The sequence below is a fragment of the Polyodon spathula genome, chromosome 6 (assembly GCF_017654505.1).
Source record: "Polyodon spathula isolate WHYD16114869_AA chromosome 6, ASM1765450v1, whole genome shotgun sequence".
NCBI classification, from domain to species: Eukaryota; Metazoa; Chordata; class Actinopteri; order Acipenseriformes; family Polyodontidae; genus Polyodon; species Polyodon spathula.
Window position 1 is genome coordinate 74,705,916 of NC_054539.1, and position 121,896 is coordinate 74,827,811.

At 37.5% G+C, this 121,896-nt stretch overlaps 5 protein-coding genes across 6 annotated transcripts; 2 read left to right on the forward strand and 3 right to left on the reverse strand.

Annotated features, from left to right (window-relative positions):
• Positions 1-25,483: 25,483 nt before the first annotated feature.
• cd109 (CD109 molecule) lies at positions 25,484-55,473 on the reverse strand. Its single transcript, XM_041253761.1, has 33 exons — positions 55,269-55,473; positions 54,265-54,422; positions 46,333-46,361; positions 45,085-45,321; positions 44,467-44,592; positions 43,923-43,962; positions 43,261-43,348; positions 41,791-41,890; positions 41,567-41,699; positions 40,904-41,013; positions 38,740-39,048; positions 37,429-37,527; positions 36,551-36,613; positions 35,986-36,162; positions 35,341-35,493; positions 35,020-35,106; positions 34,550-34,610; positions 33,578-33,683; positions 33,081-33,198; positions 32,863-32,976; positions 31,893-32,111; positions 31,464-31,608; positions 30,944-31,120; positions 30,461-30,542; positions 30,142-30,370; positions 29,774-29,945; positions 29,015-29,205; positions 28,300-28,455; positions 27,344-27,409; positions 27,029-27,168; positions 26,703-26,859; positions 26,393-26,495; positions 25,484-26,057 (listed from the first exon to the last, which is right to left on the reverse strand). Exons 1-33 carry the CDS (start codon positions 55,340-55,342, stop codon positions 25,846-25,848), a joined length of 4,431 nt encoding a protein of 1,476 aa, XP_041109695.1. The 5' UTR covers positions 55,343-55,473; the 3' UTR covers positions 25,484-25,845.
• A 4,008-nt stretch (positions 55,474-59,481) lies between these two features.
• On the reverse strand, positions 59,482-62,230 carry LOC121317624 (E3 SUMO-protein ligase ZBED1-like). The gene is made up of 2 exons (XM_041253762.1): positions 62,105-62,230; positions 59,482-61,982 (listed from the first exon to the last, which is right to left on the reverse strand). The coding sequence occupies exon 2, from the start codon at positions 61,945-61,947 to the stop codon at positions 60,019-60,021; it is 1,929 nt and encodes a 642-aa protein (XP_041109696.1). The 5' UTR covers positions 61,948-61,982; positions 62,105-62,230; the 3' UTR covers positions 59,482-60,018.
• Positions 62,231-62,280: 50 nt separating this feature from the next.
• LOC121317625 (N-alpha-acetyltransferase 20) lies at positions 62,281-70,556 on the forward strand. 2 transcript variants are annotated; one of them, XM_041253764.1, is made up of 6 exons: positions 62,281-62,358; positions 63,034-63,058; positions 63,508-63,598; positions 63,751-63,886; positions 68,196-68,341; positions 68,774-70,556. In XM_041253764.1, exons 1-6 carry the CDS (start codon positions 62,306-62,308, stop codon positions 68,857-68,859), a joined length of 537 nt encoding a protein of 178 aa, XP_041109698.1. In that variant the 5' UTR covers positions 62,281-62,305; the 3' UTR covers positions 68,860-70,556. The 2 variants fall into 2 exon arrangements, with proteins under 2 accessions (XP_041109698.1, XP_041109697.1); XM_041253763.1 differs by lacking the exon at positions 62,281-62,358 and having other exon boundaries at positions 62,408-63,058.
• A 149-nt stretch (positions 70,557-70,705) lies between these two features.
• On the reverse strand, positions 70,706-81,415 carry LOC121317627 (crooked neck-like protein 1). Its single transcript, XM_041253765.1, has 14 exons — positions 81,233-81,415; positions 80,366-80,518; positions 79,926-80,017; positions 79,547-79,705; positions 78,926-79,092; positions 78,167-78,345; positions 76,967-77,137; positions 76,593-76,784; positions 74,682-74,741; positions 73,972-74,052; positions 73,043-73,282; positions 72,830-72,931; positions 72,336-72,584; positions 70,706-71,042 (listed from the first exon to the last, which is right to left on the reverse strand). Exons 1-14 carry the CDS (start codon positions 81,278-81,280, stop codon positions 70,767-70,769), a joined length of 2,169 nt encoding a protein of 722 aa, XP_041109699.1. The 5' UTR covers positions 81,281-81,415; the 3' UTR covers positions 70,706-70,766.
• Positions 81,416-81,485: 70 nt separating this feature from the next.
• On the forward strand, positions 81,486-121,465 carry cfap61 (cilia and flagella associated protein 61). Its single transcript, XM_041253766.1, has 27 exons — positions 81,486-81,554; positions 85,118-85,268; positions 85,610-85,760; positions 87,077-87,153; positions 88,028-88,095; positions 88,186-88,312; positions 89,392-89,524; positions 91,313-91,466; positions 92,213-92,304; positions 92,730-92,822; positions 93,492-93,661; positions 93,882-93,921; positions 94,314-94,453; positions 94,937-95,063; positions 97,529-97,606; positions 98,347-98,553; positions 99,279-99,407; positions 104,005-104,132; positions 107,869-107,964; positions 109,991-110,159; positions 111,349-111,523; positions 115,659-115,951; positions 116,909-117,236; positions 117,445-117,536; positions 119,266-119,471; positions 120,721-120,811; positions 121,174-121,465. The coding sequence occupies exons 2-27, from the start codon at positions 85,126-85,128 to the stop codon at positions 121,372-121,374; spliced, it is 3,708 nt and encodes a 1,235-aa protein (XP_041109700.1). The 5' UTR covers positions 81,486-81,554; positions 85,118-85,125; the 3' UTR covers positions 121,375-121,465.
• Positions 121,466-121,896: the final 431 nt, after the last annotated feature.

A 121,896-nucleotide genomic window follows, 5' to 3' on the forward strand; every position in this document is an offset into this window, starting at 1 on the left:
ATTTAAAGTCTAGCCATGTCAACTTACTTTAGATTAACATGATGAGACAATGTAGGCTGACTCAATACTTCCATCAGTTCCACAGAAGCTGATATTGTCAGTTAAGTAATCCAGATATGCACCCATTGAATTAGGCTGAGCTAATCTCCGGTGACTGGCACTTGCATTGATGAATTACCTGTTTGAGATATGGTGTTTCCAGAAGGTCAGATGCAGTAATGGAAAATAAAAAGTGTTTGCTGGCAGGCCTGATGGAATGTTGTGCAATACCTAAGATGACGTTAAGATAAACCTTTAGAATTAAGACATAATTGGCACTAGGTGAAAACATAAATAATCCAGCAGAAATATATTTATACTGTCACAGACAAATCATGTCTTTTTGTTTAACAACAGAGTTACATCTAGTGGCACAGAAGTAAATTAGACTGCTACTAATTCTTTCTAGTCCATGTTTCCTTCAATGCTAATTGCACCTGTTGTTGTGACTGCACACTTACACATTGACTTTCTCTGGCAGAGGCAGATATCTGACTCTTTACGGGCCCGCTCTTGTTTCCTTTGCGTGTACAATTGGATCTGGGTGAAGATGAGTCTAGTGGTCTCAAAATAGCCCACATTTATGCACAATGATTGGACGATTCCTGGTTCCTGGTAGAGACCCATACGTGTGCAAAGATGTGAGTGGGACCTGTGTCTGAATGTAACCAGAGCACTCTTCAGTGTTGAGCTTGTTACTGAAAAAAAGTAACTTACTAAAATTTAAATTTACTTTAGCTTTAAAAACAAGAAAATACCACTAATGTAGGTGTATAACAGAGAAAAGGTAACGAGAGGAGCTCCATATAAATATAGAGATAGTAGGCGGGGCTTTTTGAAATTCAGAAGTCACAGGGGTGTTTTACACTTTTGAGTTTTAGAGTCACCAGCATGTGTGATGACTGAAACTCATACAGTCCTATGTGTCGCACAGAATGGAAATGTAAGCCTCAGACAGTGTGATATTACATGTAGCACAGGAAGTGAAGTCATAATGTTGTGGTTGTGTCAACAGCAAAATAATAAGGGCTTGCATTTTCCAATTTACCTTTCCACCTTTTAGAAATGAAGACACTTCTTTTTTCAGAAGCTATTGGCTAACAGACTGCTGCAAAGTTACAACCCAGCATTCTACACATGTAGGACAAACAGCAATGACTCCCACATGCTTCCAGACATTTTTTCCATCTCTTTGATGCTGTTTGCTCCTGGAAAGCCAGTCACTTCTGGGGTCTGTAATTATTTTTGCCAGATTCTCATTATGTTCCAACAAGATACGTATATTCCAGAAACTATTTTTATGCTTTTTACCACAGAAGCCATTTGACTGTTGTGGCCTCTATATTCTTTAGAAGAAAATGTGGCTTCCCACATATAACAACCGAGCACACAAAGGAGCCAGGCTTGTCTGCACCAGTAGTTCTAGAGATTTTAACCTCATATCACCATGCCGACAATGGCTACATTTACAACAAACATAGAGGTAGCATGCTAAGTTTAGTTTTGAACTACATTCCATTCAGATGATGACTTTCAATTTGTTCCTTGGATTTGACACATTTTGACCATTGGAACGACGATAATTGTACCAAACTGGCACTGGCTTACCCCTGGCAGGCATTCCATGGCTGAAACTAGGTGCAGCTCCGAAGCTACGGTTCAGGGCGGGGCGCCTACTGCAGTATGCACCAGTATGCACCAGGTCCACAATGGTCGAGTCTACTGGTGGGAATTCCGCCAAGCCCAGGCTGTGGCACAGAGGGTGCCGAAACACCAAGAGCACAATGTGCACTGAAGCACCGAGGGGCTCTGAGCACCAAGGACGTTTCTAAACTTTGGTGTGCCGAGCATGCAACACTGGGGCACCAGGGGTGCTGAAGGGCATTGAGGGGTCAAGGTCCCGTGGACGCTGAAGCACCAGGGGCACCTAACGCCTGAGTAGTAGTTCTGGGGCACAGAAGCACCGAGGCACAGAGCGTCTAAGCATCAAGGCAGCGAGGACGCCGAGCACCGAGGGTACTGGGCAGGCACCTAGCCTTAATTGTGTGCAGTCACACAAGCCAGGGTAGCACATAGCATAACGCCAGGGTGGATACACAGGCTTGAGTGGCTGCAGTTAGGCAATGTGAGAGCAGTATGAGAAGCACACGGTACTGCACCGGGGTGCAACACAGGCCATAGTTTGCACCGAGTGCAGTCACACAACCCCAAATATATTTATTTATTTATTTTTTGAAGGCCCAGCGCACCGAGGTGGGCGGGCCGAAACAGCCGGTGAAGTGTACTCAACAGCAGGGCAAGGTAGAACCAGGCCCCGGAGGAGGAAGCACATGTCTAATTGCTATTATTATTATTTATTTATTTTTAGCTGCAAGAGCAGTAAAAGAAAACACACACACACACACACACACACACTGACACACACAACAGCCAAGCTGTGGGTTAGAACAGTCACCATGCTAGTCGGGTAGACTTTTTTTTGCTAACAATGAATGCTAACAATGAATCTCGGATGGTTTCTCCTTCATCACCAAATGAATGATGTGATAAAGACAAATTAGCTGAGATCAGCGAAGTATACAGCTTTACAACCCAGGGGCAAATGTTACAGTGGATGAATGTCTTGCCTCTTCGGAGGACAGTCCCTTCAAGCAGTATATGCCTGTGGCAAAGTGGTGAGTGGATACAGGTGAGTGCAGTGCAGAGCAGATAAAAATCAGACAGACAATTACTTTCAGGTGCAAGAGTGTTTATTGAAATGATTTAACAATGTCCAGAGCCTTATGGCAAACACCTGCAAATAATAAATATTGGGGTGGTACAGTGGCGTGTATCACTTGTAACTGTAATCCCCGTGTTTCACTTGCAACCAAAAGTCCAGGTTTTACACACACCCACACTAAACACACAACACAAACACAGTTAACAGTGAGTGATATTAGGTGTTAGTGGTGTATATACAGTTCTCTGTGAAATGCAGGGTGAAAGTGATGTCCAGGTTGATACTGGCTTGCGCTGCAGCTCCAGATCGTGTTACTGGGAGTCTATTGAAAACAACAGTTACAGCCGACTCTAACAAACACAAAACAAACACTCAAGGTTTTTCAGCAATATGGTGTTCCTTCAAGATCAAATCCAACCATTTACAAAAGAACAGATTACTTTGCTACGACCCCTATTTATACCCTCCCACTTCTCCAATCCACTGATGCCATGCCGTTTCCCATCCGGGTCACGAGTTCGGGTACCATAGCTCCACCTCTTTTCTAGCCGACTGACTTCCACCTACCCACGGGAATAAATTATCATGCCTTTTAGTCCAGGGTACTCTGCTCCCTTTACACAGCGCCCTCACAGGTCGGGAGGGAGATCTAACACCGATCGTCATTCAATCTCTGTCACAATGCCTAACAAGCCTGCAAAGTATGGCATAAAAATATAGGCAACCTGTGATGCTCAATCCAGCTGTGCATGGAATATGCAAGTGTACGCAGGAAAACAACCTGCAGAAGCAATTGAAAGGAATCAGGGGATGCAGGTAGTCTTGGAAATGACTCAAGGGTTCTTCACTTCCTACAGACTTGGTGCTAAATTACTGAAAAGAAAGTTGATCATGCTTGGAACAGTGAGAAAAAATAAACCTGAACTTCCAAGTGGGGTTGTTAAAATGTAGGACAGAAGTGTGCACTCCTCAAAATGTAGGACAGAAGTGTGCACTCCTCAAAATGTGCTTTTACCGAAAGCACGATAGTTGTTTCATAATATACCAAAAAACAAGAATATTATTGTGATGAGCACAATGCATAAGATGCAACACTGAGTACCAGGGATGACAAGAAGCCAGAGATGATTTTGGACTACAATTTCTCCAAAGGGGGAGTTGACAACCTGGATAGACTAATAGCAACCTACACCTGTCAACGCATGACTGCCCGCTGGCCACTGGCCATCTTCTACAGCATGGTGTTGCCTTACAATGCTTTTGTCCTCTGGACAGATATCAATAAAGAGCGGAATGGTAGAAAATAGTATTGATGCAGAATTTTCCTGGAAACGATGGGCAAGGCGCTAGTTCAAAGGCGATCACAGCTGCCTCAAGCAACTGTTGCAATTGTTGTTGTTTCGAATGTTCAGGCAGAAGGAGCGAGTTCATCTCTACCCGCTGCAATTACCATTAGCAAGAAACGTGCAAGATGCAAATTTTGTCCTTCAAGTAATGACAACAAGACATATGTGTGCAAACATCACATGTTTACATTTTGTTCATCGTGTGCAATGTAATCTCAACATTCTATTCTGAATTTGCAACCTGAGAGTGTATACTATTCAAAAAGGTTCTTCAAATAACTAATCCTGGAGAAATATGTGCTTCATGTAGGTTTTGTTTTGTCACAATTCTTTAGAGCATTTAATTTCCTAATTTAGTGTATCCACATTGGGACATTTATGAAGAAATGTTATTGACAGTGAAGGTGGAATGTACTATAATTACACCGTGTAACAAATTATTATTATTTTTTTTTTGTTCCTGGGTAGTAAGTGTTATTTCCTAATTGCTTATGCCTCAAAAGTATAGAAAATGGCTATTATTCCCCACAAACTTTGCTTTTGTGACCAGGACAGTGATATTTCTAAATATCACTATTTCCAATGGGAAAACGGGCAAATGTGGGTCTTCTCGTTTGCATAAAGTCCGAAAAAAACAACATATGAATCCAAATTAACGTGTATTTATACTAAAGTAATACAAAAATGACTACAAAAGATTTAGAAGTGAGTAATTTTTCGAGATTTACGATTATACTGTAAATACAGTATAATCGTAAATCTCGAAAAACTACTCACTTCTAAATCTTTTGTAGTCATTTTTGTATTACTTTAGTATAAATACATGTTAATTTGGATTCATATGTTATTTTTTTCTGACTTTATGTGAACGAAAAGACACACATTTGCCCGTTTTCCCATTGGAAATAGTGATATTTAGAAATATCACTGTCTTGGTCACAAAAGCAAAGTTTGTGGGGAATAATAGCCATTTTCTATACTTTTGAGGCATAAGCAATTAGGAAATAACACTTACTACCCAGGAACAAAAATTGTGTTACATAGTGTTATAATTCCTACTAAATAAATTCTACCAAATGAAAAAATGCTTTTTCTTGATTTTATTTACATACTTTCTACATAAAGTTCAAGATGCATTGCTTCAATTTTAGTGGAACTATAAAAGTATGTTGGTTTATGTTTAATATAATTGACTTACATAACATTATAATGCAATTATAGGTATCTTTAGGCTTATTATAATGACAAGTTATGTTAATATTTACCATAAAAGATTAAAAATTTTGCAAGTAAAACATTTGACATTTAATCAATTTAAGGTTGAAATTACATTGGATCAATATGACCCAAAACATAACAGATGTACCTAAATTCTGAACATAATAGGAGGGTTAAGCCATTATACACTGGGTCATGCAAGGAAACAGTAGCTCGGTCTTTTAGTCGGTGTTAATCCAAAGTTCAAACACTGCAGATACTATTCCAATAGCCTTCAACCAGTGCTCCACTTTTATAATTGTAAACATACAAGTGGGGGAGTATTTCATCTTCCTACAGTGCCTGCCTATGTTGATTAGATATGCTATTGCAGGCTGATTCAGATAAACCGCAGAACGTGGCATTCCTTCAGAAAAGAGCAGCATATGAAAATATGGATTGTGTGTAGCCTTGAAGAAATTGTTCATTAAAGTACATAACAAACACCAGGCCAATGATGTTTCTTTCCAATGAAGTGAGGTTCATTCCATAACCAAGAATTTTAGGCAAACAAAACGAATAGCGTTGCATTTGAGTTAAATTCCTTTGAAATTCTGTTTCTTCAAGTAGTATTTTTCTGGTAACAATTTACATTACATGTCTCCAAGTACTGTGTATTTACATAGTAATTTACGTTGTAGTTACATAATGTACACTTAGACATAGTTATAATGTTAGTATGCATATAATGCTACAATGTACTTAACATGTACAAGTGTTATATGTAAGTACACAATTGTATCTGAAAATGGCTAGGGTTAGGGTTTGGTTTAGAATTAGGGTTAGGGATAGGGTTATATCATGCAAAAAGGTAGATATTAAGTACGTGGTAACTGTACATAATAACATTGTAACTACTATATAACTACACAGTAATAGGAGACACAATGTAAAGTGTTACAATTCTGCTTTCATAATCTGCAGATTATTTCTCAAATAGTGCATATCCATGCTGTAGTTTAGTACCTTAGATGATTATGTCTGTCTGCAGTCTGCTGCAGTTTCCGGGCTGTATCTCTTTAGATGATTATGTCTGTCTGCAGTCTGCTGCAGTTTCCGGGCTGTATCTCTTTAGATGATTATGTCTGTCTGCAGTCTGCTGCAGTTTCCGGGCTGTATCTCTTTAGATGATTATGTCTGTCTGCAGTCTGCTGCAGTTTCCGGGCTGTATCTCTTTAGATGATTATGTCTGTCTGCAGTCTGCTGCAGTTTCCGGGCTGTATCTCTTTAGATGATTATGTCTGTCTGCAGTCTGCTGCAGTTTCCGGGCTGTATCTCTTTAGATGATTATGTCTGTCTGCAGTCTGCTGCAGTTTCCGGGCTGTATCTCTTTAGATGATTATGTCTGTCTGCAGTCTGCTGCAGTTTCCGGGCTGTATCTCTTTAGATGATTATGTCTGTCTGCAGTCTGCTGCAGTTTCCGGGCTGTATCTCTTTAGATGATTATGTCTGTCTGCAGTCTGCTGCAGTTTCCGGGCTGTATCTCTTTAGATGATTATGTCTGTCTGCAGTCTGCTGCAGTTTCCGGCCTGTATCTCTTTAGATGATTATGTCTGTCTGCAGTTTCCGGGCTGTATCTCTTGGCTCATCTCTAGATATCCAACGTAGGTGCTTCCCCTTCCTTTTGTGAAGGGAGCCTTTCTGCTTGTAAAATAATCTCCCCTATAAAATAATTACAAAAATGTGTGGTATGAGCCCTAGCTTGTACATTGCAATCTGGTGCTCAGTCTTTACAGCACAGAATACACAAGTTACCCCTAATGTTAAAAGACATGGTGAAGAACCACATTTTATTTTGTAATTACATGTGTTCATTTGTATTCACATGTATGCATACACATAATAGAAGTACCCAGAACGACAGACAAACTCTACTTTCATTTATTAACAATAATAATAATAATAATAAAATAATAATAATAATAATAATAATAATAAAACTGAATTTATTATATCACCTTTCACACCAAGGTGTCTCAAGGTGCCATACAAAACAATCAATAACTAGTAATTAAAAATAATATACATATATAAATGCATAAATAAATAAAATAGATAAATATAAAAATAAAATCAATCATAAAAGTACAATATATTATTTAAAAAAAAACATTGCAGACTGCAGTAAAGAAAGTTTTAAAAAAGCAGTGGAAAATAAGTGCGTCTCAAGGGTATTTTTTAATTTGGCTCTGTTGTGGATTCTCTAATAAAAAGGTTGGTAGTGAGTTCCAAAGAAAAGGAGCAACACGGCTAACCCTACACCCTCCAAGCGTAACATGTTTTGGAACCCTAATCCAGAGTTAGAGATCTAAGATGCCTCCCAGGGATGTGAGGGCTAAGAAGGTCCATTATATAACTAGGACCCTGACCATGCAAAGATTTGTAGGTCAACAGCAATATTTTAAAGGAAACATGAGACTGGATAGGAAGCCAGTGCAAACCCTTAAGGACGGGAGTACTGTGTTCTGTCTGCTTGGTACTGGTAAAAACCCTTGCTGCTGCATTTTGCACCATCTGCAATCGATATAAAGAGCTAGCAGGAAGATTAACAAAAAGAGCATTGCAACACTATGTAACACAATTTTTGTTCCTGGGTAGTAAGTGTTATTTCCTAATTGCTTATCCCTCAAAAGTATAGAAAATGGTTATTATTCCCCACAAACATTGCTTTTGTGACCAGGACAGTGATAGTTCAAAATATCATTATTTCCAATGGGAAAACGGGCAAATGTGTGTCTTTTCGTTCACATAAAGTCAGAAAAAAACAACATATGAATCCAAATTAACATGTATTTATACTAAAGTAATACAAAAATGACTACAAAAGATTTAGAAGTGAGTAGTTTTTCAAGATTTACGATTATAGAGTAAATACAGTAAATACAGTATAATCGTAAATCTGTTACATGGTGTAATCCAAACGAGACTTAATAAATGCATGAACGAGAATCTCAGCATCCCTCCAGGGCAGAAAACAACACACTCTGGTAATTTCCTTTAAATAAGAAAACCCTGTCTTCACCACTGAAGAGATGCTTTTCAAATAAAAGCTTTGGGGCAAGTTGAACACCTAAACTGTGGACTAACAAAGAGGCATCTACAGGCAGTTAGAGCATGAAAACCCAGTAAAAGAGCAAAGCTGGGTATTAGATCCAGTAACCAATAGCTCAGTTTTACTAGCATTCAGTTTCAAAAAAAAAATTTGACATCCAGGTTTGACTGTCTGCCAAACAAGCAGATAGGACTGTATCAGTGTTAGAATTTAGAATTTATTTTTAAATAGATCTGTGTATCATCTGCATACGAATGGAACTGAACCCCATGCTTTTAAATAATACAAATGTTAAAAAGAAGAGGACCAAGGACAGGACCCTGTGGGACTCCATGAACAAGGAGAGTATTTGCAGAATTATGACCAGCATAGGACACATATTGATAACGATCTGATAAATATGAACAGAACCAATCAAGAGCCATCCCCCTTACTTTCACCAGATTTTAGAGATGCTTCAGCATAATCCAGTGGTCAATAGTAACAAATTACAACATCAGTGACAGTTGAATCAGTCAAATCTGACTGTGAGAATGAGCAGCAGAGGTAACAGATTGAATGCAACCCAAAGAATCCACAAGAAACAGTAAGTCCTGGCGCAGAAGAGAAGTAGAGGAATCAACATGAATGCTGAAATCACCAATAATGAGAACCTCACCTGCACAAAAAAGAGAAGCAAAATCTGAAAAATGCACTGATACAAAGAGCATTGTGTTTTAGAGGGCGATAAATAATAGCAAGAATCAATGAGGACAATAAGGGACATTTACAAGTCAAATGTTCAACTGTTGAAAACTCCAAAGTTGGAATAATGACTGCAGCTAAATAAGATTTATAGATAAGTGCTAGACCCCCACCCCAGCCACTTGCACGCAGTTTCTCCATATAGAGTGGAGGTGAGGAGAAGCAGACACCAAGGAATTACATTTTGGTATAAAATTTAACATGCTTGTGGGCCACTGTTTTGAGTTAGTGGGCCTTATTCTGAAACACTACCTTGTTTTTAGGCTTGTTATTATAAAAAATAAAACATACTACCTCCATCTCAAATGTCTTTTAGAAGAGGTTAGCTAGGCTACCATCAATTGTGTGCCGTAACTATTTTTATTGCATACTCCTTTCATGTAAACTCAACTCCAGAAATATGGAGGCGGGTGAATGGTTACATGAAGGTGTATGTTAGATACATCAGATTTATAGCTCTTTTTTCACCACAAAGTTAATTGTGGTTGAGTCAGAAGAAATCTGGAAAATTCTCCACTGTTACACCCCACCCGCCGCACCAGACATTTTCCATGTGTTGCTCAAACATTATTCTTGGACAGCTGAAGTGCTCCTCGGCAGCATCTTGTTTTCATTGTGCAGGGGAGTTCTGTATGGGATCTGTGTGATTGGACTCCTCATCCTGATTCAGCAGTGGAAACTGCTGATGCTATTTCATTCTGAAGTGACCTCGAATTGGAGACAATGTTACCCCCAGAAACAAACACAAAATGATCTGCACATTGAAAGACATTGACAAAGACTCTTTAGTCAGGGCATTATGGGTATTACAGGGCTGCTTGTGGAGTTTTTATGAATGGTAGCCATAAAAATAGACACATTCAAGTTTAATAAATGATACAGCTTTTCATTATAATATATATTTTTTAAACAAAATGGGTTTCTGCACCTTAAGAGGACTTGCAATTCTTAGTCTTCACAGAGGTGCAGAGCTTTTGTTCAGTAGCCTGGTTCTCTTTCTACCTGGATCAAGCTTTACCAGGCTGCTCTCAATCACTACTACACTCCAAACAGCACAGGAAACTCTGTTTCCATGATACCATGACACCATGTTTGCCTGGCAGTCTCACTCCACCATGCCAATATCAGATATCACACAGGCTAGCAATGCATGGCATTGACTTGTGATTAAAGAAATGTTGTGCTGACAATGTGGCATTGTTTTTAACGACTTGTAATGATCTTTTACTTATTGGTTACTGTACCTGTAAGTAACATATAGGGCCTCATTTCCGAAGAGTTTATCATATGCAAAACATGGTTACCGTGCGCAGTTCTGTCCCTGTCCAATTTACTATTCCCATTTCCATGCAGAAAACAAGGATTTAGCAGATGCAAAATGAAAGGGGTAGAATAGAGACACTGCCTCGTTTGCAATGAATTAATGAAGTTTGCGTATGTAAAGCAGCATGTTAAACACAGATAATGAGCTGCCAAGGATTCATGAGCTATTCACAAAATGGCCCAAAAATTCTGCCGATTTAATGCTGCCACACAGCAGAGAGCTTAGGGTTAGGGCTAGGGTTAGGGTTAGGGTTAAGGGAGAGTTTAGGATTAGGGTGAGGGTTATGGTTAGGATTATGGGAGAGTTTGGGGTTGGGTTAGGGTTGGGGTTGGGGTTAGGGTTATGGGAGAGCTTAGGGTTAGATTTTGGGTTAAGATTATGGGAGAGTTTATGATTATGGTTGGGGTTAGGGTTAGGGCTAGGATTATGGGAGAGTTTAGGGTTAGGGTTAGGTTTTGGGTTAAGATTATGTGAGAGTTTATGGTTAGGGTTAGGGTTAGGGTTAGGTTTTGGGTTAAGATTATGTGAGAGTTTATGGTTAGGGTTAGGGTTAGGGTTAGAATTATGGGAGAGCCTAGGGTTAGGTTTTGGGTTAAGATTATGGGAGAGTTTATGGTTAGGATTAGGATTATGGGAGAGCTTAGGGTTAGGGTTAGGTTTAGAGTTAGAGTTAGGGTTAGTGTTAAGTGGAGAGGTTAGACAGTGAAAGCTGTGTGCAATCATAAACAACTGCTGCATATGCTGGTATAACTCCAGCACAATACTTGTTTATTCTGTGTCCATTTGTTTTGTTTGTCTGCTTTGGTCATCATGCCTTTTGTTTTGTATCAGTGTTTGTGTTTTTGTTCAAACCTTTTATTTGTTTCGTTATAATTAAGACGTGCCGCAGCTTATTCAGTGCTCTTAGTACTGCCTGGAGTGTTATTTCCTCCATGTCTGGCATCACCACACATGCCAGCCTGTCATAGATAGACTAAAAAAGAAAAGCCAGCTAGTTATTCATTTGATTTTACTACTTTACTACTGTAGTGTTAAAGGCCATTGTACATATATTTTTACAAAATGTAAAGTGTACAAACACATTAAGAGTTTAATATGCCCTCGTATTTATTAGGCCATTAATATATATATTTTTTCTAAACAAACATAATTTGATTGAAAACATACAAACACATGTATAGTACTTTAATTCAGCTTTTCTCAAATTGGGGGTCCCGACCCAAAAGGGGGGTCGCAAGGCTAATGAGGTTGCGTGATCACACAAAATACTGACATAACCTTAAGATTAGGGCTTCTGATTTTCAGTTTTAACCGATAAAAACTAATAAAACACAGATACAAAAATGGAAACACTGGAAAAGGTTATTCGGTTCACATGGACTTCACTCTTTCTCATTTAAAAATAAATAAATAAATACTGCAAAAAAAGTCAAACAAAACTATTGTAACAGAAAAAAACTCCCAAGCATTGTGAAAAATAAATAAAAACAATAATTTCATACAGTATATACAAAGCAAAAGCCCTGAAAAAAAAAGAAAAACCATTTACATAAAACTCAAAAATAGATTTAAAAAAAAAGCATTGAAAGAATAATAAATAAAAACAAAAACAGACGCCCTACTTAAGAGTCTTAGCATCATATTACAGCGCATTTACACTACTGTGAAGGCAGTCCTCCTGCCGTGTTTACTAAGTGTCCAGATGCTTGCTTGTTTGTGTATACAGTTGTGCTAGTGCAGGTCAAACAAAACAGCCAGGCTTTTTTGTGTTCCACATTGTTTCTCAAATTGCCACAATCATTGGACAATGTTGATTGTTGACACGATCATTGGTGAACTGTTTGCAAGTACTGGATACGTGTTTTTTAAATGTCTACATACCTGTGGCAATGTGCTCTGCCCCTGTGTGTATTTTTGTTATATGTTATGTGTGATGTGTTAATGTTGGTGTATAGGTATTTGTGCACAGGATATAAATGGGTCTGTGTAGCACGAGTTATTTAAAATATATAGTTGTATTTAGGCACAGGGATTACACTTCACTTCACGTGCATTTATAGTATTTAATAGTACGTGAGCACGGGGTTGCACAAAATTAGTTCACGTGCTGGGATTCAAGTGAATAATTAATTAGTAATTGAATTCTGGCACAACAGTATGTAAATGTGCACATTTGACTCACTCGGGGTTGGGTGTTCAGTGAGTAGAGAACAGGAGAGAGAAGGAGAAAAAAATAAAGGAATAATTAAATAATAACAATTGCTATTTCATGCTGGAACGACCAGCACAGTACTTGTTTATTTTGACCCATCACGTTTGTTTGTCTGTTAGTTCACTGTTTAAGTGTTTGTCCATTTGTTTGTCTGTTTATTTTGGCCCCAGGTGCCATGTGCTGTTTTTGTTCAAGCTATTATTTTCTGTGTGTTAATAAAACGCTAAGGGCAGCCATTGCATCTCAGTTTCAACCTCAGTACTTCCTGTCTGTGTACTTCTTTCTGGCCTGAAGTCACCCTTACAGCCAGCCTGTTCACAATACCCCAGAAGAAGAGACTTTGAAAGTGGAACTTAAAGAAACAGGCAGTATTTACAAACCAGAGGAGTTGCAAGTAGACAGTAGTGATACTATATGCAAGCTTTCAATGCTTCATTTAATTTATGATGGCAAAATTAATGTTTTATTCACACAGAATGACGATTTTGAAGCAGAAACACAAGTGACACAAATGACAGGCTTGCTTTTGATTTAAACACTTCTGTCTCTGTGGGTCTAATGTTATGCCATGTTTTCATTTTGTAATCTGGTTATTTATTTAACAGTTGAGATGTTTGGTTGAAATAAAAGTGCATTTTATATTAGCTAAAAATATAATATTTTATTTATTCCTGAAAACTGTTGCCACCTCCCCCCCACAAACCCCCTCACCCGTGAATTTTGCCCATCACCCGCTCACTGCAGGCATAATGAGTGCATGTCCATGCTTCATTTAGTGTTCATATATAGTATGTACAGTAATTTCATATGATAATGGGGGGTGGGGGTCGTCACAGCCTGAAACATTTTCAAAGGGGGGTTCGAAAACCCCTGCTTTATTTAATTAAAGTCGAGGGATCATACTGTTTAAAACCCATTCTCTGTTATCTTCACTCAAAACGCATTCTCCATGAGCTCTCTGCACACTGTAGCTTTGCCCCCTAAGCCGCTGAGCGTTAAAGGATACATTTCAGTGACACGTAAGCCACAGCATGCCACTTCCTTACATCAATCACTGTAATGGACTATGAAACAACGATCTGCCACTCTGCTGTTTGTTAGGCAGACATTGTAAAATGTTCCTGGTGTCATGGCAGACAGAAATGCACCCCTGAAGCCTGTGATCATATTGTTGAGTCCCTTCTGTAATTGGTGAAAAAAAAAAGAAAAAGAAATGGTATCTTTATAGATGTATGTAATGTTGTGCAATTCATATACAAATCACAAATGTGCATCGCTACCTGGCATCCTTTTGATCTAATAGGACAACTAGTGTGACATTGTCACAAAGACGGCCGGAGTGGGTGACGTTAGACCAGAGCCAGGAAATAAGCAACAGCTAATCAATCATTCAATTGGAGTCTCGGTACAACTGCACGTGAATTAATAAAGTGCAATTCCCCGTGCTCACATATTATTACTTTTTACTTGCACATGAAGTGCTGCGCAATCCTTGTGCCTAAATACAAACATACATTTTAAACACTTGTGTTACAGACCGGTTTATATCCCGTGTACCAATGACTACACCAACATTAACACACACTGTACAAAATACACACAGGGGTGGTGTAAATGTGTGTTAACCCATTGCAGTCCATTTATTCAGGGTCCATTTTACATGCGCTGTTTAAAAGCAGTTTTATATGGTAAAACAGGTTTAAAAGGCACTGCATATCAGCAGGACACTCAGTACTGCATCTCCACCCTGCCCCTCTCCTTGTTTGCTCTATTTATCACATATCTCTTCATGAGTGCATGAAAAATCATTGTTTTATCACCAAACTCCTCAATAATGCTATCCAAGTCATTATTTTATTACTATAACATCTCAAAAAAGCTTGGCAAATGTCTGTGATATTCTTTGAGCGCTGGATGCAGAAACAGGAAATGATAAATCATTGTTTTATCACCGGACCTGGTCCCACACAGGACCACAAAGGGTTAAGTGACAGTTTCTAGGATTCTGTAAATTGAATAATACATTAATAATTATATGTATGTCATCTCTTCCAAGTTCAGTCCATGTGTCATGGTATCAAGCCCCTCTGAGATGTACTTGTAAGCTAGACAGGACAAGAACCTGGTAACTTCTATTGCAACCTGATACTACACTGGTGGATTCCAATGTTTTACCACCCTACCCTGTCATGCATATAAGTTATCACTGGCCCCAAAACGAGCTGTAAATAATAGCATCACAACCTGTGGTTTAAGAAGGAAATAATTGGAAGCTTTCTCCACCCTTTTATTTTAAAGTAACCGTGGTTCCAATCCTTGACCATTGCAACAATTTCTTTGTCCACATGGAGTTGAGATTATCTCAGATATCTTTGCAATTTAAAAGTAGAGGGAAGACCTAGCACTGTGAAATAAAAAACAAATATAATGTATAAAAGCAATTGCCAGTGTCTAATAGGCCTTTACCATGTTCTACAAGGAAGGATGTAATAAAAACTCAGTGCCAACCGTTCACCAGCAATATATATCAAGATATTACATAAACGCTGTGGAACTGGAGGGCATGATCCCAGCACATCACTGTGGAACTGGAGACATGCTCCCAGCACATCACTGTGGAACTGGAGACATGCTCCCAGCACATCACTGTGGACCTGGAGACATGTTCCCAGCACATCACTGTGGACCTGGAGACATGTTCCCAGCACATCACTGTGGACCTGGAGACATGTTCCCAGCACATCACTGTGGAACTGGAGACATGCTCCCAGCACATCACTGTGGAACTGGAGACATGTTCCCAGCACATCACAGTGGAACTGGAGACATGCTCCCAGCACATCACTGTGGACCTGGAGACATGTTCCCAACAAATCACTGTGGAACTGGAGACATGCTCCCAGCACATCACTGTGGACCTGGAGACATGTTCCCAGCACATCACTGTGGACCTGGAGACATGTTCCCAGCACATCACTGTGGAACTGGAGACATGCTCCCAGCACATCACTGTGGAACTGGAGACATGTTCCCAGCACATCACAGTGGAACTGGAGACATGCTCCCAGCACATCACTGTGGACCTGGAGACATGTTCCCAACAAATCACTGTGGAACTGGAGACATGCTCCCAGCACATTACTGTGGACCTGGAGACATGCTCCCAGCACATCACTGTGGACCTGAAGACATGCTCCCAGCACATCACTGTAGACCTGGAGACATGCTCCCAGCACATCACTGTGGACCTGGAGACATGTTCCCAACACATCACTGTGGACCTAGAGGCATGCTCCCAGCACATCACTGTGGACCTGGAGACATGACATGCTCCCAACACATCACTGTGGACTGTGAGACATGAGAGCACATCACTGTGGACCTGGAGACATGTTCCCAACACATCACTGTGGACCTGGAGACATGCTCCCAGCACATCACTGTGGAACTGGAGACAAGCTCCCAGCACATCACTGTGGAACTGGAGACATGTTCCCAACACATCACTGTGGAACTGGAGACATGATCCCAGCACATCACTGTGGAACTGGAGACAAGCTCCCAGCACATCACTGTTGAACTGGAGACATGCTCCCAACACATCACTGTGGAACTGGAGACATGCTCCCAGCACATCACTGTGGACCTGGAGACATGCTTTCAGCACGTTACTGTGGACCTGGAGACATGTTCCCAGCACATCACTGTGGACCTGGAAACATGTTCCCAACACATCACTGTGGACCTGGAGACATGCTCCCAGCACATCACTGTGGACCTGGAGACATGCTCCCAGCACATCACTATAGACCTGGAGACATGCTCCCAGCACATCACTGTGGACCTGGAGACATGTTCCCAACACATCACTGTGGACCTAGAGGCATGCTCCCAGCACATCACTGTGGACCTGGAGACATGTTCCCAGCACGTCACTGTGGAACTGGAGGACATGTTCCCAGCACATTGTCGTCTCACCACAAATCCTGCACTCTGTTTGTTGTGGACTGAGCTTTCAGAGGAGAACCTCCTTTGTGGTGAAAATGCCACATGTGAATGGGGCTGTGAGTTATTTGTTTCTTTAAAGCTGACCGTCTGCCAAACTGTTTCACTCACCCACAAGGACATGTATTCTGCAGAGTTAGATTAAGACCACATTGACCTGTACGCTCTGTGCAAATTTATGTAGTGCTATAGAGTACCGGTCCTCTGAATAGCTAGGAGGAGCAATCACTTACTGTTAATTCTGCTTTGCCAGGAAGGGACACTGAATGCCAGTAAATGTTAACTTTCTAAATAAAGTTTTAAGACTGATTCCACAAATCAGGCTTCATATTTTTTTTATCAAAACAGTGCTGTTACTAAGAATGTACATTATAAATCTCAGTTATGACTCTGAGGGACCGCAGGGTATTTTCCACATGTATACACTGCTGAAACTAGTAGTTCCAGCATTGAACTGTACAATTTTCTATGATTATTAATCCTCTACTCCAGAGTTCTGTTCCTCACTTAGAAGGTTCTAAATGGAGTTGGCTCTAGATGGGAAAATAATGACTACTTACTAATGAAAGGCAATGAATCAGCGTATAGGTCTACCCAGAGCAGGCATGTATTTTCCACATGTATACACTGCTGAAACTAGTAGTTCCAGCATTGTAGAGGATTCCCAGGAGTCGTGTGATAAAGTGCGAGAAGCATGGTTCACTGTAGAGGATTCCCAGGAGTCGTGTGATAAAGTGCGAGAAGCATGGTTCACTGTAGAGGATTCCCAGGAGTCTTGTGATGAAGTGCGAGAAGCATGGTTCACTGTAGAGGATTCCCAGGAGTCGTGTGATAAAGTGCGAGAAGCATGGTTCACTGTAGAGGATTCCCAGGAGTCGTGTGATAAAGTACGAGAAGCATGGTTCGCTGTAGAGGATTCCCAGGAGTCGTGTGATAAAGTGCGAGAAGCATGGTTCACTGTAGAGGATTCCCAGGAGTCGTGTGATAAAGTACGAGAATCGTGGTTCACTGTAGAGGATTCCCAGGAGTCGTGTGATAAAGTGCGAGAAGCATGGTTCACTGCAGAAGATTCCCAGGAGTCGTGTGAAAAAGTGCGAGAGGCGTGGTTCACTGTAGAAGATTCCCAGGAGTCATGTGATAAAGTACGAGAAGCATGGTTCACTGTAGAGGATTCCCAGGAGTCGTGTGATAAAGTGCGAGAAGCATGGTTCACTGTAGAGGATTCCCAGGAGTCGTGTGATAAAGTGCGAGAAGCATGGTTCACTGCAGAAGATTCCCAGGAGTCGTGTGATAAAGTACGAGAATCATGGTTCACTGTAGAGGATTCCCAGGAGTCGTGTGATAAAGTGCGAGAAGCATGGTTCACTGCAGAAGATTCCCAGGAGTCGTGTGATAAAGTGCGAGAAGCATGGTTCACTGTAGAGGATTCCCAGGAGTCGTGTGATAAAGTACGAGAAGCATGGTTCACTGTAGAGGATTCCCAGGAGTCGTGTGATAAAGTGCGAGAAGCATGGTTCACTGTAGAGGATTCCCAGGAGTCGTGTGATAAAGTGCGAGAAGCATGGTTCACTGCAGAAGATTCCCAGGAGTCGTGTGATAAAGTGCGAGAAGCATGGTTCACTGTAGAGGATTCCCAGGAGTCGTGTGATAAAGTGCGAGAAGCATGGTTCACTGCAGAAGATTCCCAGGAGTCGTGTGATAAAGTACGAGAAGCATGGTTCGCTGTAGAGGATTCCCAGGAGTCGTGTGATAAAGTGCGAGAAGCATGGTTCACTGCAGAAGATTCCCAGGAGTCGTGTGATAAAGTACGAGAATCATGGTTCACTGTAGAGGATTCCCAGGAGTCGTGTGATAAAGTGCGAGAAGCATGGTTCACTGCAGAAGATTCCCAGGAGTCGTGTGAAAAAGTGCGAGAGGCGTGGTTCACTGTAGAAGATTCCCAGGAGTCTTGTGATAAAGTACGAGAAGCATGGTTCACTGTAGAGGATTCCCAGGAGTCGTGTGATAAAGTGCGAGAAGCATGGTTCACTGCAGAAGATTCCCAGGAGTCGTGTGATAAAGTACGAGAAGCATGGTTCACTGTAGAGGATTCCCAGGAGTCGTGTGATAAAGTGCGAGAAGCATGGTTCACTGCAGAAGATTCCCAGGAGTCGTGTGATAAAGTGCGAGAAGCATGGTTCACTGTAGAGGATTCCCAGGAGTCGTGTGATAAAGTGCGAAAAGCATGGTTCACTGCAGAAGATTCCCAGGAGTCGTGTGATAAAGTACGAGTAGCATGGTTCACTGCAGAAGATTCCCAGGAGTCTTGTGATAAAGTGCGAGAGGCATGGTTCACTGCAGAAGATTCCCGGAGTCTTGTGATAAAGTGCAAGAAGCATGGTTCGCTGCAGAAGATTCCCAGGAGTCGTGTGATAAAGTGGCTCTTTAACTGTTCCCCCCCTGCTTCTTTCCAAAAAAAAAAAAAAGAAAAAAATCTTTCTGCAGCTCCTGGTAACCTTGGCTTCACCTCGTCGCCTTGACCCCACAAAGTGTAATTTATAGCGTCTGGTGCTGGGAAATGTCGACGCCCCTGCTGCTACAGATGGTGCCCCATGCAGGTGAGGAAAGGTTACACACAGAACAGTTATATAACTGCACATAATGCACAGGAGCCGCATGCTTGTGTTTAGTGTTTAAGAAGCTTGTAGATGGTATTGGTTCACACTAAGCATGTCTGTTACTCTGGATGTATTATACACATCAAGAAGTTTCAGTGCAGTCATACAGCTCATAATGCAATTGTTTTATCTCTAAAACTATTCTATTCCCACCTTAAAAAAGTCTGCAAGCCAGTTGTTATCTGTGAAAACCGATACTCAGGCAGCCAAGACACTGGAATACAGATCCATTCATTTTGTTGCCACTTAATCTCAACAAGGATTAACTATTCGTATCTTTACAGTCCTTGAGCCCCTCCATGTGGTATGTAGTGGTATAGCCTGCTTCATGGCCTGTGCTAAATTGAAGTGCCTTAATGCAATGCAATTAAATACATAGAGCTATCAAAATAACTATAGTTAATCTGACCTACAGCAATGCACATTGAAATGGGTTTTTCTTCAAAGCCAATAATGATAAAATGTGCAGCTCACTCCTTTCGTTGCTGATCTCTCAGCCAGGTTTAAAGAGATCACATGTTGAAAACACTGGGGTCATAGGAAAAGCAGTGATTGGAGAAGGTTGGGATAAAGCTCTCAGAACTCAATGTCATCGGTGATCGGTGTCCAGCTCCAGTCTTCTTGTAGGTTCCTAGAGTCATAATTACATTCTCACAAGTCCCTGTATTGTGCTGCTGCCTTAGATTTGTTTTGTATTTCAGAAATTATTTCTTGGTGAAGGTGATTTTTTTTTTTATTTTCTGCCACACAATTAATTCTGTGTTAATAGTTAGTCAGGTGGCTACTATTACTATAATTTGTAACACAGGAGGTTAATGCAATGGGTTGCAATACAACTTTGTCAATCGCATCCGCAGAGCTACTGCACCACAATGGTGCAGCTACTCTAAGCACTATTCTCAGATAACCCTGTTGGGATCTGCTTTCAGTAGTCCTTTCACACCATTAAGTGCTCTTATGATAAATTGAGAACCCTCATCTTATCATTATTAATACTTTTGTGATGTTTTGTGTTCTTTACCCAATGTTTTGAATACTGTGCTGAGAGATATGAAAGATTATGACAGCTGTCATTAAACATTTGAAATAAAAACTCTCTTGATTTAAATACAGTCTGTGTGTGTCTGTATGTATATACAGAGAGAATAATAGATGGGCTTCAGTGAGTTACAGGAAAATAATTCCATCTCGGGTTTCTGTGACGCCATAATCTACGAGACCATTAGGTCGAGTATAAACTGTCACAGAAACCCGAGATGGAATTTATTTCCTTTAACTCACTGAAGCCTATCTGTTATTTTTTATAATACAGGGATATTGGGATCTGTAATAAAAGACAATAAACGGGTGTTAAGGTTCAAATTGCAAGTGAATTTAATGAATAATAATAACGTACATTAACTCAGTATTAAAGAATCTTAAATATAATTTTATTTTTGATAATTCAGGAAAAGTGATTTAAACTGAGTAGATAATGAACTGCAACAAAAATGTATTAGACAGTCATATAATACACTGGGATCCAACCTGGAAATTAAAAAAATAAAATTTTGTTTGTATAGTCAGTAACCTATCTGGGCTCAAATCTAACTCCCCATTGTTCCTGGGTTCTGTGTGTTCAGCTGGTACCCAAATAATACATTGGAAACAAGTGAGAGTTCATAGAAACAGAAATAATAGATGGCAAACAGAAAAGGACAATCTTAATTATCATAGTACAACTTATCATATATCACACATTGCACAGTAATGTAAAAATGCAGTGGGATTCAGTATGAACAATTTCACGTCTAGTTGTTCAGATGCTGACGTGTGTAAGTGCTTCATTAATCAAGTATTAGGGTAAGTGACAACAGTGTTCTGCGATTCTTTTTTATTGACCAACAAACCTGGTCATTAAAGAATATTGTAGGGCATATTCTCTGGAAAATGTCTTAAGCTTAACATTAAAAAGAAGGGTAGGCTATTATCCAAATATCTACAGCCTCACCACTGTTGAATAGCTGGTTTTGGCTGCCACTATATGTGTCAGAATTTATCTTGGACATTGCAGTCTTTCTCACAGTGTTTCACACTGAACACTTACTGTACACATTAAAAACTGTGATCCAAGTGGAGTTTTATTTGTGTTTGTTATGCATTGAAGAGCATTGCCTAGCAACACAATTACCATCCCTGCCTCGTGAATAAGCAATGACAACCTTGAAGAGGAGAATAAAAGTGCATGATATTTTGCTTAGTAGCAAATCTTCTCAAAAATATTGACTGCAAATCATTATTAGCTCATATGTTTGTCTGAAAAGGAAAAACACCATTTACAATTGAAAACAAATAATAAACAATGTTAGGCAACTCAAATATCACTAAATTAAATGGCCAAGTTGTATCTGGTTTGATAACTATGGAGTGTTTACCATAAAAAAACATGCTAATGGGTATTTACAGTAAATAGCTTTATAAATTTACCCTATGATGTCTTAACTATAACAGGGGCTTTTCAGCTTTAGCTATTGCAGTCTGCATGCAAGACTTTATACCAACCAGGCAGGCTAAGATCAGGGGATAATAAGCAAACTTAGTCAAATTTGCCATTGACACAAAGGATATCCAAAAAGATTTAGACTGTGTACCAAAATGAGCAGAAATGTGGTAAATGAAATTCAATGTCAAGCAATATAAAGCATTACATGCTGATCGCAAAAATGTTAGCTCTAAATACCAAATGGGATGTACAGAACTAGAATAGGCTTGGAGTACTGTATCTGATTGGGGTTGCCAGGGCCAAAGGTACATTGTGGCCCTGGAGCAGTATAATAAAGAGAGATCTCAGGGTTTATGGGACTGAGCTACAAGAGATAGACAGAAAGAACAGAGTCTATTTGCCCAGAACATGTAGAATTCTCCCCAATGATAAGAGAAGCCATGCATCTAGGAGGACACACAACGATTGGCAAGGAGTTCCAAAGGGTTCTAGGAAATCTATAGAAAACGTTATGATTCATACGGAACTTAAAATAATGTTGTTGGTTTTTTTTGTTTGCTTTGTATAAAATGATGATTACATCACAAAACTACAAAGCAACATCTGTACAATATCTTCAACAGATCAGTGTGCATAGCTGTTTGAAGACTTGTTATGTAACAGAAGTTACAGATAATTGAGAATAATTCTGCTTCAGTCATGACAGCTGGGAACACTCACATTTCAAAGTGATGGACATTAGTCTGGCTGTGTGGCTGACTGAAAGCACAGATGTCTTTAAAATAACTGTTTGCCTACTTTAGTTGCCTCATCATGGGATTAGAATGAACAAAAAACAGCTGCTGGATGCTGCGATGTGCCATGGAAGCTGCTATTGATACATAATACATTTTGTTTGAAAAGAATTTAAATCTTTGAGCAGAAGCTAGGAAACATGAATAAATAATGAATAATGTTAACTTGCACTTAGCAACCTTCATTCACAGGTTGCTAATTCATCTCATTGATGCGCTTCACAATGTCAGCTAATAAACATATCAGTAAATGATAAAGAGTGATGATGCTATTTGTAAAATGCTATTTTATTTCCATTAAAATTCCAGCAGTTGCAGATTTGCCCAGTGGCAAATATTCAGGCTCCAACAACTTCTTAATCAACCAGACCTGTATGGAAGGGACGGAGGGAGGGAGGTGCAGCTGAGCTGTTCTGACTAGACTGCTGTTACTTCACTGAGATCATTATGATCCTGAATCAGTGTCTGTGTGGGTCTCCTAGAGGCAAGGGTGTTACTGTAGGTCCTGTGAATCACCAGCCTGCCTTTCACACAGTCTGCAGTAACAGTGGAAAACAAAGGCTGCAAATGTATAAATTAAATAAACAACAAGATGGATGTTTTATACAATGCAGAACTATAATAACCATGTGGACATCTCTGCCCTGCTAATACATTAATACAGGTGCACTTTATATACAGCTGCTAATTCCTAAGACAGTGCTCAAATACAGATTTCATACAGCCTCTATTGCATTTATAATAAACTCCCACTCTTGGCCTTAATATTCAACCACAGAGGAATTATTCTTCCATGTATAACCATTAAGTCACAAGGATGGATGTATTCTCAAAGTATGATTGTGTGTTCTATGCATGATTTTGTTTTAAAGCATGGCATTAACTTGATTTTTTTTTTTTTTTCTTATGAAATGGAAATTATCGAAGTAAGTTGGCAACCTTGCCTTTACTATAAACAAGGGCAAGAGCCTTCCCTTATACCGTGATATTTTGGCACTTTTACCACTTTTACCATGGTCTATATAAAAATAAAGATGATGTTGATGATTTTTATTATTATTATTATTATTACAATACTGTAGCGTTTTGTGCTATGGGGGTGAGACAGACTCGGGGGAGTCCAGATGAGGTTCCACGAACTTTTTTTTTTTTTTTTTTTATAACACAACGAAACCCTGTTTGGTCCGGGGTTCACGCCAAAATAATAAACGACTGTATCTCTCTCTTTTGCACTGCTTCGTTGAAAAGCACTCAGCCAGTTCTCCGTCTCTCGCAGCCTCTCTCCCCTCAGACATTCAACCGCGTTCCCCCCCTCCTACTTATAGCCTCCGGGGGAACCGCCCACTGCACGCACACACACACTAACGGCGTGCCCCGTACCATCACAATACACAGAACATTAACAGGACGTAACAAACAAAACAAACACAACGTCCAGGATGCTGCCATCGCCAGGGTCGTTACAATACTATGTATTAACCATAATTTACCCTGGTTTACCATGTTTATTATTATGCTTTACAATACCTCACTGCTTTCATTGCTTTCCTATGCTTTCTCTATGCTTTATTATGATTTGCTGTGCTTTTGCTATGGTAAACTTGTATAAGGGTGGGTTAAGTAGTTAAATCTATGAACCTGTAGCCCAGCCGTAGCCCAGTCTGCAATCAGTTTCCCCTGCAGGCAAGTTGGTTGGTACCTTAAATCTGCTATTGTAACCAGGATTTTTGAGCCGAGTTTGTGACTCAAAGGCCATTAATGAAGTAGATGCACTGAGGGAGATTGCTGATGATTACTACTGGATGGGACACCTCTGTCCATGTTGAAGTAGGAATTCAATCCACTGCAGTAAGACCTGGAGATACTGTATCTATAGAGCCCTTTACTTCCTAAAGGTTTTTTTGAGGTGTGAGTGAATGCTCATAAATAAACCACGTTATTTGTTCTTCTGATACATTATAGCAAAACAGTAACATCAGTTGGGTTCACCATCATAGAAGTCAGTTTTGCTGCAGGAAACATTTTCTGCCTGATTGAGACCCTTGCAATACAAATTGAAACCACCGAAATGAAAATAGGGGAGTAACTAACTCCATTTGAGAGTGACACCAAACCAATGAAGGAGCAGGAACTGGAAACAGTACAGCTCTGAAAGCCAAGAGCACCAGGAACAATCTCAGTGAGGCACAGCCACTAGACCAAGACATACATGTTTTATACTGTACATAATTCAGGTGGTGGAGGCAATCACTTCAATAGGACATGTTTCCTCCTCAACCGCCACTGCTCAGCTGAGTTACAAAAAAGACACCATTCCCACAATCCACATCCCGGGGAACAAAGAACCAATTAGCCTGCCCCTAGAAGCCAAGGCTAACTCAGCTGGGCCATGGCGTATCGTCTGTTCATTTTGAACATGCTTGTTTTTGGAGTGGAGGCTTTTTTTATTGAAACTTCATTAAAATCTGTTACTTGTCCATTTGGATATAATGGACAAATACGTAAGAAAATGAAAAGAGCGACCCTTCCAAGCTCATTCTAGTAGGTCATGTAGCAATACGGTCTTTCCATCATTTTCAAAGTCACCTCCACAGGTTCCTTCTGTAAAGTTGTGACAATAAGGCAGGTCTAAAACAGATTTCAATGAAACCAGCACTGTGTATGTAATACTGAAAGGGGTTTCTTTTAAACTGTACATTCATTATTTTGTGTTTAATCAAATAATTACATAGACAGACATTGGGCTTCATTTTGTAAGTTCAGGATCATTTTTATTTGTACTCTACACAAATATAATTTTAAAAAGCCATCATTTGTAAATGTAAAAATACAATAATGATTATGTTTTGCATTAAAATATTTTTTGTACATATCCAAATTAAATTTGTCTAAAATTGCAAACATACATTCCCTATAGAAGTAAAATAAAGTATTGTATTTAAAAAAAATCAAATTACAACTATATAGTTAATCATCTTCCAAAAAACTTCATTATATGAACAAATGTTCAAGTTTAAAATTGACAGCCCTCACCAAAGAAATCAGTAGAGTGGTTTTATGACCCAGTATTCTTATTTATCCAGAGATGAGATTATTACCTTTCCTAGTAATTTACAGACACAGCAGCCTGTAAACTGAGCTATCGGCTGATTATAGCCAACATACAAATGGTGTGTTATTGGCTCAAATCTATTATACTAAATGTGTTCAGTTAAAAACAAAACAAGCCCAAGTAAATTAAGAAACCTGCAAATATACTGGTGGCGATACCAGTGTGATGTATGGGAACCGCTGAAGAACCAGCTGTGGTGACATCAACAGCCATTACATTCGACCTGCACAGTTCACAGTCCTTTCCACAGAAATCACATGAAGATATGCTCTGCATTACTTCAGAGCGGTAAGTCCTGACTGCCATCCTGCCTATGAAAACACACAGACTGGGATGTTATATACAAATCAAGCATGCGCTTTGTGTTAGTTGAAGCTTTTGGATGTCCTTGTCTAAGGTGCAGTGAATTGTCACTTGAGATTCTACTTCTAACCTCCCATCAAGTTTGGTTTGCATCTGGAAAGCATAAGATTATATTGCAAATAACTAATACTAGTTGTAACAAAGTGATTGAAATGAACTGCAGCCAAGGCTTGGTCGCAGTGTTTCAATGCAATTCCAACCAACACACAAGTACCTATCTCAGTCCATTCCAGTTCAATCCCTTGCCTACCGATGGAAATGAACAGAACATGTTTACACTTACTAGGCTCGTAGTAATCATATATCAGCACCACAGCATCTTGGGCATTGGAGATTTTAGAGTCTCTTATAGCTGGGATATCAAGACAAACCTGGGATGTATTCAGCTGTGAAAATACAGGAACAGGTTGTACACATTTATCTATACATTTTTATATATTTTATATTTGATATACATACATATTAAAACATATTATCTTGTGTAAAATACTGTATAAGAGGATTATTTCAGTATTTGCGATTTGCGTGCAAGAGTAGATGGAAGACAAGTCAACGTTTCTAAATAAACAGCTGCATTCTAAATGTAAACTTACTGAATCCAAGTACAGGAACACTTTTCCAGAACCAGATTCTACTTTTTTGATCATTTGATTTGTGGCAATTCCCTCTTCTACAAGAATAAAACCACTTAGCAAGCCCACTTCCATTAAAACCATTCCACTTTGTGACATATTCTGATTTTCCAAGAGTCTTAAAAAGAAAAAGAAAAGTAGCCACTTAAAACATACATATTTTGGTACATTTCTTCATGTAACAAAGACTGATGCTTTGATACAGTACAATTAGACATCAACATATAGATCATAGCAAGTTTAGAAAAGGACAAACACATGCTTCCACTCCAGGAACCTTGGCTTACCTTGTGCATATGTGCAAAGACACATGATTGACGTCATCCACGTTGTCAATAACGGCAATACTTAAATCAAACCCTTCTTGATTACTGGTATCTCTGCGTCTCCTTGATAATTTATTATTCACATTGTAGAACACATTAAGCTATTAAAAAATAAATAAATAAAATAAAATAATAATAATAACAATATATACATATATGCATGTATAAGCAGTTCAAGTTTTTATTTGTAAGTGAATCGGATCTGTAGCAAAACAGAAAGTCCTGCAGTTCTGATTCTACAAATCAAATCTAAAGATAATAATTGATATCCAGTACCTGAAATATGCCAAATCCATTTCCCTCTGCCTTCACGTTAACCGACATTGATTGCTGTACTTCAATCTGGAACACAAGGAGTGCTGTATTTAAAACACATTGTGATATGGTAGCCGAGACACTCACATCAGATAATCCTAATAAACCAAGGATGAAGTCTAGCGCTCTTGCACCTAATAAACCAAGTCTAGCGCTCTTGCAACTGTTTATTTTTAACTGACTCAAAATAAACAGTGGCCTCCGAGTTTACGGTAAAGGGAAGACACAGAATCAGACAGCTTGTCTATTATTTTAACATACAACGCCAGTCAAGAGCACTTATATCAGCACTCAAAATAGCTTGCTACACAAACTCCTCCTGTTAGCCTTCCTCCCTGAATGAGCCTTCTTAATTTGTCAATTGGATCAATTAATTAAATCAGTTGACATTTGAAGGAATTCTTTCCAATACTCTTGTGTATACAGGGCTGTTCCAGAAACTAACAAGACTGGGCATTTTAAACCACACAACAATTAATCAAGATGAAATATTAATTGCTGCAGTTATTTACCACATCTATTTACAATTGGGGAATACATTTTTATCTTAAAGCCCGTGCCTATAAGTTTTAACTCATCCAGCCACAAACAGCATAATTACGTTAAATAAACAAAACTGATTTGTAGGTGGAAGACAAGATACTCAACTTCCCAATCTGGACGTATTCATTAATAAAACTGCAACAAAAAAAAGACTACTTGTCATAATATTATCTTAATAGCACACACAGTACAGTGTTCTAACTGTCTGGAGCTCTAATAAGGGGATCTTTAAGGTGTGGAAATTCCTTTTGAAAATTATTTTTTGTGTAATCAATGAACAGTTCAAAACTCACAAGTATAAATAAATAATGAAATACAGACATACTCACTCACTCACACACACACACACACACACACACACACTTGTGTATTACCTTCTGCTTCTGAAGCAGTAAAAGGTTTGTTGAATCAATGTGGAATATGGCTAGAAAGGTAAGGCCCGCTCCACTGACTGTAACCGTCAGCCCCACATCTTGTGAGCTGGAGAGAGCTGCAAATCCCGACAATGCCTGTAGAGCTATTACTGTGTCCTGAAGACAGAAATTAAGTTATTAAAGATGCAGACTTATTTCCGCATGAGACACAAAATAAAAAAAATTTAAAAAAATATTCAGTAGTTCTAGTGAAACCATTTCACTGGTCATTAGTGCTGAAAGAGTTACGTGTTTAATCATTGTTTTAAATATTCTGTTCTTTATTGTTTGTTTTTTTAAAGCAGGTTTTAGGAATTCATTTGGCCCATGTGGACATGACCGAGGCACTAAATGCACAGCTGTGGCCAAACGTTTTGCATCACCTAGAATTTTAGGACAGAGACATAATTTAACAAAATTAAAAAAAACCTATATGAACATAATTTAAATCTTTTATAATCAAATAAACTACAAAATGATATCACAAAAGTCTACCAGAAGCCATAGTAGTAGTATAGTATGTCAAACTTTTCAATGTTTGTCAGTTTTTCATTAATATCAAAAAAACTACAAAGCGGTATGTAAATTATCATGCTAACATAACATTATTCAGCAGGTTGCATTAGTTAATTCTATAGAGTGATGCTAAACGTTTGGCCAGAGCTGTGTGTCAAACCTGTGTAGACGAGTATCCTCCCAAGTGGTTCCTCTGCTGGCTCAGCCATTTCATGACAGGGATTCCCTCGGCAAGCCGCTTCTGTTTCAAATGAGACAGCAGTGCATAGGAAGCCAGCTCTATATCTGTGGAGCGAGGCTGCCACCAGCTGGATCCACCCACCATGGGACTGGACCAGAACATCAAGCCACCTGTTCAGAAAGGGAGATGAAGAAACATGTGATCCGTAAGATCGTTACACTGTAGGGTTTTTGTTTTTGTTCTTCTCTACCTTTTGTATTACCTTGGCTCAGGGGTTCAGGTATCCCAGCTGAATACCAGAGTATAATTCAAACAGGCAGCGTGTTACAGCTCGTTATTGATTCTACTTCTAGTCCCATCTGACTGTCTTTCTTACAATACAGTCATAGTCAGGGCTCCGTGTATTGGCCACCAACACAGTGCCTTCTGGCCTTCCATGGTTCACTGCCTTACATGACTTGGGGCCCAGTTACAACTCCTGCTTCCTTCTTCAAGGCACATTTCAGATGCATGCAGCTGTATTTGCTGCCCATGTCAATTGGCTCACTGTAAATAACTCTCTCCATAGACATATACTTAATCTGAACATTATCATACTTCAAGCTGCTTTCACAGGCCAAATTAGGGTAGCAACACATTCAAGCCATCACACAATTATTTATGGGATTATATTTTATGATTTACATATTTCAGACAAAGAATAAAAAATAAAATTAAAAAAAAAAACATAATCTTTACCATCCTTTTCCGCTCTCCTGTTCAGCTCATCCAGGGCAGTCTTTGCAAGAGTACTGTTTGCTAGAGACAAAGAATACGTCACCAGAGACAGAGTGTAGGTATTGGAGATTCCGTCTGCAAACCTATTCTCCAAGAACGACACAGCTGCTAACACTGCACTCTGATAATAGTTCTATAAAAAAAGAATACAGCATGAAAAAAATAGCATATGTTATCACTGTATTCTAGCATGACACTTGCAAGAACGACACAGCTCCTAATACTGCACTCTGATAATACCTCTATAAAAAAAGAATACAGCATGAACAAATAGCATATCATATCACTGTATTCTAGCATAACACTTGCAAGTAAGATCCCCAGTGTACCTTGTAAGTCTCGTCTTCTAAGAGCGCCATTAATACATAAGCAGTAAGAGACAGTGGACCGTTCTGTCCTCCCTGCAGCTCAGAGTGAATGACCCTCCCTGGCTCTCTGAAATCCCCAGTAGTATTCTGCTGGGGTACAATCCACTCTATTGTTCTGGATAGCACTGTTGGGTCAATATAGATGAACTGACGGGCTTGCAGGAAGCATCTGAGCACAAAGGCAGACAACCTTCAAACACACGAAAAACAAAACGTTTAGACAGATCTGTAGTCCTGAAGGAATACAACTCGCTGTGCCAAGCAAAGTGGAACTACATACCATGTACTTCCAGAAGAATCACCATCACCAAAAGCACTAAAAGAGCCATCCTTTCTCTGGTAGGCCAGTTCTCGTTGATAACCTGAAATAAAATCCTGCATGATTAAACAAAATGTGCACAACACTACATGTCTGTAAGCAATACAATATCCAGGGAGTCACTGCCATACTGCTCCCTGTCGCCAGTGAACCACAACGCTTCCCTGTAAGATCAACAAACCGGATCCACCTGTGATTTAAAAGACTGATATTACAAGCCCATTACTCCAGTGTAATTCAGTGTTTTAGACAAAGTAACTATGTCATGTAATTCATGTAACTGACCCTGCCTGCACCCAAGTGGGGTTCTTGCTTGAGCAGTATTAAAACATCTACATTGCTATTCACCTTTTAAATGAAACAGGAACCATTTTTTCAGAACAATAATTGCAACCAGTGCGTCCAATGCTATGGTATGAACACACTGCAGTAAATTCTTTGTACCTTGAGTCATAAAGGATATGGCTTTAGTCTTAATATCCTCCTTTATTTGTTTTGTCTTAATTAAATACTGAAGAACATAAATATTGGGAGCAAAGTTGATCATGTTCTGTTCCCCACATCCATAGGGCATCTGGATAAGTGACTCAAGACCAGAGATAGATGGACCCAGGAGATCCCCTGTTTAAAAAAAAAAAAAAAAGAAGAAACTTAGCAACAAGATAGGGCTCTAATTGCAAAACCAACCAAGAAAAGCATGGAAGGATCTACCTGTTCATGAAATGCGTGGCAAGATTAGGCTGAAGCAAATAGAAGTTGATCTGTTATTAATAAGTTATTCATTAAATTGTACATATTACAGTTTCTACAGCTATTTCCATTGGAATAAACCCCCAAGGAAAGTAATTTAAAAGAAAGAACATGCTACCATGTTCAGTCATCACTAGTCCCACTAAAACACTTGTTGTTCTTAAGCATTCTGTATACAACACAACTGAGGCTGATCTAAACAAATATCACTTACCAACAAGAGTTACATAAGCTCTTTCACTGCCTTTCACTACATCTGCAGGGAAAGTAAAGTTTACATCTTTGGACACAGTTTGCTGCCCATTTCCAACTAGATCCAAAAGCAAAGACTGAGAAAATGACTGTTCAATTCCTTCGGCCTGTAAGCAAAGAACATTAGCGATGTTACTATGTATCGGTTTATCTTTTCAGTGTTGACAGACATTCTGTAAAATAGTTCCTAGCTCCTCTACCACGAGCTGGTGCCTGGAGCCTCAGGATTGGTAGATGAACGTTCTGAGGTCTTTGATGTCATTTACATCATCGTTATCAGTTAAATGAGGAATGAAAGTATATTACAAACTTACAAAGCACTTAATTATTGACCTGCATTCCTTTCACAATAAAAGTTACATGATTAATAAAGAGAATGTGGTCAAGGTACCTTCACTAAAACTGTCTGCATGACTGCATCAGAAGCAGCAGGTGACGTGGCTGTGACAGTGATTGCAATCTCTCCCAGCTGCTTGGGTTTAATGGGGAAGAGAACTGTGATGCCATCTTGACTCGGCACAGACACTTTCTGCTTGTTCTCCACTGTATTAGCACTGTTCCCAGAAACAATTAACTCAAAGGCATCACTTTTGTCGACGGTCACTGTTGCCTGTTAAGTAATTAAATAATGAAATGCACACACATAATTACAACCTGTGAAAACTCCCAACTGTCATCAGTACACAATTGCATAACCCATATGAGAAGGAGCAGCACCAAACCTATGTATGTCTGAGCCAACAATTTTATGTAAAAATAGGCTGCTGCAGTATAAAACCCACCTTCACAAACCTGCAGGTCAATGCTGTGATAATTGCAAAAGTGCCTCAACTTGTATTTTGAAAATGTTCTAGAAGCGTTTCTCTTTTAAAGACAACAGGTACAGATCACAAAATGCTGTGATACCTGCCTGCCATTCCAGAACTTCTAATCACATTTGAGATGTTTCCTTTAACATTGCTGACCTCTTTATTGAATGCTCTGCATTGATATACTGATGTGTTTCATTTTGTTTGTTACGTTGGTTTGACCCTAAGGGAGGCTCTCTAGTCGTATGACTGTTTGGTGATCCATGGAAGTCTGGTCGCCAGAACTGAATTTTTCTCAGCTCAAGTACCTTGTTTGCATGCACCACTCAACCCGGGTTGAAACCCTTGCTACCCCTGATACTGTATTTACATGTTCATTCAGCCGACCACACTGGCTGCCAATCTCAACTGCCCGTGATATGTTTCTTACCCTTTCCCAAAGCGTGCTAAAGCAGGATGGGTGGTATGTCACAACACTGACCAATCAAGTGACAGGTGGGCATAAACATTTAATCCACACCCGGGGTGAGCAATAAGAACAACTTATATTACCTCAAGAGCTTGGTCCAAGTAGTTAAAGATGATTACTTCCAGGACAAACTGCTCTCCTCTGATAACTGAGTATGGAAGATTCAGAGACAAGAAGAAGGGCTGGAAAACCTCCAGCTAGAAGACAAGCACAGATAGTAGCGTATCCAATCACAATTTGATCTCAGGCAATATTACAGTTGTTCATGGAGAAAAAGCAAGCTATAAAACAGTGACAATACCTCTGCAGGAGAGCTGGTCAATCCCAGCCCAAGACCCTCAGAGATGACAAAAGCACTGGCAACCCAGGACGTGATGCTATCAGGCACAATCACGTTAAGAGTTGCACTCGTTGAGGCGCTGTGAAGCAACAGTGGTAAAACGCATTATAAACAAAGCCGCCCACATGCCTCTGGTCGTATTCTTTATTTTAAAAGACATGGATGTTTAAGACAGAGAATTAAAATCTGATTAGAAGTTATTACCTCACAGAATAGTCATGCACTGTAGCCATATTTTTTAGTTTGTTTTGTTTTTTCACCCAGTTAGGCTCTGTTTTACTGTTGGCCTAAAAGTACTTGGATCTGCATTGAGTTTATTATCCTTAATACATATTGTACATGCACACACACACACACATCAAACCCTTTAAAACCCTTTTCTATCCTCACTTACTGTATGAGATCAGTTCATTCCTTACTGAAAGGAGGGTACCATGGTGTGTCCCATTAGATTGTACCTTGTATTAGTGTCCAACCAGATCCAGGTCTCTGGAAAGTAGGTTCTGACTCGTGGCTCACTTGATTTGTCTAGTTCCTTCATAACAAGTTCTGGATGAACCATGTCTGTAAAACAGTGAGAATCCAAAAATAAGAGGCTCTGTTGTATTTGGTCTGCATCCTGTTACTTATCTCAATGAACATGTGCAGTTTTCATCACCTACAGTGTTACAGTCCCAACCTCTGTGTCCATTTGGTTTTGTTTTATTTTCAGGTTGTCACTTAGATCTCATGTTTTAATGTTTGTCAATTGGAAATGAAAAACATTACCTTGAGAAGATTATCCCTTGTTACTCAGCCCTGCCTCTGTAAAATTACCCTTCTATTCCACCAGTTTTGAATTCTGAACCTGTGCATCAATATAACCCAGTGTTATACATGTGCACACATCATACCGCTGCCCTCACAGTGTGCCACTGAACCTAGCCAAATGTACATGAATGCAGCCTCCTTCACTTTACCGCCAGGAAGATTCTCATAAGTAAGGATATATTATATTACGGTGGTCACGACTTTCATGGAAGCCATGCATTTTCCCATTTGTTTCCACTCAGTGTGACAGCAGGAAGTGAGCACTACTGAACTGTTACAATGAAAGGCAAGCATTACAGGACTGCTCTACTCATTAACAATACTCAGGCTTCCATGACTCCCTTTGTTTCTCTAACTTCTACACCTCTAGTTGTACACACAAAGAAAACACTAATCGATGTGTTTTTTCAATTACTCTCTTTACATTGCTATGCATACTTCAGTATATCGCCAGTTTGACCCCTTGCACTTGAACTGGTTGAATCATGTTTCATATTTTATTGTAATAGCAATAAATAAATAATAACTAATTAAGCCAATATGTACTGTACATGATTAACAGCATTCACATTATGTGGTTTTTATTTAGGAAAATAATAGATAATTTGTTATTTACTTACAAAATATGGGTGGAAAATAACTCTGAACTTCAGCATCTGTCATCACCAACAGGTTACATTTCTGTGGATGTGAAAGGGTCAATAAATTCATCGAGTACCAACAGGAAACTCAAAGCACAACTTTGCAATGTGACTAAATTGCTTTCTTGTGAAAGAAGGTGCTTAACAATTTGGTACTTCCTCAGAGTTAAATATCTGCCACAAATGAGCCTACCTCTGAAGGTTCACAAGTGAAACGAGTATAGTGGTCTTAATTAGGCCTTTGTGGATATAGCCCACATAACAAATGCACTAGTTCAGCTGTCTTTTCTTGAGGAAGAATCAGGGCTCAGTGTCAGACAATGGACTGAAGTGCACTTGCAGAATCATGAGACGCTCTCAGTCAGACATCGTGCTAATTAAGCAAATATATTAAAAAAAATGTGGAAACCCATAATAAAATTCTGTTCATAATACAATACTGCAAGTACCTGAAAAACAGACAGAGGGTCTGCTGGAGGTTGACCATAGAAATAGTTATTATCCTCCGCATCATATCTAGCTTGTTCTTTGATCACCTGAAACATTAAGACAAATCTACTGTTATTTTTATCCTGCATAGTTTACCGACATTACATTTATTTCACAAAGACTAAAGCAAATTCCAAAATATATTTTGAAATGTATTTCATATGGATATATTGTTTACATGGAACTGTATTACTTTTATAACAAACAGTTTCCAAGACAGACACCACAGCTTAACATTATGCTGACTGCTGCTTAAGATTCAGAACGTCATGGTAACTTACCATATCCCCTGTGATGTCATTTCCATTTTGAAGAAGCTGTGCACTTTTATCAACAACTAAAATCCCAACTAAAGACATAGGATCTGTCACATTAACCCCAAGAGAGACAGACTCAGAGGGCTTGGCTTGAGTTTTACTCCAAGACAGTGAGACCTGTCAAAAAACATGGCAAACAGAGTCAACAAATTTGCATGCTCTGTTAGTGATGGAAAAATATTAAATTCTAGAAACTCTTTACAGATAATTCATACAACAAATTAAATAACACCACACTAACAGAAAATAAGATGCTGCATATCTGTTTAAGGCAAATAAAAACATAACAATATACTTATCTTGAACACAAGATGGCAGCAGTGAACTAGTATGCTTGTGTGATGATGCCACTATAAAACTAAACAAATATTTGCACTGAAACCACAAGTGTGAAACCACTACAAAGAGACAGAGGCTTTCTGATTTATCACCACTCTAGAAAATAGCAACAGCTGCATTTGAAATAAAAACTGCCTGAAAAAAGCTTAGCGTATTGCATTGCCACAGCACTCAAGCTCATGATACATTTTTGCTACACAGTACAACCATGTGGAAACATGTTACAGACAGACAAATACCGCTGAATGACTCAACCAGATTTTGCCGTACCTTGTTTTTAAAGACGCTACTAATGGATAACTCTATGAAGTCATTGACCACCTCCCCATCATCTCGAACGTAGAACACTACCATGCAGGCAGCAGGAGACCAGGAATCTGTGGGAGTCACCAGAAACGAAGCCGAGGTCTCTTTCCCCACCGCGACCAGCTGTCCTCTAGACACAACCTATTTAATCAGTAAGAACACATTCTCAATTCACTGCAAATAAGACTACACCTGGCATTTCAAGGAATTTTGCTATTGTGTTTCCATCGGTGTCTGTGAACATTTCATAAAACTGAAGGATAACCCTTATTAAACATGTTTGTGGATGTAATACTGGGTGCTACCGTCTCCTAATAGGATGGTAACCAAGACGATGCGTTGGACCTACACAGTAAAACAAGCTTAGGAAACAGTTTCTCTGTCGCTTTTTTTTCTGATGCAGTGATACAAAGGCAAGGGTGGTTCAACATATTACCCACACTCAAAACTAGCATTAACACATGGGCAAAACCATTGTTTTTCTTTGATACAGTTGAAAAGGGTCAACAGAAAAGTAATGAAAACATACTGTATAATGTAGCTCCTTTATCAGTTCATTGCTTTCCACTGTAAGTTGAAAAGGTGTTCCAACCTAAGAACAGAATGATACAGGCATAAAAGTTACAATCACAAAATTCAAATCATGTTTGTCCTTTACAAATACAAACTAAGCTTATCCTCATTACGGTGATCGTGTTTTGTTTTTTATTTCTATTAGTGCTCTCATTACTTGCCAATATTACCATTATTATAATATTTCAGGTTGACAGAAACCAGAAAACTGGAATTCATAAAATGACTTAAAAACACTTTTGGGAATGCGTGTCTAAGTTTGAAAGATTATTAGTACTTTTCAAGCAATTAGTTACCAGTACAGCAGCCAGGTCCAGAAACAAAGCATTTTAAGAGTAGTATACGTTAAAAATAAAATCACTGCTTAATAAAATTCATTGTACTTTGGTAAACTGCATCTACAATTTAGAACACTAGGGGTGTTCAATCACACTCGGGGGGGGGCATTCCACTTCAGGTGTAACAGGGACAGTGTTATAATTAACTACTTCAGGTGTAACAGGGACAGTGTTATAATTAACTACTTCAGGTGTAACAGGGACAGTGTTATAATTAACTACTTCAGGTGTAACAGGGACAGTGTTATAATTAACTACTTCAGGGTCTGGATGGAGGTTCAGTTGGCTCAATTAACCCCTTAGAGACAAACTTGCTTTAGAAATACACCACTAAAAATAACTGTAGGTTCAAAAGCCCTTCACATATATTGACATTAATCTCGTATTCCATTGTCTACCCAGTTACACAGCAGATTCAATCCTTTTGAATTTTCCTCATAGCATTGTATGTTACCTGCACCTCCAATTAAAATCAATGAAACTAAAGCACAGTTACCTTAGGAGTTGAACTGGGCTTCTCTATCTGGAGATAAGATTTGCTGGGAGAGTGAAATGCACTGATATAAAGATACTGCTTGGAGCCATGGAATTCTGCCTAATTACAAAATAAAGATACAAGATTCAAATTAAACAAGACCCCCACCTGAAACAGTAACATTTACATTGGAACTGGTCTGACAGATTCACTGTTTCAAGGGAGGCTGTAAAACATTAGTGCACTCCTAGTGGTCATTTTATACTGGCCCAATTACAGGAATCCCACCTTGCCCTGCTTTTGCCCAGGATCTCGAGAAAACAGGTTAGGGTTAGGATTAGGAATACATTATCTCATGATCTCAACAGAACCAAGATCTTTTTTCTTTTTTTTTCAATGGCTTCAATTAGCTTGTTCACAAAACAGTTTGGTGTCAAGTTTGTTTTTTTTCAAAACACTTCCCAATTAAGACAAAGTACTCAAAAGCATATCTTTTACAAAATATTTTATTACACTGCAATTGCATTGCCGTACAAAGTTAACTACAGTTATATTCAATAGCATATTTGTTAGAATATAAGCAGCCCCTGAACCCAATTATAACGGATGGGTCAGAAGCTGTGGTTGTTTTTCTCTATTTATTTTTTTCAAATTTCAAATCACAAACAAACACACAAGATCTGCTTCTGACCTTCTGAACATACTGGTAAACACAACAGAAAAGAGACTTTTACAGTAGCCCGAACCCTAACCCTAACCCCAACTCTAACCCTAAATCTAACTGTAACTCTAACCCCACCCTTAAATCTAACTCAAACCCTACCCTTAAATCTAACTCTAACCCTACCCCGAAATTTAACCCTAACTCTAAACCTAAATCTAACCCTAACCCTAACCCTAAATCTAACTCTAACCCTGACCCTTCCCTAAATCTAACTCTAGCCCTACCCCTAAATCTAACCCTAACACTAACCCTAAATCTAACCCTAACCATACCCCTAAATCTAACTCTAAATCTAACCCTAACTCTAATCTTAACCCTACCCTTAAATCTAAATTTAACTCTAACCCTAACCCTACCTCTACCCCTAAATCTAACTCTAAATCTAACTCTACCCCTATCCCTACCCCTAAATCAAAATCTAACTCTAATCCTAACTCTAACCCGCAAAGCTACCAGAGGAGCCATAGAATGCAAGTATACCAGGACAAACAAAAAATGCAATAACTACAACTCACCCAAAATTACTCATATTCATACTGACCTGACCAAAAAGGTTATACATCCCGACTAATTTTAAAGCAGTATTGAGACAGCGTTGAAAACCTTACCTCAATGTTTAAATTTGTTGTTTTGGCCATAATAGGGAGGTTGAGCATTATTATCCCATTTTCTGGAATGGCGTAACTGATAATGGATTCTGTTGGTCCTGGTTCTTGTAAACCCGAATCATTCAGAAACTGCTTGAAGCCGAGCTCTTCGACTGGTGGTTCTGGCAAACCCGAATTGTTCTTAAACATCCTGAACGCTTCCATACCAGAGTACGAGGGTAAATAGGATTCTTGTCTTACAAAAACAGTCACATTGTTCTTTCTCTCTTCTGTGGTCAGTGCCTTATTGTCATATGAAGACAGTTTAAGCTGCAAAAATAGGATAAGAGTTGTATTATTTGGATACATGGGTGAAAGTGGCGAATGACCATTTCGACTGGGACAAAATCAATCTTTTGGCTGGGGGTCTGAGCTCTGAAGTTCTGTGGTGGTACTACATGCTCTCAGATGCATGCTGAACCTTTCTGGACCACTTTCAGAAGCAAAATTTAACTTGACTTTGTGGATAATGAAATTCCAAAATGACTTCACTCACAACTTGTCATTTTACCAGATGGATAAACCTGACAAAAATCGCACGTGAGGCTAGTTTACAAACATGGTTTTTGAAATGTTACTCATCAAACCTTTTACATGTATGCCCAATTCACATAATATCAATTTTATAAAACCTCAGCTGCAAAAATCATAAGCAGTCTCTGCTTAACTCAGTCAGTAAATACAGGGTTCCTGCAGTTTTTCTGATACAAATGTCAAGGATTTTTCAAGGACCATGTTTTCCAATGTTGAGAAGTAATATTCAACTGAAAAATAACATTTTTGCATTAACAGTCTATTTAACTTTATAATAACAACTACCTAACTTAAACTCACTGAGTATAGTTAAGCTCTGGACCTGTAAACTTTCATATTCAGTAACACTGAGTCAGTTTTGTTAGCTATAGGGGAGTGTTTCATTCTAAAAGCAGTGTCAGACAGTACATTTACATGACAAAGCGTTTTCCGAAAACTAATGTTTTCGGAAAACTGAATCAGAAAACGAATTTTCTTAAAACGTCACTTTTCTGTGTTTACATGATTAATTATAGAAAATCTAATTAGAATTCAACTGCACACATGGATTGAAGTTTTCAAAAAACGCAGGATATTTTCACATGCAAAGCAGTGTATTAGCCTAAGTACGATTTGCAAACCGGACATTTCTGCGATAGAACGGAGAACAATCCAACAACTCAAGTACTGTATCGAAATGCCAGGTCTTAGATTCAAAGATTATTATCCTATACCTCTATTCAGATTCCCCACAATGTGCAATCAGCCTTTCCAACAGCTCATCCTGTTCTACATTACCTGTTTCTTTTGCAGACATTATTTTAAATTCTCATGTCATTTTAAAGATGGAAAACATTTGCTCCTTCAGTATGGGCTATTAACAAATACATACAGACTTTAACAAATGTATTACTAGACAAATAGATGAATGCAGACTGACAACAGATTATTATTATTGTCTCTGTTTTCTAAAACCTCGTGCAGGAGAAAAGGGTCAGAGAGTGCTCATGCACAGTAAGCTATTTCAATAAGTTTTCCGAAAAGTGTGTTACACGATATACATCTTGTTAGTTTTTGGTATTTATTTGGAAATTTCTAGGTGCTGTTTTCCGAAAACTGACTTTCAGTATATTCTGATACATTTGAATAAAAACTGTGTTTGCAGGACTTTTGATATCGGAACTCTTATGCTCATGTAAACACATTGAATGTCAGAAGCAATAGTCCAAGAATTTTGTGTCTCAATCATAGATACCTAACTGTGTTAAAAAGTTGGGGGAAAACCAAAGGACTATCTGCACAGCTTAAAGAGGCATTTTTTATTTTACAATTAAGACACCCTTAAAAAAAAAACAACAAAAAAAAAAAACAAGCAAACCTTGCTTTTGTGAAGTTACGGTTTTAGTAATTGCAAACCAACAAAACTGGGCAGGTGTTTCAGCAGAACTTTTTCAATATGTACTTACTGAGTACGATGTAAATGCAAATACAAGTAGCACCCCATGGCACAACCAGGACCAATATCATCTTTGTATTGTGCTACACCTAGAACTCCCACAGACTGTTGATTAAAGGAAATTTTAAAAAATATATATATAAAAGCTTTACTCACATAGGCTGTAAAGTTTAATGACGGCCTCAATACTGATGGATTTCCATAAAACTGCAGATTATATTTAGAGAAGGCTGTACCTATATCTGTGCTTGTGTTACGTGTTAATCCTGTAAAAAAAAAAAAAAACATGTTTAATTATTAGGATGTTCACATAAGCATGCATGCTGCTCCCAAGATGTGTAGTCTATTGTATGTTACACCCATGTAAAATCTGCAAGGCCCAATGAAATGTTTACATTTGGCACAGTGTATTTGTGAAAACATTTTGAGGCTGATTTTCAAAGCCTTTATAAAGAGTACTGTTTTTTTTTTTTTTTATAAGGAGAGAATCTGCTGCTAAAGTTCTTTTTTTCAAATGTCAGTGCTTTCACATGTGTGTAGCTGGAAGGGAGGAATCCTGGCAAAACACAATTTGACTTTTGTTCTACAGGTTACTATAAATGTGATTTTATTCCTTGCTATCACAATTGATGAAGTGCCTTGTTGTGGGTTCATGACCCTGTTATGTGTGTCACTAACTCATTATTTTAGATCTCTTCCTCTACCGTGGATCTAGTGTAGTGGGAGGTCATGCTACACAGTGTTTTGGTCTGTAGTTTGAGATATTGGTGTATTAGAAATGGATAAACTGATGGATACAATTGTTCTGAACTGAAGTACCTGTTAGGGACTCCGTCACAGTTGCAGTAACTGAGAGAGCTGTAGGTTGATAAAAATAATACTCCAGTTGTGTATATCCGGTGTGGTTTTCCAAGTCTGCGTAAGAAAACGTAAAATTGGCTGACCCTTCTATCTGTAAAAAAAGACCAAAAATAATATGAAATACAAAAAATTAGAGGGTAGAAGCAATAAATGAAAATGGGAAAAAAAGACTGCATACTTACTGGCATTGTTTTAGTAATGTTAATATTCTTTCCCCAGGAGTAGGTCTTTAATGATAAACTCACAGTCAGGGTTCCATTTACAGGCTTCCCATAGGTGTATCTAAGAAGGAAACCATGCACATGTTAGCATTTGTTAAATACTGGAGTGAAGACAAACCAATGCTTTCCCTGTTGGGTTCATAGCTGAATTCAGCACTGTTCCTTAATCCAGCTGCTCCATCCACTCAACAATCTAGCCATGTAGCTTCTGCTGTTATAAAACTTTCAATTGAATTCAGCACTGTTCCTTAATCCAGCTGCTCCATCCACTCAACAATCTAGCCATGTAGCTTCTGCTGTTATAAAACTTTCAATTGAATTCAGCACTGTTCCTTAATTCAGCTGCTCCATCCACTCAACAATCTAGCCATGTAGCTTCTGCTGTTATAAAACTTTCAATTGAATTCAGCACTGTTCCTTAATCCAGCTGCTCCATCCACTCAACAATCTAGCCATGTAGCTTCTGCTGTTATAAAACTTTCAATTGAATTCAGCACTGTTCCTTAATCCAGCTGCTACATCCACTCAACAATCTAGCCATGAAACTTCTGCTGTTATAAAACTTTCAATTGAATTCAGCACTGTTCCTTAATCCAGCTGCTCCACCCACTCAGCAATCTAGCCATGTAGCTTCTGCTGTTATAAAACTTTCAATTGAATTCAGCACTGTTCCTTAATCCAGCTGCTCCACCCACTCAGCAATCTAGCTGGATCTTATTTTTTGTACAGAATGGGATATATTTTAAAGCAAAGGCAAAGCTGTGTTTTCCTGAGAGGATTAAATCAATTGTAATCTAATCTAAGAAGGCTTTCTAGTTTTAAACTGTTACGTTTATTGTATTCTTCTCTGAACATTTGCTATTGCACTTGCATAAAAATAGGGCCAGTGTTGTTTATGTGCACAGGCCTGGTTTGGATATCATACCAAATGAGCAGAGTGTGGAAGACAGAGAGCTCACTAAACCTGTCAAGCGTTCATGGATGAATGTTAAGAACATCACAGGACACCACACCTGCACAAGTACTGTATAGGAAGGCTCGGTAGTCGAGGGGAAAGTGTTATTAACTCATCTGCCACTAGGGGGAGATCAATTGCACTGGCAACAAGTAACTTTCTGGTATCTGCTGGGAACATTTATTGCCCAATGCTGCTTTTAAGAAACAGATATAACAGCACAGAATGGGGGTTCACTTTAACAACACTAATATCAGGTATTGATACACACAGGCCCTGGCTATGAGCACTACACTCACTTTAACACTAATATCAGGTATTGATACACACAGGCCCTGGCTATGAGCACTACACTCACTTTAACACTAATATCAGGTATTGATACACACAGGCCCTGGCTATCAGCACTACACTCACTTTAACACTAATATCAGGTATTGATGCACACAGGCCCTGGCTATGAGCACTACACTCACTTTGCTGTGACAGTGCCAGTTACATCCTTCATGTCTGGAACATAGTAAACAGACTGGGTCCTCATCTCTACTTCAAATTTAGGCAGTACTGAAAGTAAAAACACATATAAAGAGTCATGTTAATTAGCACAGTGATTGAGGGCAGGTCATTCAGTCCATCAATGGCTCCTTTCTCATTGCACACCACTTGCCACAGGACAGTATCTGAAGATATTTCAAATACAATATTATTAATGTAAAGGTTTCAGCAACTTCCTGGTACAGAATCACTACCTGAGCTGTAGCTCAGTCTCAAGGCAAAGACCTTGCAATAACTGGGTCATGTGACCTAGTGATAAAATACCAGGAGGATTTAATTAATCTGAAAAAAAAACATACTTTCAACAAGCTTTAGCTCCACAGTCACAATGCATGTACAATGCATGTACGTTCTGTTGCAATCACTTCTAAATACACACTTCATTCCATAATAAATGGCCATGTGCTTTCTATATGTTATTATTTGTAATAGATTACTCAATCCCTGCATTGTAACAAATGACTTTAATACCATGGGCAAAGGCAGCAGCCCTATTTAATCATTTCTGGGGGAAAAAAAAAAAACAAAAACACTAAGTACTCTATTCATATTAACAACGTTTACACTATTAAAATATGCTTACCATATTGAGCTACGATGAATGGACTGCTACTCATTATTCCCTAAATAAGAAACAGTGCATTGATTATACATTTACATGAAAGGAAAGACTTTTAAAAGTGTGCAGTCAAGTTCAAATGTTTTCTGTGCAAGTCTTGGGCTGGATTCTGCCTCCAACCCAACACAATGAGATGTCTGGACACAATGAGTGCAGTTTGTCCAACTGAAGCTGCATCACACAAGAAAACCCCACAGGTGGGGTAATCAGTGGGCCATTTCCATTTTTAGTTACCTACCCTTATCCTAGCCCTTCATATTTAAAGTGAACTGTAACTTCTGTGCTCTTAAAACTTCCAACTGTGTCACCCGTGATGTGAAAATAAAATATTCTGTTACCATAGATGCATTAAAAAATAATAACACCAAGCGTTCAGGTTACCATTCAAGTCTCTTGTGAATTTCCTTTACTGTAATTCTTCTAATCGTATTGTCAGGGAAGCTGATTTGCATTGTAGTAATACAGTCATATTTACAATGCGTCCCAGTTAAATAAGGGTTAGGCTTACGTCTACTGTAGCTTCAATGGTCCAGCTTCCAAGAGGAGGGTTGTCAGATAACTGAAACTCTTTTGATACAACACCCAGATGATTGTCTATCGATAGCCACTGCTCTATAGAATTACCCTGAGGGTCCTGCCGGGAAAAAAACAAAACATCCCATAATTACCAGACAGTGTCAGGAGTACAATTCCATGAGACACTACCATACTACTCCCAATACAAGCTGCGCAGGCCAGACAACATTGTGGGTTTTTTCATCAACTTAGCTGGGGTTGTATGTAACAAAATGATTTCATAAATCTTATCTGTGGTGTACATCCATTATCTAGATAGGGTAGATGTAAAATGTGGAGTTTTCAAAGACACACTTACTATAGCAATCAGTTTTATTGTTATGCTATATTAGATTAAATAAAGTTTGCCTACCTTTTCTGTCAAGTTATCCATTACTGTTTTTGCATTAACTCAATTAACTATTTTTAAAACTGTCCCTCCTTGTTCCTGGGGTATTCCAGAAATATTTATTTGTAACTAGGGCTAAGGTTGGTTGGTTTTGAATACCTTCCTTTAACCCTTAAACTCCATGCAATGTTTTGTCCTTTCTTGTCAAGTGGCAACACCTACCTTTATGACAATGTTGACTTGGGCGTTGTAGGGTTTCAGGTCAGAGTAAAGTGATATAACTCGGATCTTCACACCTTGCCTGGGTTTGTATTGAGACTTGTCAGTCTGGATAAAGGTAGAGAACCTTTTCGAATGAAATAACAGTGATGTGCTGTTAGTGAACACCTGCTTCACACCATCATAGCCATTCACTACCAGAGTATACCGGGATTCATCAGCAGTGGAGTTCTTAGGAATCTGGAGAACAAGGACAGGAAAACAGATAAAAAATGCAAGCAAAATATTATCATTACTATGCAAAATACTTCATTATAGAGGGAGTATTCATATTGTGTTTTGAGGGGATTTGCAACCTTACAGTCCCCTAAAACTGTACTGATAGGCAGCAACAAGGGCCTAAAAATTACTCCCATTTCCTATTCAGTATGATTTTATTTTGCAAGCTTACTAAAAATCACTAAATAGACTAAAAATCACTAAAATAATAATAATATGCAGAATATTATATTATTATTATTATTATTATTATTATTATTATTATTATTATTATTATATTATTATATTATTTATAATATAAATATTGTGTATTTTTTGACCAAATAGGTGTCTAACATGTTTATGAGCTTGGTATGATGGATGTGACATTACCGATAAATATTCTCTTTTTTATTTTTTATTTATTTTGATTTCATATAAGAATGCCCCAATGAACCCTAACTGATTCCCTAAGAACAGGAGGCCACAGTGCACACACGGGTCCGCAATAACTCCCCCACGACTCCTTCTTCTCCTCAGTGCAGCAGTTACCCAAACAGCACAGGAGAACGGACAGTTCAGCGGGCGTCCTCCGATCCCACGACCGAGCCAGCTTCCTCTTCTACACCCAGGAACACAGCGAGCTATCGGCCTCCTTACCAGAGTTAACTAACGTATTGTTCTTGCTCTTTACATTCACTTTGCATATGTTGTCAGACACTGATAACAATTTCAAAAGCACCCTGTGTGGATCCAGGTTAATGGTTACGCTCTGATGGTGTACCAGATGTACCCAGGTCTAACTGAGGCTATAGGACACTTCAAACTTCTGAATTTCAAGTGAATCTAAACAACAAGAAGAACATGACTTGGGATAACTGTAATATTTCATACCCATAGTAAATATGAGCTATATCATGAACATCAAAAACTCATAGGATGTGAAACAAAAGATCTGAAAATTTGAACGATTTGAAAAAATAAAATACTTACTGGTGGAAGTACAAGCAATCCAGTGGAGCCTATATTTTAAAAAGAGAAAGTAACATGTTGGGATGAATTGGGGTTTATAAATTACATATATACAGTGGAACTCCATTTATCCCCATGCTTGAAGGGACATAGGTCCACATGAAATCCATGGATAAAATTAAGTGTTTGTGTGTGACTAGAATACATTAGTAAAATACAGCTGCTAGTAATGTAAACCAAATTAGCGTTTACTGGAATAGAATACATTACAACGACTGAAAAATGTTTAAAATTTGTTTATTCTGACAGATACTCCTAGCAAAATCTTTTAAAAATGCAATACACCTCCAACCCCGTTTCCCTAGCTTTTTCTGTTACCAAAAGAAAAAATAAATATTAATTTTTAAAAAATATACTACAAAAAGAAAACACTACGAAAATATGGTGATGTGAATAAGCCATTCAGCCCATCATCAGAGCTCATAATTTACCTGTAAACTAATTCATGTTGCTAGCACGCAACTAGAAATATCACAAGGTATTATCGCTAATTTATTCCATACAATAATGGTAGCTCTGTTTCGTGTGCGTGTGTGTGTGCACTGCGGGCATTAAGTCTACATTGGCAATAATGTACTGTATTTCAGAGATAAAACTTGTCAGGGAGCCACGGACATAGGCGTGATTTAGACAGGGGACGCGAGGGACATGTTCCCCTCACTTTTTCAATGATAGGGAAATGTCCCCCTCACGTTACTTTTATTTGGTATAATCACTAGTCAGTATAGAAGTCAATGGGAAGAAAAATGGGATTGGATCCGGGATCACTGGAGCCGGATCATGAGATGGTGTTTTACTACGAGGATCTGGATCAGGCTCCACTGATCCGTAATGCTGATCCGCTCCTGGAGCTGCACACACCTTAACGAGGGAGACTGACCAATGAGAAGTGAACATATGTGGCGTGTAGTTTAAAGTGTACGAACAAATTTGTACACAGCCTGAAATCACAGTGCTGCTGGAGAAAATGGCAAACAGATAGGCAAAGATAGAGGAGGATGCGCTACGGTGCTGTATCCAAAACACAGGACAATGCTTCAAGTTTGTAATTCAACATAGCTCATGTTATTTACTAATGTTATCACACTGACGTTTCTGTCTACTTACAGTTTAACTTTTCATTTTAAACTTATAACAGCAAAATGACTTTTGTGCCTTGTGCAAATAAATATAGACATCAATACAACTAAATACATTACCAATAACTTTTTACACAATTATTATATCAAATTAATCACGATATATAACTGATTATAAAGTATTTTGCGTGTTTAAATACATCGCTTCTCTATGTGCTTCACTCCTATGCTGACAACACCCAGTTCTACTTAAAACTCGACCCTAGTAGTCCCTCTTCCATGGTATGGCTCTCGGCTTATATTCAAGACAATAAAAAAATGACTACAAAAGATTTAGAAGTGAGTAGTTTTTCGAGATTTACGATTATACTGTAAATTTACAGTATAACTGTAAATCTCGAAAAACTACTCACTTCTAAATCTTTTGTAGTCATTTTTGTATTACTTTAGTATAAATACATGTTAATTTGGATTCATATGTTGTTTTTTTCTGACTTTATGTGAACGAAAAGACACACATTTGCCCGTTTTCCCATTGGAAATAATGATATTTTGAACTATCACTGTCCTGGTCACAAAAGCAATGTTTGTGGGGAATAATAACCATTTTCTACACTTTTGAGGGATAAGCAATTAGGAAATAACACTTACTACCCAGGAACAAAAATTGTGTTACATAGTGTTATAATAATAATAATAATAAGCCATTTTCTATTGCGTTTGTTTGGTAGTAATATTACTTTGTGAAGATTTGGCATATTTGGGTCATTCTACAAAGGTGGTGGCAAATGCTCTCACTCACCTTTATAGTGATTAAATTCAGATAAAAATGGCAAATAATCACAAAATACCAAAATACTTTAACACAAAATACATAATACCAAATACAGTTTAACACAAAATACATAATACCAAATACAGTTTAACACAAAATACATAATACCAAATACAGTTTAATTAAGGTCTTGATGAATATTCACATTATTTTCTACTCTTTTAGCTGCAAGAGTTTAATTTATTTTACATTTCAGTCAGTGACAGCATGAAAATTGGTCCGTCACTCATATTATGAGCAGAGGTGTTATGACATTTTTCAAGTGTAAAAAATTATGTTTTGGTAGTTTTTAAAACTTGGTTGTAAACAAGTGTATTTAAATATTTGTTTAGATATGTGAACATGTAGTAGTCTTAAATAATTATTTAAATATGTTTAATTAAAATGTGTCACTCAATTTAAAGTCAGTGGTGTTTCCCCAATGAAAATTCTCCATTATAATGAAATAAAAAGGCCTCAAGAAGTCCTTCCTGTTGCAAAAGGTCATTGGAGGCGGGGCTTGTGCGATGAGCACATGGTGAGTGAGCACAACCTTGCACTTTCCCATAAATTTGATTAACTATATGGTTATTTTGTGTGTCACACTTTAAAAGCATCAGTGGTGTTACCTCCTTTTATTGCTGGGAAAATGTAATTTCAGCAAAAATATCAAATATACTTAATACTTGACTGGTACATAAAGGGTTGATTAACTTTTTTTCTGGGAGGCTATGGTCTCCATTTTTCATTCCTCAAATTTGTCAGCGGTGTAATCATCAGCGGTGTTACTGGTCTTGCTGGCAACACCACTGACAATGGGGAACATCACTGGCTATTTGTGTCTTTTTTAAACATTATCCAACTCCTAAACAAATCTTCAAAATAAAAAGTGTTTGTTTATTTATTTAGCATTTATTATAGCACCTTTAACCTAGGCACTTTACAAGTTTTTAGAATTTGTACAATCTGAAAAAATGGGCGAAGAAAGAGGGAAGGTTATTGGGGTAAGGTGGGGAGATTAATAGCTATACAAAAGCAAGGGCCAGAGGCTAGGTCAGGATCGGGCAGGCAAGGTCATAACAGGAAGGCGGGGGCCAGGAGTAAGTGTAGGATGGGCTAGAGAAAAAATATGAGTTTTAAGGGAGGAGCAAAAACTGTGTAGAGTAGGTGACTGTTTTATGATGAGTGGGAGTTTATTCCAATGAAAGGGAGCAAGAAGAGAGAAGGAACAGAAACAGGATTGGGCACAGGGCGAGGGTGGGACAGAGAGGGACAGCCAGATATGGTGGGGCATGGCCATGGAGAGATTTATACACTAGTGTAAGGAATTTAAACAGGCAACGGTGGTAAACAAGGAGCCAGTGTAGCTGGAGGAAGAGAGGGGAAGTGTGGAAGGATTGGGGGAGGTTAAAAATAATACAGGCAGCAGCATTTTGAATTTGTTGAAGTGGTGTAAAGGCGTAATCAAGCTTGGTGAAAATGAGAGAATGGACCAGGAGTTTGGTAGCAAAGAAGGAGATGGAGCGGTGTATTTTGTGAATGTTGAATAGGTGGAAACAGCAGGTGCGTGTTATGGCTGAGATATGGTCAGAAGGGGAGAGGGTGGAATCGAATATGACCCAGATGTTATGAGCAGAGAGGGTTGGAATGAGGGACAAGGGGAGGGGGGAATGAAATGGTGGGGCAGGGTGGTGGAGACGAGGAGGAGGGGAGAAAAGGATTTCAGTTTTTGATGGGTTGATGAGGAGGTAACAGCACGCCATCCAGGATTGGATAGCGACCAGACAGGCTGATATACGAGTGACCAGGTCAGGGGTAAAAGAGGGGACTGAAAACAAAATCTGGGTGTCTTCAGCAAAGAAATGGTGGAGGAAGTTAAATGAGGAAATGATAGCTTCTGGGGGCAAGGTGTACAGGGAGAATAGTAAGGGTCCGAGGACTGAGCCCCAGGGGATACCAACAGGGGCTAATGTCAGCTTTCAAAATTTGATATATTTCTTAACAGTTCATAAATTAATGCAGTTTGTTGATAACAATGTGTCAATGTCACTGGATTGATGTTCTGATAACAAGAATGTCACAACCTAAATATTCATCATTTCAATATGCCTACTTGTAACATTATTTGGAAGAAAACATGTTAAGGACATATTTTTGCAAGTTTGATGAAACATATTAAATTATTGTTTAAGTTAGAGGAAAAATGGGCCAGCTCAGATCAATAAACAGCATGCAATGCAATTTTACACTTACTTTTTTTAAAAATTATAAAACTCTTATTTTAGAATTGTTAGAAGACATTCCTTTCCTAAACATGTTGAGCAAAAACAATTAACAAATAAGATTGTGGTTAACCAATATTTACATTTTAGGTATGAGTAACACCATTGACAAAAGAGCAGCTTAACCACTATTTGATTAAAAATATTAAAATAACTGAAATTCATTAAGTTCTAACATTAGATGTATAAGAAAGAGAAGATGTTCACAAATGATTTACACAACTTTTTCTTAATGAATGGTGAGTTTCATTTCCAAGAAATTTTCAGATCCAAAACCCACCGCATTTGTAGAATGACCTATTTCCAGCTGTCACGTCATTTCTGTTGTCTGTTCTGGTTGCACAGTGTTTGGGCAGAGAATCTGTTGTGTCACCCCAGGAAAAATCATGTTGCATCTGGGGTGTGAAGGCCTCGTGACGCATCCAGTGTAAATGCCTCCACAGTATGTACAGTATTCTAAAAAATGAAGTTTACGCAGGACTTTGATGCTCTGACGCGATGCACTCAGTGTGAAAAAACCGTAGGGCTTGCTGTGACTTGATTCCCTTCAACTGTTAAGACTCTGACATATTTGCAGTGACGATCAAGATTTCTTTGCCAAAAGTGAGGAAATGTGTATGTATTTCTGGACAAGATCATCACTCAAGCTAAATCCCGTATTAGAGAAAATGCTTTATATACCGTATTCCTTCAAATTTAAGACACCTTCGAATTGAAGACGCAGCCCAAATTTACCACCCTCAATTTGAGGATAAAAGGAAACATCAAATAAATATGCATTTACAAAGATACAACCTCAACTACAGTGTTGTTGTTTATTAATCACGGAGCTTAATTATTGTGCTGTGCACTGTATAATATTTAAGATGGCGCCTCTGTCTTACACATACCACCACTCACTTACGGCATCTCACACAACAGCAAGCACGACACAACACCCCATGGCATCAGGCAACATGTAATCCAGCAACCACAACAGCAAAAATACAGGAGTGGGCCAAAATTCCTCCACAGCGCTATGAGAGACTGATCAATAACTGTAGGAAGTGTTTGGTTGCAGTTATTGCTGCTAAAGGTGGCGTAACCAGTTATTGAGTCTAAGGGGGCGATTACTTTTTCACACAGGGGCACTGGGTGTTGCATAACTTTCTTTAATAAATAAATGAAATAAGTATCAAAATGTTGTGTTGTTTGTTCACTCAGGGTCCCTTTTATCTAATATTAGATTTTGGTTGAAGATCTGATAACATTCAGTGTCAAAAATATGCAAAAATGCAGAAAATCAGACAGGAACCAAATACTTTTTCACGGCACTGATATATATATATATATATATATATATATATATATATATATATATATATATATATATATATATATATATATATATATATAGTTGGTGGAATCCTGAGTAGGAACCAAGATGTGAAGTGACTTATAGACAGTAATACAATACACTGGGATCCAAACTAGAAATTAAAAAATACATTTTGTTTGTATTGTCAGTAATCTATCTGGGCTCAAATCTAACTCCCCATTGTTCCTGGGTTCTGTGTGTTCAGCTGACACCCAAATAATACATTGGAAACAAGTGAGAGTTCATAGAAACAGAAATAAAAGATGGCAAACGGAAAAGGACAATCTCAATTATCATAGTACAACCTATCATATATCCCTTTCACGTCTAGTTGTTCAGATGCTGACGTGTGTAAGTGCTTCATTAATTAAGTATTAGGGTAAGTGACAGTGTGTGTGTGTGTGTCCAGTTTAAATATGCTGTTGTAGCAGCACAAAATGTTTTTTTTTTTTATTTATTTCTTAATCCTCTGGTAGACAAAGAGAAGGAGATGTGATACCTTTTATTGGATTAACTAAATAATAATTAATCACAAGCTTTCAAGACCTCAAGGTCTCTTCTTCAGGTGAAAGTAGGAAAGAGAGATTGATGTTTAAATTCAAATGACACTCTTAATCCTCTGTGTAACTCACTTCTTTAAAACCCAATATGATTGTATAAGATCATTAGCTGTCGATTCTGCTGGGGAAGTGTGCACAATACCATCTATAACATGATAATAATCCTTTCCATTGCTTTTGAAATACATGAACTCAACACCTTACCTTTCAAAAGCATTTCTGTAAAAGATATTACATGCACGAAGCAGCAAAATCAAAAGCTGGGTTTATTATTACTATTCATCACAGTGTAAGCCTGTAAACGACACCTTAATAAACAAGATCCAAGGTGAAAGGACACAAGAGAGATGTAAGATAATACAACAATAGCACTGGATTTGTAACTTTAAAAAAAAAAGCTACAAAGCAAAAATGTATTACACAGTGTACCCTGTGTGGGATTTTTACTTACATTTTTGTTTTGTTTCTCCAGTCACTAAAAGTAAGTAACAGCTAACGTTCTTATATTATTTATTTCAGAACTAAATTGCTTAAATAATTTCTGAACATTGTATAAATTGTATAAATTGTATAACTGTACGTTGTATAAAATGTTGTGCACTTCTATCTCACCTTAAACGCTAACTCTAAATATGAAGTTTAAAGGAAGTACCGGTTATTTCAAACACATGGTTTACATTTTAAAAACACTTTATCTGGTGCTGTACTCAGTTAAAGAAAGTTTAAAGTTTGCTTGACTTCTTTTTGACTGTTACTGTTTCACATCCTGGTTCATTTCACCTCAGCTGTGTCTTTGGGCTCAAAGCATGCCACTGACTGCAACGCGTGTCAGTCAAACAAAGGAAGTAGCTGATTGGTTAAATGTAAGAAATAATACCACAATGGGGTTGGGGACAATTTTACTCTACAGGTGAAATGACGAAAGAAGTGAAAGGCTATCTGAATCAGGTTTTACAATTAAACGCATGCTTACTGTAACAGCTGTGAGGGCCACATCAATTATAGTCCCAGAAAAATGTAAATGTGAGCGCCATGTGAGGAATAAACGCAGAAATATACTGTGCATGTACCATGCATCTGATACATATACATTGTTACTTTACTGTTCAGGAACCCCCCCGAAACATCTCTTTGCAGCAGTAATAAATAGTTCAGAACAGGTTTACACAACATGGATAGGTTGACAGCAACTGGATTGCTTTAAGAACCATCTGGGTCTTTTTATACTATAAACGTAACAATATATTTCAGACTCATTTTATCATAGTTGTTTTATGAGCACTTATCAGCTAACAGTTCTTCTCAACCTTTTTTTTGTGTCTTTAACAAGTTATACAAAACAACTAAATATCTGCATTGATGGAATTTCTCAAGTATTTTCCAAGAGTCTTTGGTACACAGTAAATGTCATACGCACCTTTTCAAAACCTGATAAACCTGCTATGAGCAGAAACTTGAGAGTTCATAGAGACAAGGGTACAAATGTAACATGTTTTTTTTTTTTTATTATAGCCTTTTGTCAGCTAAATTAAGTCTTGATGTATTTGAAGACAGAACCACTCAGGGGTACCTTTATATTTAGTACTGTTAGAGAATCTATAAAGATTGGGGTCTGGTTAAAATAGGCAATGCATTTTCACCCACATTTTTTCTGCATTCCTAGAAAATGGATAACATATTGAGGGACCACTGTCTGCACTTGAAATCTATTGCATATATAAATTACATGGAGAAAAACAAACCTTTTGTACGTGTAAATAATTGATTTCTTCTTTCTGAAGATGTATGGTAGTCAACTCACCTCGCTGCAAAGTGTCTTCACCAGAAACCACAAGGACTTTCCCATTAAAAATGTCTGCTGTCACTCTGACCTGAGAAGGGCTGTCCTTCAGAAGTGAGACAGCTACAGAATGTCTGACGCCAGGATGGATGGCTTTTGGCGTTGTGACCAAGTATGTCCTACGAAATTAATTAAAAAGAAGCATGAGACCGATGGAAGGTACATCATTAAAAACAGGAAAGTAACAGCAGTTAATGTTATCTAGATATTAACAAACAAAGAAGTATTGCAAATTATTACCCACTGTTCTGGAACTCTCAGCAGTGCTATATGGAATGGTAATAGTTGAGAGCAAGTACAGGTTTTCAGAACATAGATAGGTTGGCAGCAACTGTATCACTTTAAGAACCAACTAGGTCGTTACACTACGGGTATGCACAGAACTATACATTTTAGACCCATTTTATTTGATTTTGAGCTCTGTTTTGTACTACTGCCCTTAGTTTGATTATGGTCAAAACACTACTGAACTACTATATACCGGTATATCTCCAATATTTAACCCATGTTAATACTATGGGCAGTCAGGAGGTACTGGCACATCGTTTGCCCATGGTAGTATACAGTATAATTGTTTTTTTTTAACTTCACCTGCATGTAAAATATTCCATACAATTATTATGAGCTTCCTCTCTACTATCTATTCTGAGATTTTAAAAAACGTTGCCTTTACCTGTTAGAATTGTACTACTTATTCTTCAATCAAATACCTCCACATGTATTTAAACTGAAATTATTTTGTTTCTTTGACTTGTTTCTTTGTACTTCATTCTGGTAGTAGTAATAATAATAATAATAATAATAATAATAATAATAATAACAATATGTGCTTTTTACGATAAGCATTTCTTGTTATTTGAGTTGCATATGTCCGAAGTTGCAACATTCTGTAAAAAAAAAATAATAATAATTGAACACAACCATATCAAATACCCATACAGCAAAAAATGTTTGTATGTATTTACCTTGCAGAAGAATAGTGTGGCGCAGTGCTGGTAAATATAATGCAGAAAACACCCAGTGCTCGAATCCAACTCATTCTCGGGTACCTGTCTACACAGCTTCCAGTAATCCAATTCAAAGGTGCTTTACTGGCATGCCAGCGTTAGCAGTACTGTATTGTAGAAGCAGTTTTCCTCACTCTACAATGCACAAAGTCTCACAAACATGCTTATTTATTTCCACCTGTTATTTAAACTCAACCTGCACAGCGTCACTGCCTCTGGGATCATGCTGCACCCTCCTAGTGCTCAAACTCCACCTGCACAGCTTCATACCACCCCACCCCCCATGCCAACACAGCACTTCAGTGTATAAAAGAGTGGAAGCATTTAGATTTTCCATGCATCATACAATTACAATATACAGAGGTTTTGACAGAGTCCGATTAGCAGTAATAGTGGACAACCTAGCACATGAGCTCATTTGAATCTGTAGAGCCAGCAGAGATTCAAAGTATTCAAATATAGCAATAGACGGATGTTAAATGCAATCTTCTCAGGCTAGTAATGTACATCTTAAATGATGAAAAGTTGTACAACAATAAATAAACATCTGTGTTGAAGCAATGCACACAGCACGGTGATCAGGCATGTAAGAGCAAGAGAAAGGTACTTTTCAGCTGTTTCCAGAGCAGATTCTCATGAGTCTTGTCCTTCAGTGAATAACATACTGGAAAGCCTTGGAAAGGATTGCACAATGAGTCATTCACTTTTACCATTATAAGATGGCCAACTTCCTACCATAACACCCTGAGAGGTTCAGGGACAGTGCTGTACCGATTGCATCATGTTACCTGCTGTGTGCTTGGTGCCTGATACAACGTTGCTTGACCCAATTGGCTAACACTGAAAGAGTTGTTCTACTGAGGATGCGTGTTATTTCTACTGCATGTATGTTGCATTATATGTTGAGTCATTCCATTTATTTTTTAGCAGTGACTGCTTCACATGATACCCAATGTAACAAACATTAGCTAACATGTAATTGATCACATTGCCAGCTGCAGCAGTGTCCACTTGACTTTATGATGCCTTGTTGATGGTCCAGTTTGATCTTATTCTCCAAAGGTACATTTTAGTTAGACATAGGGGACCCCTTCTAGGAGCCCCTTGTAACCTGTCACCAAATCACTCTGTAAACTACACAGTAATGCCTTCAGTAGAAGTAGGGTCAAAATCACAGAAATTACTGAAAACAATCAGCTTTTATTTCAGATTGTGTTTTGTTATACTAAAAACATTTTTCAGGAAGCACCTTTAAAAAAATTGGGGTCCTACAACTTTAAACATTTGAATCTAAGATTCTTATTGTTTATATGAGCCAGGGAAAAAGTGCTGTGTACAGTTACAAAATCCTTCTACGTGAAACCTTCGGGGTATAGACTGCAGTTACAACAATAATGGCAGAGATATACATCAAAAACCAGATCAAGTGTAACCTGGTAGAGTGGCTGCAGGTGTTCAGAAGTCACACCCTTTGTTCACTTGTTAGAACAGATTTAACAAGAGGAGGCCTGGCTCTATTCATAACTGGTTCCCACAAAAGTTACTCTTGAGCAGGAATATATGTGACAATTAACACTCCACCCTTTATTGTATAATCAGACTATAAATCTATCACGTTGTTATGCCAGTGAAGTTAGTTACAGAATACTTAGGGAGTTGGCTCCCTAGAGACTGATGCCTTCACATAACCCAACAATTTTGTTTTCATCAATAACTGCTGAAAAAAAATTGTATAGTATTATTTTATCAATGAGCATTTGGTGTTCTCCCAGCCACTACCAGCTGGGAATTGAAACACAAATATTACATTTACAAGTGTTGAAGTTTGAAATTTCCAATGAAGCTGAACATTTCTTATAGAAATTATAAAAACTTTATTTTTTTAAACAAAAACAAAGCATCGCTGGGGGCATAACGTAAGGAAATGCTATATAATGGAATACCTTACAATTAGAAACAGCCCTAATTATCATCCAAACATTTGTTTAATTTTATAACCCTGTTTTTTGGTTTGGTTTTTTTGTACTAATCAATTAAGTCCACCAGGCATGCTTTTTGCAGTGTAAAATATAATACTTTAATCATGTACCATATTTTTTTTTTTCACCAGCAGTTACAATGGACAGCATTTACATTAAGGTTAATGTATTTTGACTTACATATTCATAATTATGTTTTATTAACTTAACAAAATAACCACTTTGTTTAATTCGCTGAAAATACACATCAAGGTTTTATTCATAGGAGTAACAAGTATCTGGGTATCTTTAAATCAACAATGGTTAGACCTGGAAAGAATGTTAGTGTGTACCAGTCGAGCTCATAATTGGTTTAATAAGTAATTGGGAAGTCAGGTGGAATGAAAAACAGAAGACCCTGAGGCTCTCCAGGACTGGCCACTGCTGCTCTAGGGGCTGAAGACCGATACACTGTTCATTTCAATTGATAACATCTTAAGATCTACCTGCAGTCTATCTGGAGAATTCATTGTTATTCAAACTATACTGCAGTCTCTCATTAGTACTGCCCTCTATACAAACCACACTATTATCCCCAGCTTAGTATGCTGCTGTTAGTTAAATTAATAATATCATTGTTATCCATCGTTACTAATGTATATAAAGTGCTACGGAAGAGGCAAAACCACCTAATCCCTCATACAAGAAACTCAGACTTGGCTAAGCCACCACTGGGCACTCCCAAGGTGTGTCTGCAATACCCATTGTCCAGCCTCATTAAGTAAATGATAGGATGTGCCTAAATTAGTGGTTCCCAACCCTGGTTTTCACCTGCGTCTGCTGTTTTTCATGCCAACTGAGCTCTCAATTACTTAAATAGACCCTTAATTAAAATGAGAATTGCTTAATCAGACCTTTTTAATTGTGTTCAGCTCTTAAACAGTTGCAGATTTCAAGCTAACATGTCAGTTCAATCAGAGGTCTAGTTATAAATAACTGAGAGCTCAGCTGGAATGAAAACCAGCAGAGCCAGGGGGTCTCCAGGACCAGGGCTGGGATTCACTGACCTAAATGATGGCTAAAAATGTTGTTTAAGTGAATTTTAAAACTTCAATAAAACCCCATGAAAGTGATCATTACTTCAGGAAAGTACCACGGTTGTATATTGGCATGTTTTGCAAAAGTACACAGGCTCTAACCAGCTGGCTAGTCTCTGGGGTTTATTGAGCAAAATAAGTCAATATTATTAATATTATTTATAAGGTGGCAGTTGGCCATCTAAAAATCCCTAATAATTTGCAGGTCAATGTACAGGTGCAGTTGTGAATACAATATTTTTGTATTGGATAAAAACAAAATAAAAAGTTACAAAAATAGTATAATGAATTACATACAGTTCTGTGTAACTCGAGGGGCATTATAGGGGGCAACTTTCTCCAATGGGGGTTGTACAGAAACAGTGCAGTATAATTATACATATTCTCAGACCAACAAGTCTGCCCTCTAGTGGCAAATAGGAATGCTTAGTTTCATGACATAAAACAGAATTCTTATAACTGATCATTAAAATCACCAAATACATAGCCTGCCATCAAAACAAATGAAACACAAAATACACCTACACAGTACTAAGAAAATACACTGCATTCAATCTACTTTATAATGATTCACTTTTCTCAATGTATTTACACTGGAGGCCTTTATTCACAGGAGCTGTAACTTTTGATTGGGACAGTGTTATATTTGTGGCCACATTTACAAAATCAATATTCTTACTTTATCATCATTAACAGTGTATGGAAAGACATTTTATTTATTTCAAATCCTTTATTATAAACGTGCGGTTTGTTTCAGGTAACTTCACCCCACTGGGGTATCTAAAATACTACAGTATCCAATTACTTTTTGTTTTCTGTGATTTTCCTTTTATAGTTGCAGAATTGTATTTTTATGAAGCATTCCCATACCCCGCTTGACAGATTTCATTTATAAACTACTACAAATAAAAACTGTGACTAAACACAGCACTGTGGTAAGCTGTATAGAAATAAAATAAAATAGTCACTACACTTAAAATGGTTTAGTTTCCAAAATACCAAGATTTAAGTTGTGAAAAAACATATATATATATATATATATATATATATATATATATATATATATATATATATATATATATATATATATATATATATATATATATATAGACACACACACACACACACAAATTGGTGGCCATAAGTATTGACACCATGTTGTTTCAGATACTGTCAGAATGTACTGTTACTGTAACTTTCAATGATTATACTTTTTTCTCCATTTATATAAAAAAAAATGAATTAATATTTTTTGTAATGTTTTTCATGTTTATCAAAACTTGGCAGGACCTGCTTGACTCTATCACACCACGTCATGGTATGTACAACTTTATAACACTTTTCATTGCTAAATACTTGAAGACTTTCTTGTTTTTATCACCCTCTTGAACTCGATCCAATAAAGCTTTATTCGATTCAGAACATTTAGTCTGGGCTTTGGACCAAGAAAGTTGATATTTCCACCCAAGTGTTAATGCACTTAATAAAAATAAACATGTATTGCATGCCACACAGTGGCATTGTACTGAAATGAATAAGGGGAATGCTGTATATAACAACCACCAGTTTCACAAGTCGAGGGGCTGCGACACCTGTAGAGCTGCAACAATGCACTGTACACTTCTCTCAGTTGACTGTGCTTATTCCACAACTTTATGAACTGCAGTCTTCCTGTTTGATGAGGACTTGATGCTGCAGTGTAAATGTGTCCTCTCTTTCTGCACTTCGTGCTTCATCTGTGTCCTGCTGGGGTTCTTTCGTCCTCAGTACTTTGTTCACAAAGATGAGCTCACTCACTGTATCTGGATCAAGAGATGCTCGGAGTTTAGTGAGAGTGTCCCCAGCAGTAGAGAAAACCCTTTCAGAAGGTACAGCTGTTGCTGGAATGCACAGGAATTTTCTGGCCAGCTTTGCAACTGCTGGAAAACTTGTGGAATTTTCCTTCCACCAGGCTATGGGATTAACAGCAGTCGGCACAGCCTTGCTTAAAACATACTGTCCGAGTTCTTCTTCTGGTGTAGGAGAGGAGTCGCTGTCATCCCCATCCTGATAGTACTCTCCCAGAAGGAACGCCATGTCTGACTGGGAGTGATCAGACTTCAGCCGTTTTGCTGATGATCGCAGGCTTCTGCTTTGACCAGGGGGTCCATCTGACTGCATGTAAGACACCACCTGTGCCCGGACGGCTTCACGCTGGCTGGGCTTGAGGAACAACAGGGACTTGTATCGTGGGTCTAGGAAAGTGCAGATCAATGCTGGGTCCTGGCATAAGACCTCATCAGCAGTGTTGTAGCACATTTCTAAAACAGACACCACTATTCTCTTGAAGTCTGCAACAGCTTCTATATCGGTCTCCTTCACCCGGAGGTGCTGGTTCTTTAAGCTGCAAAGAATGGGGTAAACTCCACTCAGCGTTGGGTATTCCTGAGAGCACATGATTCGAGTAGCCACATGCAGTGGGCGGAGGACAGGAACCATGGCCTCAATAATATCCCACTGACTATCTGAAAGTGTCAGATTCATGGCGTCTGATGGTTTTGTGACTTCTGGGCAATTTAGGACTGCATGTATATTCAGACGCTCTCGCACCAGGCACTCAAACATATCAAAGGTAGTGTTCCAACGGGAAGTGCAATCTGTAATTAAGATATGCTCTGACAACTCCAGCTGTTTTTGCTGTGATTGGAGCTCAAGGGTTGCTGACGCAGATCCGTGAAAATACGCAACCAGCATCTTGGCAGCAGCGATGGTATCAGACAGAGCTCTGACTTCATCAAATGCACCTCGGATTGACAGCTGCAGTGTGTGGCCAAAGCACTTGACCTGGGGCCATCCCAGTCCATTCCCACAGTTCACCATGTTTGCTGAATTTTCTGTTACAAGCCCATATATTTTCTTTTCTGGTATATCAAATTCAGTCAACAGTTTTCTGATTTCTGTTGAAATGTTAAGGCCTGTGTGCTGTTCTTCTACTTCCTTTGTTGCCAAAATGCAATTGTTCAGTTCCCAATTTTCATCTAGAAAGTGTGTGGTCACAGTAACGTATGCCTCAGTGGCAACACTTACCCACAAGTCCAAGGTGAAAGCCATTCCCACTTGGTTTGCCAGCTTTTCTCTCAGTGTCTGTTTCTCCTCTTCATATTGCAACCTGACAAAGTGAGCCACAGTGGCTCTGTCTGGAACTTCATACAAGGGATTTAGTTCTTTGATAAACTCCTTAAAGCCTGTTCCTTCCACAATGCTAATTGGGCGCAGGTCAAAAGCACACATGGCTGCCAGCTTCGCAGTACATTTTTCCCACTCATCTTTTGCCATGAGACTTGAATGACTTACAATGACTGGCTGATTGGTTCTCCTTGTATAAGTGGATTTACAGGATCTGGTGGATCTATATCGGGCTTGGGATGCAATGAAGACCTCGCTGTGCTTAAGTCGCAGGTGATTGGTCATGGTCCCGGTGCTCCCGCCAGAGTAGGTCAGTTCTGTGTAACACATGCTACACTCCACCTTCTTCTTTTCTTGGTTACTTTCAATCACCTTGAAAAACTTCCAGACCTCTGAACGACGGCGGTCATCTGACATGTTGAACCCGAGAAGTTAAAAGCAATGTACTTCTCCTATGACAGAATTAAAATAAATAAATAAATTAGTTTAGGGTTACACGTTTAAACGTAGAAACAACATAATCTGTGGCAACAATAGACTGAAAATAATCTACACATTTGAAACGCTTACTTACTTGAGACTCCACAGGTTTGTCTTTTGTCCGTCAGATTAATAAATGCATTTGGGGGAAAAAGGTCAAAAACGAAAGACACGTTTCGAGACAGTAATACAATAACAATACAGACAGGCTGCTGCACAACGGAAGGTCCCACCCTTTTCTGTTGTTAAAGTTAAAAGGTCATCGTTTTACTTCCGCAAGACAGAGGCAGTTGAAATGACAACGTTGCGCCCCTTTACATGCGATGATCTGTTTATATTTAATAACATGTAAGTAGGTTTATATATATATATATATATATAAAAACATACATACATAACTTGTTTTATTCAGACGGGTTTTCAAATCCAGCACCAGTTATTTGAGCGTATGCATATAGTGCTGTAGTATTTGTGTGTAGCTGTTTCAGGTTCATTTATATGTTTACTGACTTATTCTTACACAAAACACGTCAGCAATGTAAATGGCAGTGGCCAGCAACCGGTAACAAAACAAAAGAAGGAAGATTGTTGTTTCCAGTCACTATTGTGTGCAGCGCTGCGCTGCAGAATACTACGACCACAGGGAGAGGAGTACATTTTCATGGAGTTTGTTCATTGCGAAAACAATTCGCTGTTTATTCCAAATGCTTGCACAGCCCCTCGTTTCTGTGCTATACTTTTTAAAGAGGGTTTATTTTATTATGGGTGGTTGCTTGTAACAAACAGTCTGCAGAAAATAAATGTAAAGCAGCTAAATGTTGTTTTTTCAATGTGCAGTATGCAGAAAGTATTAATAGTCAGTTTTATCAAGCAAGACTCATTCAAATCCTCCCAGTATTACTGTCTATTTTGTATTCTTTTTTTAATTAAAGAGGAAGCACTGATACATTGTTTTAGGAATGAAACATCACTTGATTCAGTATTCCCTTTGTGCGTTCTTTTCCTTTTTCTTTCATCCTGCAGCAATCTGGATCCCCTCACAGAAACCGTATCCTTTACATTTAAACTGAAGTTTCCAGTAGTGCTTAACAGATTTGTGTTTATTTTAGTTTTAAATGCTGTAAAAAATATACTTCCCAACAAGGGTGCTGGAGTTAGGGGTGCGGTACTACCCCCTGGCTTTGAATGGCTTCCATCTTATATAGGGGTTACAGTTTTGTTAAATGGCTTTCAGCACCCCCACTTTAAAAATTGTTCCAGTGCCACTGCTTTCCAAACAAGACAAAAAAAAAGCACACTCTTCTAAGCAGTTCAATTAGAAACAGCCCTTCTTGGTCAACCCTAGATTCAAACTGTAGATTGGTGTTTTTTGTCCACCATTTGTCCACAACTACATTAGTGGACTGTTCCTGTTTGTAGGCCTTTAATAACACATCTACCAAGTGTGTGTCCAGACTTCTGTCTCTGACTAGACTGTTTCTTTAACTAACACTGCAGTATGGGATCCCTTTTTACTTGCAGTATCTCGCTCACTGGCCTGAGTACTTTATAGTAGCAGAGGCACCAGGGGGAGAACTAATGGGGTACAGTAAGTACATTTTGTCATATTTGACATGATGGTGGTGTCAGTTTTTAAAAGTGTGGAAGGTGTGCTGTTATGAGTGTGGCTCTGCTGTCCTGGCTCGCTCTACTGGTGTATTGCTGCAGTGCTCTGTACAGTGTATTTCTCTCCCTGCACAGTAATGGGTAAAGCTGAAGGGTCAGTGGCTCGTGAAGAATGGCATGGGCATGTCACAGCCCTCTCTGTAGCCCCAGAGTTCAGACGGCTTGGTCTGGCAGCTAAACTGATGGAACTGCTGGAAGAAATCTCAGAAAGGTAGGACCGTTCTTTCTCTTGCAAGTCTGTTGGTGTTATAATGTAATACAGTCCACATACAGTCCACCCCTTTTAACAATCACCTGAGGGAACTGAGGACCAGATTGTGACAATAAGTTGATTCTATGTGTTTCACCAAAAACTTGGCCAATTAAAACATACAACATGTATGGCTTTCACTGTCAGTCTCCACGTACAGTGCTATTGAATGGTTTTCATTAAAATTATATATACAAATTATAAATTATTTTATAAAATAAATTAAATAAAAATATATATATATATAATATGTGTGTGTGTAAAAAATGTGTAACATTATGCACACAAATATGTTATATATATATATTATATAATATATATACTATTGTATATAATTATATATATCATAGATATTAAAAGTATATCAGTTGAAAAATTTCAGGTCCGGAGACTAACCAATATTGGATTAGAAGCAAAAAATATTAATTTGCCCTCACATCCTGTAGCAATGTCAGCCCCACTCCAGCGGTGTCAAAGGTGAGGTGCATTTTCAAAGGAATGTGCTCCACCCCCACTCCTACCAACAAGAGAAAATGGCTGAATGAAAAAAAACAGCAATTGTGTGACTTAACAGAAAATTAATTACAAAAGAATAAAACAAACATTTTATATTATTTATTTGTTAGTTAGTTAGTTGTGCTGTATCAGCTATATTTAAACAAAATTCTGTAAAGCCATAAATATTTGCAACCAAAATATTTGGCAAATCACACCTGTAAAACCTGTTTGTAGTGTATTACTTCATTATATGTACAGCACTAAGATGTTCATGCCAAAATATTTTGCTTTTTTTTTTTTTAATACGCGATAAACGCATAATAAAAGGCTTGCAAATATTAATATGGCTTTACAGTATGTAGTCTTATTTACTGTCCAACTCATTATTTTGACTGAGTCGTTTATTAAATATGTACTGCGGACTCAGCTCATAGTGGGGAAATTAAATGCCCCTTGCTGAGGCTTCGGGCATTGTAGCTCCCTGTCGGTAACAGTCATTTTCCATTATGGCTGTCCTAAGCCTGCAGTGGCACCAAGACACAGGATAAAACACAAATACATTTCAAAGCTGCTGGTGTTGCAGTGTTAGTAATATACATGCCTAATTTAAATCCAAAAATGTATAGGAAATAAAAAAAAAAGGTATGATTTTGGACATATTTCGGTCTCTTGAGCGGTACATTTTCTTGTGCGGCCCTTCATCCCATGCAACCTCCGAAAACTGGCCCTCCATCACCAAAACTTTGGGAACCCCTGATCTACATGCTTTTCATAAACTCCATACATGCTTTAAGATGAGGCTTTTTGAATAATGGCTTCTTTCTTGCAACCCGTCCATACAGGCCAGCTTTGTGTAGGGACTGGCTTATGTGTGAACACTCTGACACAGAACTTTGCAGATCTCTCAAGGTCATTGTTGGCTTCAGAGTGACATCCCAAACCAGTTTTCTGCTTGCCTGCCTGCTCAGTTTGTGAGGGCAACCTGATCTGGGTAGTGTCAAGGTGCTATGATGCATCTTCCACTTCTTAATGATGGACTTCACTGTGCTGAGAGGGATAATCAGCACCTTTGAAATTTTCTTGTACCTTTCTCCTGCTCTGTGCCTTGCTACCACTGTATCCCTGACTTGTTCTGAAAGCTCCTTGGTCTTCATGGTAGATCACTATGTGAATTGCAGCTTGAAAGTCTTTATATACCTGAGGGAAATGATCTAGAAGTTAAACCACTTTAACTACACAAAAACTAATCTTGTGACCTTTCAAACAAATAATTTGCACCTGTGCTGATTTAGGGCTGCAGTAGCAAAGGGCGTTGAATACTTATGCAACTGAGATGAATCTGTTTTTCTCTGTAAATCTTACTTATTTATATTGTATGTGCATTTTTTAACTGTGTCAATGTGGAGTAGTTTGCGTGAATTCTAAATGTAGTCTAATTTAAGGCATTGTGGAGTACGCTCAGGTGCCAACAAAATGTGAAAACTGCAGGGGGGTGAATACTTCTGCAAACCACTGTGTGTTTGTGTGTGTGTGTGTGTGTATATATAAAATATACACACACACTCACCTCCAGAATGATTGGCACCCTTGATAAAGATGAGCAAAAAAGGCAATGAGCTATATTTTATGCTCAAAAATATGGGAAAACTATATTATTTTATACTAATACAATTGCTCAGAGAAAACATCACATTTTTAACAAGTAGTAGTTTTTTTCTCAAAAAGATTATTGCACCCCTAAAGATTCTTATAAATAAAATCAAACAAAATTAAATCTTCATTAACATTCTGCTTTTTTCATTTCAGTCTTGAGGAACTGTATTGTGGCCTTCCATGGCTTCCTGTTTCACTGGGGTATAAAAATGAGGTAACATACATGTAAAATCCATTTGTCATCCATCACCATGGGGAAAGGCAAACAACTCACAAATGAAAAGCGACAAATGGTTGTTAACCTTCATAAATCAGGCAATGGGTACAAAAACAAGCAATAATTAAGAAATTAAAAACCAGTGGAACAGCGGTAAATCTGCCTGATAGAGGACGCAAGTGCATCTTGCCCCCACGCACAGTGAGGAAGATGGTTCGGGAGGCAAAGAAGAATACAAAGGCCACAGTTGGAGAATTACAGAACTTGGTTGCATCTTGGGGTCACCAAGTCTCCAAATCTACAATTAGATGCCACCTCCATGCCAATAGCCTGTTTGCAAGGGTTGCCAGAAAAAATCCTTTATTGAGAGCAACCATCAAATGTAAGCGCCTGGAGTTTGCTAAACAGCACTGGCACTTGGATTGGAACCGGGTGCTGTGGTCAGATGAGATGAAAATAGAGCTCTTTGGCCATGCACATCTGCAGTGGGTTTGGTGTCGAAAGGAGGATGCATATGCAGATAATAACCTCATACCTACTGTAAGATATGGTGGTGAATATCTTTGATGGCTGTTTTGCTTCCACTGGTCCTGGGGCCCTAGTTAAGGTCAACGGCATCTTGAACCAGAAGTACAAGAACATTTTAGCCAAAAACCTGGTTGCCTCTGCCAGGAGGCTGAAACTTGGCCGCAAGTGGATCTTCCAGCAAGACAATGACCCCAAGCACACATCAAAATCCACAAAGAAATGGTTAAGTGACCACAGAATCAACATTTTGCAATAGCCATCTCAGTCTCCGGATTTGAATCCCTTTGAAAACCTGTGGTTTGAATTGAAGAGGGCAGTCCGTAATCGCAGACAGAAGGATATCAAGGATCTGGAAAGATTCTGTATGGAGGAATGGTCTCAGATCCCTCCCAATGTGTTCTCCAATCTCATAAAAAATTATAGAAAAAGGCTCAGTGACGTTGTTCTTGCAAGGGGAGGTAGCACAAAGTACTGAAAACAAGGGTGCCAGTAATTGTGACACTTAATTTTTTTGGAAATAAATTTGTAATTTGAGAAATGTGTAATTTTGGTTGATTCCCTTGAATCATTAATAAATTACAATATATTCCACATGTTGTAAAATTACAATATAGCTCATTACCTGTGTTGTTTATGTTATACAGCCTTTTTTGCTCGTCTTTATCAAGGATGCCAATAATTTTGGAGGTGACTGTATATATATATATATATATATATATATATATATATATATATATATATATAGATATATAGAGCCCAATATATAGATAGAGAGAGAGAGAGAGAGAGATATATATAGATATATATATAGATATATATATATATATATATATAGATTATATATATATATATATATATAGATATATCGCATATATATATAATATGTGCAGTGCTTATATAGATATATATTATAATACTGCTAATACATCTACATAACTCAGTATTTTCTAATGATTACACTATATCTGATTCAACGTACAACGTTGCTTGTAACCACATCTAGATATGATCTGCTTAGTAGCATTTATTTGTAAAATAAATAGATATAGCTAATAACCGGAGCAGATATAAACGTTGGCATTTATTCTGAAATGGTAGGGATTTCAGTTATCTGTACCTTTGCAATCATATATAATGAATGCATGTGAAATTTTTATGCTTATTAAGTGGGGATATACATGAACGTTGTGTTTATATTTGAATTTTATAAGTATGCTTTCACGTTTCATATTCATGATTTGTTTTATAATATCTTGCAAGGCAACACAGATGGAAGATAATTTCATGTGAAATGCCCGATGATAATGCTTATGACGAGTGTGGAGCTACATTCTGTTCTGTTGTGTTTGTTCTTTTTTTTTTTTTTCACTTAAGGAAAGGAGGGTTTTTCGTGGATCTTTTTGTGCGAGTTTCCAATCAGGTGGCAGTGAACATGTATAAGCAGCTGGGATACAGCGTGTACAGGACAGTGATAGAGTACTATTCTGCCAGCAACGGGGAGCCTGATGAAGATGCCTATGGTAAGACAAGAGGGTTATAGCTGCCAGTGGTAAGAGAAGGAAAGTGTACTAACATTGTGCTTCAATTCTTTGTGTAGTGTCCTGTACATTTTTTAAATATATTTAAAATAAAAATAATTTGCTGCCTTTTAAAATATATATCGGCATACATCTCCTGTAAAATGTCAGCATGCCTATTTAATTCACAATGACATACTGTAGTCACAAGTACAAAGCTTGTGTCGTTGCAGCTTAAATGACCGTTGGAGATTGTAAGGAAATACTAACAGTTAAGAGTACTGGTACTCATAATGCAAACATTTTAAGTGTAGCTGTAAACATGTCTGTTTCCGAAGTTAATAATTGTGTGCTTGTTATCAAGGTTTGACATCTCTATGCCCTTTTGTTGTGTTTATTTTAACGCATTTCAATAATTTCTTTCCTTCCAAACAGATATGAGAAAAGCCCTATCCAGGGACACAGAGAAGAAGTCAGTTGTACCGCTGCCGCATCCTGTGAGACCAGAAGACATTGAATAACTATAGGCTATAGTTCCCAGGCAGTCCAGATCAATAAGTAGCGATTAAAACACAGCCAATCACGTTCAGTTGATCTACCAAAGAATGTGATACACTTTTTATGAGGTAAAGTTCAGAGAAGGCTAACTCTGTGTACTGCACTTTGTAGAATGCTCAACTCAAAATCACAGATCTGATTTGTGCCACCTGGTTCTATACTGGCTGCTGTTCTTACACTCAGTATGCTTAGTACAGTGTTGCAGTAGCTTTATATTATGTCTAAAAGGTTAGAACAATATAGACCAGCACACTGTGAACTGCTTTAGCTCCAAGACTACATCCATCCTTTGGTTTCAGATACTGTCTTTGAGAACCACAGTTTTACTGTTAGGCTATTTATTGTGCTTTTGTACAAAGATTTCAAATATGCATTTTTAATTGTCATATGTAAATTAGGTTTCAATAAGATAGTCAGTTTTGTGATACATGACAGGAGACTCATGTTTTTTTTGGCAAAATAACAGAAATAGGCAATAATACCAGCACTATTAAACTGGAATAGTTTGCTAGATTCAATTGGATGAACACCGATAAAATAAAAATAAATAAAGAATATGTTTTCTAAGAGGTATCAAAAAAAGCAATTCAACTTAGGCACTATAGGCTACAGGTACTGATATGTATAGTTTTCCCACAAGAAATTCTCTGCCAACAATGACATTTTCAGAAATGAAAATACACACATTTCCCACTGCCAATCTATTTACCTACCCAGTCCTCCCCTTTCCAGTGATTAGCCATGCATTAGCACACCAGTCATTATAAAACAACTATATTGTGTGCATATGTGTGTTTGTGTGAGAGAGAAAAAGAATGTGTGGTATGGATTTTACTACATAACTCTTCACCCAGATACAATCAGTTGCAAAAAACCTGCAAGTTTATTACTCAGCTGTGAATGAAGTTGAGTACCAGCTAGTATGGTACTATCTACAGATCACCTCCAGCACTTGGTACCAATTAAAACGAACAGACTGATCCCCAATTTTAGTACCGACCTCAGTTACCTAAAGTCTGCCTTGTGTATGGGACAAGGCAGTGAATGACAGGAGTGCTGCATTCTCATACTAGGCATTTGTTATATTTTTCTTCATTTTATACCTGTTGAGATTATAAATATACTTCATGTGAAAATTAGAGATGTGTTTTACAGTACATTTTCAAATAAACCATTTGAAAAGATGGTATCAAGTTACCCTTTTAGCACTGAAAAAAATGATACATAAACTGAATTTCTATAGCACTCATTGCAAAGATATTCAGTACCTAAAGTTCAGAAGAACAGTTATCAGAAAATTTAGATTAATGCTCCTAACTATAGTCTAAACACTTATCTAATTGTATAACTTTCTTTAGTAACTAGTCAGTTAAATCCAACAGATGAGCATTTTGCAAAAACATAAGTTATAAGTGTAAATTATTTATTTTGTATTTATTTATTTTAAAGAGTACAATGGATGGAATTTGAATTAATGTCTATGCATTTGATTCAGAATGATGTAAATGTCACCGATAGGCAGGAAACAGTCAATAAAGCACTATGGCAACAGCATTCAAGCCTTCAAAGAAGCGCAAGCAGGAGAAAATGTCTTTCAAATAAGAGATAATGAAATACCAAGTCATTAAAGAAGGCAAAACAATTTATTTTCAGTCTACAAAGACAGATGTTGGTAGTTTAGTTTGTTAAATAAAACAGTCAGATGTTCATTTCTCTGTTTTTTTTACGCGCCAGCAAAGAAGGGACTGCCGAAAACAAAAAAAAGGGGGGGGGGGGGGGGGGCGCAGAAAAATCTCCTTCATTTGTACAAGTCAGAGTCACGATTATACAATGGTATAAAAAGTCCTGCAAAATCAATACAAACATTGTGTTAAGATGCACTTTTCTTTTCATCACTATCAGTGTCCTGCTCAGTTGGGGCTTCTGCCGTCTCCTGCTCTTCCTGATGTTCTGGCACTTCCACCTTTTCTGACTCTGAATCTTCAGAATCTTTGGAATCTTCAGACTCGTCTGGTTCCTCAGGTTCTTCCTCCTGCTGTTTTTGTTTCTTCCACATTTTTGCCATAGCAAGCAGTTTAAGGTTGGGTTGGTTGGCAGAATCCTCTGGAAAGATGTAATCGTAGTACTCCTCCCAGCCAGCATCCGACTTTACAAAGGAAAAAAAAACAAAAGTGTCAACTTAAATAATTCATTTATACAACTTGTATTTTACAGGTATATTATTAAAACATTAATTTCAAATAACTTCATTAATCTGGATAATGTGAGCAGACATTACCATGACTCATATGGTGGGGAATTTATTTTTGCTTTATTGGCGGTTTTGAATGGATCGCCAATAATTCTTCCACCAATCAGTGTGGCATGCAGTGAGTGATCCTGGCCTCTAACAGACTGGTATGCAGCACAGGTTAAGTGCTGGGCAAGGGAAAGAATGTGTTGGATGCCAAAGTGAATGAGAATGGCAGTGTGATTAATTAAAAGTAAAAAAGTGTAAAAAATGAAAAGCAGACCGGACATTTACATCAATGGATTTAGAAAATCTGGAATTCATGATGCGATCAGGAACTCGGATGCAGTGTAATCTGTATCTGCTACTGTGATACCTGTACGACTTCTTTTTTTATGTTAAGCAGTTTTGTGTTATTTATTTATTTATTTATTTTTACAAGGGGTTAATTAAGTACTGTAACAGCCAAAATAGTATAGTATTCCAGGCTTGTTAGAAAGTCTGTAACAAAAGCAAATTTGCTTTGGATTGTTACTGTTGATTCGTTGTAGATACTACTATCAAGACACCCACCATGCAGGTATTGCAACGTCCCTAAACAATGTTAAAATTAATTAGTTCTGCACCTTTATAAAAATGAGTTGACTTTGCCAGTGCTTGCTAGTCTATTAACTAGTTTTAAATTTAAAGCATTTTTGTTTCGGCTTTCTTGTTAAAGTTTTCACACGTGGCAATGCTGTCCTACAATTACTAAATGATAATGTGATCGTTCCACTGTGTTATGTTGGTGAACCAGAGCTACGTTATAAAACAGAGTTAGCAAATGCCTATTGTTAAGTGTACTGCAGCTAATAAGCCTTTCCAATTACTGGTATCTTAAAATTAAGACCTATATAACGGTAATGATGTAACTCATTTTCAGAAGGCCTTCTTTGTTCTTATCTAAGTTGCTGCAGTGACGCTGTAGATGCTATAATGAGTTACTGTAAATGAGATACTGTTTTAGAAGACAGATTTCATTAAGTAAACATGTATTTGAATGTTTTGTTTTGTTTTTTAATTAAAAGCATTTTTTTGTGAATGTGCTAAGTGAAAAACGCCAATTCAAAAACCGTCAAAATCTACCAAGGTAGCAAATCCGCAGAATTAAATACCAGACAAAATTTCCCATTATACGGTACTCTGAAATACAAAGTGAATTGCCCTTACCCCATCTTCGGCCTGGAGCTTTCTCCTTTTCTTGACTTTCTGGGGAAGGAGTTTGCGCACTCTCTCCCGTGTGACGTCTGTGCCGAACTCAGCCTCCAAGTCCCTCCAGGACTCCAGTAACATGAGTCTCTCCTCCTTCTCTTCACAATTCCGCATGGCCTTGTTGGCCTCCTCGTAGATCTGCTGGCATTTGGCCAGACGAGCCTCGCTCTCCAAAGACAGCTCAAACTGTGCATAGCTGATCCATACCTATAAACACATTCACATTCATTAGCAAAATTTCATTTGCACCTCCAAGGAGCAATAAAGAAATACACTGTACATAATGTGGTAAAAAAAAAAAAGTCATTAGTTACTAGGGTGCCTTTAAACTTACAAGTCTACAAACAATAAATTTAAATTATTATAAACAGGATATAAAATGAGATATTCAAATATCTGAATGCAGCCGAATTTCAAACCTGTTAGTGAGAATTTGTAATAATGCAACTTACCTTCACATGTTGAGTGCGCTGAAGCAACCTCCTATAAAGCTCTCTTGTCTTCTCATATTCTTCTTGTTCAATTTCAAAATCAATGTATGATTTCCAAAGTACCTGAGAATAAATCATGACAAAATATTTACATGTTCTTTTGTGTAAAAATTATATTTTAAAAGCAAAGTTTTTACAGGGATTACAATAACCAGCAGTGGTTACAAGCTTTACCTCTGGCATGTCTAGCCTGGGCTGACCTATTGCCAGTTCATATATTGCACGTGCTCGATCCATATCTCCCAAGATGGTCTCCAGTTCAGCAAATTTAATCCAAGTGCTACAGTTCTCAGGGCCAAATTCCAGGTATTTTTCATACAGCTTCCTGCAGCGGTCAAACTCTCTCAACTGCAGCTCCAGTTCAATGTACCCTTTAAAAAGTTTGTTCTTTGGACATTTGCCAATACCTGTGCCCTGATTTTAAAAAAAAAGACAAAAGTAAAACATACAAAAAATGCAAAAGCTTGGGGCTAGTAGGGGTTAAATTGAGGGTGAGGACTGACTTGCCTCTGGGATCTGAAGCCTTTTGAATTGATTTACTATTGAATGGCAGTTCAGTGCCCACATGGGCTACAATTACACCCTTTTAAAGAGGATGGTTAAGCAAGGAAAAGGGTGAGGTAGACTGGCATTGTAGTGATCATTGTAGACTGACTAATGTTTTAATAAATCCATATGGAAGATGTTCAGGAGGATGGTAAAGTCAGTTTCCTACTTTGCAATAAGCATTCACTACAGGCCGCTGACACTAGATGAAGATTCACTACCAGCATATGTGTCCTGGGGATTTTCTGTTGCTATTTAAAAAATATGCCACATTTAAACCAGTGAACTTAAGTGTATACCCTTTAGACCATGTCATACAGAAAGGCCCAGGGAGAGGGACTGCTAACAATGCAGCTCCCTGTAGCACAGTTACTCTTTGGACATAGGATCTCAGTATCCATGTCTGAAGATGTGATTCTGTATATTAGATTGACTAGGATATAGAAATCACAAGCTTTCAAGTCTTTTCTCCAGGTGCAAGAAAACAGTACATTAAAAGGGTGTTATTGTGTACATATGCATATCAGAAGACTTGTGCAGATCACGTATTCACTTACCAAACTCTTCCTGGCAAAAGGGAGGTTCTTCTGTCTGATTTCAAACTGTCCGTATAATAACCACATTTTAGCAAAAGTAAACTGGAAAAAAAGAGAAGAAAAAGTAAGACATTTAGAAAGGGGATCAATCAGATATATTCCAGGACTTGCATTCACTTACACACCCAAAATATTTTTCCCACATGTTTTTATATTTTTATGTACACATCAAGGGTCATACAAAACTAGAAAAACATTTCTCAACTTTTATTTGTGTGCATTGCCTAGGAGAAAGAGTTCCCCTTCTGCAATCCCTCCTGAAGAAAGAAAACAAGCATTGTGGCAGAAGGGAAGGGGATCTGGGTATCAAATGTGAATAAAAAACTAAAACAAATTGTGATTTCAAAAAAATAGATCACTACAATATGGACAACACAAGATTGAGCCATGGTAAAGTGAACAATGTAGGGTCTTAAATCACAGTTCTGTAACACTTTATATTTGAGTTTACATCAATGCTAATGCTTGCAAGAAATTTGCTCTGTAGAACAGTTGTTCATTAGTTTTATGAAAATAAAATAGTTTTATTAAAATAACATTCACACATGTTAGAAAAGTAACAGAATATACATGCTGGAGCAAGGAACCCCATAGGGTGCACAGGCAGCTGTGTTATTTGCAGAGTAATCCCACAGAAAGTGCAATAACCCATTATGCCATTAGATAAATACCTTTTTGTGTGGAATGAGTTCCAGACACGCTTGGTACACCTGTCTTGTCCTCTCTGGATCCTGTCAACAGCCAATAATAACATTAACATCTGCACAGAACATCTGTTATAACCGTTTGTTAATTGGTATGACTGATATCATAATCTTGTAACGCAGGTTGAATGCTCATTTGCTCAGTTTGTTTGTTTCTTATTTTTTTAAAACACTGCACATTAAGAATGTGCTCCCACGAGATCAAATCGTATTTCCAATTCATATTTGTGTGCAGTACACAGTATTAAACAAAAGTACAATGAAAAGTATTCTATTCTTAAACTGTTTAAGTGTGTGACGTTGTTATTCTATAGAAGATCAAGCAGTCAATGCTAGTAACATGCGTATTCATACGAGATGGCTGTAAATATGTACACCTGAAGCTCACTACTAAAATATTCTTTGTGGGCTCAGGGAGCCGTATGCCTTGGAAACAGAATTTATATCCCCAAAGCCAACAAGAACCCTCTGGTTACTACAAGACAACACTCCCTTATATGTTCCCGCACCTTAATAAGAATTACTGATGATACAAAACTAGTGATGATTGATTATAATTTTTACAAGTCAATTATATTATCCATTCGATATTTTAAAATAATCCCGATGACGAGTATCGATTATTCGAATAACATCATTCTTGGGGGGGGGGGGGGGGGGGGTGGAGTCACAAGAAGGTCCCGATTTTTTTTTTTTAATTTCTAATTAAAAACAACAATAAAGGTTCAACTTTGTTCAACAGCACTTTCAAACCTACTAAACACATAGCATGCATTATATTGAAGTCACTACTAAAGCAGCCTAACCAATATATAAACAATACCACTTCACAGAAACCACTTTCAAATAAAGAAAAGCACACACAATCTAACAAATTTGCAGGTCAATATAAATATAAATTTAACCAACAATGACCTGCTGAGGTGGAAAAAACAAATACAAAAAACAGGCTTCCATTCTTTGTTGCATTACATTTCATTTGATAATTACCAATTATCAAATGAAACGTAATACAAGACATTTTAGTTTATTTTATTTATATATATATATATATATATTAAAAAAACCTGCCTCTGACTAAATTAAAATGAGAAACCAAGTAAACAATAACAGATACATACACGTGAAAGTCCCAGTAAAACAATACAGTAACTTTGGGTAGCTCACTTATAAATACATATTCATATCAACATCCACGAACCTATGGGTTCGAGTGCGATTGATCTGCCATGCACTCGCCCTATATTATTATAATTTAACATCCACCGTTTTTCTGTTGCGGAATGAAATGTCAATAAGGTTACTGATAAATTTGTATGAAAATAAAGTTTGTATTTATGAACTTACAGTACTTAAACACTTGCTCAGCTATTTATAACAGAGTTCTGATACTATGCTACACTCCCTGTATGTTTTTCTTCGTGATGCCATTTTGCATGCATTATGGAAGCTTTAACAGGAGAGCGGGTCTCAACATTCCCTTGACTACAGATCCCAGAGTGAGAGCAGCTTCAGTGGTTGCTGACGCGATCCACTGGAATCCAAAGTGGCTGGAACGCATAAGTAACTTTTATAATGAATGACCATAAAGACATTAAGTTTTATAGTATAAAAAAAAAAAAAAAAAAAGGTCAAAATTGTACAGTTTATTAATCGTTCGAATTCGGTCTCAGTGTTTAATTTAATAAATCAGAAATTAACCATATTTTAGAATAATTGCTCATCACTATGCAAAACAGCTTATTAACAAACATTATTTTCACAACAGAATTACTTTTTTTTATATAACCATGCCCAGAAAAATCAGTGTCTGTTACAAAACTTTTGGCCGTTTAATTGGGAAAGATTTGAAAACTTTTTAAAAAACAAAAACTGTACCCTGGCTTCCAATTCTTCATATAATGCATAGTTAATCCAGAGGTAAATGTATCTCCTCCAGTGCCTCTTTTCTTGGATAGGTGGCACATTTGCAATGGCCCTCTCATACACGTCCCGAACAGGGTCTGGATCTGCGTCACTTTCCACTAGCCTCAAGTAGTCAAACCATGCATCATAGTTGTGAGGGTTAGCCTGAAGGAAGAATTAAAAAACAAAACATTTTAACCCTGAAAAAAAAATTAAAAATCTGCATGTAAGGTACCGTATAAATCTAACTAAAATGATTAAATGTAGCATTATTAAAATGTTTTCTGTACATAATGTGTACTATCCCCCAACCAGATATCCACTGAAGCGATTAAGAAAGCACTCGCCTTCACTTCTTCTTCATACTGAAAGCGCCTCTTGCTGACGATGACATCTTCAATTCCTCGTCTATCTCCAAACCGCTTCTCGAAGACAGTGTAGGTTTTGAAGAGCTCCTGGGCTTGCTGTTTTGGGATCCTGTCTAAAGCGTATTTGTAGATCACTCTCACCCTTTCGAACTATAAAAAAGGAGAATCAAGGCTTTCTTACCACCGATACACAAAACCATCTGGTAAGAAAAGTGTAAGTGTGAACTACTAGGAGACGAGAATACAACATGCCAGTTTTGAAGTTTGCAGGTGTAAATAATACATTGGTTCTAATAAAACTGTCAGGACTCATATGAAAAATTTGAAGGAATTTTCCTTTTAGATTTTCATTTTTCCATTCAGAGGCAGATACATTATGGAGAATAATGACACAAAACTACCAGGGAAAACTGCCCTGATTCTTACAATGGCATGGCTTACATTTGAGAGCATCAGGAGAAACCTTCAAAACCTTTAAAAAGCTGTACTAACAGTGACAAGATGAAAATATCATCTTTATAAAGACAAACAGTGGCAAGTACAAATGAACAGAAATACAATGAATGGAAACATTAAGGCCGGAGATACACAAGCAATTTTAGATGGCGTCCGTTTGCAAGAAACATGTTTCAGCAGCTGCTATAGTAATTGGAATAACTAATATTAATACAGTAAAAATTGAGAAAATGTCAACATCGAAATACTTGTGTGGAACAGCGGAGCTAAAAAAAAGAAACCTCCAAACTCAGTATTTTGCCAGGAGAAAGAAATTGTCTTCAGTTTGACTTTTACCTCCACTGGTGATTTCCCCTGAAATATTTGTTAATTCCTTATATTACTCATCTTTATATTCTGCACATCTAACGTCCCATAAACTTTTTCTATCATAAAAAAAAAACGAACAATTGCAAAGTTTCTTCATGCATCAACTTACCTGAAGCTATATTTCCCATTTAGGAAAATTGAGAGAACTGGCTGAACACACACAACACATAGAAAATCTGTCAATTCAATTGCTAAAAATACAGCAGTGGTCTATTCTGTTACTCGATTGCCAGTCAAAAATGTGTTGATAGTTAGTGACACAGTCCACTTTATTGTCAATTTGAGTTGCCAAGAAAAAACTGCTTGCATATCTCTGGCCTTAGAAGGCATATGTGAAAGCTTACAGTGCATTACCTCTTTCTGTTTCTCTTCAAACTTTGCAAAGGCCACATAGAGCTGTTCATCCATGATGTCCTCTCCATAGAACTCCACTGCCCTCTCAAACACCCTCCTGCCATGGGCAATGTAGCCATGTTTTTCTTCAAACCGGGCATACTTAATCCAGTTCTTTACATCTGGGTGGACTATAACAAGTGTGCAGGCGTAAAGGAACACAACTGCACTGAATGGGGCTGCACAACAAACACAGATTCCAAATGCAAAGATTGTTACCTCATAGCAAGAAACAAAACACTTTTTAGTCTGACACCATGGAACAAGCATGCAGAGACAATGTGAGCTGGGAAAGGAAATGGGACTAATTCTGCATGCCTCTTTCCCCTCCTCTTTACATGCACAATATGGAGGGACATGGTAGCATTTATCAATGTCATGCTGCAAAGGAGGTTATCACCATGAAGCTGGTACTTCAGTAAAACAGAAGCACAGACAATATGATGAAAAGTATTTGGAAATTGGGTTTGCATAGCCTGGAAACTACAATGACCCCCCTGGACTCAGTACACTGTGTGCAGAAGTGCAGCCTTACAAGCTCTGCAGTGTCTCACGTTTCTTTTTCTTAACCATGAGAAGCTTGCTATCACAAAGTTTGAGAACCCCAGTTTTAGATCATTAAAATATACCCCTAAGGTTTGTATCTTAAACCTACCACCATTCTGTTTTTGATTTCTCTAACAGGACATCAGGACCCCTGTTCTTCATGTGAAAGGATATATCTCTCGTAAATGGCGCGTGCTTTTTCCACCTCTTTATAGCGCAGTTCAAAATTGATGTAGGAATGCCACGCTTGCTCCTCCGGCTGCCATTCCATCCAGCGCTCAAACACCAGTCGACAGCCAGCAATATTCCCCAGCATCTCCTCCATGTACGTGTACTTGTACCTTAGCAAAGGGAAGCGAAACACAGTGCAAAAAGTTACTTTCACAACTCTGCCCAGTCTAGGGACTTTGGAATATTTATAAAGGATCCAGTTTGTTTTTCCAACGTTTACTTGTTGCTATATATTTCAATAAATGAATAAATAAATAAAAATCTTCATACCTGCCAGTTTCTGACAAAAGAAAAACACTGACAGGCAGACTGCTTTTTTTTTTTTTTTTTTACACCCCAGTTCAGTTTTTTTTTCTATTCTACAGCATGTTATACACTGATGGGTGGCCTTAAAATGTTGACTAAAAAGGACTGAATAAAAAAATATATATTATTTTATAATGCTTTACATGCTTCAAACCTAGATTTTGTTTACTACTGATTTTAGATAACGTCATTAAAAACAAATTTCCTGCACCTTGCACTATAACATATGTGCTTAAGTGTTTGTGCACTGCTCCTCACCAGAACTGGTTGACCCGGGGGAGGATGGTGATGGCTCTGTCCCAGATATTTCGAGCATGGTTCACCTGCCGGTTCTTCATCTCCATCTCGGCATACTTCAGCCACAGCGCGATGTTCCTGTGATCCACATCGAGAGCACGCTCGTATATGGAACGTGCTCTGCAGAAAACATCCAAAAAAAAACAAAAACAAAAAAACCAAAGGAAATTACACTGGAGGCACTTCAAAATCTCTGTGATCCATTACATACATTTCAAATAGCTACTGTTTGAGAAGTGAAATATCACTGTACATTTACAAAATGATCAAAAAAAAGTACTTCACCTAAAGAAAAAAGCAATGTAAAAGAAATGTGCAAGTATTCTGCAATTTTTCTTACCGCTGTACTTCCTTTAAGCTCTCCTCCCATTGTGCATACTTTATCCAGTTGCTGATAACTGTTCTGTTTTTTCGGATGTTATCCTCAAATCCCTTTCAATTAACAAAAAAGAAAATGAAACACATTTTTACACATCGTTACATTGTAAAAAAAAAAAAAAAAAAAATATTCTAACCACTGAGTGGCAACCAAGACACCACTACAAACCACACCTTTTATTTCTTTCTGTCAAATAAATCACATACAAAACGCAGTAAAAGTATATGATAATACACATTATTAACGGGATGAACTTGAGTTGTTATTTCCTTAATTACTGGGTAGATGGTTTTTGGGACTACTAAGCTATTTGACACTGGATGACTGATCTGTGAAACAGAGTGACAGGTAGCATTACAAAATCCTCTGCAATCCACTTTCTGTGATGGTGCCGAACTTACTTTTCTTTTCTTTAGTTTGTAGTCGTTCAGCTCTTCTTCGTCTGTGATCTTCTGCTTTGGCGGTGGGGGGAGAAGCTCAAGCTCTCTCTCTTTAGCTTCTCTCAGCAGCTGCTCCGCTGTGATCTGCACCTCGGCGGGAGCTTTGTTTTTCACCTGGGAGGAAAGCAAAACAACAGTAAAGGCAGTCCTACCTACTTCATATACACCATGTACCAACCATCTTTTTTTCAACATAATTCGGTGTGGAGATATTTTGTTGTTGCTGTACGAGTACGGAGAGCGTGTTTATTTGGGTTTTGAATGGTTGTGTCACCTTTAACAAACCTCACAGCCTTAGTAGCATCTCTTGCTTTTTTACCATTGGGATAAATGTGTAAAAAAAAAAGTACAATTGGGCCGTTCCATGGATTACGTTTGGTACACATAAATACACATCTAACAACTATCTGTACATGCCCAATAAGGGAATGGAGGGATAGATAGTCTACTGACAAGCCCAAGGTGAGCGAACTCCCCAACAACTGTTAAGGGCAGATCTCGCCTAGCAATGTACATAAACTAAGTGATGCAGCTGGAAGGATCTGCTGTGGTGTTATTATTATTATTATTATTATTATTATTTATTATTATATTATTATTATTATTATTAAAAACACCCGACAGAGCAATTTAAAAAAAGTGTTTCCAATTATATTCCGTGCATAGCCGCCTGTTAGTTATAAGCATACCCCCTCAAATGCTCTCCAAAGTATAATCCTGTCAGGTGTTTAATCAACAAAAACCATAACAAACATCCTGTCCCCTCTAAAGGGCCTTGCTGGGATACTCGCTGTTCAAAACTTTACAAAATAAAAACGCAGTCCTTACCTTGGCTACTTTAGGTATCCTTTGTTTTCCAGCCGCCGTGGACGCCATTTTATTTCTTTGTTACTTCAGATTAAAGAAAACAGATCAATCTTAATATTGCTTTTATCAATTTTTTATGAGTAATAGTCTAGTTACCACACAACGCGCCACCATCAAACACTTCCCAGCATGCGTAACCTCTCACATCTCACCCCTGACTTTTGACGTACAGCGTGGTTGTTGTGGAGACTGCAGTAGCGTTCCGTCGCTATGACGACTGTGGTCTTTGCACGAGTCGTCGCGTTTGCATTGGACTAGTATTGGGGAAATAAATCTGTATCTGGTAAGTGATCGTTCAATTATAACAATAATAATAATAATAATAATAATAATAATAATAATAATAATAATAATAATAATAATAATAATAATAATTAAGATAACCGCAGTGGAAAGTGACAAGAGTTTCTTTTTAAAATAGGTATTGACGTTTCAGACAATTTCATAACATGTTTAACGCAGTAAAGGGCTTTTTACCAGTGTACAATTTTAGATGTATCTCTAGCTGCACAGTATTTTGAAATATTTTAAACACCTGCATGAATACAAAGTTGGTAATCGGTTTTGATTCTGGATAAATACAGTGCAACCTCGCTCTAACGACCCTGTTGAGGTCCAAGCCCTTTGCTCGTTATATCGAGGGGTTTAGCGAAAGGACAATCAAAATGAAAAACTGTTGGAGTATGTTCATGAGATGAGATTGTGAATAAAATGAGTTACGTGTACCTGTACGCAGTATTCTGCCTTTGCTTTATCTCGTTCGTTAAAGAATTAAAACACAGTAAGCCTACAAAAAAAAAAAAAAAAACTAATACAAAAATCCCGAATTGACGCTGAACTTTTATTCAAAATCTATCTGACATGAATGAAAGTGCACGAGATCTTTATCCAACAAGCAAGAATCCCAAACTGAACTTGTATTCCAAATCAACCCGACATGAAAAGTTTGTTGTTGTTTTTTTGTTTGTTTGTTTGTTTGTTTTTTAATTAATTTTGCTTTGCCGCTTGGTTGCTGAACAATCGTGTCGTGAATATAATTTTTGACATTGTTTACATTCACGACAGAGATATGCCTGCGTTACTGTGTTTTTCAAACAGTCAATATAATGTCCAGCTTTGCTGCAACATAAGAAGCTGTTTTCGTTTGGGAGTCATAGTTACACAGCGCGCGCTTTAATGAGAGAGAAGAAGAGTTTCTTCGCTGTGGAGGCGGCATCCTGTGCGTACAGACCGCGATGTGGACAGTGTGTGTTTAAGAATATAAGAAAGTTTACAAACGAGAGGAGGCCATTCGGCCCATCTTGCTCGTTTGGTTGTTAGTACCTCATTGATCCCAGAATCTCATCAAGCAGCTTCTTGAATGATTCCAGGGTGTCGGCTTTAACAACATTCTGGGAAACTGGTTCCATTTGTGACCCCTGGACCTTGTTTCTTTTTTCAGGTCGAAGACATTGTCAATACCTTGTAGAATTTTGAATGCTTGAATCAGACCGCCAGGTAGTCCTCTTTGTTCAAGACTGAATAGATTAAATTCTTTTAGACTGAACACAATATTGTAGATGAGGTCTTAATAATGCATTGTAAAGTTTTATCATTACTTCCCTTGATTTAAATTCAGCACTTTTCAATATATAGCCGAACATTTTGTTGGCCTTTTTTATAGTTTCCCTACATTGTCTAGATGAGGACATTTCTGAGTCAAGATGAACTCAATTTCAGTATCTTCCATATGGTGTTTGTAATGGCCATTTTTATTGCCTGCATGCAGTACCTTACACTTCTATATTAATTGTAATTTGCCATGTGTCTGCCCAGATCTGAATGCTGTCTAGATCATTTTGGATGACCTTTGCTGCTGCATCATTGTTTGCCACTCTTCCTATTTTTGTGTTGTCTGCGAATTTAACAAGTTTGCTTATAATACCAGAATCTAAGTCATTAGTGTAGATTAGGAAGAGCAGAAGACCTAATACTGGTACTCCACAGGTTACTTCACTTCAGTACTTTCTGTTTTCTACATGTTAACCACTCCCTAATCCATGTGCATTTCCTTAAATCCCTACTGCGTTCAGTTTGAGAATTAATCTTTTATGCGGGACTAAGTCAAAAACTTTCTGAAAATCTAAATAAACCATGTTTTATGCTTTGTAAGTATCTATTGTCGATGTTGCATCCTCAGAAAAAATCCTCAATTATCGTTTTTATATATATTTTTTATTTGGGGTCCAGGTTTGTTATAGCAGAAGGTTCGTTCTAAAGGGCGTTATAGCAAGGGCCTGTGTGGCACTACATGCACCGCGGTTCCTGCAGACAGGGGCTTCTCACAGGCGGAGGGGGAACACGAGCACAGGACCTCCTGCTCTGAAGCATAGCGCCGATACCGCTACATTGGTGTCAGAAGTGGACGCAGGAACCCCCTGTTGTGTCACTCTCTCCGGATTTGGGCTCAGTTTAGGCGGTGGTTTGGCCTGCAGTCCATGTCTGCCCCTATTGATGTAAACCATCTGTTCCCACCCTTGGTGATAGACTCTGCTTTTACTATATGGTACAGAGGTGGTATTGAGTAGTTAAGGATTTATACATTGATAATACTTTTGCATCATTTCACCAGCTTTCCCTAAAATGTAACCTACCACAAACCCACGTTCTTTGTTACTGCAAATTCAGAACTTAATACAAAATAAAGTGGCTCAGTTTCCTCTACTGCTTCCCAAATGCACTATTGATTATGTACTAGAATTCAACCCTGATTGTAGGGGTGTTATATCTAAAATGTATAACATTATGTTGTCTCTGCATTGCCCTTCATTGTCTACACTGAAAACTGTGGGAACAGGATTTAGGATTCAACATCACATGAACCTCTATGTTTGAGACCCTCCCTCAAACTTTACAAGTGCCCACTGACCCTACCCCACTCATTGCACTTTTCAGTGTGGTACCTAACAATGTTCCCTTATCTAGGCTACAGTTAGACACTGTGGCTTTTGCAACCCTTCTGGCTAAACGCCTGATTTTGTTCTGATGGAAGCAAGCTACCCTACCCTCTTATGTTCATTGGATCAGGAATCTTATGCATTCTCTTAAATTGGAAAAAATCAAGTTCACACTAAGGGGATGTACTGGCAAATTGTATAAAGCATGGCAACCCTTTCTTTCCCATGTTGATGAGCTCCGACTGTTCTCTCTTCTGTAATGATCCTTTAAAGGAACTAAGTGCTATACTCTCTCTCTCTCTCTCTCTCTCTCTCTCTCTCTCTCTCTCTCTCTCTCTCTCTGTGTCTTTTACTGTAATTTAGTGTAACAATTTGTCATTTGTCTACCTTGTTAATTTGTAAAAAACAATAAACGAAGTTTAAAAAAAAAAATGAAGTGAACGCAGGTACTCCAGCGTGCACTTGGAAGCCTCTAGCCCGGTGAGCAAGTCCTAGGGCAGACTTGAGGCTGGCAGGGTAGTGTGTAGTGTGCCCGCGGGTAGGAGTCAGGGCTGGTAAGTGACGCAATCAAAAAAGAAGACATAAGCCCGATATCGGCTCCTTTTTACAGTGGTATTGGCGCTGTGCCTCAGAGCGAGAGGTCCTCGGTTCACGTCCCAACTCCACCTGTGAGAAACCCCTGCCTGTGGTAACTGCGGTTTGCCACAATGTATACATGTATATATATATATATATATATATATATATATATATATATATATATATATATATATAGCTATTCAGCTGTGTTGAAAGAAAAGTATATACAGTGCAGTAAACTTGTTATAACAATTAAGAACAACAAGTTACTGCACTGTGCTATAAATAATGTAACTTATAATTGTTTTGTATTTGTTTGTATTTTGTCCAGGGTCAAAAATGAGGACCATCACTTCTTCAGGTGGTGTAGCTGAAGTCATAAATGCAAGAAGAACAGAATCTCTTGATGCCCAAGAGATTATCAATCTAATCCAGCCTTCAACACAAATTGTATTTGGCAGAGTTAATGTCATTTACCTTCTGTGAGTATATTGCATTTTTCTCCATGTTTTGTTTCTTATAGAGTTACATACCACATTTTAATAAATAAATACATACATAAAAATGAATATAAGAAGCCAGTTATTCTTGGAAACATAAAACAACCACAGAGCCATATACAATGTCTTGTTCAGCAGGCTGACTGTACCAGTCAGACTTGTGGTGAACAGAGACTTCAATCATCCTCCTCTTACCATCTCTGCTAGATTCTAGTGTATTGGTAGTTCATATTGTGAAAGGCTTTAGCTGGGTTTTATTGGAGGTCTCTCAATATTCAAGATTTCTCTTTTCAAGTAACACTTTTTGTTTTGTTTTTTTCTAGTGAGAAAGCAAATCTAGCAGTGACATTAACGAACGGGAGAAACGAAGTGCTCGCTCACGCTGCCTTCGTAGATTACCCCAATCTGGATAATGTGGACCAGACTCGCTGGGAGTCTTGGCTGCACAGTAATTATCACAGTGAAAAATGCACAGTAAGTATTTATTAGGAGAAATTCATTTTAATACCATAATGGATTTAAATGACTGGTTTGCTTTTTAAATTGCTTCATAAGTGTACCCACATACAGCATATTGAGTCACGATCATAGATGCAATTCTGGACTATCATTAGTGAATGTAAACACTTTCATTTAAATGAACTTAACCGATCAAATTGCTGTTGACAATGAAGCCAAGTTAGTTATTACTTTGTATGCCCTAAATGGTCTTGTCCATTGTATACAAGCATGCCTCCCTCTTGCCAAGGCCTCCCATCTTGCCCTCCTCCTTCACTTTTCTTTAAATGAAGCGTTTGCTGTTGATAAGGGTTTGTACAGGAGATGGGTTTCTTGAATCAGTAAGTTCTACTGATGTTGGATTGGTGCTTCCCAATCAGGTTGTTGTGGACCCAGCTTTAAAGCCATCTTGTTGCATCCAACTGGAAACATACCATCATACAGAACAACTGTGTTGCCATGAAGTTGGCATGATGCCTTGACTTTTCCAGTAGTTCAGTATTTCATTAATGTAGCTAAGTTTTAATTTATACTGAGCATCAAAAGAAACCTATCACTATTCTAACACATTTATTTAAAAAAAAAAACTAAGATATATGAATTATGGACATTGACAAAATGTTTTTGGTTTCTTTTTAATCGCTCGATCATTCATCCTTCACCATGACACGCTTGAGTGACTATGACTGAAGCATATGCACTTAATCACCTAATTAGTGAGACAGTTGATTGGACACTGAATTTGGAGTGATTTCTGCTTTTGAATTGCAAGCTTGAAATAAAGCAATAAAGAAAATCACAGAAAAACACCAATATTCCACATCTGTCAAGATAGCAGCACCTTCATGCAATCGGCATGTTGGAGACTGGACTAGGGCAGCATACTGTGGCTTCCCGTCTTGGGTGCTCACAGCCAGCAATTTCAAACCTGGTAAGACGGTATAACCAGACACACTCTGTCAATGACAGGTCATGAACTGGGAGACCAAAAGTCACAACATCTGCCCAAGATTGACAGATCATTTTGCAGCATCTTGGTGATGTCAATTGTTAATCAGCACAATACAAAGTCACCGCACCTGCTCTAAAACAGTGTTTGTCATTTTACGATCAAATTTAGTGAATTTTATTCAAATGTAAGTGATAGGTTTCTTTTGATGCTCAAATATAAGTGATATGGTTTTTTTAATGCTCTAGTATTGTAGGTAGGGTATCTGTAGGGACAGTCTGTATTTCCTGCCTTTCTGTATGTTCTACAAAACTAACTTTTGTTTGAATTTCTCTTCACACAGCCCTTAAACACATTGTTCATGCACCTCTTCGTGGCACTGCCTGACTACTCTATTGGGGGCGCTAAAGAGATTATCAGGTAAGATACACTTTCCAGTACTAAGCTAATAATAATAATAATATGTAACAAAATGGTGCACTAAGCTGTAGTTTATAAACAGTGTGACGATACCCATAGCAAAGTAAATATACTTACATACACATATTCATCATCATAATAATAATAATAATAATAATAATAATAATAATAATAATAATAATAATAATAATAATAATGCAATATAAAAGTTACATTAAAACCCACTAAGGCAAGAAAGCCATATTATAAAAGTAAGTTTTCAGTCTTGACTAGAATGGTAGGCAGAGCATTCCACCATTTAAGAGTTTTACAAGAAAAAGCCCTGCCTCCCATGGTGAATCAGCTGACCCTAGGAATAACCAGCAGCCCTGCATTCTGTGATCTCAGAGTGCGATTTGGAACATACATGGTCAGTAACTCCTGCAAATAACTGGGTGCTAATCCATCCAGGGCTTATAAATTAACAACAAATTCAATCTTAAAATCAATTCTATACTTCACAGTGCAAATAGGCCAAAACAGGGGTAATGTGTTCACTTCACATTACCACAGTTCTGTGTATCACCTAATGCAGAGTACAGCTTTGTTCAATCAAACACATACAAGAGCTTTGGTTAGGTAAATAAAGTCGGCAGCCGCAGTTTATTTCAATGGACCTGTCACTTAGCACACACTGCCACCTAGAGTCTGGATACTGCAATCAGAGGGCAAATCAAATCGGTCTTAAACCAGTGATCATCTTACCTTATTATTTAGCCGTTTTCAATAATTTGTCTATTTTCAACTGCATGAATGTGCTTCAACTTTGCTGAATTATGGCTTTCATAAATTTGATTACATTGCAGTATGAAATTGGTCATTTGCTTTGTTACAGGACAGTCTTCAACGCAGTACCTGAGCTGTATTATATATTCCTCTTTGTTCCAAACAGTGCCCAGTTAGGTAAGGATTTTGCAAATATTGAATGGAAACCGATTCAATAAAGTTACATGTAAAATGGAGACTAAGGTACTCCTCTGCTGTGTTTTTTAGACTCAGCATTAGAAGCCATCTTTGAACCTTTCGAAAGCCGCACAGGATCAGCCGCTGCCAGGGAGTATGCTGCATTTGTGTGTCACAGACATCATCACTGCCCAGTTGTGCACATTCGCACTGCGAGGTAAACACCCTGTTTCGTTGTAGACAGCACTGCGGCATTACCATCCATGAGCTCAATGCAATAAATATGCATGGCTTCAAAGGAGTTCATTTTTGCTGTGGAGTTCAAAATACACAGTGAACTGACATTTACACAGATGTTATTTATACTCAGTGATCCAACCAATGGCTTGTCATGAGACCCTTTGTATTAGAGTCATGTCAAAGGAAATGTGATTTTACCAGACTGTCCTCTATTCCCATGTGAATTTACCAGATTGTCCTCTATTCCCATGTAATTTTACCAGATTGTCCTGTAGCCCCATGCGGTTTTGGTACATGGTAGTCCTGCATGCACTGTTGGGCTCCTGTTGAGGCTGGATGTATCAGTGACTTTGAATGTGCTGAATTCAGCACAGCTGCTTAGTGTGCACTTTACTTAAGCTGTTTACTTAAAAATATAATCAATTCAATTTAAACCGAAGGCCTTTTTGGACAGATTTATCAAGATCCCTGTGCTGCAGTCTAACTTAAAAGAAACTAGAAAAGTTTCAGCTAGTGCCTACAACAGTTTCTTATAAGTTTTTTTTTTTTTTTTTAAGTTAACAAAAATGAAAGGAAATCAATCTTTCAGTGATAGCAAACCAGTAACAAGCTAAGTCTAGCCCATTGTATTCTTAAACTGGCGCCTAAGAGAACAAAACCATAAGAGATTGACAAATATTGATTTATTTTTTCTATAGAATGGAGTTTATTCTTTTTAAAATGACTAATTATTATTATAATTATAAATAAAACTATACGATATAAATATTGAGCTTATGTTATTATTATTTATGTGAATAATACAGATTATTAGCTATATCATTTTATAAGTAACTTGATTTCTCCAATTGTTTAAGAGCTGAAAACAATGAAAAAGGTCTAATTAAGCAAATGATCTGTTCAAGTAAGGGTCTAGTTAAGTAACTGAGGGCTCAGTTGGAATGAAAACCAGCAGACACAGGGATCCCCAGGACCGGGGTTGGGAACCACTGCGTTAGAAGACTACTCACAACCTTTTTTGAGAGCATCAGGTTATTGACGGTGTTCTGTTTTTAGGGTGCAAGACCACGATGATCTCACTCCTCTGTTTACACAGCAAAGTGATAAACTGACAGTTACATATGGGGATTACTTCCTTGCTGAGCTTATTGAAGCTCAGGATGAAGAAAACCATGCTGTAGTCTGCGAGGTGAGTTCTGTTAATGAAAGGCAGGAAAGCCAATGGCAGTTTCTAGTTTTGTAAATGTGCAAACTTTTATATCAAAGGAAATCAACTCCTACTAATAATCTATTTTAATATCCAGAGTGAACAATAAATCACTGAGGTCCACGTGATTCAAGCAGTACGTATATCATTGCAATACAAAGATCCATCTAGATAATGCTACAACATCATGATAGCCACTCGTTGACTCTCCCAGCACACACAGGCGACCCCTTGTGGGAGGGTTCCCTTGAGCCTGAGAATAGCCGGTTTCTTCCTCCCCTTTCACTAAAGTTGGCATTCCTTCATTGCACATATGGTAGATTAAACTGAATATCGAACCAATACAATCCCAACATATTGTGGATTGCAGTGTGGAATTGAAGGAACAATTTTTAAAGTAAAGTTATTTGGGCACTCCTAAGATTGTAAAACATTTAAAAATCTCCCCCAATATATCTCCCCCAGTATAATTTTGTTAATGGTACAGTACAGCAGCTATTCCAGAATGACCTGTGAATAAAATGGGATTTTTTTTTTTTTTGCGTATTTCCTCCAAACCTTTACTTCTGTAGTGTGTGTGTTTTTTTTTTGTTTTTTTTTTTTTATACAGCCAGATATTTTAGCAAAGTGTTTATGACAAGTTTTGACAAGCAACAAATAAGATTAGTTTCTGGCTTTTTCTCAAGGCAACCCACAGAGACTGCAACATTAAAAAAATACAGTAAAACCCTCTCAATATCACTGGTTAATATCACACCCTGCTTGTTATCAGCACATTGAAATTTCCCGACCACAATATAATGGGAGTGAATGGAAACATGCTCCTAATAATATCACTTTGGTTAATGTCACACTCTGCTTAATATCAATAACGACTGATTTGCACCCCACTTAATATCACTTTAAAATGCCTGCGTTAGCTGTCCTGTAGTCACATTCTGTACACTGTATGTGACAGCCTTGTGGTCACATGATCACCCTGATTGACGCGTGAAGATCACAAGGGTGTGTTCAGTGTTTTTCGGAAACTAAAAGATTTAAACAGCCACAGAGGATGAAATAATTGCTCTATTTGAAAAAAGAAAGAGAAAAAAACCCTCTTGTTTACTGTCAACGATCTCAAAGATTGTTAAACAGGAATGCAGTTTTGAGCCAGTGATCAGTGGCTTCTACTACTAAAAGAAAAGAGAAGTACAAAGACTTAGAAGAGAACTTCAGTTCGTTTAACTTTGTACGTGGTTGATTGGTCTTTTGGACGTGGTTGATTGGTCTGTTAGGTTATTGATGAGCTCCTGATAATGTGAACTCTGCTACCTGTCACAATGTATGCTCAGTCCCTTTGAAGTGATATCAAGCCAGCTGGACTGTACCTATGTAAAATAGAAGAGAGTCCAGTAAAGCTCATGGAAAAAATTAGAAGCAAACAGTTTAAACAAAGTGAGTTCCGTGAACCAGTCCCCATGAAGAACATTGTTTTTCAACATTTTCCCACTTTGCATACCTATTTCTCTGTTAACCATTTCATTTGTTTAAGGTGATTTGGTCTGTATCAGAATATAAAACAAATAGAATTCTAGAAATTTTAATCATTTTGGCAACACAAATGACGGCCCTCCTTTTATAGTCCTCTGTTTGCCAGAGAACTAAAACTGTACGTTCAGAGGGGTTCAGTTTTGACTCTCTTATGGCATTCAGTTTTGCAACACACAACATTGTTGAATTTGAGCTCCTAAGGAGTTATTAAAGGTGTTTGTGTTCCTGCTTCTGTAGGTGGAGGGCACTGCAGTGGGGTTTATGAGTTTGTGCAGTGACATCAATATTAAACTGCTGAATGAATGTTTTGAGCTTGGGCCGTTTCATGGCCTTTGTAAGCCACATCCTGAAGATATCCTAGATCCACTCACTGAATTACAGGATGAACCAGGTACAAGCAAAACACTGCAAACATACATAAATAATTCCATAAACATACAGGAAGGATTTGGATTCTCTGCTTTGCACATTTTTTTTTTTTTTTTTTTTTTGCACTACAGCACAAATGCTAAATTGTGGACAATTGTGGTCAGTTTAAATGATTTATTCAGATTTTGGGATGTTTAAACAGCTTCCTTTTCAAATGAGTTTATTTTTCCTTTTTACAAGCATTAATGTATATCCTAGATTCCCTTTGGCATTGAAAGATTATTTTTGTTGTTGAGCTCCATGCAGATATTTCACATACCATATAATAATAATAATAATAATAATAATAATAATAATAATAATAGTCTTTATATTATGTAGCACCGTTCATGTACGAACATCACAATGCACTGTATAGTTCAATAAAAAAAGACATAGCAGACATTACAATTTTGAATTATAAACATCAGGAAATGCAAGTATATTAAAGTACATTTTAACAAGTGATTTAAAAACACCTAGAGTCTCAGTCCTTGATCGCCCCAGGAAGAGCATTCCCCGACCATTAGAAAGTTTAAACCACTGCTTCCTGATACTGATCACTATCCCTTTCTGTGCTAGTGCCATGATTTAAATAAAATAATTTAAGTAATAATGTTGCTAAAACTAACAATAGGTAAGGACATATATTTATAGTCTTTTTATGCAAGACATTATGTCAGGTATATTGATTTGAATTGTTAACCGTGGTTTGATGTTTGTTTCCAGAGATAGAATCTGATAGACAAGCCAGTCAGAAACCTGGTTCAGGGCGATCACAGCAATCAGACAGCAGCAGCCTACAAGGGGCAGATATAAAGGTATGATACAGGGTAGGAGTTTATTGTTTATGGTTCGAGTCCTGGCTGTGCGGAGTCACTGCTCTTCGCTGGGGATTCTGAAGGGAGGGTCGCATTGGCTCTGGCGCTCCCCTGGGTTAGGGAGGTTAAACAGGCAGGCTCTGTTTCTCCTTATCGCGCTACAGCGAACCCTGCTGGCCAGGCACCTAGTGAGCTCAGAGCGGAAACCTGCAGAGGTCAGTAGCTCTGAGTTCCTTGGTGTAAAAGGGGAAGCTGGTTTGATCGTGGGATTGGAGGACGCCCACGGAACCGTCAGATCTCCTGAGCTGTGTGGGGAATTGCTGCAGTGAAATTGTATGTCCTCAAGGGATGTAATGGCGGAAATTAATATTTTATAACATTTATACATTTTTTTAAAATGTATATTTTTTATTTTACATGTGCAGGTTCCAGCTAAAGTAAAAGCAGATGAACCTCTAACTGCCGGAGCTGCTGAGTCACTTTCAGGAAGAGAAAGCACACTGTCTGATGTATCAGAGGTGAGAGGACCCTGTTTATAACTTACCTGTCATCTCTTCTCAAAGCACTTATCAAACAATGGATATCAGGCTAAACACATATAATTATTTGTGTATATTAGAATGAAAAGTGGATTGGAAACGGTTAGAGATACATTTTTACCATCAGAAAGTAAAGGGTAGATATTATAAAATTGTAATGTGGACTTGCATGCTTAGGTATTTCCGACAGTACATGTATGTATGTGGCTATAATTGGACTAAAAGTGATTCTAAATCATACACACCCCAGGGTTTCCAGACACTCAAAAAGACTAAAGCCTTCAGCAACCAGACTGGGATTACACAGCTTGAAATTCCATTTGCATGTTCTGTTACCCTTAACTTTTATGATGTTGGTATTCATTCTGACAATAATATTTCTCTATAGCTTGCCAATCCACTGCCTCCTTAGTCTCTGCAGTGATTTTAAGTATGTAGCTTCAAATGTCAGAATTCTGGCACAGGAGTGTGTAAAGTAAAAGGTTTTTGCTGATTTGCAGCAAGATTATACAATTGTTATATTAGACAAATGATGGGATTCCCAACATGAAACCTTGCTCTCTTACATTTAGCAATTTGCCCATGCCTCATAAGCAATTCTGTCTTACCGTCAGCTCATGATTTATGTTCTCATTATTCTCATTTCAGTCAAACACTGCACAAGCTCCAGTTGGCGATAACACAATCTCAGATCAGAAAAACATGCATAGAGGGAGCTTAGAAAAAGGCAGAAAGACTGGTATCACTCCAGTCTACAAAGGAGCTCTGAATGCTTTTTGTATTCAGTTGTTTGCAATAGATGAGAAGTATGAAATGAGGCAAGTATAAAATGTAATATTTAATGAATGATACATTTTGTGATATGGTATAGAGCTGTTGATAAAAGTGTCCCAAAACTGTAATTATATATCTATCATTAGTTAAAAGTCTAAACAAGACCTGTGAAATATAATAAATGCTTTTGTTGCACAGACTTTGAATTAATCAAAAATATATTAGTTGCAAACCATCATCTCATTCTCCCTTTTGGTCTTACAGATCGCTGGATTTCTTGCCTTATGTGTTCAAACTTTATCCAGTAAGTGCAAGATCCAGTTTATACAGTTGATAGAACTTTTTGTTTGACTGAATAATATAATAATTCTTATTTAAAAAGTTGCAGGTGTATATGTAGAATATTTGAACTACAGATTTTAGTACCAAAAGCAAGCCAGTTATAACTTACTATGAACTGACTATTAAACAAATATTGCGATTTTAAGCTAAAGGTTATTTTTTAATAATTTGAGATAATATATTGAAACATATAGCTTCCCAAGTTTTAAGCACTTAAGGAATATTCTGTAGGCAAAGTATGTGCGAGGCTGTGAGCTGAATCCCTGTTTCTTCCATTAAGTTTTTGATATAATAAGAATATATCTTTGTGCAGTATTTGCCTTGTATTTATACATTGTAATCCTTTCACTTTAGGACAGAGACCTGTGCATTATCACAGTACCCCACATGGTTCCAGAGTTCCCCCTCCTTCAGAGATGTGTCCGTGCCATTCCTTTTCACACCAGCACCCTGTCTCAAGAACTTTATATTTTCCATCGCTCCGGCCTGCTCAAGTAATCTTTTTTGTTTAAGTAGTCTTTGCAGTTATGCCAGAAGATAATTTTGAACATTTTAAAATATGTTAAAGATGATTCAAATACCACTCATTTCAATGTTAGTTTTAACACTAAAATTAAAAATACAAGTGTCCAGTTTTTCAGTAGTATGTAGTATGTTGTGAATTGGACATGTTTTCGTTAATGGTTATAATGTATTGTGTAAGATAATCAAAACCACAACGCACTAACACTCTGAAACTTGTGCAGGCTTTATGGAAGAAAATACTTTAATTCTGAACGTAAAATAATAAACAAATATTGACTGTGCAATCATTTCTCTCAATGTTTTGCTACAGACGTGATAACACAGTTTTAGTGACTTTCATAACCCATATTGTTAATATTGCAGTTCATAATAAAAGATGATAAGAATATGTAAAAACAATATGAAGACTTTATCATGCCATTATCATGCGCTTTCTTTTTCTGTTTTCCTAGGTCCTTTACTGTAAGACAGGCAAAATCCAGCGACAAACCAGGTGTTGAGTCTCTAATTAAGGAGCTTGACATGCGTGATACTATATTAGCAGATTTTGAGGTTTTTAACCAGGCTCGCAGAGATTCAGTAAGTACTGATACTGTTAGACTAACATGTGGCGTATAACTTGCTTAGGAGGTGTCTGAAGATGGGCAAACTGGACACAAACTCTTCTTTTCCTCAAGACTAATTGCAAAATTACATTTCTTAAAAAGAGACTAAATCTGTTTTAATGAATAAAATGCAATGTGATATTTAGGAAAAACGGTTGTTTGTTATTAATGAAGCCAAAATTACAATGTCAATAGCTACTTAAGATTCAGAAAGCATCAGGCTGCTTTACACTAGAGCTACAGATAATAATGAAATATACCAAAATAATTGTTTTAATGTTATTTTAATTTGATAACAATGTACTGACCTTTTGTTATCATAAAGTACCCCCAGAGCCAGACTCGCTCCACACATCGAGATACACATATAATATGTCAGTTTGACTCGGGGTGGGAGGTTCGGTCAAGCAGGCTTAATATCACCACATTAAAATGTCACAGCTAGAGTATAATAGCTCTTAGTTGTTCCAAAAAGTCGTCTTTAAACAAATGAAGCCGGAGCTTTTTGTTGTTATGCTCCTCGGTTGTGGAACTCTGTTCCGATTACACTATGTAACACAATTTTTGTTCCTGGGTAGTAAGTGTTATTTCCTAATTACTTATGCCTCAGAAGTATAGAAAATGGCTATTATTCCCCATAAACTTTGCTTTGTGACCAGGACAGTGATATTTTGAAATGTACCTATTTCCAATGAGAAAACGGTATTTTCTTTCACATAAAGTCAGAAAAAAACAACATATGAATCCAAATTAACATGTATTTATACTAAAGTAATACAAAAATGACTACAAAAGTTTTAGAAGTGAGTAGTTTTTCAGGATTTACGATTATACTGTAAATCACTTTCACGAATCAGCCCCCAAATGTAGTCTCCCATCATGTTCTCGTTATACTGTCCTTGGTAGCGGCGTTCAAAGTCCAGTATATCCTGGTGGAAGCGCTCGCCTTGTTCCTCCGAGTATGCTCCCATGTTCTCCTTGAATTTATCAAGATGAGCATCAAGGATATGGACTTTGAGGGACATCCTACAGCCCATTGTGCCGTAGTTTTTCACCAGAGTCTCAACCAGTTCCACATAGTTTTCGGCCTTGTGATTGCCCAGGAAGCCCCGAACCACTCCGACAAAGCTGTTCCAAGCCGCTTTCTCCTTACTAGTGAGCTTCTTGGGGAATTCATTGCACTCCAGGATCTTCTTTATTTGTGGTCCAGTGAAGACACCAGCTTTGACCTTTGCCTCAGACAGCTTAGGGAAGAAATCTTGAAGGTACTTGAAGGCTGCCGACTCCTTATCTAGAGCTCTGACAAATTGTTTCATAATGCCCAATTTGATGTGCAGTGGTGGCATCAGCACCTTCCGGGGGTCCACCAGTGGCTCCCACTTGACGTTGTTCCTCCCCACAGAGAACTCGGTCCGCTGTGGCCAGTCCCGCCTGTGGTAGTGTGCCTTGGTGTCCCTGCTGTCCCAAAGGCAAAGATAGCAGGGAAACTTGGTAAAACCACCTTGGAGACCCATCAGGAATGCCACCATTGCAGCCTCTTGATGAAAAATGCAGATATGTATCCACTTAGGCAGCTGTAACTAAACTGAACTGGTGGGCTTAAGGCCCCTGTGTTTATACTACTATTTATATTACTGGAAAGTTCTAGAAGTTACTCCAAGTTTACTCAGCACTGAATCTATCTGGAATGTTCTGGAAAATAGGTAAATTTCAAAATATCACATGTCCTGGTCACAAAAGCAAAGTTTGTGGGGAATAATAGCTATTTTCTATACTTTTGAGGCATAAGCAATTAGGAAATAACACTTACTACCCAGGAACCAAAAAAAAAAAATGTGTTACACGGTGTTACCATTAACAGGGCTGAAACCTTGGATTCTTTTAAATCTAAATTGAAAACATATTGGTTGTAACTGGAGTGTACACATGAACAATTTTGTTTTGCTTTTAACTTTGTACAGCACTCTGGGATGCCATGGTGTGAAGGGAGGGCGTTATATAAAAATGCATGTGTATTGTATTGTATGGAAGTCAATGGACAGACCCTAATAAAACCATATTGGTGATTATTACAGTCAGTTTAATCATTTACATTTAACTGAAGTTTGCGACACAAAATTGAAATGTTCTGAATAAATAAATAAATAAGCGCACAAAATACAGTATAGCACACTGCCATGCGTATGCTTGCAGTGTTCTTAATTCTTATAAGGTGTTGTACAGGCACAGCGTACTGTGCCTAGTATTCTTTTTTTATAACATTTCAAAGCAAAACAGGTTTATTTTTTGGCAGACTGCTTATTTTTACTGAATCACTGATTTTCTTAAGTACATTGGAGAATGAAAAATACAGCCATTGGCTAATGAAATGATGTTCTTGATGATTGCCATATTTTATATATTTGAAAATATGTATTAATGCATTTATTTGACTCACAGGATGGTACTCCAGTACAGGCATTTGTGTCCGAAGTTCTGCACCAGATTGTTGGAATAGCAATAATTAGAAATGAAGAGGTAATGCTTTATTGAGTCTATGAAAATGTACGGCTATGCAAACCTTTCCAACATTACAGGATTTGGGAATTATATTCTTTATTTCAAGATCTCTGTCTGCTTAGTAACGAAGCATATTTAGAACAATACGATCTGACCAGTCCTTTGACTGAATGCATGAAAGATTTTTAAATGGAATTTTATGAAAAGCAGTGAACACGAAAAAAGTTATTCATCGATAGATCTTTCAACACATGTTGTATAAATATATACTTCCATACATAGAGGAGACACCATGAACACTCAGAGTACTGTAGGTATTCCATAAATGGGGAGAGCCACATAACCCACAAGCAAACCCATCCAAATGGGTTGTTGATGACTATCCTCATGAGGGACTCTGTAAATGTAACAGGACTGTTTATATAACAAGTACAATATCAGAGAAGCACTTTTCTTGGATCGTGCTCCACATCTGCTTAGCAACGGGGTGTAATTGGGAACACTGCAATTCATCCAGTCTTGTCATTTTAATGAATGCAAGATAGATTCCAAAATGAGATCTGTAATGAAAAATCTTCACTCAGGACTACTGAATATGAAGAAATGTCAATGCTAGATATCTCAAAAATGTATTCGATGCTGGATATCTCAGTTGTTTAAATGCAGATATACGTGCATACATATACTTTAAATGTACATACATACAAAACAAACATAAATGATGACTGGACTTTTTTTGGTTTTGCTCTTGCTTTTAGGACATTACATACATTCGCTCACACTACAACATTGAGGATTTCATCTACTTCAGCCATCACAGACAGGAGGAGCACGGCCAGCTTTTCCACTTTGTCCTGAACCCTATTTTCCAGCACTACACAAAACACTTCCTCAAAGAGATTCTGAGGCTTTCTGATAAGTCTTGTCTCTATTATCCTGTGTACCCGTCATATGAACTAGACAAGGTAAAATCATTCAAGTGCCTAAGTTACTAATCAAGGTATATTAAAATCGGTTAAAATCTCAACTTTCCGGGGACTTTTTACTTGTTAAATCCAGTATTAGGAGCTTAGACTTTTATACTGCGAGAAGGTAAGAGATGATAATTACCCACACTTCACTGGTGCTTTCTGTCTTTTCTAGCTTATTTCAATGTGCTGTCTGGCATGATGTAATGAGGCATTTTCTCACACAGTCTAGAGCCTCTTGCCTTTTGTTAATTACCATGTATAAACATGAGTCAGATTTGGATGTAAAGCATAACTATAATTATTGAAACATAACCAAATAAATGTCAGCAATGGAATCAGGGTCTGCCAGCGGTGGTTATGGCAATATTGCAAAGATGCATCCTAATGGGATCGAACCTAGCCGATTCATGATTAGTGAGGAGAAGATATCCTCAGGGGAAACTCTTGTTCTGCAAAAAATCCCATAAACCCAACCACTTGTTTTTCTACCATTTCCACAGAGACGGTAATGTAATTACTCTCATAATTATCTTCACTCCTGCCAGCCGCTGTAGACGGCTCATTCCACGACTCTAAGTGGCTGTTCATCAGCCCATTTCCCTTTAATTTTAACCAGTGTTTTTCCATAAGTCTGTGTTTGCTGATTTAGACAGTTGTACTACGTCACTGTAAGGGTCCTTAAATCTTACTTTTCACCAATTTCCTCCTGTCATTCTCAGAATGCCTTTGCTCATTCGCTGACATCTGCCCTTAATTATATGGTTCCTGTGCGCCCAAGACGGCAGATTGTCTATCCGTTGGAAGAGCTTGGCATTAATGCACCAGCCAGGCAGGTCACCAAGGATCAGGTGGGTAGCAGAAGGCAGCTGGCATGCTGTGGGCCAAGCTTTGCAGATGGGCTAATACCATTGTCTTCACTTATGATGAGATGGTTCTTAATTAAGGTTTATCAAAAGGTAAAATGTCCTTGTACTCTCAATGCTTAATTCCCGTTAGAGTCCTTTAGGAGATACTGTGTCTGAAACCAGGAATCTAAGATGAGTAAAACATACAATGCCCTAGTGTTGTCACTTAATATTTATTTAGCTGTCACAATACAGTACTTGTTAGAAGATAGTGTTTTTACAACATATTCTGGAAAATAATTATTTACAGATATTTAAATGAGTGAAATCAAAGTTTCACAAACTTTTATCTATTCTGAGATATTATTTAGATTTTAACAATATTATTGTAACTTTTCTTGTATGCTGTTTTCAATATAATGTATATAATTATACAAATTATACTGATTAAGATTTTTTTTTATATATATTTATAGATATACTATTATATATATATATATATATATAATATATATATATCTATATAATTATACAGTCAGTTATCAGTTGTCATCAAGCAATTGGTACTTTCAGTTTTTAGAAAATGATTAAATCAATGTAAGCTTTCTTACAGTTAAAGGTTGAGTGGCTGTATCTGTTATAATAGGTAATATCTTTGTCCACTAGAGGGCACTGGTTAGTGATTCTAGGATAATTTTCTAATTTTTAAGGAAGTAACCATATATTTCACAACATTTGAAGACATTGAAAAGTAGTCAAAACATTTGCCATTTCATTTATTATGTTTCTTTTAGTATGTCTACAGAAGCAAACATTTAAAATGAATATAATAAGGAATGATCAGCTAGAGCATTAATAATATAAAGCCAGGTAAATAAACATCACTTACATAGTGCTTATTACCAGTTTCTAAAGCACTTCCAGGCATTGTAGGTACCTGATGAATGCTCTTTAATTTAACTGAAGGAAATACATTGAATGTTGAATTCATGTTTATACTAGCTTAGCTGACTTCTACAAAAAAAGATACTGTTTGTTTTATGAAGCCTGTGTTAACACACAAGGGGCATCTTGCTTATTGTGTATTGATAGTACCATCAGTAGTGACCACATTGTTTTATACTGAATCATTCAAATGACAAATATGTACACTCACGCACACACACACACAGTGACACGCACGCACGCACACACACTCACACACGTATGGACAAACGCATATACACACTGTAATGTTCTGTATTGTTTTAATACAATTTTTAATGTTGAAAAAAAAATCTAAATATCAGCATGATATGTTTTACTCTAATAGTGATTTATGATTATCTTTTTTATTGTGAAAAACATAATACTGAAAAGGGAACTCATGTGTTTTTAAGAGCTTAATGTTATGCATACCATTTCTTTATGAGAGTCAGTGCTGTGATGTAAACAGGGTTTCACACCTTCTGATCTCATTGTTAAATGTGTTTTTTTAATGGCAGACACCAAATGGTCTTTCTAGCAAGCGTATTGGGAATGTTTACCATCCCTTTATTGTGTGTGAGAATATCATTAAAAGGTTATATCACCAGTCCTAAGATGAAAGACATCACTCCTGCGCTTGTAAAGGTTTTGATTACATTTGCCTGGCTGAGAGTGAATTATATTTTTCAATATGGGAGTTCACATTTAAGCGTATTCATGGCAATGTAAAAATCAATTTTGGAGTCATGTTTATTTGAATCATTTGTACATCAATTTTGACACCTTCATATGTGAAGAAGCAATATTTTCTGTGTTTGGACTGTCAAACAAAACTGCCTTTGCACCGAGGCCCCTTTGTCTTGTAGTGTCCCTTATTAAATCTACTGGATTAGGCCTCTAAAATTAGAACAATATAAATTGATTTGGTTGATAACTCTGCAAGATAGGAGCTTTTTACCACGCAGCACTGAAGCAATAATTGAGTTAAAGCACCTGCCCCTAAATTGGCAGTATTGTATCAGATTACAGAGTGCCCTGGTTGCTGCAACGCTTTGTCCATTATGTTATGTTTAGTTTTATGTAACTTCCTGTGATTAGGGCTATTTCTGTGCACTTGCTTAGCAGTCCTCTGTGCTTTCTGCCACCGATGATTATTCTGTGTTGGAATTTTACAAATATAGTAAAATATGCATTTTAAGCAGGCTGAATACAAAATAAAGGAATATATGACAGTCGTCTGAGGAAGGACAAGATATCCACTAGTTTCCACTGACTGGTGATCCTGCGCTCAGATTCTTTCGTGTTGAGCACTGTGATTGCTGAGCCCCAATAAAAAAGTAACAATTTCTCCTGCAAGAATGCACCAATGTTTTTAAATTAATCATCGGTATCCAGAATGGAATTTATATTTACATTTTAAATGTTGTATAGTCAAAAAAAAAAAAAAGCAGCAATCACTTTGTTTATTGGAAAAAAAAATCAGTAATTTTACAAAGCCTCATACCTCTTACACAATTTGAGGTGGTAAGTTCTTATTTACCGGGTTGCATAAAGCCTGCAGTCTTAATGTGTTAGTGACATTGACTTTGACCTAATACCAGATTTAGGTTTTTAAAAAAGAGATAGATCCCTTTTGATTTTTCTGACTTGATATTTGTTACAGTAAAACAGCTATATATTGTTAGATTTTTCGGATAACCTGTATTATCCGCTAAAAATGATCTGTTTCCCTGTCACGTTGTTTCAAGCACACATCCATCATACAGATCTATGTTGCATGTTCACAAACATTCAATCAGGTTGTTCCATTCACCTTGCACTATGCCCCCAGGTAGGCAACATTAGTTGTTAAAGGATCCAATTCCATTTTATTAATACAGAATGAAACATCTTATGAGCGCTTTAATGAACCCTGTAATTTGTTAGGTTCTAGTTTTGGAAACGTGGCATGTGCTTTCCTTTTTCAGTGAATCCAGTTCTTAAATAAACTGCTATATTAATGAGGTTTATAGAGGTTGGATGAAAAATGTTTTACACTCCGTGTTCCATTTCTATTTTGAAATTCATATTTCTCTCCTTGAGAAAATGGTGCAGCCTTTTGTACAGTTCAAATTCGTGGAGGGATTATTCTGCCACATTTTGCTTTAACCCGTTCTTCATAAACAAACCCTTGATTGGTAGTATAAGCTTTTATGGAACACAAATTCAATGATTTCTTAATTGTTACTTTAGAAATTGTTGTTAAACAATGAAGGTTTATGCATTTTATCAGCTGTCGTTTCTTTCTTATTCACTGACCATTCATCATCAGGTACTGTATTAGACTGTTTATGGTAAATTGAGCTTGTTATAGGAACAAATCACATGTGCCTGTTAGTCATTGTCAGATGTTTTTTGTGTAGGCTGATTTGTGTCTTATATTCTGCCTGTTCTGCCTTGAAATAAGGTGCATTAACTGACTAATCCACTTAATTCTTAACGCTGAAGGACCTATTACTATGCTTAGCTCTAAAAGAGATTATCCTTGGAAAATGGCAGCTGTTGGATAGAGGGATGTTGTGAGGATAACCTGACCTGTATGCTCTAATTGCCTTTGCTATAATGTACTTTTTGATTGCATTGTATCTCCCCATAGGTCATATGAGGGCAAACACAATTCACTTTAGTACATGTAATAAGAGTTTCTGTATTTTCAATTAAATGTACATATTTGTTGTTATTTTAAGTAGTCTTTACATCTTTATTACTCAGGGGTATTGTAATAAAAATACCAGTAGCAGTTCTTACCTTCCCTCATTATACCCAGAGTGGTGGTGACAGGGGTATAATGTGCGTATATGTTTGTACACTATACATCATAATGTGCTTAATATATTTTATACACTTTTGTCAAAGCTCCCACCAATGTAATTGCATAAGTATAAAGTATATTCAATGTATGAACTGTTCTTGTCATAACCCCTTCTCAATTGTGTCTAAAATTCACCTATATCAGTTTAAATGGATACTTCTGTAAAATGTGTATATGCTAGAAGTCAACAAGCAAAAACTATAGGATTTCTGGACACCTGTCACATAAAGTCACCAACAGAAAAGTCACAAGTTTTTATGCTGTAACATTTTGACTGCAATTCTAATGCACATACTTTTAAACCAGTGGCTTAGTATGGGCTGGTGTTGAGTCATAAAGCATTGTTATTACTTTAGTATCAAGAATTTAAAAAAATGATGGTATTATATAACATTTAGCCCTGTGTGCCAAGACATTTGAAAGCATTCGTCTCTCTGTGCATGAGCACAGGGGAATCATCCCAAACTGCCTCTTTGTTACCAAGTAGGTTCTGATTATCATTAACTCAATCACCCTGAAGTATACGGGTAGGGGCATGTCCTTTGACCTTTTAAATAGATCACTCGTGCTGTTCTGTATTCAGTAACCGTCCTGCCCTCGTCATCAACCCAGCCAGTCCTCTTGTAAGGTGTGTGTGGCTGATACAAGGCCAGCCATGTGTCTGTCGAAACAAAAATTATTCCATTTGAATCCCTTTCCAAAGACGTGTCTGAAATCTAAAGTTTAAAGACTAGTGTAACAAATCAAATAATAATTCCACTGTATCTTTCTTTTCTGTTACAGGTGAAGTATGCCTTAAACCACATCAACAGAAAACTAACTCTTGAACCAAAGGTGACAATTAATGCCAGAATTGTTGTTGTCGGAGCCTCGGATACGGGAATGTCTTTCCTGGAAATGCTTGTTTTCTGGTATTTATTGATTTATAGATTTATTACAATTACTTCTTTTTTTCTTTCTAATTACATTTTTGGTTAATTGATTTTTTAATTGCTCACTGGTTAGCAGTTTGCTTACATCAAATGGATTTCCTTTCTGCAATCTGCTAATGCCCTTGAGTCGAGTGACCTCGGGACGGGATAAAAGAAAGTGTTTAATATGAAAGGTGAACAATGCTTACCACAAAACATTACCAATAAGACCTTTTTACTACATGACAATTCATCACTTTTGTTTTCATTTTCTGGTTTTAGTAATCTTAGCACAATAGTTTTGTTTTGGAAGGGTTATAGCATTAGTGTATTAAATCCAGTGTCTCTTCTCATTTAAAATAATAAATAAATAATTGTTCATTAAAAATCCATTATTCTGAAAAAAAAAATTATTTTGCCATAATATGTCTTTATAACATTTCAGGACACATTTTGATCACAGTGCAAGGTGAAACACAAATCCATATACAGCACTCTCAGCAGGACCTAAAATGATATCAGTGTGGACCTATATTTAAGAGATACAAAACTTTATATTACCCAATGTTTCAACTTATATAATTTCAGTTTAAATAACCTAAAGAAAGAAAGAAAGAAAGAAAGAAAGAAAGAAAGAAAGAAAGAAAGAAAGAAAAAGAAAGAAAGAAAAAGAAAGCAGGAAGTGTTAGATGCTACAGTGCTATAGTAGCATAGCAACATGATCTTTTAAACACATGATTTTATTTCAAAATAAAACTTAGTGTAGCCACTTAAGGTCCCAAAAAGTTAAATAGTGCTCCGTTTAAATATGTTAGCACAAGAATAATGTACTTTGTTTTTGTTTTTTACAGTCTCTGAATTGATCCCATGCTGATTCTTCACAGGCCAATTCAATTCACACAATTTTTAACATCTGTATTACTTCACTGTTGGGATAATCAGTTTACACTCTGATAACAATCTCCATTGCTTGTCCAGTGCTACTCCATTTGCACCCTTACGAAGCTTTCTGTTGATGCTTCACGCTTCAGTACAGTTCTTCACCATTGGCACCCTGATAAGCATCTTGATTCTTCAGGAGGGGCACTTATCTTGAGCATAGGGTGACTCAGTATTAAACATTTGTGTTGCTTCAGTACAGAACAAACCCATTACACAATTAGAGAGTAGAGCTGCTCAAAAAAATCTCAGTTTTGTTTATTGCATGACCGCCACTTACATCATTCTGTAAACTTACTTAGTGCTAACAGTTACAGTTCATTTCCAAAAATAGCCTGAGTGGCCTAAAAAGATGGAATGGACATATTGGCACTCCAAAATCGCTAGGTTCCCTGCTACATGTTTATTGTCAGAGTTTAGTGTGTTTAACAATGAAACCAACTAGATTATTCAACCAATCTTTATGTTCCGGTAGTTGTGTTTTTACTTTTGATATATATATATAAAATAAAATATAAATGTTAGTACAAACAGAGCACAACTATATATTTATATGTGCCTTATGTAACGTATAAGTTGCGTGAAAGGCTATCCCCTGCTTTTAAGCATCATATAGAATGTAGAATCAGGCAACTTAATCTGTTTGACTTTGCAGAACATGCTGCTATACTTAGTACCATGTTTGCAGGTCTTTAGAGATAAACTGTACCCCCAACAATAAATATAGTCAAACTTGTTATTTCAAAGAACAGCTGAATAATTAAAAATAACTTGTAGTGCTTAGCACGCAGTATCGGCAAGCATCTTGAACAGCTGCCTAGTTTGACATTCGCAAGCATGCTGTTGGTTGTTTAATTAGACTTTGGCTGTTTACACTTGTTACGGATCATCAGTAGCGTTGTGTTTTCGCTGTCACTAATTAGTTAACTAATGAAATAGTTAGTGCCTGCTAACTGATCGCACAGCTAAGTGTAATGGATGGTTTAGTAGTCTCCGTTGTCCTGAGCGATCTATCTTGGTTTGTATGGGCTTCCTCCAGCTGTTAGCCCTGTTATCAGGCCAGCTCCAAATGGCTGCACTGCAGCTTACCATGTGTTTAGTGCCAATGGGTCCCCATCACTCAAATTGTTTCCTTCCCTTTTTTAAAAAAAATGAATAGGGAGACAGTTGTGACAGTGATGAATGTGGATGATCCTGGCCACTAGCTTGTGTTAAGTCATGGTCACAATGGGCACTGTCATTGACTGATAACAAGGATAAACCACAGATTGATAATTGGGTCAAGTTCAACCTTACAATGAGGGTCGTCATTAGGCTTTAGTGATTTACCAGTTGTCATATAGTCTCCAACTGGCAGAAGATTAATAGGTTCACAGCAAGGAAGGTTGGTGAACTGTAAGTTTTAATATGTAAATACTTTAATATGAGACTTGTAAACAGATTTTTTTAAACTAGTGTAGTAACAGATATCATGGTTTCAAATGATAATACTTGTTTGCTGCAACATGTGTCTTTCAAAACTCCACATATGATTGAAAATACACTAAACATGGTATTTTTTGTTTAGCTACAAATATTTTAAAGAAGGAGTTGGAAACCCAAACATAAATCATACTAAACTTGTTATACTGAAGTAGGAGATCTTCTATATCTCTTTACTTGTTTATTTGCTAAACTTCCTATTTCACATTAGGCATTTTATTAGTATTGCCTAGTGTTTTGTATATTCTTTAATAGAGCTGGTGCCATATTAGAGAAATAAATACTGGATGGATGTATAGCTTTTGTTTTAGGTTAATGTTTTTTTTTTTTTTTTAAATATCGAATAAATCTTGAATGCTTTCCTTTATTTTGAAAAATGACAATAATATTCTACATTTGCAGGTCAGGGAGGATCTGTGTACATGTTCTTACTGCTCCATATTCTACTACCTCTAATCCTTACTTTACTTCACTATCTCGCTCTTCTTTTTTTCCTTTGTATCCACAGCAACCCCAAATCCCTACTGCAGCTGTGTGTCTCTCTCACATCAGAAAGTGCAAATGTCTCAAATTGCAGGAGCATGAGTGCTCAACCTGCTTGTGTTTTCCGATGGGAGAAAGAAATGTCTTGTTGTCAAGTGGTGATGACAGTGATAATTCTAGGGGCAGGTCAATGCTGAAGATGTGAAATTAGACAAGTCAGATACCCCCATTTTACCAAAAACACTTGAATATAGCATTAAATACAGTATACATATGATTTAAACAATGGCAAGTTTTCACCAGTAATCCCAAGTGTTAATGGGTATTAATCTCAGTATATCATAGCCGTACTCTTTATGAAATATATTTTGTTATAAAGTAATTCAAGACATTTAAAGACACGTCACATGTATTTGTGCAGAGTGCTTCGTTTTTCTTAGCCATACTTTAATTAATTTGACTGTTTTTAATTTAATGGTAACTTTTTTTTATTTTTTTTTATTGTGTGCCACACTTTGGGATCCTTGTGATGAAAGGTGCTATAGAAATGTGAATTGTATTATATTATTGTTAAATTACTAGAAATGGTGTATTTTGCATTTAGTTTTATTAAAGCGTGGTTAGTAAATGCTTGTCCTTAATCTGTTATTTTGAATTATGGTATAGTAATGGTATGGTTCCAATACTTTTGTCTGCGACTGTAAGAAAGAAAAATTACGCAGCTTTGGAAAAATAAGCCTTTTCTATACAACTTGATAATAGATGAGAGGTGGGGTTTTTTTCTATTGTTTTTACATATTTATTTTCTGGTATATATTTTTTTCTCTTTTAGCCCACACTTGAGGTTTAATAACATCACTCTTATTTCAACTCATGGACTTCCCGCTATCCATGCAGACTCGGAAAGCTGGAAGTTTCTGTCTACCAGGTAAGTTTGTTTTTTATTAGGTAGAAAAGGGTAGCTTGGAACATTACTCTGTGCTTAATCTATGATTCCAGTGCTTTGCTCTACTTGCAGCTGTGAAGGTGCTTTTGAGGGATGGACTGGGATCAATAAACTGTCCTAACAGCAATATATTACAGATGAGTTACTATACTGTTTTAATACTTGGCAGGAAAATCAGCTATACTAAAGAGAAATTAAATATACATTGTGCATTTCGGTAATTGGAAGTGAAGGGGGGTATTTTGTGCCTGTTTGACATTCATATATGAAAGGGAGCAAAATTTTTATTGTAAGAAAGATAGTGGTTGTCTAATTTTGCAGCTACAGCGTTTGTGCATAAGTATTAACAATGTGTTTGCATTCCAGCTGTATGGTAATTTATGGTAACTGTTCCCTAATAATTAAATATTTGCTCATGGTGCTATAATTGTTGATGGTAAAGTTTATTGTGAGAGAAGAACAAGGGCAAAGGAGTTCCTTTGTTGTAACTGCTAAGCTTCTACGGAACTTTGCCATCTTGATTAGAACAGATTTTATGTTATGCTTCTGAAACCAAGTTCCATCTCATCTACTTTCCATTTTTACAGCTTCAGATACTGATAAGCAAATTGGTGGTATTTAAGAAAGAAAGTAATTACAAATAGTTTTTTTTTTTTTTTTTTATCAGTGGAAAGCTCAAGAGAGGTAAACACTAGTAAAATACAGGCATATTTACTTGGTTTAGAGAAAGCAAATTTAATCATAAGACAAAAGAAAAAGACAAAGCCTTTTCATCAAAATACTTATCAAATATTACCTTACAACTGTTTATGTGCCAGTGCTAAACACACAGGGTTGCTCAGGTGGCTATTCTGAGACCACAGCATCATTAAAATAATAAGCACATGTGATGTTAAATAAAATAAAGTATATTGCTGGCTATATTGCCTGCCTTGCTGTCCTGTTTGACGATTCTGTCTTCTAGTGTTGATTAATACATAATGAAATCTAATAAACGTCTCCCTGCATCGCAGATGAGATTGTAAAAAACACAACCAAAGGGGCACAACTTAAATAGAATGTCTTTGGCAGGCATTTGGAGTGCCTTTTTACAAAACCAATACATATTCATTGTAATTCTATGTTGAAAAGGGATAAACAGGGGCTAAATAAACATATATTTCCAATGACTGTGCTTGTATTGAAAGGCAGCAACCAAGCGGTGTAGTGGCTAAGTGGCTGGGGCTATGAAATAGTGTTTTGCATCCCAGCACTGCAGTCAACAAAGTGTGTTACCAATGGAGAAGGTTCCTCAGGGGCTAATCTGAGCACCTCAGTCCAATACCCAACAGGAAAATGTAAAACAAGAAGGTATCACATCTCTATTAGCACACATTACAACACTCTGGTGAATATCAAACTTCAACTAGCTAAACACTATGAATATATTTGTGAATAGGGCCATGGATGTGACACTTGTTCAGTCATTACAATCAAGTTCTTAGACATAGTTGAGTTTTGTGATTCCAAAGGTAAATTACATCTCTGGGAGTAAGTGATTAAAATAAAATTAAAAAAAAACATTAACTAACTGCAGATATAGCAGCTTTTGGCACTTGTTTCATACACCAGAGCATACACTTTAATCTTAGTCCTTGCTTCCTTAAAATATTTAACTTATAGTACAGAAACAAAAAAGGAATAAATCTTACTTGGGTGTTTTTGTTGGTATTTAGAAATATTGGCACCTCCTATATTTCACAGACCATTCCTTAAAGTAAGATGAGACTATTTAGGACCCTAACAAATAACCAGCTGGATGTTTGTGTTCTGTACGATTGTCTTTGGGTTCCGCTGCGTTAAGCATTCCGCATTGAGGTTCTATCCCTGTGTTATCTGCAGTGTAAGCACACAGCATGATGGCAGGGTTGAGGCACCAGGGGACCACCAGTGGCTTCCAGATATCTAATTAGCCCCCACAGTCTGTTGTTAAAAACATAATTTCTAGCAGTTTGTTCCCTCCCTGCAGCCACTGCTATAATGATAAGGACTTTGCACTGCTGTCACTGTGCTCCTGGGTTAACGTGGTGGTCGGAAAGATGAAGGAAATCGACAGGGCTGCCAAGCATGTGGTGGTGTCTGAGGGCAGGAAGGTCCCATATGATCACCTCATACTCTGCACAGGGCAGCAGTACCAGGTAAGGCCTATACTGTATAGAGTGTGCACTCATCCCAAAGGTACAAAAGCATTCATTGATGTCAAGCCAATTCATCTGCATATAATATTCAGTCAGATTCGAGCTACACTGAACCATCAATTGAAATTTGAAAGTCCATCTAATTGTCCTTTTTAATTTCTCTTTATGTAACAATGCATAGTATACAAGTCATATGCCACCTGTTTACTAATCTTCAAACAATGATGTCTGTTTTGGCAGTTCATAAACAGGTTAAGTTTGATAAGTGAATTATAAAGCTTGACAGACATAGAAGAAGAGAATCTTCAATCCCCTGTCAGTTGCCATGCTATAATGAGAAGTTCAATTCTGATTCAAGTGCTGGTACAAGAGCTTCTCCAGTGACACAAACAGACCAATCATTGACAGAGACTGTCCTCATTGCTTCGGTTCTGTGCAGTATTGGTTTCAGCAAAGTATTAGTGCATGCTTCAATAGTATGATGCCATTATTATATTCTTATAATGTTGACAGCTTTGTTATTTAGTAGTGAAGTCATTCAGAAAAAACATATCCTTATTGTTAATACAATTAGAGCAACTACCCAGATTGGATTACCTTGTTTTGTACTTTCCAGGCCTGTCCATTCGGTGAAAGGCAGGAATTTATTTGTCAGCAGTTATTGATTTCTTGATTGCTCCATTCCCTGGAAACAGCAGTTTAAGTTGTTGTAATCAGTGAGCTGCAAAATGGATATTATTTGACTGTCAATTAATTAATGATTTCTTCTAATCATTCAGCACTTACCAGCAGGGGTTGCAGATGAGTGAAACATGGTTCTCTTTTTATCAGGAACTGACCTAGTTAGTTAGCAGGCTGCATTGTCTGAAACTTGCCTCAGCAAGCAGCCTCAGCTTGCCTCCAGATTCAAGTGCTGTTACTGACCACATTGAATTCATTTCCAGTATATTTTTATATTCGTGTGCACTTGTTAAACAAATGTAAGTATCAGCAAATATCATGCACTGCAGTCATTTCAAGTAAAAAATGGGATTAAGTGCATCATAATGTATTTGTGTCTGAATCAAAAATAATGAAAGTAGCTTGCTCTGTTTTATGATATAATTGACCTGTAATTGTGTATCCTTCCAGGTGGTAATCCTTCTAAATGCACAAACCCTTTTTTTCCTATTTCTGTTTTATATTTTAGATGCCTTGTCCCACAGGTGCAGATATTAGCACACTGATTACTAATAGAGAGCTGTCGGTCAGCCCAGATCAAAGGTACACTGGACCAGTACCCTCAAACCTCTTCACTCTGAATGATGATGAAGACTGCCTGGCAACTTACAACTGGCTTCAAGAAAACTCTGCTCATGCTGAGGGTATGATTTATACATGCTTTATTATTCATATCGCTCCCACTGTATAATTGCTACTTCATTAATTCAAATGATATCTTTCATCTGTATATCTTTGTATCTTGGTGCATTTGTGTGTGTATGTGTGAGGGTAGTGTGCTGATGAAAAAGCTGATAGAATTAATTAACCCTAATTCTTACTTTGCAAAAAGAATAGGGGTGATGGGTGGGTCTTGATTAACCTTATTAAATGAAGTAATTAGGACATCATTTAATTATCAGGGAAGTAGCATGATTACCAGAGAATGCTAATGAATACTGAATACTAAAATACTAGAAGGCACTGGAACATTTCTAATTTTGGAAAATGTGTCAGTTTTGCTTATTTTATTTGGCACTCCCACAAAAAGAAAAATTCCAGTGATAGACATGTGCCAGTCCCCAAAACAGAACTCTGACATGCATCTGCCAGTATATTTTCACACCCAGTGAATAACATTGTACACATTTTACTGTATGTGAAATTACAATTGGATTATTCTACAGACACGAAAATAATATTTAATACAACATATTTCTGCTTCTGCTACATTCTTCTTCTATCCCAGTTTATCAGCACATACTTAAATATCTTCTTGTTTTTGCATATGATTTGCATGTTGGGGCTAGCAATTTAGTATCTTCTGTACCTTTTCCTGCTGAGTGGTACTTAGACAGGGCTATTGGATACTATGTAACAGTACCTATCAAGTAATAAGAGGGTAATAAAAGTGATTATTAAAAAAAATAAAGCCTGTTTTTGCAATACAAAAGCAGGAAGGGAATAATACATCAGTATTTACTGTACAGAAATGCAGCCAGTGCTGATGTAATGTATGCAATCAACATTATAATTTACGTCAGAAAGTAGCTTGAAGCTAACAACTTCTAATCTGTCAATGTTTGTGCTTGAAACAGTGGTAATTGCTTGCTTACTAGCTTTTGAGTTGAAAACATAACCCATGTCAAATTAGATTGAAAAATAAACATTAAAAAAAAGGAATACATATGCTGATTTCAGGACCAAGGACAGGGCACAATATACCTGCTGAGGAAACACTGGATAAAACTAATAAAGCACCACTAGAATGTGTAAAACTATCCTTGTCCACCAATATCTTCTGTTATCCTACATGTTACCCCTCCTCAGTTCCAACAACAAAGCCAGTGATTGCACTATGATGAGCTGATGTTGCGGCCAGGGTAACGTCTGCTGCTATAACACTTTATAGATGTCAATCAAAGGCCCAGCTCTTTTTTGAGCAAAGGCAGGTTTATTGCCAGAGAAACATTAATAAGTATTAACAAGCTTTTAAGCTTGAGGGAGGGCTTTCAGGGGATGCAGTGCAAGCATCTGTCTGAGGGTAAGACAAAGCAGAGGACCTTGGGGTCCCCATCCTGTGCTTCATACTGGAAATGAGGCCCCTTGCACAAAGTGAACTTGCACAAAGTGAAGGCGACGAACATTTTATCTCGTCCCTTCATCAGTGTGTATCTGTTTCTTCTTGTGATCAGCTGATCTTGCCATGCCATAGGTAATTAAACAACAACTTAAAAAACACATTAAAAAAAAATTCAAAGTCTATATTATATATATAATATATATATATATATATATATATATATATATATATATATAAAAGTAAAGTGAAGAAGACAAACTTGTTTTGAGTGCATGGCAATAAATAGTCAGTATCTAGACTCCTGATTAAGGTATGTCAAAAACGGAAAACATTGATTTCAGATAAAGAATAATGATTGGCGACTTTCACTGATGTTTAATGTCCAGACTATATCAAGAATTGTGGTTTGGCATGAAAGAAAAAGGGTAATGAAGGAACCAAACAGGATAACAGGATCAACCAACAATCATTGGGGTGCAGTTTTGCAATATGAAGAACTTGTGAAAGGTGGAAGAAAGGACAGAATGTTCCATCACACCCTTAGGTTGAGTCAGAGTCAGATGACCAGGGACAGAGGAAGGGTAGAAGGAGAAGTGCTATGTTTGCTTAACCATGAAATGCTTGCTTAATCTTAACTGGTTTCTGAAATGAACATAACAAACACAACGGGGGGGGGGGGGGGGGGGGTTAGGGTTAGGCATGCCAAATCCTGATAGGAGCAAGGGATTTTATGTAGAAACTATATAACCCATGTACATGCTTTGCCCCGGCAGAATACACTGGTTACTGATAAAGTGACCGTTATTCTCCGGAGCGCTCTGTTGTTTGATGACCACTGCAATAAACCTTTGATGCAACAGTTGGTGGCGATTGACTGTCTCTGACATCTTTGCACTTTATTTTGCGACTCTACAGTAATTAATTTCCAATGCCACCACAGAGTATATAGTTAATGTATTTTAGTGCTTAAGTTAAGGTATAATTGAATTTACTGAAAAGCTCAATGGAGAATAACATTCCTGCATTTCTCATTCTCTCTAGTTAAGTAAAGCATGTGTTTTGTGTTACTGTGTTACTCTTCATGAATATACATATATAGTTAGAGGGAGCCAAAGGTAAATCACATAAGAAAATGGTAGTGCACTTAATGCTGTTGGTAAATGTACATTTATGTCTTAAAAAGAACACAAATGCAAATAAATGTGGAATTGAAATTCCAGAGCAAGTTCATTTAATTACACTTGCCCATATTAATTTGTTATTTGGTCCTAATGAACAGTTTAAAAGTGAGTAAGGACTTGTTGTTCTGTTTTGTGGTTAACAAGAACTATTTATTCAAATACAGGCTACCACTTCTGACAAATAAAATGTAATTGGCTTCTATAACTAGCCAGCTAGGAGGGCACAGTGTAAAAACAGAATGCATATGCTCATCTTGCCTGTTGCTGATTATAGTGACCAAGTATGTGTTTAAACCTACAGCATATAGCACTTATAGCAATGGTTAGAGCATGCTTGTCATTTTATGTTATCATTTAATATTATCTAATTCTAATATTAATTGCTATGATTTCTTATTCATTTTCCTGATGCATTTTCCTTTTGCCTATTTATGTGCTTGATGTGCTGTCTTCTGATTATTATTTCTTAGCAGATGCCCTTAGCCAGGGCGACTTACATTTGTTACAAAATATCACAATACAAAGTATCACATTACAAAATATTGTATTACACATAGAGCAGTTGTAAAATCAGTAGAAAATAAGATTAAATTCAAATAAGAGCAAAATATAAATAATATAGTAAATAATTATATTTAAGAGTGAGTTTGACTGAGAGCAGTTAAACTTATAGTAAAAATATTTAAATGTTTTGACAGGAAAGCAGAGAGCTGGCAATAAAACGCTAACTCAAGAGTTTGAGAGAGGAAAGGGAGACAGGATGGTAGTTCTAGAGGGATGGGGGATCAAGGGAGTGTTTTTTTTTAAGATGGGATGACGCAGATCTGTTTGAAGACCGAGAGGTGTTGAGAAGAGAGAGAATCTGATCCGTTATGATCTGTTTCCAATAGGTGGACATTTTTAGAGATGTCACACAATACAATGGTTATGGTGCTGTTTCAATCTTATTAGTGAGATTAGTTTTACTTGTTTTTATTTATTTTCAATTGTTTCTATAGCCTTCTTCTGATTTTAAGGTTTCTGATTGTTTATGGTGTGCCACTGCAAGAACAGTTTGCATAACACAACCTGCTTTATACTTGCAGTTACTGGACTGGGATTGTTGTTTTTGTTTGGTATATAGGTGGTCAAGGGTGTAGGGTAGGATCTTTAATTGGTGGATTGCTTTCAAGCCACTTTCAAAAGATCAAACACCAGGTTACAGAGACAGACAATGATTTCATTGTCTCCCCTGGTCCCTGCAATCCAATTTAGTTTTGTTTCAAATTGAAACCATTTCGTTTGAAATGCCCCCCAATAGCTCTGCCATGCTCAGAAAGACTAGGGAGTGTATACCTTTATAATCAGCCATGCTGTGCACTTTGTTCTTTGCCAGGTAGATTGTTCAGTAAATGATCTTATGTTCCCTGTTGCTAGGTGACACTGTGTGCCTAACAGCATCAGAGCAATGTGTGGATCAAACAGTATCAGAACTAATCCAATTTTACTAATAATGTTTTTGAACATATTTGTTCTCCTGTTTCTTTTCTTTTTCAGGGAACATTATAGTGTATGGAAATACAATTGATGCTTACACCACTGTAGAAACCCTCCTGTCCCTTGGAATAAGTGGCTGTCGCATTCACCTGGCAGAGCCGCCACTCAACAGCAATGTTACCTGCTTTAACAACTTTGCAGTAGAGAGTGCTGTACAAGCAGCACTAGCAGCGGCGGGTGTGACTGTCTATCATGACTGCATACTTGCACAGTGGAATGGGGGCAATAACCCAGAGCACATAACTGCAGTGTGCTTCACCACAGATACAAAACCTGTACAGCTGCAATGCTCAGTAAGTAAGAAATAGAGACAATAGAAAACCTGTAGGATTCTACACCTGTTTTAGAACCATTTGGTGGTGCAGGGCAGGGGGCTAGTATTTGGCACAGAGCAACACAGTGAAATCTTGGGATGTTTTTTAAAGTTGTGTTATATGGACTTTTTGGCATATCACCATTGAGCTTTTAAAAAAATAAATCAATGCAGCCATTGAAAATGAATGGGATGATGAAATAGTATGAACACTTGGAATTGGGGGAAAAGGGTTCCACCCCCTTATCTCTTGGGGATTTCTTTGGCCACGCAGGAGAAGTACCAGATGGAATACCGGGGGTGAATATTCATTTTAATAGGAAGCGCTAACATCTACTGAAGTTTGCAGCAGACTAAAGAATAGCTATTGTAAATACATAGGCTAAAGCAATACCAAGGGCATGATGTCATTGTGAATGAGGGGCTGCTGCACCCTCTGCATCGGCAGTGTTATTCTGGTGCTAGCTGAGCCTCCATGCTAAGTGTCATTTGCAGTGCTCTCAGTCTCACTAAGAAATCAAGACACCAGCTCTTGATGAATCCAAAGCATTTCTATCACGTTCGTTAGCATTGCTCATCTACAGTAAATACATTCTAAGAGAACATAAGCAGTCCGGTTTAGCAGGCTACTCAAAGTGCCCATGTAAACATTTTAAAACATGCAGTCAGCTGACACATCGCAACATCGGTACAGCATTTCACAGTACACAGTGATCAGCACAGTATATTGTGTGTATTATTAGTTAATGGGAGGGTCTGTGATTTTACAGATAATATCAATATACCTTGTTGTTTTTAGTAATAATAGTAATAACAATATACCTTGTTGTTTTTAGTAATAATAATAATAGTAATAACGCTAGCTTACTATAACTACCACTTTCTGTCAGCCCCTTAAATCCTTCTGAATGCAGTAACATTTGTTCTATATTCTTAGGTCTTCATTAACTTGTACAAGAAAGGAACAGATTACGATGCATTCAAAGCCATGAATGATGCATGCCTGGTGTATGATGGTAGACTTGTGATTGACACAACTTTTCACACCAATGACTCAGCAATCAGAGCGGCGGGCACACTGACGAAATTCCCTCGCCGGTACCATGCAGATCAGTGGTCTCACAGCAATTTTAACTCTAAAGAGGTTGGATTCCATTTGGCCACAGCCATGCTTCCTTTGTTTGACCCTATATTGCACTCCGTGGTAGACCCACCTGAAGACCTGGACAGACTCATCCCCATGTATACTGGGGCTAAAGTACAAGGTACAGTATAACAACGCATTGAGTTTACTGCACAACCGGGTCCACAGCTGAGAACAGAATGTTGTCTATTTCCATTGTAGTTGTCATTGTCTTGGCATCTTAAATACTTCTCAGTAGGGTTGTTTTTTTACTTCTGTTCTGTGCCTTACCACTGGAATGACACAGATTGAGTTTTATTGTTTTTCTTTTTAATGTTCTCACCCATTAGGCGGAAAGCTTCCAGGAGGATACCACTATCTCCATGCTGCTAAACCTAGGATCCCCATACCCCTGGCAGCACAGATGGACCATTCCAATTATGTAGGTGTTTAATTGAGAATGTATTAAGTAAATTGACATCCTTTTTATCAGTTTGCTTTTCACCACTTTGCTTTTGTGTTTCAACCATTTTGTTCTGTAGATTTAAGTAATTAAGTTACCAGCCTTTGACATACATTCAGGCCCCATGGGCCTCATTTATGAAAGACCCCTACATTTAGAGTTAACGCGTATGTAAACTAGTGAGCTCAATGTGCGTGATAAATCTAAATGTACTGCCCCATTTACTGACAGAGAACGCATTAAAATACATCAACAGTATTTGGCTAATGTGCATACCATACCGTGCATACTACATGCATTGTGAGCGATAATTTAATGTGCACGATAACGTCGGAGACATACCTGTAACCACCATGATATCAAAAGCCTCAGCAGTCCAGGCATATCTTCTAGTCTGTACCTTATTATGAAGGTGGTTGTGGCTTACATTGACCGAAAATGATCAAACAGACACAGCACTCAGCAGGGGGCAGGCAGAGGCAACATCAAGTGAAACTGCACTGCTTACCTTTTAATGAATTCCTTGTCAGATGTTACTGCATATGACCCGCCCATATCGTTTTGGATTTGAAAACTAAATTAAAATTTCAAGCCATGGAAAGTGCAGAAATACCATGGAAGAAACTAACTGGGATTACAACAAAGGGTGCACCATACGACTGGACAAAAGAACTGGCTAGCAGAGTGCTGGAAAAAATTAAAGAAATGCAGAAGTACCAATTTTCTACACTGGATTCTGCATCAACAGGCATTATGTGGAAAAGTTGCAGAATTAAACACGAAATGAGCATTGTTATCAACTGTGCGAGATAATAAGTGCCAAGTGTCCAGACAGAAGTCATAAAAAGGTATATTGCATAGTGGTACTGTTTTGCATTTTCACAGCTTATCAGTATTTTTTTTTTTTCCAGTGCTGTTAAAAACGTTATATTTTAAAAGTTAAATATTGAGACTTAGCATTATATACTCTGACATCTTGAGATTTCCATTATATTACATTTGTCATTTTGAGTTTTTTGTCAGTGTTCTAGGATAGCTGCTTCTAGTTATAGCTGCCTATCTCTGTACTATAAAATGCATATTTTTATGGTGCGGCCCACCAAGTGAACAGGCTTAACTTAAATGGCCATTGATGCCAGATTTTTCCGTTCAAACGAATTTTGATAACCAAGTAATTCAGCAAAATGTATTTATTTCGTGTTACTGAATCAGTGAATCAAACGAACAAATCTGTAGAATTGATTCACTAAACTGAATGAATCAAACAAAACAGAAAAAGAGGTTTAAATAGTGCGCCTATCAGTGGTTAAAGCCTGGTCTCCATACATACTAATAAATGATCACTTTAATGCGCGTAATAAAATTAACTTCCTGTATTTAATACCATGTCACCTCATTATTCTGAGCTAGATGCTCATTTAAATACATTATCATGCATTAACATAAATCACATATTCATTCTGATTACCTTAGTATGGCACAATAAAATTAGTGTGCACCATAATATGCCCACTATTTCACACAGACCGTAAAGTTTAACACCCTTTTGTAAATGAGTCCCCAAGTGTAAAATATCTATAGATGTTTTTTTCTGTTTTTTAATCCATCAGAAGATATAATAATAAAACTGTGAACACAACAACTGCTCTGCCAAGGGTGAAAGAATAAGAAGAAATTAAGGTAAACCATGTTCATTATATCTTGGCAGGGCCGGGACATTATTACAGGAAGTGTGAAAACTGGGAATTACTTCAAACTCCACGTGAACCAGTACAGCAAGGTGGAAACCATCACATGTCTTTCACAAGAACCCTTTCCAGCGTCGAATTACCTGTGTCTCTATGGAGAGAGTGAGCAGCTGCTTAACAAACTCTGTGACCGATTTGATGAAGGACTCATCCCGGACATGTACAGGTAAATGAACATGAACTGCAAAAAATGGCAATGGAGGTTTAAATTGCAAAACCCCCAAATGAACCAGCAGGTGGTTCGGGGTATATAAAGTATAAGGGGAGGCAAAAACATAGGTGGAAACCAATACACCATTGCACACAATTCCATTCTCTTGCCATAGTGTATGTATTTGTGAATTTCGGAAGCGTTATCTGCAGATACCAGGGCCCTGCCCCTCTATTCATGTACCTGCGGGCACCGTTCCTTTGAATCTGTTCATTTTGAGTCTACAGATTGTATTGCCATGTAACAGATTTGGTTAGGAAAGCAATCCTGCCCATCTGTGCACTTCAATGTCACCTACTTGAACTCACTCATCCCCTGTGGTTACTGGCCCAGGCACAATGAGTACTTCAAACTATATTAAAAAAACCCACTAACAATCCCATTGCACAATAGTAGACTTTGTCTCTCAAACCAAAGGTATGGTTTCCATTGTTTGCAGCAGGCTAAAAGTAATGAAGTACTTTTTAAAAGTAGGACAGTATATGTCCCAGATAGCCGGGTATTACTTTGTGAAATGTAGTGTCCCCTGAGTAGGATAATGTTCTTTGACTCAAATGCAAATTCACTACTAAAGCTGTGAAGAAACATATGAGCAAGTTGGTTATCATATACAAGTAAAATGCTCATGAATAACTAACCCTGAATACCTTATTATAGCATACTATAGGTTAAAGTGACTCTTTAATTGACAGTAAATGCTATTTTCACTGAGATGACATTGTGGTTGTACCAGGTGTGTACTTTACAATATTGTAAAGCTGTGAGCTAACTGGAAAACCAGAGCAACAGAGCACTGAACCCCTGGCCTTCATATCTCCGTGAAACTGCGGAGGTAACAATTAGTGACAGCAAATATTACTTACAACAAAGCTTTCCATTAGGGAAGTGCACTAATATGATATATAAAGGTTTCAACAACCTTTTATTTGATATAAAAAATGCTTAGGCCCTAATGACCACAAAACAGCTGTGTAAGTGTAATGTGTTTAAGCAGTGGACAATGGAGAAGCCCCCATACACTGGTCATCGCAGTTTTCAATTGGGATTAAAGATGAATTCTTCACTGGTTCTGATATATATATATATGATATATATATATAATATATATATATTATATATATATTATATATATATATATATATCATAGTTATATTATTGTCAAATGAGAGTTTCACTGGGTAACTGGTGTTTGTTCGTTTTCTAGCTTTTTCAAGGAAACGTGGTGTCTGGCCATATATCACGATCGCTTTACTGATTTCAAAAATGAAGTGCACCAGATCATGGCAACCAGACAGGTAGGATCTGTTTACTGAACCGACATTTCCTTTCTCAGAACAGGCCATACATGCATGTCTGCAATCACGAAACAGAAGGATCAGGAAACAGTGTGTAAAGCACCTGGCAAACTAGAGGCTTCTGCAACCAAGTTGTGCTTGCTACTGTAAAAAGAAAATGTTTATCAAATGATTACTTAAAAGGTGTTGTTGATAGTATTTCAAGGACATACTTTAGAAACAGCTATGCTAGCACCTGCAATACTATTCCTTGAAAGTGATTTTACTTTGCTAACATGCCACACATTTACACATTATACAGTCTAGCTGTTAATGCCAAAGAGAGAGCAGTAATGTAAATCATCCTTTTTCTTTGCTTCCAGGATCCAGACTCCTTTTCAATTACAGAAATAATTCAACAGGTAGTGGAAGAAGAACGATCTGAAGATCCAAAGGAAACCCTGAAGATGAAATTTGAGGCGTGCAATTACAGAAACCCTGTGGAGAGATATGTATTAAATTACCTGAAGTACAACAGGTACCATCTGCCTATGTACGCACAGCCTGGTCTACTGCAGGCATAAGAAACCATTTAAGTGTAACATATGTTAAAAACAATCAAGTGTGTTGACAGAGCTTCATAGTTCTGTAATTGTTCATTAAAAAAAGAAAAAACATAATTGACATTATTTTGTCTCTCAGACTGTTTGTAATATATTATGGTTACCGCTTTCAATAGTTTTGTGCCACTTAGTGAATTATGAAAAAATCTCATAATGTAACAAAAAAGAAAAAAAAAACAGTACTTTTCAGCTTCTATTATTTGCCACGTCTCTTTAAAAAAAATTGAAAGTTAGTGCAATTGCATCATTCCTCATGTAGAGGGCACAAAACCATTCTTTGCAGATCAGTGTACTGCAGTATACGACGTTGGCTCTATCTATACAGCGCTATCTAGTTTGGAGTGTGTTTTCGGCAGTAGCCAGAAGAGAATGAAATGAGCAGTTTCGTTTTTAACTTCGCGTTATTCTGTTCCTGTTTTAAACAACAAACTAATTATTAATAATTAAAATGTTTGTATTCAGTTTTCAAAACTCATTTTAATA

Coding starts and splice junctions, on each gene's coding strand:
- cfap61 (XM_041253766.1), top strand. CDS start 85,126: ATGAGGACCATCACTTCTTCAGGTGGTGTAGCTGAAGTCATAAATGCA. Junction 89,525..91,312: donor ACCATGCTGTAGTCTGCGAG/GTGAGTTCTGTT, acceptor CTGCTTCTGTAG/GTGGAGGGCACTGCAGTGGG. Junction 107,965..109,990: donor TGGAAGTTTCTGTCTACCAG/GTAAGTTTGTTT, acceptor CCCTCCCTGCAG/CCACTGCTATAATGATAAGG.
- LOC121317624 (XM_041253762.1), bottom strand. CDS start 61,947: ATGTCAGATGACCGCCGTCGTTCAGAGGTCTGGAAGTTTTTCAAGGTG.
- LOC121317627 (XM_041253765.1), bottom strand. CDS start 81,280: ATGGCGTCCACGGCGGCTGGAAAACAAAGGATACCTAAAGTAGCCAAG. Junction 79,706..79,925: donor AGCTTAAAGGAAGTACAGCG/GTAAGAAAAATT, acceptor TGTTTTCTGCAG/AGCACGTTCCATATACGAGC. Junction 78,346..78,925: donor ACGCGCCATTTACGAGAGAT/ATATCCTTTCAC, acceptor ACGCCTGCACAC/TTGTTATAGTCCACCCAGAT.
- LOC121317625 (XM_041253763.1), top strand. CDS start 62,672: ATGGAGTTTGTTCATTGCGAAAACAATTCGCTGTTTATTCCAAATGCT. Junction 63,059..63,507: donor TGGATCCCCTCACAGAAACC/GTATCCTTTACA, acceptor CTAACACTGCAG/TATGGGATCCCTTTTTACTT. Junction 63,599..63,750: donor GGGAGAACTAATGGGGTACA/GTAAGTACATTT, acceptor CTCCCTGCACAG/TAATGGGTAAAGCTGAAGGG.
- cd109 (XM_041253761.1), bottom strand. CDS start 55,342: ATGAGTTGGATTCGAGCACTGGGTGTTTTCTGCATTATATTTACCAGC. Junction 34,611..35,019: donor ACCCTCTGTCTGTTTTTCAG/GTACTTGCAGTA, acceptor TCACATCCACAG/AAATGTAACCTGTTGGTGAT. Junction 27,410..28,299: donor TACTGCTTCAGAAGCAGAAG/GTAATACACAAG, acceptor CTTGTGTTCCAG/ATTGAAGTACAGCAATCAAT.